Below are 144,179 nucleotides of genomic sequence, written 5' to 3'. Positions count from 1 at the left end.
GGAGACATTTGTAACCGTCTGGTAGTGGGCCGCCCATGGTCAGGGGAATTGATTGCGAAAGATAGTGGGGTAGACCCATGGCTATCATCATGGCTCGCCACGTAGGGCCTGTTGCAGGTAGTGGAGCGGCGTTCGTTGCCGCTAGTTGCCAGCGAGTAGTGGGATCGTGCAGCACCTGCCGCAGGAAGCGGAGCAGAATCGTGGTCGTTGACACAGCCTGTCAGAGAGTAATGGGTCCACCGTAGGGGGTGATGGAGCCGTGCGGAATCCGCTACAGGAAGTGGAACAGAATCATGGTGGTTATTGTGATCTGCCAGAGGGCGCGGATCTGCTGATCGAGGCTCGGCAGTGGTCGGAGTTCGGGAGGGGTCCTCCTGCAATTTAGAATTAAAGGCAAGGTTCGGCTCTCATAGGAGTCCGGATGGAGCTTGCCAGCAGTTGATACTGAGAGCGGAGCTCGGCTCCCGTAGGAGTCCGGGCGGAGCTGTGCTGCTGTCGGCGATGGAGCCCGGCTCCCGTAGGAGTCCGGGCGTAGCTGCGCTGCTGTCGGCGGTGGAGCCCGACTCCCGTAGGAGTCCGGGCGTAGCCGCGCTGCTGTCGATGGTTGAGCCCGGCTCCCGTAGGAGTCCGGGCGGAGCTACGCTGCTGTCGGCGGTGGAGCCTGGCTCCCGTAGGAGTCCGGGCGGAGCTGCGCTGCTATCGGCGGTGGAGCCCGGCTCCCGTAGGAGTCCGGGCGTAGCCGCGCTGCTGTCGATGGAGGAGCCCGACTCCCGTAGGAGTCCGGGCGGAGCCGTTCTGCTGTCGATGGAGGAGCCCGGCTCCCGTAGGAGTCCGGGCGGAGCCGTTCTGCTGTCGATGGAGGAGCCCGGCTCCCGTAGGAGTCCGGGCAGAGCCGTTCTGCTGTCGATGGAGGAGCCCGACTCCCGTAGGAGTCCGAGCGGAGCTGTTCTGCTGTCGATGGAGGAGCCCGGCTCCCGTAGGAGTCCGGGCGGAGCCATTCTACTGTCGATGGAGGAGACCGGCTCCCGTAGGAGTCCGGGCGGAGCCGTTCTACTGTCGATGGAGGAGCCCGACTCCCGTAGGAGTCCGGGCAGAGCCGTTCTGCTGTCGATGGAGGAGCCCGGCTCCCGTAGGAGTCGATTCCGTCGAGGATTTTGGCTGTGGGTATTTTATACCCAACACCAGTCCCCATACTTCCGAGTTTGAATTTCAAGCGAAGGAAGCACACACAGAGAGAGATGTGCACAGCCGGAATCGACCCTTCGAATCCTGCGCCCTGCCGCCCCCAGATATTTTTGACATTTAATGCGCGCACGCCAGAGTCCGCTTTTCGATGAAGGTGACCTGAAAAGTCTTTTCGGAACCCCCGTTGAAACACGATCCCAAGCATCGTGTCGCGGGAATTTGTGAGCGGTCAACTCTCGATGGCGATGAAGGGGATAAGCATGACACATGGTACACACCAGTCGGCTATTTAAACCCCTCAGTCCCTTCGTGGCTTCATCCTGGCACTTTTCTTTCGTCTGAGAGTTTTGCTTCTCTCGCCCCAGTCCTTGTCTCTTTCCCTCGCACCATGTCCTCTACTCGGGAGGCTGTTCTTGAAGGAATTTTTAGGGCTTGGAGGAAGGTGAGGAGGAGAATGGCGGCCGGTGAGAATCTTCATCATTTTAAAGGGGGCCCAAGGAAGAATTTCTTCAACAACAGAGGTTTAATAACGGGGGCTGTCGGTGAAGTTATTCTGTCCGCGAATTTCAGAGTAGCAAGGCGGGGTGATACCGGTCAAGAGGGCAGAGCAGTCGTCATAAGCCATGACGGGATCCTTGACGCCGTCGGGGCCGAGAGACCAGAGGCAGTCGGCGTCGACGGTGGGGCAGTAGAATTTGTTGCAGGGACGGTGGAAGTAACGCATGCCGACCTTGCCGGAGCATCTTGGGTGGAGGCCGTCGTGGTGCATTCAGAGATGAGGCACATCTCTGGTGTCGCCACCGCTCTTGAAGTGGCTACGGTTCTTCTTGAAACAGGTCTTCGCTACTGCCGCCGTTGCCCTTACTGCCTCTGGAGATCTATCCCACCCCTTTCCCGCTAAGGTTGGGACTTCGGAAACAGAATGAGGCGAGATGGGGCGAGAGCTGTTACACGCACTGGAGAACGTGACTGAGAAGGATAGAGACGGAGAGAGGAGTTCGTAGCTCGGAGCGGCCTCCGGTTCGTCCTGCCTGAACCGTGCTTGCGAGACTTGCGATGACGTGTATCTTCTTTTTCTTCATCTTTTTTCCCTGACCCATCGGGTCCTGTAACGTATTCTTCTGTTAAATGAAAAAGTGATTTTGGTACCTCGTCTGCATCTTGTGTTAAATAGTTGTCTGTCGAATTTCTTCATTTTCCTTCTCTTTGTCTGTGTTACGTCGTCCCAAGGTCGTCGGCGACCTCTTCAGTTCATGTGGGGTCGTCATTCGCCGAGCTCCTTTTCGGCTTTTATGCCGTTCGAAGATACCCACTTGTCAGGTCTGCTTGGATTTTTCTCCGTTGAAGTTGGGGCTAAGTTCGGTCCCCTCGATAGTCCGAACGGAGAAGCCCTCCTGAAGTTGGAGTAGCCCGACTCTCGTAAGAGTTAGGGCAAAGTTTTCCTGCAATCAAAGTCATAGACAAAGTCCGGCTTCCGTAGAAGTCCGGGCGGGGTTGTCCTGTAGCTGAAGTCGGCGATGGAGCCCGACTCCCGTAGGAGTCCGGGTGAAGTCTTTTTTGTTGTTGGAACCCGACTCCCGTAGGAGTCCGGGTAAAGTCTTCTCTGCCGTTAGAACCCGACTCCCGTAGGAATCCGGGCCTTCAACTTTGCTCAAGTTAGGGTGAGGTTCTCCTCCTGTCCCTAACAGGGCTGTGGGGGCACATATGGGCGTTGCGAGGCCTCTCCCCCCATCCGGTCTAAAAGAACCGAGCCTTCGACTTTGCTCAAGTTAGGGCGAGGTTCTCCTCCTGTCCCTAACAGGGCTGTGGGGGCACATATGGGCGTTGCGAGGCCTCTCACCCCATCCGGTCTAAAAGAACCGGGCCTTCGACTTTGCTCAAATTAGGGCGAGGTTCTCCTCCTATCCCTAACAGGGCTGTGGGGGCACATATGGGCGTTGCGAGGCCTCTCCCCCCATCCGGTCTAAAAGAACCGGGCCTTCGACTTTGCTCAAGTTAGGGTGAGGTTCTCCTCCTGTCCCTAACAGGGCTGTGGGGGCACATATGGGCGTTGCGAGGCCTCTCCCCCCATCCGGTCTAAAAGAACCGGGCCTTCGACTTTTATAAGGTTGCCCTCTTATTTTTGATACAGTTTGCTTGAATTGTCCCAAGACAAATGGGCACGCATTTTTTGATTAGGACGAAATTACTGGTAGTACATCCGTAAGTTTTCTGAGCTCCATGGTCGCGGGAGGTCGGCTCCTCCGAGCTCCTTAAGATAATAAGTTCCAGGCCGGACTACTTCCTTGACCTCGTAAGGTCCCTCCCAGTTTGGGGCAAGCTTCCCCTGGCCCTGTGGTTGTGAGATGGCAGCTCGTCGGAGCACCATGTCCCCTGCTTTAAATGCCTTGTTCTTGACTCGGGCGTTATAATATCGGGCAACTTTCTGTCTATAGGCTGCCATTCGAACCTGAGCAATCTCCCGCCTTTCTTCCAGCAGGTCGAGGTTGGCTCTGAGACTTTGTGCGTTTTGGGGTTCGTCGAATTCCACGACCCGTGCCGACGGGAGTTTAAGCTCGATCGGGATGACGGCTTCCGTACCAAAGGCTAAAGCAAAGGGAGTCTCCCCTGTAGGCAACCTCTGGGTGGTTCGATACGCCCATAGCACATGATAAAGTTCGTCCACCCAGGTTCCTTTTGCTCTTTCGAGCCTGGTCTTAATCCCCTGCAAAAGGGTTCTGTTAGTTACCTCAGCTTCGCCGTTCGCCTGAGGATGGGCCACCGATGTGAAGTTGTGGGAGATGTTTAGATCTTCACAGAATTCAGCAAATCTGGCTCCCATGAATTGCCGTCCATTATCAGTGATTAGGGTTCTAGGCAAACCGAACCTGCACACGATCGATTTTCAGACGAAATCCTGCACTTTCGCTTCTGTGATTTTTGCTAGTGGCTCGGCCTCGACCCATTTGGTAAAGTAGTCGATTGCTATAAGGAGGAATTTTCTTTGACCGGATGCCATGGGAAAGGGGCCAAGAATATCCATCCCCCATTGTGCAAAAGGCCATGGGGCACTCAAGGGTGTGAGCTCGGTAGCAGGTTGTCTCTGGACATTGGCGTATCTCTGGCATCGATCACACTTTTTGACATATTCGATTGAATCATGATGCATTGTTGGCCAGTAATACCCTTGGCGGAGTAGCTTGTGGGATAGAGACCTGGCACCCAAATGGCTTCCGCAAGCTCCCTCGTGTACTTCCCATAAAGCGTAGTCAGCTTTTGAGGGTCGGAGGCACCTCAAGAGGGGCAAGGAGTACGATCTTTTGTACAACTTGTCCTCATAAAGGATGTACTGGGAGACTTGATTTCGGAGTTTCCGAGCCTCCTTCACGTCCTGAGGGAGAATCCCATCTCTAAGATAGGTTATCAGCGGGTCGACCCAGCTGGGCTCGTGGTCGATCTCCATTACGAGTCGCGATTCTTCCGTACTCGGATGTTTTAAAACTTCAAAGAGGATGCCTTTGGGCAATTCGGCCGGAGCCGATGTCGCCAGTTTGGAGAGAAGATCGGCTCTGGTATTCTCCGACCTTGGAATTTGCTTGATGTCGAAATTGCCAAAGGCAGGGGTGAACTTTTTCACCTTCTCAAGATATTTGGCCATACTGTCCTCCCGCGCTTCAAAGCTCCCGCTGACTTGCCCCACCACAAGTTGGGAATCGCTGTGTACTCGGAGTTGACCTATCCCGAGCTCCCTGGCGATCCTCAATCCTGCGATCAGAGCTTCGTATTCCTCTCCATTGTTTGTTGCGGGGAATTTGAAATGCAGAGCGTACTCCACGACGACTCCCTCCGGGCTGGTCAAGATCAGGCCTGCACCCGCGCCTGCCATGTTGGAAGATCCGTCCACATGGAGGGTCCAAAAGCGATCGGAGGAACTGGCTTCTTCGTCGGGGGAGTTCGGTTGAGTCTTCAGGTCGTCAATTTTGCTTTGCTCAGGTTCGGCCTCCTCGGGGATGGTGCACTCTACTATGAAATCCGCCAATATTTGGGCCTTTATTGCCGGTCTAGGTTTGTAGTTGATGTCGAATTCTGTGAGCTTGATTGCCCATTTCGCCATTCTCCCAGAGGTATCAGCTCGGTGCAAAACCGCCTTGATCAGTTGATCGGTGAGTAACGTCACCGTGTGCCCTTGAAAGTAAGGCCGGAGTCTCCGAGCTGCAATCAACAAGGCGTAGGTCAGTTTTTCTAATTTAGTATACCTGGTCTCGGCGTCCCTCAACACGCGACTAATGTAGTAGACCGGTCGCTGGACTTTCATTTCCTCTTTGACAAGGACAGCTGCAAGGGCTGTGGGAGAGACTGCCAGGTACAAAAATAGTTCCTCCTTGGGCTCGGGCTTCGCCAGCAGTGGGGGCGAACTAAGGTAACTTTTTAATTCTTCGAATGCCTGTTGGCATTCAGGGGTCCAACAGAAGTTCTTCGGCTGCTTGAGGGTTTGAAAGAAGGGCAAACATCGTTCGGTCGACCTCGCGACAAAGCGATTAAGAGCCGCGACTCTTCCCGTGAGGCACTGAACCTCCTTGATCGACCTTGGGGCGGTCATATTTTGGATGGCGCGAATTTTCTTTGGATTGGCCTCGATCCCACGCCCCGATACCATGAAGCCCAGGAACTTTACTGAGGTTACCCCAAAGGCGTATTTGGTCAGGTTCAGCTTCATTCTATACTTTCGAAGAGCGCCAAAGGTTTCCTCGAGGTCGGCGACATGATTTCCGGAAGACCTGCTTTTCACGAGCATATCGTCTACATAAACCTCCATGTTTCGGCCAATCTGTTCCTTGAAGATTTTGTTCACCAGTCGCTGATAGGTTACGCCCGCGTTCTTGAGGCCGAAAGGCATAACCCTGTAGCAGTAAAGGCCGCGATTAGTGATAAAAGCCATTTTTTCTTCATCTTCCGATGCCATTCTAATCTGGTTATAGCCGGAGAACGCATCCATAAAAGTGAGAAGCTCATGGCCCAAGGTAGCGTCCACCAGTTGGTCGATCCTGGGAAGGGGGTAGCTGTCCTTTGGGCAAGCCTTATTCAGCTTTTTGAAGTCGATACACATCCTCCACTTGCCATTTGCCTTCTTGACCAAGACAACATTGGAGATCCACTCAGGATAATTGACTTCCTTGATGAATCCGGCCTTGAGAAGTTTAACCACTTCCTCGGCTATTGCCTTCTGCCTCTCCGGGGCATGACTCCGGATTTTTTCTTTTGTCGGCCGATGTTTAGGGTCGACCGCCAAATGATGTTCCATGACTTCTGTGTCGATCCCTGACATATCCGTCGGGACCCATGCGAAAACATCCGCATTCCTTCGGAGGAAATCCACGAGACGCGTCCGCACCTCCCCCTCCAGGTTGGAGCCAATTAACACCACATGCTCCGCATTCCCATCATTCAAGGGAATTGGTATTAGGTCCTCGATCGGACCGCCCCTCTCTTCAGTGAGGTCATCACGCGCATCCAATCCGTCAACTGGACAGAGGTCCGCTTGATCATTTCTTTGCAGGGCAACGTTGTAGCAGTGCCTGGCCAGCGCTTGGTCTCCCCAGACTTCTCCGATCTCCTTGTTGGTGGGGAACATCAATTTCAAATGGTAGGTCGAAACAACGGCTCTGAGGGCATTGAGGCCGGGTCGGCCAAGAATTGCATTTTAGGCAGATGGCGCCTTTACCACTAGGAAATTCACCAGGGCTCTGGACTGCTTTGGATACTGACCCGCGGTCACAGTTAGAGCTATCATTCCTTCCGTCGGAATGGCATCACCAGTAAACCCTATTAAGGGGGAGCAAATCGGCCTTAGATGATCGCCAAGAGTGGCCATTCTTGAAAAGGCATTGTAGAACAAGATGTCGGCCGAACTTCCGTTGTCGACGAGAATGCGGCGGACGTCATAATTTGCTATGTTCAAGGAAACTACGACCGCGTCGTTATGAGGGAATTGGACTCCCTGGGCGTCTTCTTCAGTGAAGGCTATGGGTTCTTCAACTTTTTGCCGCTTGAGGGGTGCAGCTGATGTGCTGATTGCCTCCTGCCGGGATTTCCCCGAGATGATATTGACGGAATCCGGTGGAGACTGATCACCCGGCCACCCTTTATCGGTGACCACAGCTGGAGGTAGTTGTGCAGAAACTTCGCGAGAGGGCATCGGACGGGGAAAAGAAGATTGGGTGCCGGAAAAATGGCCGGAAGCGGGTCCGTTGAGTGCTCCTTCAAGAACAAGGGTGCTGTGAAGGTTCGGCCACCCTTCCTCTAGCGCCAATCCTGTTGGTGCAAAAATCCACTTGCGCCGGAGAAGCTGGAGTCGGGGAAGCCGCGGTCGCCGCCAGGACCTGCAAGAGAAGTCTAAACCGGAGGTGCGGTTGCTCCGGCAAGACCCTCCGATGCTCAAGTCAGTTCTCTGCCTCAACAAGAATGGAGTGCTCGAATGGAGAATTTAGTAGAGTTTTTAGATAAGGAAAAGGAGCTTAAAGAATAACGTATCTGGATCCCCCTTTTATAGGAGGAGGCAACGGATTGATGGAGACGTTTGTAACCGTCTGGTAGTGGGCCGCCCATGGTCAGGGGAATTGATTGCGAAAGATAGTGGGGTAGACCCGTGGCTATCGTCATGGCTCGCCACGTAGGGCCTGTTGCAGGTAGTGGAGCGGCGTTCGTTGCCGCTAGTTGCCAGCGAGTAGTGGGATCGTGCAGCACCTGCCGCAGGAAGCGGAGCAGAATCGTGGCCGTTGACACAGCCTGTCAGAGAGTAATGGGTCCGCCGTAGGGGGTGATGGAGCCGCACGGAATCCACTACAGGAAGTGGAACAGGATCATGGTGGTTATTGTGATCTGCCAGAGGGTGCGGATCTGCTGATCGAGGCTCGGCAGTGGTCGGAGTTCGGGAGGGGTCCTCCTGCAATTTAGAATTAAAGGCGAGGTTCGGCTCTCGTAGGAGTCCGGATGGAGCTTGCCAGCAGTTGATACTGAGAGCAGAGCCCGGCTTCCGTAGGAGTCCGGGCGGAGCTGTGCTACTATCGGCGGTGGAGCCCGGCTCCCGTAGGAGTCCGGGCGTAGCTGCGCTGCTGTCGGTGGTGGAGCCCGGCTCCCGTAGGAGTCCGAGCGTAGCCGCGCTGCTGTCGACGGTGGAGCCCGGCTCCCGTAGGAGTCCGGGCGGAGCTACACTGCTGTCGGCGGTGGAGCCCGGCTCCCGTAGGAGTCCGGGCGGAGCTGCGCTGCTGTCGGCGGTGGAGCCCGACTCCCGTAGGAGTCCGGGCGTAGCCGCACTGCTGTCGATGGAGGAGCCCGGCTCCCATAGGAGTCCGGGCGTAGCCGTTCTGCTGTCGATGGAGGAGCCCGGCTCCCGTAGGAGTCCGGGCGGAGCCGTTCTGCAGTCGATGGAGGAGCCCGACTCCCGTAGGAGTCCGGGCGGAGCCGTTCTGCTGTCGATGGAGGAGCCCGGCTCCCGTAGGAGTCCGGGCGGAGCCGTTCTGCTGTCGATGGAGGAGTCCGGCTCCCGTAGGAGTCGATTCCGTCGAGGATTTCGGCTGTGGGTATTTTATACCCAACAATGCTAATTATAAATATATATGAATTGATCAATAATAAAAGTTATTTGATCTTTTTCATCACAAAGTTATATCTTCTAATAAATTTTTATGTTGTGATGAAGTTTTTAGGACTACTTAAATCGATAAAGAAAGATTTATCGTGTAGTCCTTAAACTAGTTCATGATCAAATGATATGCTATTACTAGGACAGTAGTGATATCACGTGTAGGTCGTTGTATGCCATATGCATTGGTTGTTCTCATAAGTAAATGGTGTAGAGACACTGGTCTGGCATGCAAGTGAGATGTAGGAGTACATCTCATTGAATGTGACCAACTATGAAGCACTCTGCTGTCAAGAGTAGCTCGCGAAGTGTATAGATATAAGTGTCTCTCCAACCTGAGATCACCACGGTGACTTATAAGCAACTCACTGTATTTTGGTATCGGACTAACTAAATTTTAAATTCAATGACAGAAAGTTTCTATGTACAGTCAAGTACTTTTAAGTCAGTGTGTGAGTCAAGATGGGATTGACTTCTCCGAATTAGTAGGAGTTAATGTATCAATGTAATTCAATTTAGCAAAATCTGGGCCTGGATAATCTATGTAATGAATTTAAAAGATTAAATACAATGTGAATGACTTATCTAGGATTAACAGTTAAATTTTGAGTCTTTTTGAGCATTTGGGTCAAAGAGATGAATTATACGATAATCATATGCCAATAGGTTCTTGGATGTTGCTTCACCATCATTCGACCTGTCCGGACGTCGGGTCTCATTGCTAAATGGTTACATTGGTTGGTTCAGAAATCTATTCTTGTGCTACCGACTTAGGTTTGAACCTATGGGGTTACACTCAAAAGAAATTTTTGATTGATCATATGGTTGATCAATGATTGAGAATCGTTCAAGGGCTTAATCGTCAATTCGATTGATGATTAATCTTATGCAAAAATTGCAATAAATTTATTCACCAAGTATTAATGAATTAATAAAGAATTGATTAGTAATTAAATTATTGATTAGCTTAATTTGATTGAACAAAGAGGATTAAATAAAATTTAATTGAATTAGATTCAATTAGGTTTGACCTGATTAGGTTATGAGATGACCTAATCAATAAGAGAGAATTATCCTTGATTTGATCAGACCTTTGATTCAATCAATTTTTAATTTGATTAAAATTTGATTAAAAAATTATAAACCTAATTAGATTGGGTTTCATCTATTTATTTGGGCTTAACCAGATGTGATTTGGATTAAGATTCAAATAAGAAAATTAAGAGTCCATATTGCATTGGACTCTTCTCCCTTACGCCACCAATTTTCAATGCCCATATTTCTTCATGCTAAAAGATTTTTTGCATGAAATTTCTTCACACCAAAAGCTCTTTCCCTTCTCTTTCTCATGTCCAAAATTAGATGAGATCTAGTTTTATATGGTATGTTTAAATGTGATTTGAAATTAGATACTATATGGATAATGTTTGACATTATCTCTTAGACCTTGCCGCCCACTTTCTTTATCCTCTTGATTTTGTGTGACATTTTGAGGAAATTTTCATCATAGGAAATCAAATGGGATCTGGTTTTACCATGGAAAATAGAGAAAAGGGGCGTCACATAATTTTTGGGGTGTGGAATTGTGAAGAGAGGCGACAATGCTTGGAAGAGTCCAAAGATTGTTGGACTCTTCATCCCACCTTCTTACATGTTAAAATAAGTAGGGATTTATTTTGGTTTTGAGTGTATAAGAGACCAGAGGATTATCTCTTCATGTTGAAGGGCTTTGGGCATTGGTTTTTAGCATGAAAAAGAGGATGAGAGTCTTCTCTCTTTGGGTGTGCGCAAAACCTAGTTTCTAGAGTTTTGGTCCTAAGGGTTTGGGAAGAAAAAAAAAGAGAAGATAGTCTCCTCTCCATCTTTCTTCCATCACTTCATCTCCTCCATAAGTCCATCTTCAATCTCTAAAAAGATTCTAAAGATTTGAAGAAAAGATCTACATCAGTCAAGAAGATGGTCTTCGTGCGAGCTAGCACTCCCGAGAAGGCCGATCAGATCAGAGCTTCGAGCAGACTTTTCATAGAGGCTGGATGTATGTGCGACTACGAGCAACCAGCGAGGATCATTTTTACCATATCTCTTAATAGCGGCGATCATCGATCCGTACTCAGGTATCGAGTTCTGAACTCAGATAGGTGTAGATTTGATCCACTTCTTGTTAGATGTGTGCCCTAGATGCCAGATCGGCTGACACATTCCTGTACAGATCTAAGGACAAATTTATAATTTTAACTATAAATGAATAAAATGGTTATTCTTCTATCACATTGTGTACATTGTATCTGTGATACATCCTTTGAGTTGGTAAGAATGTAAATTCATATTTTCAAGAGTTGAAAATTTAAGGCATGAATTTACATAACTAACTCATAAACAGCTCCTGACCATAGGATCATCATGAGGATGGTGATCGATCCAGAAGGTTGGTATACGATCACTTTCTTAGGATAGATGTGTCTTGAGTCTACGATGTGGAGACATCAGAGTGAGAGTATAGGTATTCGTTGAGAATGAGAGTACTGAGCGTGACCACTTCGAGCAGTCATAAGGAAGTCTACCTTCTCGTCAATGACTAGCTCGATGCTGCAGTTGTGTGTCTAGTTCTTTGACCTAAGGTGCATTGATAGTTCACCTTGAGTGTGTTATAGTTTGACTACACCATAACTCAGTCTCCTAGCCATTCAGAACCCTAAGGTGTACGTTGGCTGTAGCATATTCATTGTAGGAACTAGGTCACACCAAGATGGGATCTATCAACCTCAGTAGATGAGAGAAGTAGTCCTATGATAATTGAAAGATCAAGTCCTTAAGCCCATGGCCATGGCAGAGTGAAATAATAAAAAAAAGTTTTCCATTAAGATTTTACATCAGACTCGGATCGATCGATTAACTCATATGACTGATGTTGGGTTTGACGAGTTCACCTTAACCCTAATTCAGTCAGGACTCATGATAGAGAAACTCAATCACACAGGTAGCTGCACCGAGAGGTTCATCTTCAGTTCTGATGGGTTGCCACCACATACTGCTAGATGTCACTGATAGATTTTGGGAGCAATTAGAATGATATTGATGATTGATCATTCTAATTGTCTGAATCAGAAGAGTTCTGATCCATTGAAAGGAATTTCGATGATGTCGATGATGAGATCATGATATGTCTCATTACCATATAGAATTGAACCTAACTGGATCATACAAAGAAGAGTTAGGATCTGGATGTCATCAATTGGGCTAACCCAATTGATTTGGATAAGATCCAATTAGGTTCAAGAAAATCGTGCTAGCACATGATTGAGCCTAACTTTCTCCTCGTGTAATCTTTTTTGTCTCTACTAAGCCAAATGTGATTTGACTCATCCAGAGAACCTTAGGAAGGTTTTTCTCAGTTTAAATGAAGCTTGTCCAGCTCAGAAAAGGCTTGTCTTAATTCATGAGATGAATTTAAGACAACACCTGCTAATTCCTAACACCTGTCAATTTCATTTTAGAACATCTGTCAAAAGTTGACATATGGGTCTTAAACTGAAGAGGGCTCATTGGTGAATTTTTGTGGAGTGTCCACAAGCCAAGCCACATCAAATTGGATACCATAATTAGATTATGGTGTGAGCCCAATTGGATTAAAGTGGGCGCCCCAAGTGGATAAGGATTGGAGAGTCTTGATCAATTTAAACTCTTGGGCGCCACCTCTATTTGTGCTTATCCAATGTTGGTGCCATCTTTTGGAGATAAGGTGGGGTTCTTATCTGATATGATCAGATGATATCACTCCACCAATCAAAATTTTTCCAAAATTTATTAGAATTTTCTGATTGGTTGAATGATGTGGCACTGCACAACATACAGGGTCTATATAAACCCTGCTGCCCCTAGGGTTTCGAGGAAGAAGTTGTTTTATGCACAAAACCCAATAGCTGCTGCCCCCTCCCCTCTTCTCCACATCCTTCCTACTCTCCTTCCTCCCCTCTTTACATCCAAAGAGTTGGACATCCATCTGGCAAAGATCCAAGGCGTGGTGATGCTTGGAACAGAAGGTTGTAGGACTTCTTCGACATGCTACTACTCTAACTTCAGGAAGACTTTTGAAGATCTTTCTAATCAGATTTACATCTAATTTTTGGAGCATAGATTCATGAGGAGAATATGTTCTAGATCCTACCTGAGTAGATACTGGTAGAGGCCAGGTGCTTGCGTGGCTACATCAGAACCTCGAGCTGTGCAGAGATCATCTATAGGGTAATCAGATTACCCTTGAGGTATTACTTATTTCCTCATCCCTTTAGATTTATTTTAGATTTAATATTAGATATGAAGATTAGATCTAGAGACTTAGATCTGAAATATATATAGGATAATTTTTTTTTAAATTATTCCACCCCAGATTTGATAAAATCTGAAAGATCCTATAGAGGAAAAGCGATTTTCCTCCTTCACTTCTTACATCCATGCATACAGATTTTATCGTCTGGATTTTTTCAGATTTTATATGCAATATATCATGTCATAGATCCTAAAATAGGTTAATTTAATGATCTAATCATATATATATATTAGATTAATATGATTAATCTAGTTATCTTTCACTATATTTTATTTCAAAAAATTTTGAAATATATGCATAAAATTGCCTACATTTTTCAACAATAGAAAGGTTACATTAGAGGAGAAGGAAACAAGAAAAATAAAAGAAAAAAGAGATGGAGCAACGGACAACATGTTATGAATACCAAAGATCTAGACATTTTAGAGCCAACTACCCTCTACTCAAAAAGAGTTCAAGAAAATTCAAAAAGAAGGCTATGATGGCAACTTGGAGTAGTGATAAAGACTCAAGCTTTGAAGAAAAAGAAGAGGAAACAATCAAAGAAAAGCCAACATTTGCCTCATGGCTCATAAGGATGATCCGATAACTTTTACTTTTGAAGAATTGCATGATGCCTTTTATGAATTGCTTGATGACTTTAAAAGACTATCTATTAAAAATAAGAAACTTAGAAAGCTAAATCAATCATTTGTTGAAGAAAAAGCTTATTTTAAAAAAGAAAAAAAAAAGTTTTTTGAAGGGACAAAATGGTTTGATTGAGAAAAATGAAAGCCTTCAAAAGAAAGTTAATAAATTGAAGCCTATTGTAGATAAATTCACTCTTAGATCACAAGACCATCAAATGCTTTTAGAAAAATAGAAGATTATTTTTGATAAAGCTAAATGAGGATTTAATACTTTAACTAAATAAAAGTCTTTGAAAAATATTTCTATAAAACTATCTTTTGAAAAGCATATAATTACATGTTTCAAATATATAATACAACAGGTCATAAAGCTATTGACTGTAATATGAATAAATTTAAAAATATTAAAGTAAAATAAATATGGGTTCCAAAAGAAACTATTCAAGTTAACCTCAAAGAATTCAGACTAGTTTGGATACATAAAAAAAACCTAATGATCTATTTGCAAGTATGTTTGGCATCCCATGGGTCAATAAGAAAGTGGTATCTTGATAGCAGATGTTCAAGACATATGATGAGAGATATGTCTCTCTTAAAGCTAAAGATAGAGGAGTTTTAACTTTTAGAGATAATGATAAAGATAAAATAATTGATCTCGATAATATTAGGATTACTCCTACCACTTTTATTAAAAATATTATGCTTATTGATGGTTTGATACATAATCTTCTTAGTAAAGTCAATTATATGATAAAAGTTTTGAAATTTTATTTAAATCATCTTATTGCATTGTAACTAGTTCTATGACAATAAAATTAAATTCATAGGAAAGAGACATAGTAATATTTACTTGGTAGATCTTGATAATCTTGATAAGGATAACATTAAGTGTCTAATTGTTATGAATACTAAAGTCAAGAAAGCTAGTTGAATTTAGTATAGTAGATTAGGATATGCAAGCATGGATTTTATTGCAAGATTAATCAAAAATAGATTTAGTTAGAGATTTGTCAAAACTTAATTTTAAAAAAAATAAAGTGTGTAATGCACGTCAATTAGGTAAATAAGTTAAATCTTTATTTAAACCTAAAAATGTTGTTTCCACTACTAAACTATTGGAACTTCTGCATATGGATTTGTTTGGATCAATTAAGACTACTAGTTTTCATAGTAAATATTTTGATTTTGTTGTAATTGATGACTTTTCTCAATATACATAAATTTTATTTCTTGCATATAAAGATGAAGTTTTTAAAATATTTGCAAAATTCTTCAAGAAAATCACTAGTGAAAATGATTGTAATGTTTTAAAAATTACAAGTGACCATGGCACAGAATTTGAAAATCATGATTTTGAAATCTTTTATTCTAAAAATGAAATTGACTAAATTATCATCCCTAGGATATCTCAAAAAAATGAGTTGATAGAATGAAAGAATAAGACTTTGCAAGAAATGGCATAGACCATGCTTTGTGAAAGCAACCTACTAAAATAATTTTAGATGAAAGCTATAAATACTGCATGCCATGTGCTAAATCGAGCATTGATTAGATCTATTTTAAAAAGAATTCTCTATAAGTTTTATAAAAGAAAGAAGCTAAATATTTCATACTTCAAAATTTTTTATTATTGATGTTTTATTTTAATAAATAAAAAAAATAAGTTAGATAACTTTAATGCTAAATCTGATGAAAATATTTTTCTTAGATATTCATCATCTAGTAAAGCATGTAGAGTATTTAATAGAAGAATATTAGTTATAGAATAATTTATTCATGTAGTAGATTTTCTTAAAAAGAAGATGAAAGAAATGATCTTAGAAAATTCTCCTTCTCAAGATCTAGAAAATAAGAAGCAACAACAAGAAGATAAAATTGAAGAGATGCAGAAGCTGAAAGAAACTGTAGGCAATTTTATACATATATTTAAAAAAAATTTTGAAATAAATCACAGTGAAACATAGCTAGATTAATCATATTTATCAAACATGTATATAATCTAATCATTAAATCAACCTACTCTAGGATCTATGACATGATGTATGGTAAATATAAAATCTGAAAATAAAATCTGCATGCATGGATGTAAGCTATAGATCAAACCAACATCTATCTGAGTTCAAAACTCAATACCTAAGTGAGGGTCGATGATCATCGTTGTTGATGAATATGATAAAAAGATCCTCACTAGTTTCTCATGGCTGCACGAGGTGTCCGGCCTCTATAGATAGTCTACTCGAAGATCCGATCTGATCGACCTCCTCAGGAGTGCTAGCTCGCACGAAGACATCTTGCTGGCTGATCTGGATCCTTTCTTCAAATCTCTTGAACTCTTCTAAAGATTGAAGAAGGATGCTGATGGAGGAATAAGATGTTGTGGAAGAAAAAGAACACAAGAAACTCCTTTCTTTTATTTTCTCCCATTCTTAAATCCTAGGAAGAAACCCTAAGAACCCACACCCTAAGAGAGGAGACCCCTCTCCTCAATTTCTCACACCAATCACCGAAGGATGCATCCCATAATATTCTTGATCTCATCAAAAATCAGGCGTCCCATAACCACCCTTTAAATAGGTGAGTTATGTTAAGGTTTGAAAAGTCCAAGAAGTATTGGACTCTTGCATGTATTGCCACCCCACACCTCCTCTAAAATTCTCCACACCCTAAACAAATATTCCATGGTGAGAAAACCTATTTTTTTCATGGTGAATTCCTCCTTATTGTCACACAAAAGAAGGATCCAATAAAGGTGGGCGTGCAAGAGATTTAGATGAGATCCTCTCTCATGTTGATAAGGAATCTAGTTTGAAATTAAATCTCAAATCAATCCTTATCAAAACCATTCCATATGTGGTGTTGAGAAGAGAAAGGGGTGACAAGGGCATGCACTATTCTTCATGCAAAACCTCTTTTGCATGGAGAAAAAATGTGGGCGATTCCTTATGGGTCGGCCAAGGGAGAAAGAGAGAGAGTCCCAGTAGATTGGGACTCCACTTTTTTGTGCTTAATTGATTCCTAACCAATTTAGGAATTGGTTGCACCTAAATAAGAAGAGGAAACCCAATCAAATTAGAAACCCAAACTCCTTAATAAGATCCTAATCCAATTGAACAATAATTGAACCCAAGTCGTAATCAAATTAGGAACTAATCTCCCTTAGTGATTAGGTCATCTAATAACCTAATTAAGTCAAACCTAATTGAATCAAATTCAGTTAGACTTGATCCAAACCTCATAGCTTAATCAAATTGAGCTAATCAGCAATCTAATTACTAATTAATCTTTTATTAATTTATTAACACTTAGCGAATTATTTTATTTCAACTTTTGCTTAAGGTTAATCATCAATCATATTGATGATTATACCCTTAAACGATTCTCAATCGTTGATCAGTTATCTGATCAGTCAGAAATTTTTTTTGAGTGTGACCCCATAGATTTGAACCTAAGCTAGTAGTATAGAAATAAATTTTTAAACTAATCGATGTAACCATTTAGCAATGGGATCCGACGTTCGGATAGGTTGAATGATTATAAAGCAATATTCTAGAGCTTACTGACATATGGTTACTGTATAATTCATCCCTTTGACCTTAATGCTCAAAATGACCTAGGGTTTAACTATCAATCCTGGAATAGTCATCCACATTGTATTTTAATTTTTCAAATCCATCACGTGGATTACCCAAGCCCAGATTTTACTAAATTAAAATATAATGATGCATTAACTTCTATAATCTGAAGGAGTCAATCCCATCTTGACTCACACACCAACTACCATAAGTACTTGACTATGCTTAAAAATCTTCCATCACTAAACTAAAAATTCAGATAGTCCTACATCAAAGTACAGTGAGTTGCTTACAAATCACCATGGTGATCTTAAGTCGGAGGGACACTTATATCTATGCCCTTTGTGAGCTACTCTTAACAATAAAGTACTCTACAGTTGATCACTTTTATTGAGATGTACTCCTATGACTCACTTGTATGCCATACCAGTGCTTCCATACCACTTGATTATGGGGACAACCAATATATGTGACATACAACAATCTACACTTGATAATCACTATCATCCTGGTAATAGCATATCATTTGGTCATGAACAAGTTTAAGGATTAAGCGATAAATCCTCCTTTATCGAACAAATTAGTCTTAAAGACTTTATCACAATACAAGAGTTCATTAAGAAGATATAATTTTGTGATAAAAAAGTCAAGTAACTTTTATTAATGATCAATTCATATAAATTTATAAGTAGCACAATCGTCAAACGATTGATTTTAAGACATAATCTTCAATAACTCCCACTCAGACTAAAGTCAATCAGTACAGTATTTTATATCCATCTTCGAATTATGTTTTTGAACTCCTTGATATTGAGACTTTAGTAAATGGGTCAGCTAGGTCTCCTTTCCATCGATCTTCTAAAGCTCGATGTCATCTCAATCTATGATCTTTCGAATAAAATGTTAGTGATACAAAATGTGCTTGATAAGCTGATGGGACTTCAGATCCATTATTTGAGCTATGGCTCTTATGCTGTATAGTACAGCAAGATAGGACCATCAATGGAGGGTGCCACTTCGCACTTGCCAATGAATTTCTGCAACTATATAGCTTCCTTAGCAACATCAGATGCTATGATATATTCTGTGTTGCAAATTGAATTGGCCACAGCATTCTGCTCGAAACTTTTTCAGTAGATTTCTCTATAATTTAGGATAAAATCATATCCCGACATGCTCTTACGATCATCATGATCCGACTAAAAATTAAAGTTTATAAACCCCATAAATTTTGAGTCAGATTTTTTATAAATGAGCCATTGATTCTTAGTATTTCTTAAATACTTGAGAATGACCTTTCAGTGATCCTTACTTAGTTCAAAATGTAATCTACTCACTATCTCTAGTAGGTATACCACATCTGATCTCATACATATTATGGCATATATAATAGAACAAATTCTACTCATACATTCTCTCTGTTGAGGAGTTATCAAACAATCTTTCTTCGAAAGAGAAATTCTATTGCCTATCAGGAGATAGCCTTTCTTGAAACTCTCCATACTAAATTACTTCAGTACGGTATCAATGTACGTAGATTGGGATAACCTTAGTCTTTTAGATCTATCTCTATAGATCTTCATCGCTAGGATGTAGGATGCTTCTCCCAAGTCCTTCATGGAGAACTTTGATGACCACCAAATCTTTATTCCCTATAATGCAAAGGATGTCATTATCGATTAAAAAAATTTTATCCACATATAAGACAAGAAATACAACCACAGAATGATTAACCCATTTATATATGGAGGGTTTTTATTCATTCTTAATGAAGCTATACATTCTGATCACTTATCAAAATGCATGTTCCAACTCTAAGATACCTAGCATTGCCATAGAAGAAAATATCTCATCATAGTCAATTCCATAATATTGATGATATCCCTTGGCAATCAGATGGGCTTTATAGGTCTTCATCTTTTCATCTGTACCTCTTTTTCTTTTGAAGATCCACTTACACCCTATGAGATTTATCTCTTCGAGTGGATCAATGAATGTCCATACATCGTTGAACTTTACGAACTTTATTTTGGACTTCATGGCTCAAAGTCACTTATCGGAGTTGAACCTTTGCATGACATCTATGTAGGTGATTGGATCCTCATTGTTCTCATCGAGTTCAACAGGATTACATCTTGGATCTAGAAATTAAAGTATCTATTCGACTGATATGGTACTCTATCGGATCTTCTTAACGGAGCCTCTACAACAGGCTCTAGATTTGATCTAATCAAATCTGATTCAATGAGTTCACTAGATTGTGTCAGTTTTTCTACCTTTCAAACTTTGTAAGTTCAATTTTAGAAGCATCAGTTGTTAGATTTGTGCCCTAGAAGTCAATTGTTGGCTAACACATTTTATAATTCCAGAGCTTAATCTGATACTTGTAATATTTTTATTATCAATAAAGGGCTTTTTCATTCCAATCATATTTATATATCCATAATTTATCCTAAAAATTAATAAAGATAATTTTTTTATATTATCAAGGTATTGAGAATTTGAGACATACATTAATTAGTGGTTAGTTTCCAAATACTTTCGATCAAAAGATCATCATGGAGACAGTGACCAATCCATTTGAGATCAGTGCACGGATCATCTCTTTTTCAGACAGATGAGTCTCGGATCTACGGTGTAGAGATACTAGGGTGAGAGTGTAGGTGGTTGTTAGAAAATAACTTACACTAAGCGTGATCAATACAAGAAATCACTTGGATGTCTACTCACTCATTAGTGGTTATCTCGATGCTGTAGTAGTGTGAGTGGCCCTTTGACCTGTGATGTCATTGGCTATTCACAGCGAGACTATTGGGTTTAACTACATGTTCTCTTGGTTTCTAGCTATTCGAGCCCTTGTTATGTATGTTGACTACAGTAGGTTTAAATTCGCTGTTTGGAGTAGGATGCATCTAGATAGAATCTATCGACTTTGATAGAAAAGGAGAAGTCCTATGCAATTTGCGAGACTGAGTTCAGAAAATTTTTGACTAAAGCAAGTATGAATACTAGAAAAAAATTTTCATGAGATTCACAAATGAACTTGAGTCGAGTCAATCTTACATATGACTGATGATGGGATCTGACGAGTTCTCCATAACCTCCGTCAAGTCGAGACTCATGATAGAAAGACTGAATAATAGTTCACATTTTTATTCTATTAGGTTGTCACTATATACTGCTAGGTGTCACTAGTGGATTGTGAGACTCATCGAACGTCATCTTGATGATCGATGACCCTCGAAGGGTAGAATTAAAATTATTTCAATCCATCGAAAAGAATTTCAATGATATTATGATGGAGATCATAATATATCTTACTATTAGATAGAATAGAACCTATGGGGTCATACATTAAGGGATTTAATCTTAAATTTGCCAATTCAACTTGTGAAGCTCTAATTGGGTTAGGATTTATTGAAATTCTATTAGTTTTAAGAGAACCATACTAGCACATGGTTAAACCTAATTCTTCTTTGGACTTCGATTGGATCAAGTCCATAACCTTGAACCTAAACCTAAATCTATTTGAATTTAGTTGGGTGTCTAATTGTGAGCCCAAAAGGATTGTATTGAGTCAATGACTTGGCTAAATTATCTCCTCATTTATTTCCTAATATTATGTGTAGAATTATAGGAAAGAAGAGATGGCACCATGCCTCTCCTTTGAAATGTCCAAGGGGCACCAATCTTGGATTGGCGTGAGGAAGAGAGAGGGGCCCACCCCCTCTCTTGCATTGGCATGAAAGGAGAAAGAAAGAGGGGCCACACCCCTTCTCTCTTGCATGAAAACCCTAAGGGGGCGCCAAGTGTTGGTGCCCCAACTACCTGCCCTCTTTTATGAGGGGCGCCCACTCAGTCTGCCTTATCTGACTGGGGCACCCCATCTGCTTGTCAAAAGAAGAGATGGCCTTTTCAATTAGGTCTGATTTTTTTAAGAAAAAAATTAGATTAAAAGATAAGAGAACTTATGAGAAAAGATTTAACCTTTTTAGCCTAATTAGATAACGATTTGGAATCAAGAAAGACCTATTTAAGGAGATGGTCTCCTAGGGTTCCAAGAGATTGAATTTTGAGAATTTTAAACTCTTTCTCCCACATCTCTATGCCTCACCCTCTCTCCCTCTTCTTTTTTCCATGCTCAAAGGTTGGGCATCCATCTTCCACATGCTTGAGTTGAGAAGGTTTTCTTCTATAGCAGGGAATAAAAAGAAAAAGGCTGCAGTTCAAGGATTGAAGTTGTAGTCAAGATCAATAGTTGATCAAGATTCAAAGAGGTCAAGATCTTACTTAGAGAAGAAGGATCTATCATGAGAAGAAAGATTCAAGATTGATTCCGATGGATACCTGTAAAGATCGGATACGTATATGGCTCAAAGACCTTCGGATCTAAGATCATAGGTAGCGATGAATTTCAACCCATGCAAAGATATAGACATTTCATATAATCAAATTATAAATTTAAAATCTAAATTTTAATTGCATAAAATATGGGCTTGGATATGGGTTGAACCAATTAGGTCTAGAGATTAAACTACAATAGCGTCTATGATTAGATCAGGTTAAAACCCTTTTTCAATTTTGAGTTGTTGATCTAACCCAATCAGATATTGATGGGTTTGGATCAATACAGGCTCAAAATTGAGATTAGTTGTAGTTGGTCAATCGATTCATACTTGATATAAATTGATTATCTCAAGATCGAATTTGGCTCCTTGGTTCGAGCTTGAATAACTAAGTCAATAGATTCGATTCTAATAGACCATTTGATATCTAAGGTAAGTTTGGCATTCTTGATCAATGATTTTTAATTGAGAGCTACTCACATAGATGGCGTCTATGATGAGTTAATGGCATATCCCTCCCACTAATCTCACTTACCTGATCATTTAGTAGATTATAGATTGAGTCTGGTTGATTAGTGATTCATGTTCACTTATGCCAGGTAGGTGGGTCAGACATGAGATGGGCTGATCTAAACTAGTTTAATCATTACATTTAATGTATGTGACTAAATAGATGAGACCTAAATTAAATCTCTTCAATTGAATATTAAGTCTAGCGATCTTCTACCATTGTAAAAATATAGATGCCTTTTCTGATGTTGATCGTTCTCAGCTGGTTACAGTGATTTGGTTGCATCAGAGAGGCACAACCACTCTATTGACATCTGATGCCCCAGAGTGGAGATGGGGTTGGACCTAATAACTATTAGATGAGAGACCCAATGATGGCTCTGCACCCACTGGTGAATGGTGGTCTGACTTAACTAAGAAATATGCCAATAACTGTTAGGTGAGGTCATAGGACTTAGAGACCAAATCCACTGCATCTTGCTTGGTGAAGCAATGGATAAAATGTTGTCCACTCATTGGTTCTTGTGTCACCAATAACTATTAAGTGAGGTACACACGGATCAGTGGGAGTGCAGTACTCACTAGAAACTAATCGCGTATAGATTTCCGTTTCTCCACATATGGAGTGTGAAAGATTTGAAAAAATAGTAAGAGCCTTGTTTATTTTTAAAGTCCCTAGAATAAGCATCTATCAAGTACAAACATCTAATTAAAAACTATTGTCTCTGCAGATAGCCATGTCAAGTTCCAACCCACTAGTCCAAATTCTTGACACCGATAGGTTGATCGAGTCCAATCACAATGACTGGCTCCAGAACTTGAGATTAGATCTCAGTTCTAAAACATTGACTCATGTCCTTAACTTGGATGAGCCTTCTGAAGGCACATTTGATTTGCTCATTATTGAAACTAATCTAACGAATTCCTTTTCTTTTAGTTAGATTCTAGATTTTGGTTCGAGTGCACACTTGTGCACTTCTATACAGGGTCTAAAGAAAGTTAGAGGGCTGAGAGAAGATGAAATTACTCTTTGAGTCGGCAATGGGATAAGAGTTACTATCATAGCCATGGAGACCTACTCTTTATGATTATCGTCAGAATTTAGTTTAATTTTAAAAGATTGTTATTATATTCCTGTAGCTAGTAAAAATTTAATTTCTGTCTATATACTGGCATAGGATAATTATAATTTCCATTTTAATAAAAACTTATGCATAATTTATTTGGAAAGTAAATATGTTGCATGTGCCTATTTGATAGACGGTCTTTATCATTTGTATGTGGATGCAAGTGCTAATATTAATGAGCAAATAGTGAATACCGTACAGTCTACAAAATATAGAGATAGGATCAGTCAAAAGTATCTATGGCATCTTAGACTAGGTCATATCAGAGAGGACAAACTCAATAAATTGGAGAAAGATGGTCTTCTCGAACCATTGACTTTCGAGTCTAATCCAGTTTGTGAGTCATATCTTCAAGAAAAAATGGCTAAGCTACTCTTTGTAGGATAAGGGGAAAGGGTCACTGAGATATTAGCCATGGTGCACACTGATGTGTGTGGTCCATTCGATGAACAGACTAGGGATAGCTATATATACTTCATAACGTTTATTGATGATTTTTCATGGTATGGGTTCATGTATTTGATGCACTGTAAGTCTGAAGTCTTTAAAAAATTTAAAGAGTTCAAACATGAAGTAGAAAATAGATCAAAAAACCCATAAAGATTCTTCAATCAGATCGAGGAGGAAAATACCTTAGTGAAAAATTTTAGGCCTATCTCAAGGATAATGGTATAGTCTTACAGTGGATACCTTCAGGGATGCCTCAGCTCAACAGAATATTCGAAAAGAAAAATCAAATCCTATTAGATATGGTTCGATCCATGATGAGCTTCTGTTGCCCAGCTATGCAACCCAAGAGGGGGGTGAATTAAATTTTTGAAATTTTAAAGTTAATTTAGACCACAAGGATTAAGTAATACTAAGCAAGTTATATGTAGTGAGTGATTTAAGCAAGGTATAGCAATAAGATGCAAGAATGCAAGAAAGTAAATAAATTTAGGAAGAGAGCAAGTAAGCACACCACAAACAATCAAGATTTATAGTGGTTCGATGCCAACCTTGCACCTACATCTACTCCTCAAGCTCTTACTTGAAAATTCAAATCTACTCAACCGTATTCAACAAGAATACAACGTCGGTACCTCCGACTCTAGCTATTTCAAGCTAGAACATTTATTTTCTGGATACAAGCCAACCCAATATAATCTGATTCAAAGTTCGGACCAACTTTCTCAAGTTTTGGAACCCTTTCAAAACTAAAAAATAAGATAAAATAGAGTATATGAGTTAATCACATGAAAATATAAATTTAGCTTTGTTAATGAGCAAATAAAACTTTAAATACACTTTACACAACACGAAGGAAGCTTTTCTAATTTTTCTTATGGTGGTTGAAGACTTGAATGAGCTCTTGAGAGGTTGGTGAACTTAAATTGAAAGCTTCTTTTGCTTGAAGAGGTCTTTTTACTTAGGACTGAAATGAATGCTTAAAAAATCTCATTTTTTCCCTCCTTTAAGTGCCTTTTTATCTTCAATGGATGCTAGAGATAAATCTAAGCTGAAAATAGAGCCGTTGGAGATCATTAAAAAAGCATTAAATATTGTCAAAAAGAGCTAAAAACTAGTCGTTATGGAAGTTTCCATCATAGGGGATCGACTCATGGGATCGACCTCTACACAGGGGTCGACTCATGGGGTCGACCTCTATGGTACAGAATAGAAACTGACTGTTCTGTAATTTTGGCTTGCACAGCAATAGAGATCGACTCATGGGGTCATCCTCTTTGGGTGTGCCAGCCAGAAATAATGTGTCATTCAGCCCCTTTTGACAGAAGTCAACCCAGGGGGTCGACCCAATTCTTTAAACTAGAATTTCTCTCAACATATCCATCCAAAAAGTATGAAATTGCCTCCAATAGATCACAAATCTTCTATTCTTGCTCTTGAGGCTTTCGAATCAGAACTTGATAAAATTATGATTTTGTCCCTGAAATATAATAAATCTTTTTCCAAGCCAAAATCATTAGTAATCCTCTCAAATATTTTGTAATCATCAAAATCAATTCAAGAAGCAACAATATCTCCCTTTTTGATGATGATAAAATATTTGAGCAAAAGCAAAATATAATATATCACATAAATAAAGCATTGATTAAAAATTTTAAATCTATAAAAATACATCACTTAAATATTATAGTCAATTGTTTGAATAGTAAGCATCATGAGTAGTTTGAAGATTAGTTTTAAGATAGCTTATAAGATTATTTTCTTTTGATAAATTTTCTTTGACAATTTTGCTTATTACTTGATTTTAGATAATTTTGCTTATTGCTCAATTTTATTTCTCTACTTTTTCTTTTTGACAACATTAATTAAGATCATTTCTCTCACTTTTTAAGAAAAAAAAATGAAAGAGACTCCCCCTCACTATTGCAATCATAAAGGGCATTTCAATTTGCTCATATAGAATATATTGCCATTCATAATAAGCATTCTTCATATCACAGAATTAAGATATTTCAATTTAGACCATTAAAAAAAAAAATCCAAAGACATTCATAGAAGATAAAAGCATATATATATATATATATATATATATATATATATATATATATCCAAAATGTGACATGTGTGTTACAATATATATATATCATGGAACGGACCATATCTAATAGGGTCCGATTTCTCCATTCTGAAACCCCGTTGAGTTGTGGCATTTCAGGTGGAGTCCATTGAGAGACTATGCCATTATCCTTAAGATAGTCTAATAACTCTCGACTAAGGTATTCACCTCTTCGATCTGATCGAAAAATCTTAATGGGCTTTTCTATTTATTTTTCTACTTCATGTCTGAATTCTTTGAATCTTGCAAAGGCTTCAGACTTGTGTTTCATTAGAAATACATACCTGTACCTAGACATATCATCGGTAAAGGTAATGAAGTAGACATAGTTGCCTCTAGCCGACACATCAAATGGGCCGCACACATCCGTATGTACTAGGGCAAGTGGGTCTGTGGCCCTTTCCCCATGTCCTACAAAAAGGAGTTTGGTCATTTTGCTTTGAAGGCATGATTTACAAACTGGATATGACTCAAAAGTCAACGGACTCAATAGCTCGAATTTCTCCAATTTGTTAACCCTGTCTTCCGTTATATGACCTAGCCTTAGGTGCCACAGATACCTATCATTTAGACTATCTCTAGGCCTTTTAATTCCTATGGCATTCACATTTTGCTCGATATTAAATACAGATACATCAATATGTAGCTGATAGAGACCGTTAATAAGAAAACCATCTGCAACTTTATTATTTTCATAAAATATATTACAATGATTCTTATCAAAGCTAATCACATAGCTTTCTTGTGCTAAACATGAAACAGAAATCAAATTCTTATTTACTGCAGGCACATAATAACAGTCTCTAAGAAATAAATCTAATCTTAATGGTAATCGTAGAGGGTAGATTCCTACGGCCGCAGCAGCAACTCTTGCTCCATTCTCGATGCATAGGATCATCTCCCCATCTCTCAACCTCCTGCTCTCCTCAAGACCCTGCATAGAAGTGCACAAATGAGCACTAGAACTAGAGTCAAGCACCCAACTGGATGCAGAAGAAACCGTAAAATTAGATTCTAAAATGAGCATACCTCCAGAAGGATCATCCTTCTTATTCTTCAGGGTGGCCTGGTATTGAGGATAGTTTCGCTTTCAATGGCCATCGGATTGGCGGTGAAAATATTTTTCTTTTTCAGTAGCCTTCTTCTTCGGTTCTGTTTTCTTCTTCTTCCCATCCACCTTCTGCTTCTTCACAGACTTCTTTTTCTTTCCAAAAGACTTTCTCTTGGAAGAAGTCCACTCCACAGTAAGAACTAAGCCTTTTGAACCCTTCATACAAAGCTCAGCCGTAACCAGCATGTTCATTAACTCGGCCAAAGTACATTGCATCTTATGTATATGAAAGTTCATGATGAACTGATCATATGCATCAGACAAGGACTGAAGGATCACATCAATCTAAAAATTCTTATCTAAGATGATACTGAGCTTCTCAAGCTCCTTAAGATCCTTGATCATTGTCTAACAATGATCTTGGATTGACTGCCCATCATGCATTTTAGCCTTAAAAAGTCTTTGACAGACTTGATACTTGGCTGTGTGACTTTGTTCACCAAACAACTTTGGTAGGTGAGCCAACATTTGGCGGGTAGTCAAAATGTTCTCATGTTGGCGCTGCAAGTCATCAGACATTGCATCCAACATATAGTACCTTGCTATATTATCATCATCCGTCCACTTTTTCAGAGATGCTCTCTGTTCAGCAGTCAGACGTGCTGGCATGGCAGGTGGATCCTGGTCCAAGACATGGGTCAATTTTTTAAAATTCAAAATAATTCTGTAGTTTCTCAACCAATCCTTAAAATTGGATCCAGTCAATCTTTGGGTGTCTAGTATTTTGGTCAGGGGGTTTGAGGCAGACATATTTTCTGTAGAGAGTCAACAGTTTCTAGTTAGATTTTGTAATCAGACTTAACCAATTTATTTAGAAGTTTTATTTTTAAACAAATTAGGCTCTCACTATTTTCTCAGATCCCTACACTCTCTTGGTAAAGATGTGAAAATCTCCGTGATCAGTGATTTCTAGTGGGTGGTGCGGTCTCACCGACTGGCTCACCACCTCACCTAACAGTTATTGATGATGGGTCAATCGATGAGTGGACAACTCTTATCCAATGATTCTCTAATCATGGAGCACCCAAAACTTGATCTCTAATTCATGAAGCTCATCGTGCCCGAAATATTGCTCCAATCCTTAGTTAAGTCAAACCCACCATTTGCACGAACTAGATTTCTGATTGGATCCCTCACCGTATCCGAAATATTGAGCCCAACCCATCCTCTAATTCATAGCATCCAATGCCTAATGGACATGGTTGCATCTTTTCGGTGCAATGAGCCACTGTAACCAGTCAAGAACAATCAACCCCAGGAAGGGCCCGCATATCCACAATGGTGGAAGATCTTAGACTTAATATTTTCTTAGGAAGATTTGATTTAGGTCTCATTAAACTTGACTTGACATAGTCATAACAATTATGACTAACCTAATGGCATGGGTTAGCTCAAATTGTTAACCACCTCAAATCAGAATTGGATCGACACATATGGCCAGGTAAGTGAGATCGATAGAAGGGATATGCCATTAACTCAACAAGAATTGCATTCGAGTTGCATTCGAGTCGAGTAGCTCCCAATTAAAAATCAGTCGGTCGCATCTGCCCAACTTACCTTAGACACCAAATTATCGAACCAGAACTAATTAGGTCAGCCTACAATCCAGGCTCTAACCACTGAGCCAAATTAGGTCTTAACTTGATCGAGTCACATCTAAATGTGATTCGACCTTGACCCAGATATAATTCTATTAGGCTGGTCAATTATTAGCTTTCATGATCCACCTAACCAATCGTTGATTCGGTTTGATCAACCGCTAGACCTAATTGAGCTACCCAAGCCCGAACCCAATTTTATGAAAATGACTTAGATCTGAAATTCTCAATTTTAGATCTAATTTAATTTTATAAGCTTAATTCATTAATTAAGTCTTGGGTTCATAGACAAAACATAAAAAATAAATCCTAGGATTTCAGGATCTAGGGTTTTGCAGAAAAGTAAGTTTTGATTTCTGATTAAGGATGAACGCACAGCACCCCTACACGTCATAAGAACACCCATTGAATGGGAGGAGAGGACCTTTAAACCCTACTTTATTCTTATGACCGGACGGTCATGAGGAATATCTTAATCAGAAATATAAATTTAACTACAAAACTAGTTAGATCTAAATTTACATATCACATATACAATTTAAGATCTAACTAATACATGCTTTGCATACATCTCATGTATCAAAAATTGATCTAATTAACATGCTTTCAGATTTAATACATCACATGTAACATCTGAAAAATAAAATTTAAATTGAACTATCGAACATAAAATTTATTCTAGACAATTACTAGAATAATTCTACAACTAGTCTAGGCATGCAACAGATCAATCTTATGTATTATCTAAATTTTTATTTTTTATTTTTTATCTGAATATATAATATTTATATCATCAAAGTTAGAGAATAAATTAGATCTAAATTATATTTTAATCTCATTAAAATATAAACTTATAAGACTATTCATAGATCAAACTATTCCTAGTCTAGTCATACATCTCATGCATGTTAGATCTTCTCAGATTTAATTTTAAATATTTTAATTTCAGATCCTATCACATCTGATATGACATCTAAAATCTTTCAATATTAAATAAATTAAAATTAAAATTAGGTCTAAATTAGATCTAAAACTGAGCCATCAATCTGGCTCTGATACCAGTTGAAGGAAAAACCATCTTTTTTCTTGGAGGATCTTTCAGATTTCATCAAATCTTGGGCGGAATAATTTTTTTTAAAAAATTTATTCTATATTTATTTTAGATCTAAATCTCTAGATTTAATTTTATTATCTAATATTAATTTTAAAATAAATCTAAAAATATGAGGAAACATGAAATACCTCAAGGGTAATCTGATTACCCTATAGATGATCGCAGCAAGCCTGAGGTTCTGATTTAGCCACGCAATCGCCTGGCCTCTACCAATATCCACTTGGGCAGAATTTGAATCATCTTCTCCTCACAAATTATTGCTCCAAAAATTAGAACTAAATCTGATTAGGAAGATCTTCAAAAGTCTTCCTAAAGTTGGAGCAGCAGCCTGTCAAAGAAGTCCTGCAGCCTTCCTGTTCAAGGCATCACCATGCCTTGATCCTTCACCAGATGGACGTCCAACTCCTTGGACATGAAGAGGGGAGAGAGAGCATCAGGGATGATGTGGAGAAGAGGAGGGGTGGCTGACTTTTACTGGGTAGGGAAGCAGAATCTCTAAACCCTAGGCACAGATAGGGTTTATATAGACCCTGCTGCGCTGTGCAGTGCCACATCATTCGATCAATCAAAAAATTTTAATAAATCCAAAAAAATTTTGATTGGTGGAGTGATATTATCTAATCACATCAGATAAAAACCTCCACTCTCTCTAATATGTTGGCACCAATATTGGATAAGCACAAGGGAGGTGGCGCCCAAGAGTCCATGTTGATCAAGACTCTCCATCCTTATCCACTTGAGGCGCCCACTTAATCCAATTGGATTCACGTCATAATCTGATTATGGCATCCAATTTAATGTGGATTTGGCATGTGGATTTGGCATGTGGATATTTCACAAAATTCTTTCAATGAGCTCTTGCCAAGTGGCCTTCAGTTTAAGATCCATATGTCAACATTTGACAAATGTACTAAAATAAAAATGGTAGGTGACAGGAATTAGCAGGTGTTGTCTTAAATCCATCTCATGAATTAAGACAAGACTTTTTTAAGCTGGACAAGCTTCATTTAGACTGAGAGAAACCTTCTCAAGGTTCTCTGGGTGAGTCAAATCATATTTAGCTCAGTCGAGATAGAAAAGATTACACAAGAAAAAAATTAGGCTCAATCATGTGCTAGCACGATTTTTTTGAACCTTATGGGATCTAATCCAAATCAATTGAGCTAGCCCAATTGATGATATTCAGATCCTAACCCTTGTTAGTGTGACCCAGTTAGGTTCAATTCTGTATAGTAATGAGACATGTTATGATCTCATCATCGACATCATCGAAACTCCTTTCGATGGACCAGAACTCTTCTGATTCATACAATTAGAATGATCGATCATCAAGATCATTCTAATTGCTATCAAAATCCACCAGTGATACCTAGCAGTCAGTATATGATGGTAATCCATCAGAACTGAAGATGAACCTCTCGATGCAGCTATTTGTGTGATTGAGTTCTTCTATCATGAGTCCCGACTGAATTAGGATTAAGGTGAACTCGTCAAACCCAACATCAGTCATATGAATTAATCGATCGATCCGAGTCTGATGTGAAACCCCAATGAAAAACTCTTTTTCATTATTTCACTTTGCCATGGCCATGGGTTTAAAGACTCGATCTTTCGATTATCACAGGACTACTCCTCTCATCTACCGAGGTTGATAGATCCCATCTTGGTGTGACCTAGTTCTTACAATGAATATGCTAGGAGACCGAGTTATGGTGTAGTCAAACCATAATACACTCAAGGTGAATTATCGATGTACCTCAGGTCAAAGAACTAGACACACAACTGCAGCATTGAGCTAGTCATTGACGAGAAGGTAGACTTCCTTATGATTGCTCGAGGTGGTCACGCTCAGTACTCTCGTTCTCAATGAATACCTATACTCTCACTTCGGTGTCTCCACACCATAGACTCAAGATACATCTATCCTAAGAAAGTGATCGTACATCAATCTTCCGGATCGATCACCATCCTCGTGATGATCCTATGGTTAGGAGCTGTTTATGAGTTAGTTATGTAAATTCATGCCTTAAATTTTCAACTCTTGAAAATATAAATTGACATTCTTACTAACTCAAAGGATGTATCACAGACACAATGTACACAATGTGATAGAAGAATAACCCATTTATTGATTTATAGTCAAAATTATAAATTTGCCCTTAGATTTGTACAGGAATGTGTCAGCCAATCTAGCATCTAAGACACTCATCTAACATAAATTAGGTTCTTAATTAGGTTAAGACCTATTTTAATTAGATTGATTTGATTTTGGTTTGATTTGGTTTGAGAAACCAAATTTGAACAAGTTATAGATTGAATCCTAGTAAGACTAGGATTCCACCTTGCGCCACCTTAGCCCCCCACGCCCATTCTCTCTTATTTTGTGCGACAAAACTTTCTCTCCCAGGCTTTCATGCATGCCCAAAGCTTTTCACTCTTTCTCTCTTACATGGAATGTGGTTGTGGACCAAGTCAAAGTAGGAATTAGTTTGGATTTCAAATTCTATGAGATAGAATTTTAGGAAACCAAAACTCTTTCCTTATGACACTGATTTTATCCAAATTTTTTTTGAGATTTTTATGGCTTTCATGGCACATATTGTACACCCTTTTCTGGTAGTCCATGGTAGAAAAAGAAGGAAGGAGTGCCCAAGAGTTGGGCACCACTTGTCTTGCCCTGTTTGGATTTTTCTTGACTAGGTATTTGACCTAGATAAGGATTCTTCATAACTCTTTATTTAAGATGAATTTTTTCTTAATATTTTTTTGAATTATAGAGCATTGAGAGACCTTTGGGGTGTGTAAAAATTAAGAAGAAAGAGTATTGAGGCATGGAGATATAATAGACACAAAACTAGATGTCTAGGTGAGAGCAAAGAGAAGAAGAAGAGGGTCTTCTTCTAGAGTTGCTGAGTTCACCTCTTTTCTTCCTCCATCTGTGAGTTTTCTAAAAGTGTCTCATATCTAAAACTCTTTCTCCTACTTCTCATCTTTGAAAGAATTCAAATCAAGAAGAAGGAGGTATCTGATCGACCATCAAAGAAGGATCAGCGCAGTACTAGCATACTGTGTTGATTTTCTGGACCAGAACTTCTAATCATGATTCGTGAGCTCGTGTGGATGACTCCTAGAGGCTGGATGCATGTGTGGCTTGAAATATCATCCTCAAGTCCAGATCAGTAAAGTTAGAATATCTAACTTGCAAGGTAATAGATCTGATCTATTATATTTTACATACATTAGATGTAGTATAGAAACATGTTGATATGATCAACATGTAGTTCTTGCTCTTTATATTTTAATTTTTAATTTAATACTATGAAATAATTATGTAATAAGATCTTACATCTACGAATTCTCTAATTTTATAAGATAAATTTTAATTTATTTTAGTCTTCTACCGCCTGATCTTGAAAAAATTTTTAAGATCTAATCCTAAAATCCTAGATCTGGTTCCTTCAATTGGTATCAGAGCCTAGGTTGTTTATTACATGATTATTTATACATACTTTAATTATTTCTTAGATTAGATCTAATTTATAATCTGATTATTAAATCTAAAATTAAAATTTTTAGATTAATCACGAACTGTAAGTTGTCCTACTGTAAGGTTTACCCCTTACAGTGTAAAGGTTGTCCTAGTTCGTGTAGATCTATCTTTAATCATAAATTTGTTAGATATGATCTAGATTAAATTTATAATTTATTAGATTTAAAAAATATTTAAATCTAAAATAAAATCTCTTTGTTAATAATTTTCGTGCAAATAATCATCATATATTTGTCTGAAAAATTTATGCAGTTTAAAGTTAAAATTATTTCAATTATATGAACCTATTTAGATTAGATCTAAAGTAGTTTCATACTTATTTCACTTGCATTTTGATTATGAATCAAACATGCAACTTGATTGATAGAACCATATTGTAAAAATATTTTATAAACATAAAAATTATTTTCGAAAAGCTGAACCCCAACCCTCAACCCAAAACTTAATTGAGAATTAAGAAGTTGTTTGATTAGGTTCTAGGATTGTGAATTGAAGAACCTAAGACACAAACCATAACACAATGGGTTAATGGATTAGTGGAAATTAGGTCCATTAATTGGATTAGACCTAAGGTTAGATTGAAGATGGACTTAATTAGAGAATTGACTAAATCTAATCAATTATTGTCATAGATTAGGTCAAATATTCTCTATGTCAATTACAATAGTTGTAGTTAGTCAAGTCCATATCTTTAACGAGAACCAAATAGACTTGATTATTGGCTAAGCGGTCTAGTACGAATTATTAGGTTGATCTAGTCAAAACTAATTAAATCAGTTGGTGTCTAAGGTAAATCAGATCGATGATTTTTAATTGGCAGTCCATTTACCTGGCCATTTCTATTGATGTCTAAGGCAAGCTTTGGCAGACCCTCCCACCGATCGAACTTACTTGGCCTCTTGGTAAAATTATATTTTGATCGGATTACTTGACCATTCGAGCTGACCCATGTCAGCTAGGTAAATCAGTGTGATTGATTTAGGTGCTCCTAGACCAGCCTTTTTGATGGTCTCTTTTAAGCTAACTTGGTGAAGCCAATGGAAGGATCATGATAAGCTGGTTCATCTGACCTCCTCCTCTAAATCAATTAAATTTTTTAAAATTATTAGATCCTTAAAATAAAATAGTTATGGTAATAACTAGATCATAGCCTCCCATTAAGTGGATAATAATGGGTCCATCAGTTGGATAATCATTGGAGGCCCAAAGGCCTGGTGCTTATTGGCTGATGAAATTGTTATTCATAATATGATTTCTTGACTGCATCTTTCTAAATGGTGGTTAGGTTAGCCAATCAAAGTTAGGTCTAATCATTCATTGGCTAGATGGGCCAAGTATGGTCATGTTAATGGTTGGACCTAACCAGACCTTTTTAGTGAAGGCCAAAGCCTACTAATTAGGGACTGGGGCAAAATTTAAATTACTAAAAATTATTTAGAGAAACAATTGGTTATGAACCTACCCTTAGATGTACATGGGTTGGCCAACCAAAGTTGGGCTTGTGTGCTGTCTAAGTGAGATTCTAGTACCCACCAAGAAATTAGGATAATTCCTCGAATTGAAGGTAGAGGCTACCAATTCGAATAAAATAGTGAGAGAAATCTTTTGATTAAAGTCCAAATCTTTAGGTTTAATGAATTAATTACTAATTAGGTTATGATTTTCTTTTGTGCAAATATGGCCACTTCCCTATCGCTCTGATCATTGTTAGACAATAAAAATTTGGTGGGATCCAACTTCGATAGCTGGTACCGAAAGTTGAAGATAGCCCTGGAGCATGAACGGATCCTATATGTAATAACAGATTCTGCACCTGAGGAGTCAGCTACCAATGCACGTGGAACAGTCAGAGACACTTACCAGAAGTTGCTCAGTGATCGAACCATGATGCACTGCATCATGCTGGCTGCCATGAGCAACGAGTTCAGTCACAGATTTAAGATGGCTCAGCCAAAAGATATGCTTCAAGTGTTGGAAGATGCCTTTGGCACACCCGATGATGTGGAGAGGTACAAGACTAGTTGTGCCATCTTTAACGCCAAAATATGGGATGGTGTCTCTATCACTGATCATGTATTGTACATGATCGAGCTGATGGAGCATTTGAGCAAGCTCGGCTTTCCCTTGCATGAGTAGCTTGGGAAAGATGCAATGTTGAACTCGCTGCCCAAGTCTTATCTCCTATTCCTCACTCATTATAGAATGACAAAGCCTGAAGTAAACTACCACGGGTTACTGGGGTTGCTTCAGAACTTTAAGAAGGATCACCAACTCCATAGGGAGTCAGTGAACTTAGTGGGAGGTTCGTCTTCTGGTTCTCGATCCTTTAAGAAAAGAAAGAAGAACAAGAAGAAGAAAGTGAAGAAGGTGCAAGTTCAGGCTGGGACATCAGTGCAGGGCCAGATCAAAAAAATCAAGCCCGATAAGAGTCAAGCTGAATGCTTCTTTTGCAAGAAGCGGGGGCACTAGAAGAAGAATTATCCTCAGTACATTGCCTCCCTGGACCCGAACAGGCAGAGAAAGAAGCAAGCTGTTGCTAGGCAAGGTATTTATATGATAATTTCTTACAATATTTCTATTTGTGATATAACTGACTGGGTGTTGGATACCGGTAGCCCTTACCATATTTGCAATTCATTGCATGGTTGCAGATCAGTAAGAGATTCGAGCAAGATGAGAGGTTTCTGAACGTTGGAGATGGAAGACCAGTTCCAGTTCTAGTATTAAGAATCTTGAAACTTGTATTTGAGTCTCATACCGTTGTTCTTAATGATTATCATTTCTGTCTCAGTTGCTTTTTAAATGTTATTTCTGTAGGCCTTCTGGCCAAAAATAATTATGAAATTTCAATAAAGAAATAAGTTTGTAATATCATTATGAATGGTGTTACTATTTTTTGTGGACATTGGAACAATGGTGTGTATATATTATCACAACCTGTTAACATAGTCTATTCTACAGGCAAGCACCCTAGATTAGATAGTGTATCAGATATCTATTTATGGCACTGTAGGCTAGGTCATATAAACAAGAACAAGATAAACAGGTTGACTCAAGAGGGAATCTTCGAAGTCAGTGATTGTGAATCACTTTCAACTTATGAGTCCTGTCTTCTTGATAAAATGATCAAGTCACCTTTTACTGAAAAAGGTGAGAGAGCTACTGAGCTCTTGGGCCTAGTACATACTGATGTATGCGGGTCCATGAGCATAAGTGCTAGAAGTGGATATTTCTACTTCATCACTTTCACGGATAATCTATCCAGATATGGATATGTCTATCTGATGAAACATAAGTCGGATTCATTTGAAATATTCAAACGATTTCGAAGTGAAGTAGAAAAATAAACTAGAAAGAGTATTAAAATATTTTGATCTAACTGAGGAGGAGGATACCTTTCTGGTGAGTTTCTTACATATCTAGGAGAGAATGGAATTCTCTCTCAATGGACTCCTCCAGAAATACCACAGCATAATGGTGTGTCTGAAAGGAGTAATCGAACTCTGTTAAACATGGTCCGATCCATGATGGATTTTGCCAGCTTATCGATATCCTTCTGGGGATATGCACTCGAATCAGCCTATTATCTGTTAAATAAGATTCCAAGTAAGTCTATAATTAAGACTCCATATGAGATATGGACAGGGCGTAAGCCAGCATTTTCACACCTTAGGGTCTGAGGATGCCCGGCCTATATCAAATGGTTAGTTACAGATAAACTCAGACCTAGGTCTGACAAATGCACATTCATAGGGTACCTCAAAGAAATCAAAGGATATTTTTTCTATCATGCTGATGAACAAAAGGTGTTCGTCAGCCTTAAGGCAACCTTTTTAGAAAAGAAGTTTCTTGGTGAAGGAACCGTTGCCTCTAAGGTTGAACTTGATGAAGTTTAATAGGTAAAAAGACCGACACCAATAGCTGAACCTAAGTCGGATTTGATTATATCAGATTTGAAACTCAATGTACCTGCACAATTAAGACGATCCAGTAGAGTACCGCATCAGCCAGACAAATACTACAGTTTCTTGATCCGAGATGGTGATCCCATCTAACTCGATGAGAATGATGAGGATCCGATCACCTATATGGATGCAATGCAGAGATCTGATTTCGAAAAATAGTTTGAAGCCATGAAATTCAAAATGGAGTCCATGAAAGTCAACGATGTATGGACATTGGTTGACCCACCTAAAGGGGTTAAATCCATTGGATGTAAATGGATCTTCAAAAGGAAGAGGGGCGCAGATGGAAAGGTGGAGACCTATAAAGCCTGTCTGGTTGCCAAGGGGTATCGTCAACATTATGGTATTGACTATAACGAGACATTCTTTCCTGTGGCAATACTCAAATTCATTCAGATAATGCTTGCAATAGCTGCCCATCTGAATTATGAGATCTGGCAGATGGATGTAAAGACAGCTTTCCTGAATGGAGAGCTGACCGAAGAGGTATATATGATACAACCTGAGAGGTTTACATCCACAGATGAGTCCAAGGTGTGCAAGCTTTAGAGATCCATTTATGGATTGAACCAAGCTTCTCGGAGTTGGAACATGCATTTTGATAAGGTGATCAAAACGTATGGCTTCGTTAAAAATGGAGAAGAGCCCTGCATCTATAAATGGGCAAAAGGTCCAGTTATGGTATTCTTTGTCTTGTACGTGGATGACATTCTCTTAATCGAAAATGACATCCCCGCACTACAAGGAATAAAAGTTTGGTTGTCATCGCAGTTCTCCATGAAGGACTTGGGTGAAGCATCCTACATCCTAGGGATGAAGATCTATAGGGATAGATCTAAAAAGATGCTTGGGTTATCTCAGTCCACATACATAGATACTGTGCTAAAGAGGTTCAGCATGGAGAATTTCAAGAAGGGCTATCTACCGATAGGCCATGGAATTTTTCTCTCTAAGAAGGATTGTCCGACAACTCCTGAAGAGAGGGAGCGTATGAGTAGAGTTTCATATGCTTCGATCGTGGGATCTATCATGTACGTCATGATATGTACAAGGCTAGATGTGGCATACTCACTAGGAGTAGTGAGTAGATACCAATCTGATCTTGGAGAAAATCATTGAAAGGTGGTTAAAGCCATCCTTAAGTATTTGAGAAATACTAAAGACCAATGGTTGGTTTATGACGAGTCAAATCTAAAACTTGTAGGGTTTACAGACTCTAGCTTTTAATCTGACCATGATGACAGCAGAAGCATGTCGGGTTATATCTTTACTCTGAATGGTGGAGCCATCTGTTAGAAGAGTTCCAAGCAGCATACTGTGGTAGACTCTGTTTGTGAGGCAGAGTACATCGCAGCATCGGATGCTACAAAGGAAGCTGTGTGGCTAAGGAAATTCATCACCGAGCTCGGAGTAGCACCCTCCCTCGATGGTCCGGTCCTGCTCTACTACGACAGCACTGGTGCCATAGCTCAGGCGAAGGAACCCAAAGCACACCAGCGGACGAAGCACATTTTGCGCCGCTTCCATCTGGTCTGGGAGATCGTAGATCGAGGTGATGTCGACCTTCAGAAGATCGATGGAAAGAAGAACCTGGCCGACCCCTTCACTAAAGCCCTAGTGATAAAGGAGTTCAACAACCACAAGTCGAAGATGGGTATTAGATACTGTGTCGAGTGGCTTTAGGATAAGTAAGAGTTGTTGGGAAATATGTCCCAAAAGCCAATTGTCAACCTGTTGACGGTTGAGCAATCTTGTATTATAATTGATTTATTAATAAATAAAATATATTTTTGGTATTTTCATCACAAGTTTTCATCTTCTAATGAACTCCGTTGTTGTAATGAAGTCCTTAGGACTATTTAGGTTTGATAAAGAGAAGATTTATCGATTAGTCCTTAAAACTGTTCACGACCAAATGATGGATTGTTAATAAGGATGACAGCTTCTATCGAGCATAGGTCACTATAGGCCATATGAGTTGGTTGTCCTCTTAACTAAGGAGAGTGGAGATACTAGTATGGCATACAGATGAGATGTAAGTGTACATCATTATTGAACGTGACCAACTCCAGAGCATTCTGCTGTCAAGAATGTCTCTGATGGGATATAGGTATAAGTGTCCCTTAGACCTGAGATTGCCTCAGAGACTTGCAAGCAACTCACTGTGCTTTGGTACTGAACTAACTGAATTTTTAATTCAGTAATGGAAGGCTTCTGGGCACAATCAAGTACTTGCGAAGTCAGAATGTGATTAAGATGAGATTGACCACTCCAAGAGTTGGAGAAGAATGAGTCGCTGTATTTCAATTTAGCAAAACCTTGGCCAGGGTAATCCATCAGATGGATTTGATATTTTGAAATATAATATGGACAACCTGATCAGAGTTGACAGTTGAACTCTGAGATGTCCTATGAGTATTTTGGTCAAGGGGATGAATTATATGGAAACTATATCCGTATGGATTCTAAGGATGTTGTTCTACATATTCGACCTATCCGACCGTCGGATACCATTACTAGATGATCACTTCGATTGGTATAAAAATTTATTTCTATGCTACCAGCTTAGTTTCAGACTTATGAGGTCACACACATTAGAGTTTATGATCCAATCGGATGGTTGATCAACGATTAAGAATCGTTCTAGGGTTAAACGATCAATACGATTGACTTTAACCTAGTGCAAGTGTTGCAGGAGGATCGATTAGCAATTCGATTGTTAATTGACTTAATTTGATTAAATCAATAGGTTGAAATTAAGTTTAATTAAATATAATTTAATTAAATTTAGTTTAGGCTTGATTGGATCAAATCCAATTGGTTTATTGGATAAGCCAAGTGCAAGGAAAAACTAGTCCTAGTTCAATTAGGATTTGGATCAACCTAATTCCTAATTTGATTAAAAAATTAAATCAGATTTAAATTTAATTTAATCTGATTAAATTAAGTTTTTAATTAGGTTAAGACTTATTTTAATTGGGTTGATTTAGTTTTGGTTTGATTTGGTTTGAGAAACCAAATTTAAACAAGTCATAGATTGAATCCTAGTAAGACTAGGATTCCACCTTGTGTCACCTTAGCCCCCCACGTCCACTCTCTCTTATTTTGTATGACAAAACCTTCTCTCCCAGGCCTTTACACACACTCAAAGCTTTCCACTCTTTCTCTCTTACATAGAATGTGGTTGTGGACCAAGTCAAAGTAGGAATTAGTTTGGATTTCAAATCCTATGAGATAAAATTTTAGGAAACCAAAACTCTTTCTTTATAGCATTGATTTTACCCAGATTTTTTTTGAAATTTTTGCAGATTTTATGGTACATATTGTGCACTCTTTGCTGTTAGTCCATGGTTGAAAAAGAAGGAAGGGTCGCCCAAGAGTTGGGCACCACTTGTCTTGCCCTATTTGGATTTTCCTTGACTTGGTATTTGACCTAGACAAGGATTCTTCATATCTCTTTATTTAAGATGAATTTATTCTTAAGATTTTTATGAATTATAGAGAATTGAGAGACCTTTGGGGCATATGAAAATCAGGGAGAAAGAGTATTGGGGCATGGAGATATAATAGATACAAAACTAGGTGTCTAGGTGAGAGCAAAGAGAAGAAGAAGAGGGTCTTCTTCTAGGGTTGCTGAGTTCACCTCTTTCCTTCCTCCATCTGTGAGTTTTCTGAGAGTGTCTCATATCTAAAACTCCTTCTCCTATTTCTTATTTTTAGAAGAGTCCAAATCAAGAAGACAGAGGCATCTAATCGACCATCGAAGAAAGATCAGCGCAGTACTAGCATACTATGCTGATTTTCTAGATCAGAACTTCTGATCGTGATTCGTGGGCTCATGTGGATGACTCCTAGAGGCCAAATGCATGTGCAGCTTAGAACATCATCCTCAAGCTTGGATCAGTAAAGTTAGAATGTTTAACTTGCAAAGTAATAGATCTGATCTATTATATTTTATATACATTAGATGTAGTATAAAAATATGTTGATATGATCAACATGTAATTTTTGCTCTTTATATTTTAATTTTTGATTTAATACCATATAATAATTATATAATAGGATCTTAGATTTAGAAATTCTCTAATTTTATAAGATAAATTTTGATTTATTTTAGTCTTCCGCGGTCTGATCTTGAAAAAGTTTCAAGATCTAATCCTGAAACCTTAGATCTAGTTCCTTCACATCTATGGATAGATTCTTAATCAATTATTTTTCCAAATAATTTTTAGTAATTAGTTTTATCTTAAAAACCTAGTCAGTAGGCTTTGGCCTCCACTGAAAGGTCTGATTAAGTCCAACCATTAACATGACTGAACTCAGTACATCTAACTAATGAATGATTAGGTCCGACTTTGGCGGCCAATCTGACCATCCATCAGAGAGACACAACTGAGTTATCATATTATGAATGATAATTTTAGTTAACAGATAAGCACCAGGCCTTTGGGCCTATAATTATTATTAAACTAATGGATTCATTATCACCCAACTTAACGGGAGGCCATGAACTTGTTAACCCTATAACTTGTTTATTTTAAGGACCTAATAATTTAGAGAATTTAGTTAATACATTTTAAGAAACTGATCAGCTAATTATAATCCTTCCATTAACTTCACCAAGTCAGTTTATGGAAGACTAAAGATAAGCCGGTGTGATGAGAAGTCAGAGATCCTCCCACTGACTTCAACAAGACAGATCATAGAAGATTAGAGATAGGTCGGTCCAATTGATAAGTCTTAGATCCTCCCACTTACTTTATCAAGTCATGAAGAGGACTACAAATAAGTCGATCTAAGGGCATCTAAATCAGTCACACTGATTTACCTATACAGTATGGGTTAGCATGAAGCAATAAGCAACCTAATCAAAAGCTAATTGACCATATTGGCCAGATAAGTGAGATCGATAGGAGGGATATGCCATTAACTCTCTATAGACTCAATCTATATGAGTAGCTTTTAATTAATGACCACTGATTAAGACTGCCAAACTTATCTTAGTCACCAATTGGTTCATCAGTTTTAATTTGGTTTACCTAAAGACTCAGGCTCCATCATGAAGCCACGATTAAGGTCCACCTTGGTCTAATCAAAGACATAGACTTTGACCAACTACAACTATTGTATTAGCTTAAGAAAAATTTTGATTTAATCTAATTCAATTTTTGGCTAGATTTAATCAATTTCTTTAAAAAGTTCATTAATTTTTTGGTTCTAACCTTAGATCTAATCCAATTAATCAATTAAGAAGATCTGATCAAGCTAACCCATAAATTAATCACCTCATATTTTATGCAAATGATATTAGATTTTTAATTCATAATTCTAGATCTAATTGGTTCAACTTAATTCTTAATTAAATTTGAACTTAATATGAATTTAAAATAATTTTAATTTTTAATTTTATAAATAATTTATAATAATATTATGTAAAAAAATTTTAGTTCTGAAACTAGATCGACTCATCTCTGGACTGAGTCAGCTCATTTTAGTGGGTCGACCAAGTCCGCTACTGGTCGACTAACTATAAGTGAACAATAACTATTACGGTTTGATTTAAGGCAACTGGATCGACTCAGTCAGTACTGAGTCGACTAAACCAGAGGATTGGGTCGATCCAGTTCAAAATTGAGTCGAGTCAATTAGCATGCCAGTCGGTATCAAAGAGTTTCAACACATAAAAATTTTACATAATCTGAAATAAAATCAATCATAAATAAATTTTTAGATTATATTTAAATATTTTATGATTTTAAATTTTATTTTTTATAATTAAAATAATTTTAATCACATAGATTAGATATTTTATTTTTCATACAACTTATATTTTGTATCACATACAACAAACCTAGGATTTCAAGATCTAAAATTTTGCAGAAATATAAATTCTTCCTTTCACATTCTTCATCATGGGATATAATCACATGGCACCCCTACACACCATAAGAGCATCCCATCGAATGGAAAGAGAGGGTCTTTAAATCCTACTTACTTTTATGACTGGACAAGTCTGGTGACCAACCCAATTAGAGTACTTGCTAATCGAACATCTAATCTAATCACATATCATAGATGCTAAAATTTAGATCTAATCTCGTATCAAATCTGATCACAATATTAGATTATAGCTAAATCAGATCCAAAATATCACATACATTATTTAAAATCAGATTTATCAAAAATCAGCATAAACTAAGATAACTTTTTACTATAAGAAGTAAGCCTTACAGTAGGAGATTAAAATAATTTTAATCTCAATTTGTATTATCAATCAATAAATAAATTCAGATCTAAGATATCAAATATCAGATCTAAATTAATTTAAATTTCATATCTAATATGCAAACATAATCATGTCATAACGAATCTAGGTTCTAATACCACAGAAAGAAACCATAGGCGATTTCATGCACATATTTCAAAATTTTTTCAAAATAAATCATAGCAAAACATAGCTAGATTAATCATATTAATCAAACATGCATATGATCTAACCATTAAATCAACCTACTCTTGGATCTATGACATGATGTATGGCATATATAAAATACATGCATGGATGTAAGCTGTAGATCAAATCAACATCTATCTGAGTTCGAAACTTGATACCTGAGTGCGGGTCAATGATCGTCACTACTGACAAATATAGTAAAGAGATACTCACTAGTTGCTTGCAGCCACACAGGATGTCCGGCTTCTATGGAAAGCCCACTCGAAGCTCTGATCTGATAGGCCTCCTCAGGAGTGCTAGCTCGTGCAAAGACATCTTGCTGGCAGATCTGGATCCTTCTGTCAAATCTTTTGAACTCTTTCAGAGATTAAAGAAGGATGCTGATGGAGGAATAAGATGTTATAGAAGAAAAAAAATGATGAATACTTAACTTAAGTCGCTAGAGGTATTAAATATTATAATAATCAATATTATTTTATTGAAATTTGATGCTTTCTAGTTTATTTTGTAGGTAATTGAGAGTTTGGATTCATATGACTCAAATTAGACTCAAATGAGATCAGACTTGAGTGAACCAAGCAACCAGTGTTGGAAATTGTATCCTAAAATTAATCGTGTGACGATTGAATTCATCCTTATATATGAATTATTAATTATTAAATAATAATTATTCTAATATTTTTCATCATAAAGTGACATCTTCCTTGAACTCTTGTACTGTAATGAAGTCCCTAGAACTATGCTAGTGTATGATAAAGAGAGGATTTATCGTATAGTTCTTAAATAAATTTGCGATCAAATGATACATCATTACGGAACGATGATATTTATCGAGTGAAAATCGTTGTGTGCCATATGGGTTGGTTGTCCTCTTAATCAAAGAGTGTGGTGATACTAGTATGACATACAGATGAGATGTAAGGGTACATTATCATTGAACAAGTGACTCACTTGCTGAGCGTTCTGCTGTCAAGAACTGCTCGCAAAATATATGAATATAAATATTCTTCAGACTTGAGATCATCATAGTGACTTACAAGTAACTCACTGTGTTTTGGTGCCGAACTACTTGAATTTTAATGCAGTGACAAAAGGTTACTGGGTACAGTCAAGTACTTGCAATGTCTGTGTGTGAATCAAGATGGGATTGACCCCTCTGGATTATTGAAGTTGATGTATCACTGTATTTCAATTTAGTAAAGTCTTGGTCAGGATAATCCATGAGATAGATTTAAAAGGTTAAAATACAATGTGGATGAAGCAATCTCGATTGACAGTTAACCTGAGACCATCCTAGAGCATCCAGGATCAAAAAGATGAATTATGCAATAACAATGAGTATGGGATCTGAAATATTTTTTTGCGATAATTTGACCTATCTGAACGTCGGAAACCATTGCTAGATGGTATCTTGATTAGTGCAGAAATTGGTTCCTATGCTATCGGCTTAGTGTTTGAACCTATGGACTCACGCACATAAGTCAGACAAAGTAGGAAGGAATTGATCTATGTTTATATGTCCAATCTGGAAGTACTTGACTTGATTGAATATATAAGCTAATTTGATTGAGAATTGAGTTAGGAGTCAAACGGAATTGAAGAGTTGACTATGTCTAGCTAGCACTATACATGAGGTTCAGGTTCAATCCGAAAGATGAACAATTTCTATCTATGATCCATGAAATATATGAAAGATTGAATTTAAGTACTAATTAATTTTAGATTAGATTTGAATTAATTAGACTTAAATAGATCCAAAATTCAAGTTAGACTTGGTACAAAAGTCCTAAAGAGTTTAGGATTGACAGTCTTTCGAAATTATTTCAAACCGACTTCAAATCAGATTCGAATCGGACCTATTTTGGATGAGATATGAGTTTTCCTACTTGCACTGAGAATATCCACTCATGAAGTATGATTAAAAATTAGTTTGGTGCTTATTTGGAGTGTCCCAAGTAGGTGTGGGAATGGGTGCAAAGTAGATGTCATAAGTGATGGCAATTATATCTCATTTGGGAGTCCTTCTTTCATGAGTATTGGACCAATTCAATTCAGATTTTAATAAAGAGTCTTTCTCTCATTGGATCATGAGAATCATCTATAAATAGAGAGAGTCTCTACCTATGGATGAGAGAAGAGAATAGAATAGCAAACAAATCAAATTGAGAGAAGAGAAAAAGAGAAAGAGACAAGCGTATGAAGAGAGAGGTCCTTCATCTTCTACATCTCTCCCTTTATTGCCGCCTCTTCTCCTTGGATGTGGATCCTTCGTGGGCATCCTATCTGCTGGTGTGAGATGTCACATCATCACATCTCATCTCTTGATTGATTGTGTATGCAAAGCCAACTAGATTGGAGTTCATCCTGCTTTCCTACAGTGTCTGACGTGCATGCAAAGTAGAGGGTCTGCATATGCAGGCCTCTGTGAAGATTTATATTAGATAATTTAGGATTTGATCTCTGATTCTACTATGATTCAGATAAAAATTTAATCTATAAACAAGTAAAATATTAGAAAAAATTTTTAGATGCAGCCTGAGCATTCTGGAGGAAAACTGTTTCCTTCCCTTCAACTGGTATCAGAGTAGGTCTGAAATATATATATATATAATAAAATTTTTTATGATTATTTATATGAGATATAATTAAAATTTTTTATGAGATATTAAATCTTATTTAAATCTATTTATATAAAATTTTTGTTCTAATTTTGATTTGATTAGAGATGCCTAATCAATGATTGATTGAGATTGTTATAAATTTGTTACAACAGAATTCTACTGTTGCTGAATTTTTAATAAAAAATAATATAAATTAAAATTTTATTTTAAATATATTATAATAAAATTTTAATTTTATTATTTTTTTTATAAAGTAAGAATTATTTTAGATTTAAATTGAATCCATTTTGATGGATATTTTGATCTGAATCCTATCATAATTCAGCACTGTGCGAAAATAGATTTTATCAAAAATTAATTTCTTATGCATTCTTATTTGCATCTAATTATTTTTTTTATTTGATATCAAATCTAAAATTAATATTTTATAATCAATATAAGATAAGTTTTAGATTTGATATGATGTATATGATACATCAAATCTAATTAGATTAGATGAAGAACATAATTGATGAGATTAAGGATATGTTCATGATATAAAATAGTTTTGTCAATAATTACATATTGATGTCATTATATATAAAATTAGATTTCAGACCTTAATAGCCTAATATTCAGATTGATGAGATCACCAGACTGTTCGATCATAAGAGATTGAAGAAATTAATCTCTCTTTTGCCTATTCGATGGGTTCTCTTATGACGTGTAAAGATATCGTTGTGATCCAGTTTCATGAAGAAAAAAAATGAATAAATTTTTATATATTATTTTAATTATAAATATATTTAGATTAGATCTAAAATAATTTATAATTTATTATAATAGAATAAAATTTAGATATAAAATTATTTTAGATCTGAATTATATGTTACATATGATGTAATTAGTATTGATCTAAAAGTTGTCATGATACATGAGATGTATGAATGAAGTTTAGATCATACCTATGTATATTTAATTATTAAATATATTATAAAAATTTATTTTTATGTATTGAAATATATAGTATGCTTCACTTAAAATTTTTGTAGAATAGTTCTACAAACTGAAACACATATTTCACACACTTAATTTTGAATTAAGTTTGAATGATCTAGAATTAAGAATTGAAGATTATTAAGACACCACATAATATGATAAGCAAAGGGTTCGCATGAATTAGATCCTTTTAATGGGTTAGACCTAGGGTTAGAAATACATATGGATCAAATAGAAAAATTAATTAAATCTAATCAAGTATTGAATTAGATTAAGTCAGTATTTCTCTAAATCAATCTCAATAGTTGAAGTTTGATCAAGTCCATGTGTTTGATCCTAATAAATGAACCATGATCATGGCCCATGGTTGAGTCCGAATCTTCTAGTGTGCCAAATCGAAACTAATTAACCAGTTGGTGTCTAAAATAAGTTTGGCAGATTCGATCAAGTAATTTTTAATTGGAAGCTATTCATCTAGATGCATCTACACGGTGAGTTAAAGACATATCCCTCCTAATCTCACTTATCTGACCAACATGGTAGATTATATTTTGATTAGGTTACTAGTTGATTTGTGCAGACTCATGCCATTCAGGTGAATCAGTGTGACTGATTTAGGTATCTTTAAATCAGCTTGTGTTTAATCTTTTACATGACTTGGTGAAGTCAGTGGAAGGATTTGCAGCTTGCAGGTCGACTTCTTTTCTTATTCTTAGGTCAATGAAATCAAATTCTCTAAATTATTAGGTCCATAAAGTGATAAAGTTATGAGATAACTTGATCATTGCCTCCCATTAAGGTGTGTGATAATGAGTCCAATATTTCAAATAAGCATTGGAGGTGCCACACGCCTAGTATCTATTACGTATTAGAATTGTCATTCATCATATGACCATCATGATGTACCTTTAGATCAATGCTCAGGTTGGTCGAGCCACACTCGGACCTGAACATCCATTTGTTGGATGCACTTGATGGGTCATGTTAATGGTTGAACCAAACCAGGATTTTTAGTGGAGGCGCCACACGCCTGCTGAAGGGATGTTTGGGGCAAAACTCAATGCTAGAAGTTATTTGGAGAAACAATTGGTTATGAACCTATCCATGGATGCACTAGGGTTAGCCGAGCCATACTCAGACCCGAATGTAGTCCGTGTGGATTCTAGTACCCGCTAAAGAATTAATGTAATTCCTCGAGTTGGAGGTAGAGGCTATCAATTCACAAAAAATAGTGAGAGGACCTTTAGACTAAAGTTTATATCTTCAGAATTAAAAAAAATAATTCATATACTAATAGGCTAATATTTTTTCCTTTCAGTTATGGCCAACACACTATCTCTCCATTTGCTTTTAGACAGCGACAAGCTCACCGGACCTAACTTCGATAGCTGGTATCGAAAGTTGAAGATCATGTTGGAGCATGAAAGGATTTTGTATGTCTTTACAAATCAGGCACCTGAAGAACCTACAGCCAGTGCTCCTCATGCTATGAGAGACACTTACATGAAGTGGCTCAATGATCGCACGATTGTGCATTGCATGATGAAGGCAGCTATGAATGATGAACTTAGTCATAAGTTTGAGGATGCGCAACCTAAAGAGATGATTCAAATGTAGAATGAGTCCTTCGGCACCCCTGAAGATGTGGAGAGACATAAAACCTCCTATGCAATATTCAATGCCCGTATGTGAGAGACAGCTTCAGTCATCGATCATGTATTATACATGATTGAGCAGATTGAATGCCTTAGCAAACTTAGTTTTCCGTTGCATGAGCAGTTAGGCAAGGATGCTATCCTCAATTCACTACTGAAATCCTACCTATCCTTTTTCAGTCATTATAGAATGACGAAGCCTGTAGTAAACTACCATGATTTGCTAGGATTATTACAGACTTTTAAGAAGGATCACCAGCTCCAAAAGGAGCCAATGAATTTAGTGGGAGGTTCATCTGTAGGGCGTCGATCCTCTAGGAGAGAAAAGAAGAAAAAGATGCAAAAATCCTGTGCCGTCGATCTTAAGCAGAGCAAATCGTCAAAAATTGACAAGAGCCAGGCATAGTACTTTTTTTGTAAGAAGTTGGGTCATTGAAAAAGAAATTATCTTGCTTATATAGCCACTCTTGACCCAAACAGGCTTAAGAGCAAGAGAAAGAGGCAAATGGTTGCTTTACAAGGTATTTATATGATAACACCTTGTAATTTCTCTGTTTGTGATACTATTTCTTGGGTATTGGATATCAGAAGTCCTATTAATATATACAATTCGTTGCAGGGACTGCAGGTAAGTAGAAAATTTTGAAAGGGCAAGCGGTTCCTTAACGTTGGAGATGGAAGTCTTGTTTCAGTTCTGGCTTTGGTAACTTTGCAGCTTGTCTTCGACTCCAGTAGTGTCATGTTAGATGATTGTCATTATTGTCCCTCCTTTATGATGAATGTCATTTTTGTAGGTCTTTTGGCCAAACTTGATTACAAATTTATAATAAAGAATGATTTTTATGTTATCATTACGAATGATACTACAATTATGCATGAATAATTAAAACATGGTTTATACATAATATCACAGTCTGTTAGTGTAATGTACACACCTAGTAAACATCCCAAAATAGATAATATCAGCAAATCCTATCTTTGGCATTGTAGGTTTGGTCATGTGAACAAGAATAAAATTGACAAGTTGATCAAGGAATGTGTCCTTGAGATCGATGATTGTGAATCATTGCCTACCTGTGAATCTCATCTATTTAGTAAGATGACTAAGTCACCTTTTAAAGAAAATGGTGAAAGAGCCAGTGATGTCCTAGGTCTAATACATACTGATGTATGTGGGCCTATGAACATAAGTGTCAGAGGAGGATACTACTACTTCATTACGTTTACAGATGACCTATCGAGGTATGGATATGTCTATCTTATGAAGTATAAGTCAGAATAATTTAAAATATTAAAATAATTCCATGCTAAAGTAGAGAAACAAACTAGAAAGAATATTAAGATCCTTCAATTAGATCGAGGAGGCAAATATCTCACTAGTGAGTTTCTGACATATCTGGAAGAGAATAGGATTCTCTCACAATGGATCCCTCCTGGAATACCACAATATAATGATGTGTCCGAGAGGAGGAATAGAACCTTGTTAGACATAGTCCAATCCATGATGGGCTTTTTTCAGTCTGTCAATATCCTTTTGGGGATATGCTCTAGAGACTGCTTGCTATATTTTAAATAAGGTACCCAGCAAATCCATCGATAAAACTCCATATGAGATATGTACTGGACATAAATCGATGCTCTCACATCTTAGGATCTGGGGGTGTCCAGCTTATGTCAAGCATTTAAAGACAGATAAGCTTAGACCGAAGTCCGATAGATGCTTGTTCGTAGGGTACCCAAAGATAACTAAAGGGCACTACTTCTACTTCACTACAGAATAAAAGATGTTTGTCAGCTGTTGGGTAGTTCTTTTGGAAAAGGAGTTCCTTGATGAAGGAGCTAATACCTGTAAAATTGAACTTGATGAAGTTCATGAGGTGAAAGAACCGACACATACAGAATTAGGTTCGATTGATGAATCAAATTCGAAGCCAGTAAAGGCACCATTAAGGAGATCTGATAGAGTACTACGTCAGTCGGACAGATACTACGATTTTTTGATCCAAGACGATGATCCTATTGAACTTGATGAGAACGATGAGGATCCGATCACCTATATGGAGGCCATGCAAAGGTCCGACCCCCAAAAAATGGCTTGAGGCCATGAAGTTCGAGATGGATCTATGGAGATCAATAGTGTCTGGACATTAGTTGATCCGTCCGAAGGGATAAAACCCATAGGGTGTAAATAGATTTTTAAAAGAAAAAGAGGAGCAGACAGGAAGGTAGAGATCTATAAAGCTCGTCTAGTTGCTAAGGGTTACCATCAGTGTTATAGTATTGATTATGACAAGATGTTCTCTCCTGTGACAATGCACAAGTCCATCCAGATTATGCTTGCTGTCGCTGCATACTTAGATTATGAGATCTGATAGATGGATGTCAAAACCACTTTTCTTAATGGAGAGCTGGAAGAAAAGGTGTATATGATACAACCTGAAGAGTTCATATCTACAGACGAGTCGAAAGTGTGCAAGTTGAAAAGGTCAATTTATGGACTTAAGCGGACATCGAGGAGTTGAAACATGTATTTTGATAAAGTAATCAAAACATATGGCTTCATTAGGAATAGAGAAGAGCCTTGCATCTACAAATGGGCTTCCAATTTTGTGATCATTTTTCTTGTGCTGTATGTGGATGATATATTGTTACTAAGAAATGACATCCCGACTTTATAGAGTGTGAAGCTATGGTTATCATCACAGTTCTTCATGAAGGATTTGGGAGAAGCATCCTACATCCTAGGAATGAAGATCTATAGAGATAGATCTAGAAAGTTACTTGGATTATCCCAATCCACGTAAATTGACATCTTGTTGAAGCGGTTCAACATGGATAATTTCAAGAAAGGCTATCTTCCGATAGGCCATGGAATTACTCCTTCCAAGAAGGATTATCCGACAACTCCTGAGGAGAGAGAGTGCATGAGTAAAATACCATATGTTTCAGTAGTGAGATCTATCATATACGCGATGACATGTACAAAGTCGGATGTGGCCTATTCACTAGGGGTAGTGAGTAGGTACCAGTCAGATCCAGGTGAGAAGCATTGGAAGATTGTAAAGGCAATTCTTAAGTATTTGAAAAATACTAAAGACTAATGGCTTATCTATGGAGACTCTGATCTAAAACTTGTAGGATATACTGATTTCAGTTTTCAGTCAGATTGTGATGACAGCAGAAGCGTGTCGGGCTATATATTTACATTGAATGGAGGAGCTATTTACTGGAAAATTTTCAAATAACATATTGTGATCGATTCTGTATGCGAAGCAGAATCATTGCTGCATCGGATGCTGCAAAAGAGGCAGTGTGGTTGCGAAAGTTCACTATCGAGTTGGGAGTTATACCTTTCATTGATGGTCCTGTCCTGCTGTATTATGACAGCTCTAGTGCCATAGCTCAAGTGAAAGAACCTAAGTCGCACCATTGCACTAAACATATTCTGCGCTGCTATCACCTAGTATGAGAGATCGTGAATCGAGATGACGTCGAGCTTTAGAAGATCGATGGAAAGGAGAACCTAGCCGACCCCTTCACTAAAGCTCTCGGGATCAAAGAGTTCGATGACTTCAAATGGAAGATGGGTATAAGATACTACCCCGATTGGCTTTAGTCCAAGTAGAAGTTATTGAAAATTATCCTAAAATCAATCATGTGACGATTGAGTTCATCTTTGTATATGAATTATTGATTATTAAATAATAATTATTTTGATATTTTTCATCACAAAGTGACATCTTCCTTGAACTCTTGTACTATGATGAAATCCCTGGAACTATGCTAGTGTATGATAAAGAGAGGATTTATAGTATAGTTGTTAAACAAGTTCGCGACCAAATGATATGTTTTTATGGGATGGTGACGTTTATCAAGTGAAGATCATTGTGTGCCATATGGATTGATTGTCCTCTTAACCAAGGAGTGTGGTGATACTGGTATGGCATACAGGTGAGATGTAAGGGTACATTATCATTAAATAAATGACTCACCTGCTGAGCGTTCTGCTGTCAAGAGTTACTCGCGAAACATATGGATATAAATATCTTTCAGACCTGAGATCACCATAGTGACTTGCAAGTAACTTACTGTGCTTTGGTGCCGAGCTACCTGGATTTTAATGCAGTGACGGAAGGCTATAGCGTACAGTCAAGTACTTACGAAATCTATGTGTAGATCAAGATGGGATTGACCCCTCCAGATTATTGAAGTTGATGTATCACTGTATTTCAATTTAGTAAAGTCTTGGCTAAGAAAATCCATGAGATGGATTTGAAAGGTTGAAATACAATATGGATGAAGCAATCTCAGTTGACAGTTAACCTGAGACCATCCTAGAGCATCCAGGGTCAAAAGAATGAATTATGCGGTAACCATGAGTATGGGTTCTAAAATATTTTTTTACGATAATTTAACCTATCTGGACATCAAAAATTATTGCTAGATGGTATCTCAATTAGTGCAGGAATTAGTTCCTATGCTACCAGCTTAGTGTTTGAACCTATGGAGTCACGCACATAAGTCAGAGAAAGTAGGAAAAAATTGACCTATGTTTATATGTCCAATCTAGAAGTACTTAACTTGATTGAATATATAAGCTAACTTTATTGAGAATTGAGTTATGGGTAAAATGAGATTGAAGAGTTAACTATGTCTAGCTAGCACTACACATGAGGTTCAGGTTCAATCTCGGGGATGAACAATTTCTATCTATGATCCATGAAATATATGAAAGATTGAATTTAAGTACTAATTAATTTTAGATTAGATTTGAAATAATTAGACTTAAATAGGTTTAAAATCTAAGTTAGACTTGGTACAAAAGTCCTAAAGAATTTAGGATTGACAGTCTTTCGAAATTATTTCGAACCGACTTCGAATCGGATTCGAATCAGACTTATTTTGGATGAGATATGAGTATTCCTACTTGCACTGAGAATATCCACTCATGAAGTATGACTAAAAATTGATTTGGTGTTTATTTGGGGCATCCCAAGTGAGTGTGGGAGTGGGTGCAAAGTGGATGTCATAAGTGATGGCAATTATATCTCATGTAGGAGTCCTTCTTTCATGAGTATTGGATCAATTCAAATCAGATTTGAATAAAGAGTCCTCTCATTGGGTCATAAGAATCATCTATAAATAGAGAAGGTCTCTACCTATGGATGAGAGAAGAGAATAGAATAGCAAACAAATCAAATTGAGAGAAGAGAAAAAGAGAAAGAGACAGGCGTGTGAAGAGAGAGGTCCTTCATCTTCTATATCTCTCCCTTTGTTGTCGCCTCCTCTCCTTGGGTCTGGATCCTTCTTGGGCATCCTATCTGCTAGTGTGAGGTATCACATCATCACATCTTATCTCTCGATTGATTGTATATGTGAATCCAATTGGATTGGAGTTCATCCTGCTTTCCTACAGCGTCTGACGTGCATGCGAAGTAGAAGATTTGCATATCCAGACCTCCGCGAAGGTTTATATCAAATAATTTGGGATTTGATCCCTGATTTCACTGTGATTCAAGTAAGGATTTGATCCATAAATAAGTAAAATATTAGAAAAAAATTTTAGATGTAACCTAGGCATTCTAGAGGGAAACTGTTCTCTTCCCTTCAACCAACTCCTATTCCAGTGTGAACACAACTTAAAGATCAACGGAGAAGTATCAATATGAAGATCAAAGGGTCCTTATTCACACTCCCACCTCTCTTTTCATGAAACCCTAGACTCTCTACTCTATAAATAGAATCCCAAGGCCTCCATCTTCTTCAATCAAGCCAACCCTAAGTTCTCTTCAAGCTTCTCTCTTTTTTTTTCTCTTCTTCTTCTCATAAGTCTAGGGGAGGTACTAACCTTAGCACGACACCATATTCCTCCATAGATCTTTTTTTCACATCCCATCAAATCTAGGAGAGATCTTAATCCTAGTGCTGCTACTCTTTCTCTTCTACATATCCACTTCCATCAACCTTTCTTCCTTGGAGTTCCTAGATCAAGCCTTTCAGCCATCCTGCCGCTGTCTGCATAGAGGAAGATGAAGGATTCAAGAAGATACATCCATCATCGGATGTAACAAGAAGATCAACTTGGTTTAGTTATCTTGTATCATAATTTTATTTCTTTTCTTTATGTACGCTTCTTTATTTGATTAATAAAAAGTAATTTTATTATAATTTTCATGTTTGTTTCTTAGTTTCTTATAAACTATTATTCTTTTCTTTTATATTTTCGAAACAATCAACTAAGATCCTTGCGGATACGATTCTGACTCATCCTATCTATATAGTAGTGAGTAGGGTTAATTTTGATGTACTACAACATGCATCAAATTTTGGCACCGTTGTCGGAGATCTTAGCATGATTGTTTTGAAAAAAAATCAAAAAAAATTTGTAAAATAATAAAAAAATATTTTACTACTTTCTAAATTTTTATTTCTTACTTTAGATTGCTTGACTGCCTCATATACTTTATTGCTTTATATTTGTAGTTGATTATTTTCTTCTCTTGTACTCTTGCTTTCCATACTTTACTTTGCTGATTAGTAGTTTGTCTTTTATTGTTAGTTAATTTATTTTAATTACTTAATTATCTTCTATTTATTTTTTTTAAAAAATTTTTACCTCATATTACTTTCTGTATATGATAGATTTACTATTTTATATCTAGATTTTTTTATTTGCATGCGTAAAAAAATTTTCTACTTTCTATAGCCTCGTGACCTACTACTTTCTATAAGTTAGAATAATTTACTGCTTTATATAATTAGTGATTTTTTGCTTCCTAAGTAGATTAGATTCTTTATCTTTTATTTAAATTATGTAGTTACCTTTTATTCTTAACTATGAGATTACCTTATTTGCATAGTTAAGTAGTTACTTTATTTATTATTGTCCATTATTCCTAGTGATTTACTACTTTTCATAGCTTAGAATAATTTATTATCTTAAAAGTAGATTTAATTTATTACTTTATTTGTAGGATACCCACTTACCTTTTAATCTTAGTATTATTTACTTTTTATTTAGTTAGATTCACTAGATCTTCTAATATCTAATTAACCTAATTTAAAACTTATCTTTTATTTCTTCTTGCTTAAAGATAACATAATATAAAAGAAATACAAAGATACCACATAATACTTAACTAATATAAATAAACTAATTAAATCTTAAAAGCTACTTAACATATTTGGATATTTTTTCTTTTTGCATTGCATATTTTCATAAAATACTCTAAGGGCACCTAACCCAATTAAACAAAATAAGGTGGGGATTTGATCATCCTTCTTTGGCCCATAATTCACAATTTTACATTTGTATTGACCTAAGCCTCCAACTTAAAATTAATTAGACATTATCCCCTAAGGACTCTCGAACTCAATAGGACAAAGAACCCTAAGAGTTGGATCGAGTTAAGATTGGTCGGTTTAATTAGTGTCTAAAAAAATGGTTCAGGGATTACATCCCGAAGGAAGATGATTTATTAATTGATTCTGTTTGCTGACCTGACCAACACAGTTGATGTAAGAAAAGCAATGGGGTACCCCCACCAACCTTACACTTATCTGGCCAATTGAGTGGCTAGTCTTTTACTTGAAATGCTCAAAGATGACCTTGGCAGTTAGGAGCTGTCTAGATCTAGGTTAACTCTAGGATAGAGTTGATTTGATTGCATCACTTATCTAAAAAATAAAAAATAAAAATAATTAAAAATAATCTTCACATCTATTGTCTCTAGGTCTAGGACTCTCTTAGGGTTCTCATCTTTAGAACTTCTCTCTTTCTTCCTCTTCTAGTCTTCATCTTCTCTCCTTCTTCCTTAAAAAAAAGTTAGAAGGAGATTGTTCTGATCTAGATATAGATCTCTTGAAATCAATCAAAAATAATCTGATAAATTAGATCTGTGCTAGAAATATAGATTTCTACAATAGAGATGATGAGCTGCCTCATAAATTAGATTGCCTACCAGCTATTAGACACACTCTCTCTACATCTTTTCTTCTTGCACAACAAGTTGAATGTCCAACTGTGCACCAATTTTTTGAGTCTAGTTAAATGAGCAAGTTCATCAAGATCAAACCCAAATAGCCTACGAACCAGGAAATAACCTATTCTTGAACAATTACAATCCAGGTTGGAGGGTTCAACCAAATTTTTCATAGAATCCACACCCAGTGGGTACCCCGACAATACAAGGATCTACATTTGTAGAAGCATCCTATTACGACTTGCCTTATTCACAATATCAACCTTCTTCAACTATCTATAACCCATCATTTGAAAAGAAGATTCTGCAAGCACTAGATAGGATTGAAAGCATCAATCAGCTCCTTCACTGCTCTATGCAATCTTTAGTCGAAATAAAAATTCAAATCGATCAATCAATAATTACAATCAGTAAGGAGGAGAAAGAAGAGCTGCTTAATTAGTCTGAGAGTGATCCTGAGAGACAATACCTGACTAAGAATTTTAATATCTCTGTAATTTTTTTTGAACAATCGATTATGACTCTCCGAAATAAAATAGTCCTAGAACAACTCTGCACAACCAAAATGTTCAATATAAATAATTTGACTAAGATAGAAACATCTAGAAAAAAATTTGAATGGTGGGACAAACCAATTCCATCATTATCCTACTTATCTGTTGCCCCCTTTTCAAATGCCCTAGAATCACCCACTTCTTTTTATGGGAAGAATAGACAAATTGATGAAATAGAATTAATTGAGACTTTTCAAGGACCACAAATGAATAACATAATAAAAGAAGTTACACCCATAATTCTCGCCCAAGATTCTTTAGATCCCTATTTAGCTCACTTCAAGGTGGACGATTTTGATGTCGATGGATATATCACAAAAACAAATGATCTAGTTGATATGCCCTATCCTAAAACCATCCTACTTTGGATCGAAAAATATGAGCCATCACTTAACCTTCCAATAGTTTTCTTATTAGAATCACCACCTACTCTAGAATTGAAGTCACTTCCTGATGCACCTACTGACACCCTTCTAGTGATTCCTAATCAAGAAGCCCAACTTATAGGTATTCTAAAATTATATTAAAGAAGCTGTTGGATGAGATATCTTTGAAATGAGGGACAATAATATTGAGATTTTTATAACTGATTTCTCCAAAATTTTTGGCATTACTTTCAAGGACTGTCTCCAAAATTTTTTTGTGATGTTAAAACGATATATGGAGATAGATTTAGTGTTAACTTGAAAAAAGTGCCATGCTATAGATTAGGAAGAGATGATGACAAAACATATCATATCCGCGATAGGGATTAGAGTAGATCAGTTTATAATTGAAGAAACTCTTAAACTACCAACCCTAATCTTGATTCAACAAACACAATCCCTTTTCAATCATCAAAAAAATTATGAGAATATTGTTAGTCCCTGAAATTGCATGCTTGCCCAGTACATTCTATTGGTTCGGACTAATCATCATAGAACACTATATAGATATTTTTCTGCCATGATGACAAGGCCTCCTAATTAGTCCTGTCCTTTTGACTCTTTGAGGGACATACCCAAGTTAGTTATAGGAGGGACTCCCTCATAGCATCCGACTGAAGACGTTAAATTTAGCACTTTCTGAGAGACAACCCAACTTATGCAATATTTTTAATTTTTTTTTATTTTATAAGAATCTCAAAAAAAATAATTAGCCAAATTGAATCTCTATGGTGGAGTGGATAAGTGATGCTAATAGCCAAGTTGGAGCGAGAGCCATGTTCACACCAGCTGAAATCAAGAACACACCACACTCAGCAATGAAGGATCTGAAGGGAAAAACTGCCTTTTTTCTTTATAGGATCTTCCAGATTTCATCAAATTTGGGATGAAATAATTTAAAAATTTTATCCTATACTATTTTAGATTTAATGTCTGTTAGATCTAATTTTATTATCTGATATTTAAAATCTAAAATTAAATCTAAAAATATGAGAAGTATAGACATACCTCAAGGGTAATCTGATTACCTTGTAGATGATCTCAACACAGTCTGAGGTTCTGATGTAGCCATGCAAGCGTCTGGTCTCTACCAGTATCCACTCAGATAGGATCTAGAATGTCTTCTCCTCATGAATCTATGCTCTAAAAATTAGATCTCTATCTGATTTGAAAGTACTTCAGAACTCCTTCTGAAGTTGGAGCAGCAGCCTGTCGAAGATGTCCTGTAGCCTTCCTGTTCCAGGCATCACCACTCCTTTTTCTTGCACCAGATGAACGTCCAACTCCTTGGATGTGAAGAGGGGAGGTAGGAGAGTAGGGAGGATGTGGAGAAGAAGAAAGGGGGCTGCAGCTATTGGGTTTGGTGCATAAAATAACTTCAGCCTAAAACCCAAGGCACAGAAGGGTTTATATAGACCCTGTATGCTGCGCAGTGCCACATCATTCAACCAATCAAAAAATTCTAATAAATTCTAAAAAAATTTTGATTGATTGCTTGATGTCATTTGATCACATCAGATAAGAACCCAAGCCTCTATCTCAAAGTTGGCACCAACACTGGATAAGGACAAAGAGAGGTTGGCGCCAAAGAGTCCAATCTTATCAAGACTCTCCAACCTTATCCACTCGGGGTGCTCACTTAATCCAATTGGGCTCGCACCATAATCTGATTATGGCATCAAATTTGATGTGGTTTGGCTCCACAAAAATTCTCCAATAAGCTCTTGCCAAGTGGCCTTCAATTTAAGACCCATATGTCAACTTTTGACAAATGTACTAAAATGAAATTGGCAGGTGACAAGAATTAGCAGGTGCTTGTCTTAAATTCATCTCATGAATTAAGACAAGTCTTTTTTGAGCTGGACAAGCTTCATTTAGACTGAGAGAAACCTTTCCAAGGTTCTCTGGGTAAGTCAAATCACATTTGGCTCAGTAAAGACAGAAAAGATTACACGAGGAGAAAGTTAGGCTCAATCATGTGCTAGCACGATTTCCTTGAACCTAATTGGATCTTATCCAATTCAATTGGGTTAGCCCAATTGATGACATCCAGACCCTAACCCTTGTTTGTGTGATCCAGTTAGGTTCAATTTCATATGGTAATGAGACATATCGTGATCTCATCATCGAAACTCCTTTCGATGGATCAGAACTCTTCTGATTCAGACAATTAGAATGATCGATCATCAACATCATTCTAATTGCTCTCAAAATCTACCAGTGACACCTAGCAGTATGTGGTGGCAACCCATCAGAACTGAAGATGAACCTCCCAGTGCAGCTATTTGTGTGATTGAGTTCCTCTATCATGAGTCCCGACTGAATTAGGGTTAAGGTGAACTCGTCAAACCCAACATCAGTCATATGAATCAATCGATCGATCTGAGTCCGATGTGAAACCCCAATGGAAAACTCTTTTTTCATTATTTCACTCTGCCATGGTCATGGACTTAAAGACTCGATCTTTCAATCATCATAGGACTACTCTCATCTACCGAGGTTGATAGATTCTATCTTGGTGCGACCTAGTTCCTACAATGAATATGCTGCAGCCAACATACACCTCAGGGTTCCGAATGGCTAGGAGACTGAGTTATGGTGTAGTCAAACTATAACACACTCAAGGTGAACTGTCGATGCACCTCAGGTCAAAGAACTAGACACACAACTGCAGCATCGAGCTAGTCATCGACGAGAAGGTAGACTTTCTTATGACTGCTCGAGGTGGTCATGCTCAGTACTCTCGTTCTCAACGAATACCTATACTCTTACTCTGGTGTCCCCACACTGTAGATTCAAAACACATCTACCCTAAGGAAGTGATCGTACACCAACCTTCTGGATCGATCACCATTCTTGTAATGATCCTATGGTCAGGAGCTGTTTATGAGTTAGTTATGTAAATTCATGCCTTAAATTTTTCAACTCTTGAAAATATGAATTGACATTCCTACTAACTCAAAGGATGTATCACAGACACAACGTACACAATGTGATAGAAGAATAACATATTTATTGATTTATAATCAAAATTATAAATTTGTCCTTAGATTTGTATAGGAATGTGTCAGCCAATCTGGCATCTAGGGCACACATCTAACAAACTCCCACTTGACCTAATGCTAATTGGCTACATATCTAAGTCCCATCTTCTCAAGGTGGGCTTCGATCTTTTGCTGGCCCAATGACTTAGTCAGTGGGTCTGTCACATTGTCTATGGAGTCGACTTTCTTGACCTCGACATAATCCTTTTCGAGGTAATCACGAATCAAATGGAATTGCCACTCGATGTGCTTGGACTTCTGGTGAGACCTTGGCTCCTTAGCTAGGGCTATGGCGCCATTATTGTCACAGTAAAGAGGTATAGCATCCGATGACATCACTCTAAGCTCTGCGGTAAATTTTTTGTACCAAAATACCTCTTTTGTAGCTTCCGATGCAACAATGTACTCTGCCTCCATAATGGAATCAGCAATCACCATCTGCTTGAAACTCTTCCAGCTAACTACACCACCATTGCAAATGAACAGACTCCCAGATGTCAACTTTTGATCATCTATATCAAACATAAAGTCTGAGTCTGTATATCCCTGAATCTAGAGTTCTCTATTCTCAAAGACTAGAAACATATCCTTAGTCCTTCTCAAGTACTTAAGGATACATTTCACAGAAGTCCAGTGCTCTTCGCCTGAATTTGACTGATATCTGCTTATGACACTCACAGCATGGGCTATATCAGGTCGTATACATAGCATGGCATACATGAGGCTCCCTATTGCCGAAGCATAAGGGATCTTTCTCATACGTTCAATCTCCTCAGGTGTGCTAGGGCACATCTTCTTGGAGAGATGAATGCCATGTTTAAAAGGTAATAAACCTCTTTTGGAGTTTTCCATGCTAAACCTTTTTAGCACCTCCTCTATGTACATCTTCTGTAAAAATTCGAGCATCCTATTTGGTCTATCTCTATAGACCTTAATACCCAGTATAAAGGATGCCTCTCCTAGATCTTTCATAGAGAACTCCTTAGACAACCATACTTTGACTGAGGTCAACATGAGAATGTCATTCCCAATTAGGAGGATGTCATCTACGTACAATACGAGGAAGACAACCGTGCTCCCACTGACCTTTTTGAACACACATGGTTCCTCCTCGTTCTTGATGAAACTAAACATTTTGATCACATCATTGAAACAAGTATTCTAGCTCTGAGATACTTGCTTAAGTCCATAAATGGACCTTTGCAGCTTGCAGACCTTGTGATCATCATCACTGGATGTGAAACCAAGTGGCTGTTCCATATAGATATCTTCCTCAAGATGTCCATTTAAAAACACCATTTTCACGTCCATCTGCCATATTTCATAATCAAAATGGACTGCAACAGCAAGCAATGTGCGGATGGATTTTAGCATGGCCACAGACGAGAAGGTATCCAGATAGTCAATGCCTTCGCATTGACTATAACCTTTCGCTACGAGCCTAGCCTTGAATGTCTCCACATTCCCATCTGCACCTATCTTTCTCTTGAAGATCCATTTACACCCAATAGGTACAATACCTTCAGGTGGATCTACCAAGGTCCAGACTTGGTTTGAGTGCATCGAGTCAATTTCTGATCTCATTGCCTCTAATCATTTTTTGGAGTCGATATCTGATATCGCCTCGTCATAGATCTTGAGATCATCACCATGAACCCCATTTTTTGTGAGGAATATTTTTTCTACATCCTCTTATATGGTACCTAAGTACCTTTCAGGAGGACGAAAAACCCTAATCGATCTACGAGATGGAAGAGGTTGTGTTAGGACTGGTTCTAATTGATTTGATTCCTCAGGTTCTTTAGCTCGTTGCTCTTGGAAGATGTTCTCCTTGAGCTTAATTATTCTTTCGATGCCACCATCTTGAATAAATTATTTTTCAAAAAAAATAGCATTTCGACTCACAATCACATTGTGGCCTTCCGAAATATAAAAATAGTATCCTAATGACTCTTTAGGATATCCTATGAACCAAGCTCTAAAAGACCTAAACTCTAACTTGTCCGTTTGCTGTCTCTTGACATAAGCCGGACAATGCCAAATTCTGAGATGATTCAGACTTGGCTTCTTACCATGCCATATCTCATACGGTATGGTAGGAATGATTTTAGAGAAAATCATATTCAATACATAAATTGCTATCATGAGACAATATCTCCAAAGAAATTCAGAGAGGTCCGTGAAGCTCATCATGGAACGGACCATATCTAATAGGGTCCAATTTCTCCATTCTGAAACTCCGTTGAGTTGTGGCATTCTAGGTGGAGTCCATTGAGAGACTATACCATTATCCTTAAGATAGTCTAGGAACTTTCGACTAAGGTATTCACCTCCTCGATCTGATCGAAGAACCTTAATGGGCTTTCCTGTTTGTTTTTCTACCTCATGTCTGAATTCTTTGAACCTTTCAAAAGCTTCAGACTTATGTTTCATTAGAAACACATATCCGTACCTAGACATATCATCGATAAAGATAATAAAGTAGATATAGTTGCCTCTAGCCGGCACATCAAATGGGCCGCACACATCCATATGTACTAGGGCAAGTAGGTCTGTGGCCCTTTCCCCATATCCCACAAAAGGAAGCTCGGTCATTTTGCTTTGAAGGCATGATTCACAAACTGGATATGACTCAGAAGTCAACAGACTCAATAGCCCAGATTTCTCCAATTTGTTAACCCTATCTTCCGCTATATGACCTAGCCTTAGGTGCCATAGATACCTATTATTTAGACTATCTCTAGGCCTTTTAATTCCTATAGCATTCACATTTTACTCGATATTAAATACAGATACATCAACTGTTGGAAAAAGTATCCTAAAGCCAATCGTCAGCCTGTTGACAGTTGTGTTTATTTTTGTATATGTACATGAATTATGAATTAATAAAAATTATTTTGATATTTTTCATCACAAAATATTTCATCTTCTAATGAACTCCTATGTTGTGGTGAAGTCTTTAGGACTATTTAGACTCGACAAAGGAGGATTTGTCGTTTAGTCCTTAAATCTGTTCGTGACCAAATGATACGTTGTTACCAAGGATGATAATGTTTATCAAGCATAGATCATTGTGTGCTATACAGGTTGGTTGTCCTCTTAACCAATGAGTGTGGAGACACTGGTATGGCATACAGGTGAGATGTAAGGGTACATCTGCACTGAATGTGACCGACTCTGGAGCTATTTCTACTGTCAAGATTTACTCCGATGAAATATGGGTATGAATGTCCCTCCGACCTGAGATCGCCACGGTGACTTGCAAGCAACTCACTGCACTTAGGCACTGGACTACCTGAATTTCTAATTCAGTGACGGAAGGCTGCTGGGTGTAGTCAAGTACTTGACTTGTCGGTGCGTGTGTCAAGATAGAATTGACCACTCCAGTTTATGAGCTGTGTATAGTCGTATTTCAATTTAGCAAAATCTTGATCAGGATAGTCTTTGTGAGGAGTCACAGAACTATTTGAGTTGAGCACGATTCGGATGATCTGATCAGGATTGACAGTTTAACCCTGAGTCATCCTAAACACAGAGGTCAAAAGGATAAATTATACAGTAACCATATTCACGTAGGTTCTGAGTGTTGCAATTGCGACTATTCGACTTATCCGATCATCAGGTACCATTGCTAGATGGTCACTTCGATTAGTATAGGAATTGGTTCCTGTGCTACCGGCTTAGATTCGAACCTGCGGGGTCACACACATTAGAGATTCCTATCTGATCTGATGGCTGATGAAGAGTCTTAATGCTCGTGGACTATGAGTCCTACGTGTCTGGGACTCTATGATCGAGAATCAAGATTCTCTGATCATGAGTCCCACATATTTTGGGTACCGGGGTCAAGAGTCCCACTGGTTTGGGACTCTTCGATCAGGGTTACATATTGATGAATTCTGATGCCCGATTACCCATCGAATTTGGACTCAATATTTATGAGAAATTTAATTAGTAATTTAATCACTAATTAACTCAATTTGATTGAGTAATTATTTTTGGATCAAGTCCAATTGAATTGGATTCAGTTGGGTTTGACCCGATTAGGTTAAGAGTTGACCTAATCATCGAGATGATTTGGTCCCTGATTTGATCAGGGGTTGGACTTAATCAATTTTTGATTTGATTAAAATTTTATTGAGCCTAATTAAGCCTAATTAAGTTAGATTTAAATTAGTCTAATTAGACCTAACTTATTTGGTTCAATTAGGTTGGTTTAAATAATGAAACCACCTTGACCCATTCTTCCTGCGCCACCTCACTTCCACTGCGCCCATTTGAATTCACGAGAAGGAAGTTCTCATGAATTTTTCCTCACACAAAGCCCTCCTCATGCCCTACTTTAATGCACCAAATGAGTGGATAAGGATGATTGGTTGGCCATTCAAATTCAAAACAAAGTTTAAATTTGAATGAGCAACCAATCTTAGCGCCTTGACCTTATCCTCTTTTAGCGCCCCATTTATTACACGAGAAAATATTTCTCATGAAATCACTCACGCATAAATTAAGCCACGCCCTCCTCTTCTCACACCCTTAGTGGATAGGGATAAATTGGTTTCCATTTGAATTCAAAATTTGATTTGAATTCAAATATGCAATTACTCATCTTTATCCTCTCACGTGGATAAGACGTTTGACATTGTTTTAAAAGGAGGAGAAGAGTGGGGTGTGTGAAAAAAAAAATTTGGAGAGAAAATCTGGACATGAGGAATCCTTGTGTGCAAGGTGAAGGTCTATATCCTTCCGAGAGAAAAAGAAAGAAAAGAAAGAAAAAGTGTGCGTAGGGTTTCAGTGAGTTCTTCAGGGTTTCAGCTTAGAGTTCGGAAAGTGAGAAGGTGAGCTACGAGTGTCGTGAGCCCACCAAATTTTAGGAAGATCTTCAACATCCTCTCAAGCACATCTGCTGATGATCCGGAGTATCCAAAGAATCGACAGACATCGATCGAAGGAGTTCGATCAGCATCGACCGTCGAAAGGGCTCTACAACGAGCTAGCACTCGTGAGGAGTTGATCAGATCGGAAGCTTCGTGTGAATGATCTGCAGAGGCCAGACACACTGTGTGGCTACATCATGATGATCAGACTCTTCCGACGGTGATCAGATTGCGGTGATCTACTATCCACACAAAGGTATTATGTTCTGAACACATTACAATAAAGTATTTACTGTTCAAATTCAAATTTCAAATTTAAATATATGCATGCTATATATCATATTTAGATCCTAGTGTAGAATAATTTTTTATTAATTAATTAAATTAATTAATAATTTTTGCTATAAAATAGTGATTTTGAAAAGTTTTAAAATTATCATTTTATCCCTGCACTGAATTTTTTCCATAAATGGTATCAGAGCGGGTTCTTAGATATGACATATATATTTGCATGCATAGATTAGGTTGTAATCTAAAGGTTTAAATTTAAAATTTGAAATTTAAAATTTAAAATTTGAATTTTGAAAGTTGTTCGAAATTCAAAATTCAAAAAATTGAAATTCAAAATTTAAAATTTGGTTGAAATTTCAAATTTGAAATTCAAAATTTGAAATTCAAAATTTGAAATTCAAAAATTTAAAATTTGAAATTTATTTGAAATTTGAAATTCAAAATTTAAAATTTAAAATTTAAAATTTAAATTTTAAAATTGGTATATTTAGATATACTTGATCCAAGTAGCAAGTAATCGAATTGGGTTGGTTGCCATGGCCATCTGATCATAGGAGAAAAGTAGGGTTTAAAGGCCATCTCTTCCCATTCGATGGGGTCTCCTATGGCGATAGGGGTGCCGATGTGATTATATCCCATGCAGATGAAGCAGCGAAAGGAATATTCATGATTTATTTTGATTGAATTATTTTTTGTTATGTAATTAGCAATAAGATTGCTATTTATAAAATATGCTGATATATTTGTGTAATAAGTCAACATATTTGGTGAACAGAAAATAAAACCTTTCAAATTTGAAAATTATTTTCAAAATGCCAAACCCTGACCCATCAGCCCAAATACTTAATTAAAAGAATTAAGTATTGTCTAGTAGGTCTAGAATTGTGAATTAAGACCTAAGACAATTGCATAAACTTGTGGGTCAATGGGTTAGATGGATTAGATCCATAATTGGGTTAGACCTAAGATTAGCTTAAAGAAATGGACTAAATTAGAGTAATTGGTCAAATCTAATCAAAAGTTGAATTAGATTAGGTCAAGAATACTCTAGACTCAACTCCAATAGTTGTAGTTGAATGGGTCCATGTCTTTAACTAGACCAAGATGGACTTAATTCATGGCTACATGGTGGAACCTTATTTACTAAGTTGATCAAATTAAAACTAATGAACCGGTTGGTGTCTAAGGTAAGTTTGGTAGTTTGACCAGTGGTTTTTAAGCGGGAGCTACTCGTAGTGATTCGATCTCTGACGAGTTAATGGCTTATCCCCACCACTGATCTCACTTGCCTGTCCAACCTGGTGAATTAGGTTTTGATTAGATCACTTGGTGATTAGAACTCACTCATGTCATTAGGTAAATCAGTTTGACTGATTTAGGTGCTCCTAATGCTAGCTTTAAGTAAATCCTTTTTAATCTGACTTGGTGAAGTCAGTGGGAGGATTGAAATTGACTGGATATTTTTTTCTCATCTATTCTTTAATAAAATCCTCAAAAAAAAGATATTATTAGGTCCTAAAAATGATTAAGTTATATTGATAACTAAGTCATAGCCTCCCATTAAGTGAGTGATAATGAGTCCATTAGTTTAATAATCATTGGAGGCCCAAAGGCCTGGTGCTTATTGACTAATGAAATTATCATTCATAGTATGATAATTTGGTTTGAGTCTTTCTGATGGGAGTTAGGTTGGTCGACCAAAGTCGGGCTTGATCATTTATTGGTCTGATTCACCAAATCAAATTATGTTAATGGTTGGACCTAACCAGATTTTTTCAGTGGAGGCCAAAGCCTACTGATTGGTTCTGGGGCAAAATTAATTACTAGAAGTTGTTTAGAGAAACAACTGATTATGAACCTACCCATAGATGCACATAGGTTGACCAACCAAAGTTGGGCTCGTGTGTAGTCTGTGTGGATTCTAGTACCCACTAAGAAATTAAAGTAATTCTTCGAATTGGAGGTTGAGGCTACCAATTCGTAAAAATATTGGGAGAAACTTTAGACTAAAGTCTAAATCTTTAGTATTAATAATTTATGTACTAATATAGGTCTAATTTTTCTTTATGTAGCTATGGCCACTACCCTGTCGCTCCGGTCATTATTAGATAATGACAAGCTCATGGGACCTAATTTCGATAGCTGGTATCGAAAATTAAAAATCATCCTTGAGCATGAGCGGATCCTTTATGTAGTAACGGATCTGACACCTAAGGAGCCAGCTCTGAATGCTAGAGGGACGGTCCGAGACACTTACCAGAAGTGGCTCAACAACCACACCAACGTCCGATGCATAATGCTGGTGGTAATGAATGATGATTTCAGTAGCAGGTTCGAGAATGCCCAGCCACAGGAGATGCTTCAAATGTTGAACGACACTTTTGGCATGCCTGACGACATTGAAAGGCACAAAACTAGTTGTGCCATTTTCAATGCTCGGATGAGGGATGGAGCCTCAGTCACTGATCATGTACTGTACATGATCGAAATGATTGAGCGCCTAAGTAAACTGGGTTTTCCCCTGCACGAGCAGCTCGATAAGGATGCGATCCTTAATTCTCTGCCCAAGTCCTTCCTTCCCTTTCTTACTCATTTTCGAATGACAAAGCCTGCAGTGAACTACCACGGCTTGTTGGGATTGCTGCAAAATTTTGAGAAGAATCACCAGCTCCATAAGGAGTCGGTGAATATTGTAGGAGGATCTTCTTCTGGTCATCAACCCTTTGAGAAAGGGAAGAAGAACAAGAAGAAGAAGAATAAGAAGGTGCAGCTGCATGCTGGGACGTCTGCACAGGGTCAGACCAAGAAGTGCAAGCCTGACCAGAGCCAGACGGAGTTCTTCTTTTGCAAGAAGCAGGGGCACTAGAAGAGGAACTGTCCTCTATACATTGCCTCACTGGACCCGAACAGGCCAAAGAAGAAGCAAGGTACTTATATGATAATACCTTGTAATTTTTCCATTTGTGATACTACTGCCTGGGTATTGGATACCGGAAGCCCTTATCATATTTGCAATTTGATGTAGGGTCTGCAGGTCAGTAAGAGATTTGATGAAGGCAAGAGGTTCCTGAACGTTGGAGATGGAAGCAAAGTTCTAATTCTAGCATTAGGAATTATGAACCTTGTAATCAATTCTTGAAATATAATTCTAAGTGAATGTCACTATTGTTCAAGTTTTTTATTAAATATTATTTCTGTAGGCCTTTTGGTCATGAACGGTTATCAATTTTTAATAAAAAAAAATATTTACAATATCATTTTGAATGGTGTTATAATGTTTATTGGACAACTTTATAATGGAATTTACTTTCTATCACAACCTGTTAATGTGGTTCAAACCTTCGATAAACGCCCTAGAATAGATAATGTGTCAGAAGTCTACCTTTGGCACTGTAGGCTAGGTCATATCAATAAGAACAAGATAAACAGGTGGGCTCAAGAAGAAATTCTTGAAGTAGGTGATTGTGAATCACTTCCAACCTGTGAGTCCTGTCTTCTTGGTAAAATGACCAAGTCATCTTTTACTGAAAAAGGTGAGCGAGCCAGTAAAATCTTAGGTCTGGTACATTCTGATGTATGTGGACCCATGAGCACAAGTGCAAGAGGTGGATATTTCTACTTCATAACCTTCACAGATGATCTATTGAGGTATGGGTATGTCTATTTAATGAAGCATAAGTCGGAGTCGTTTGAAATGTTCAAACTATTCCAAAATGAGGTAGAAAAATAAACTGGAAAATGTATTAAAACTCTTCGATCTGATCGAAGAGGTGAATACCTTTCTAATGAGTTTCTGACATTTCTTGGAGAGAATGGGATTCTCTCTCAATGGACTCCTCCTGGAATACCACAGCATAATGGTGTATCTGAAAGGAGGAATCAGACCTTGTTGGACATGGTTCGATCCATGATGGGGTTTATTGGTCTGCCGATCTTTCTCTGGGGATATGCACTCGAATCGGCTTGTTACCTTCTAAATAGAGTTTCGAGTAAGTCTGTAACCAAAATGCCATATGAGATATAGATAGGACGTAAGCCAGTACTCTCGTACCTTAGGGTTTGGAGGTGTCCAGCTTATGTTAAACGTTTAATTACGGACAAGCTAGGACCTAGGTCTAACAAGTGTGATTTTATAGGATACCCAAAAGAGACCAAAGGGTATTATTTCTACCTGACTGATGAGCAAAAGGTGTTTGTCAGTCTTAAGGCAATCTTTTTGAAAAAAGAGTTCCTTGGTGAAGGGACTGTTGCCTCTAAGGTCAAACTTGACGAAGTTCGATAGGTGGAAAAACAGACACAAGTTGCTGAACTTGAATTGGATTTGATTAGATCAGATCTGGAGCCCATTGTTCAAGCATCCTTAAGATGATCTGGTAGAGTACCACGTCAATCGGACAGATATTATGGTTTCTTAGTCCGGGACGACGATCCTATCAAACTTGATGAAAACGATGAGGATCCGATCACCTACATGGATGTAATGTAGAGATCCGACTCTAAGAAATAGCTAGAGGTCATGAAATCTGAAATGGAGTCCATGAAGGTCAACGATGTGTGGACATTGGTTGACCCACCCGAAGGAGTAAAACCCATAGGGTGTAAGTGGGTCTTCAAGAGGAAGAGGGGCGCAGATGGAAAGGTGGAAATCTATAAAGCCCGTCTGGTTGCCAAGGGATATCGTCAACGTTATGGTATAGACTATGACGAGACATTTTCTCCTGTGGCAATGCTCAAATCCATTCGGATTATGCTTGCGATAGCTGCCCATCTGGACTATGAAATCTGGCAAATGGAGTGAAGATAGCTTTCATAAATGGAGAGCTGGATGAAGAGGTGTATATGATACAACCTGAAGGATTCACATCCACTGATGAGTTTAAGGTGTGCAAACTACAGAGGTCCATTTATGGACTTAAGCAGGCATCCCAGAGTTGGAACATACGTTTTGATAAGACGATCAAGACGTATGGCTTCGTTAAGAACGGAGAAGATCCCTGCATTTATAAGTGGGCTAATGGTCCAGTAGTGATATTTCTTATATTGTATGTGGATGATATTCTCTTAATCGAGAATGATGTCCCTGCATTATAGGGAATAAAGATTTGGCTGTCGTCACAGTTTTCCATGAAGGATTTGGGAGAAGCTTCCTACATCCTAGGGATGAGGATCTATAGGGATAGATCTAAAAGGTTGCTTGGTTTATCCCAGTCTACGTACATAGATACTATGCTGAAGAGGTTCAGCATGGAGAATTCCAAGAAAGGCTATCTACCGATAGACCATGGAATTTCTCTCTCGAAGAGGGATTGTCCGACAACACCTCAAGAGAGAGAGCATATGGGTAGGATTCCATATGCTTCGACAGTGGGATTTATCATGTACGTCATGACATGTACATGACCAGATGTGGCATACTCACTAGGGGTAGTGAGTAGATACCAATCTGATCCAGGAGAGAATCACTGGAAGGTTGTTAAAATCATCCTGAAGTATTTAAGAAATACTAAGGACCAGTGGCTTGTTTATGGTGAATCAGACTTGAGACTTATAGGGTTTACAGACTCTAGTTTCCAGTCTGATCACGATAACAGCAAAAGTGTGTCAGGATTTATTTTTACCCTTAATGGTGGGGCTATCTACTGGAAGAGTTCCAAGCAACACACAGTGGCTGATTCAGTTTGTGAGGCAGAGTATGTCGCTGCATCAGATGCTGCCAAAGAAGCGGTGTGGCTGAAAAAATTCATCACTGAGCTCAGAGTAGCACCCTCCCTTGTTGGTCCAGTTCTGCTCTACTGTGACAGCTCTGGAGCCATTGCTCAGGCGAAGGAACCTAAGGCACACCAGCGGACGAAGTATATTCTGCACCGCTACCATCTCATCCGGGAAATTATGGATCGAGGTGACGTTGACCTTCTGAAGATCGACAGAAAGGATAATCTGGTCGACCCATTCACTAAAGCCATTGCGGTGAAGGAGTTCGACGACTACAAGTCGAAGATGGGTATTAGATACTACACCGATTAGCTTTAGGCCAAGTGGGAGATTGTTAGAAATAGTATCTCAAAGCCAATCGTCAGCCTGTTGACGGTTGTGCTCATTTTTATATATGTACATGAATTATGAATTAATAAAAATTATTTTGACATTTTTCATCACAAAATATTTCATCTTCTAACGAACTCCTATGTTGTGGTGAAGTCCTTAAGACTATTTAGACTCGACAAAGGAGGAATTGTCGTTTAGTCCTTAAATCTGTTCGTGATCAAATGATATGTTGTTACCAAGGACGACAATATTTATCAAGCATAGGTCGTTGTGTGCCATATAAGTTAGTTGTCCTCTTAACCAATGAGTGTGGAGACATTGGTATGGCATACAGATGAGATGTAAGGGTACATCTGCACTGAACATGACCGACTCTGGAGCTATTTCTGCTGTCAAAATTTGCTCTGATGGAATATGGGTATAAATGTCCCTCCGATCTGAGACTGCCATGGTGACTTGCAAGCAACTCACTACACTTAGACACTGGACTACCTGAATTTCTAATTCAGTGACGGAAGGCTGCTGGGTGTAGTCAAGTACTTGACTTGTCAGTGCATGTGTCAAGATGGGATTGATCACTTCAGTTTAGGAGCTGTGTACAGTCGTGTTTCAATTTAACAAAATTTTGGCCAGGGTAGTCTTTGTGAGGAGTCACAGGACTGTTTGAGTTGAGCACGATTCGGATGATCTGATCAGGGTTAACAGTTTAATCCTGAGTCATCCTAAACACAGAGATCAAAAGGATGAATTATACAGTAACCATATTCACATAGGTTTTGAGTGTTGTGATTGTGACTATTCAACCTATCTGATCATCGGGTACCATTGCTAGATGGTCACTTCGATTAGTACAGAAATTGGTTCCTGTGCTACCAGCTTAGGTTCGAACCTGCGGGGTCACACACATTAGAGGTTCCTATCTGATCTGATGGTTGATGAAGAGTCCTAATGCTCGTAGACTATGAGTCCTACGTGTCTGGGACTCTGTGATAGAGAATCAGGATTCTCTGATCATGAGTCCCACACATTTTGGGTACCGGGGTCAAGAGTCCCACTGGTTTGGGACTCTTCGATCAGAGTTACATATCGATGAATTTTGATACCCGATTACCCATTGGATTTGGACTCAATATTTATGAGAGATTTAATTAGTGATTTGATCACTAATTAACTCAATTTGATTGAGTAATTATTTTTGAATCAAGTCCAATTGAATTGGATTAAGTTGGGTTTGACCCGATTAGATTAAGAGTTGACCTAATCGTCGAGATGGTTTGGTCCCTGATTTGATCAGGGGTTGGGCTTAATCAATTTTTGATTTGATTAGGATTTTATTGAGCCTAATTAAGCCTAATTAAGTTAGGTTTAAATTAGTCTAATTGGGCCTAACTTATTTGGTTTAATTAGGTTGGTTTAAATAATGAAACCACCTTGACCCATTCTCCCTGCGCCACCTCACTTCCACTGCGCCCATTTGAATTCACGAGAAGGAAGTTCTCATGAATTTTTTCTCACACAAATCCCTCCTCACGCCCTACTTTAATGTGCCAAATAAGTGGATAAGGATGATTGGTTGGCCATTCAAATTCAAAATAAAGTTTGAATTTGAATGAGCAACCAATCTTAGCGCCTTGACCTTATCCTCTTTTAACACCCCATTTATTACACGAAAAAATATTTCTCATGAAATTACTCATACACAAATTAAGCCGTGCCCTCCTCTTCTCACGCCCTTAGTGGATAGGGATAAATTGGTTTCTATTTGAATTCAAAATTTGATTTGAATTCAAATATGCAATTACTCATCTTTATCCTCTCACGTGGATAAGACGTTTGACATTATTTTAAAAGGAGGAGAAGAGTGGGGCGTGTGAAAAAAAAAATTTGGAGAAAAAATCTGGACGTGAGGAATCCTTGTGTGCAAGGTGAAGGTCTATATCCTTCCGAGAGAAAAAGAAAGAAAAGAAAGAAAAAGTGTGTGCAGGGTTTCAGTGAGTTCTTCAGGGTTTCAGCCTGGAGTTCGGGAAGTTAGAAGGTGAGCTACGAGTGTCGTGAGCCCATCAAATTTTAGGAAGATCTTCAACATCCTCTTAAGCATGTCTGCTAACGGTCCAGAGTATCCAAAGAATCGACAGACATCGATCGAAGGAGTTCGATCAGCATCGACCGTCGAAAGGGATCTACAACGAGCTAGCACTCGTGAGGAGTCGATCAGATCGGAAGCTTCATATGGATAATCTGTAGAGGCCAGACACACTGTGTGGCTGCATCATGATGATCAGACTCTTCCGACGGTGATCAGATTGCGGCGATCTACTACCCGCACAAAGGTATTGTGTTCTGAACACATTACAGTAAAGTGTTTGCTGTTCAAATTTAAATTTCAAATTTAAATGCATGCATGCTATATATCATATTTAGATCCTAGTGTAGGATAAATTTTTATTAATTAATAAGATTAATTAATAATTTTTGCTGTAAAATAGTAATTTTGAAAAAGTTTTAAAATTACCATTTTACCCCTGCACTGAATTTTCTCCACATCAACATGTAACTAATAGAGACCGTTAATGACAAAACCATTTGTAACTTTATTATTTTTATAAAAAATATTACAATGGTCCTTATGAAAGCTAATCACATAGCCTTCTTGTGCTAAACATGAAACAGAAATCAAATTTCTGCTCGCTGCAGGCACATAATAATAGTCTCTTAAAACTAAATCTAATCCTAACAGTAATTACAAAGGGTAGTGTTGCTCCTAGATTGATTTTGATGATTACAAAGCAGATTGAAGGGATACAAACAATTGAAAAAGTCCTTATGCTCTTCAAGGGCAAAATCGTAATTTTGCTAAAATCCTGATTTGATAATATCATTTGGTAGAACAAATGATTTGAAATCTATTGGTGAAAATTTCATTGTGTTTGGACTAATATTTCTGAAGTTATGAAGGTTTGAAGTGCATGAGTCGACTCATGAGTCAACTCATGGCACTATGAGCTGAATGGCACGAAAAAATTCCCATGGCACGCTGGATTTTTTGGCTTGGCACGACCTGTGAGTCGACTCATGAGTCGACCCACAAGGCATGAGTCGACTCATGAGTCGACCCCTGCTGATTTGAGCCGAAAAATTCAGAAATCAGATCTTCTGGTCTGTTGCAACAGAAGTCGACTCATGAGTCGACTCCTGAAGCATGAGTCGACTCATGAGTCGACCCCTGCGACGGGAAATGTCAGCAACGGCTATTTTTTTGCCCGTTTCAATTGCCATTTATGCTTCCTAAAAATCCTCTAACGGCTCTTTATCTGCCTAAATTGTTTTCTCTTGCTTCTAATGCTACAAAATGCTTTAAATGATGAAAGAAATTGCAGATTAAATAGCGGATCAAACGTGAAATCAAATATCCGTAGAGAAGAAAAGAGAGGAAAAAGAGAAGAACAGAAGAGAGGATCCGAAATTTGCAAGAAAAAGCCTGAGATCAACGAAATATCCATAGAGAAAAAGAGAGAGGATCCACAATATACCAGAGAGATTGTGAAAGAGAAAAGGAAGATCTTTCAAGGAGAGAATTCTTCACGCCTATCGTTTCAACCTTGATCTAGAGATCGTTCAAAGCTTTCAAGAGATCTTCAATCAACAATCAACCTCTTCTCAAGCGTTCAACCGTTCATTCATCTTGAGAAAATCTGAAAAAGGGGTTCTTTATTTGAGTAAAATTTTTATTGTTATATTTGCTCATTTAAGGAGCTATTTTTGTATTCATCTGTGCTCTAAATATTCTTACTCTTTGTGAGTTTTTGCTCTTGTTTTTGGAGGATTTCCAAAACAAGGAAAGGTTGATCCGAACCTGAAATCGGAGTGTTTTGGGTTGGCTTGTACCCGGGAAACAAGTGTTCTAGCTTGGGATAGCTAGGGTCGGAGTTTCCGACGTCCTGTATTCTAGCTTGGGATAGCTAGTGTCGGAGTTTCCGACGTTTTGTATTCGGGTTGAATACAAAGGATAGTGGATTGAAATTCCCAAGTGGGATCTTGGGGAGTGGATGTAGGTGCAAGGTTAGCACCGAACCACTATAAATCCTTGTGTTTGTGGTGTGCTTTATCGCTTTATATTATTTCTTTATTATATCCTTGCAATACTACTTTAGATAATTAATATTGATTTAAAGCCATTGTTTTGTTCTTCATAAGTTATTTGTTGGGCTTAAAATTTTTAGAAACCCAATTCACCCCCCCTCTTGGGTTGCATAGCTGGGCAACAAGTGGTATCAGAGCCAGTGCTCTAGCCCTTCTTTGATCTAACAATCAAAGAGCCAAAGATCTATGGCAACCCATGTTGGAACTTCTCTAGCTGAGGGGCAATCAACAAACCGACCTCCACTTTTCAATGGGTCTAATTACACCTATTGGAAAGCTCGGATGAAGATTTTCATACAAGCACTCGACTATGATATGTGGAGTATCATAGTGAATGGTCCTCACACACCCACCAAGATTATAGATGGTGAGGAGTCAACCAAACCCGAGAAAGAATGGGATGAGGTTGACAAGAAATTGGCATAATTAAATGCCAAAGCTATGAATGTTCTTTATTGTGCACTAGATGCTAGTGAATTTAATCGCATTTCTACTTGTGCATCTGCTAAAGAAATATGGAATAGGTTAGAAGTCACCCATGAGGGAACAAATCAAGTAAAAGAGTCTAAAATAAACATGCTTATACATAAATATGAATTGTTCAAAATAGAGCATGATGAGTCCATAACTGCTATGTTTACTCGTTTTACTGATATAATCAATGGTTTAAAGAGTCTTGGCAAATCTTATACTAACAGTGAACTTGTAAGGAAGATTCTCAGGTCACTGCCAAGAACTTGGGAAGCCAAGGTGACTGCCATCCAAGAAGCAAAGGACTTGAACACTCTACCTCTAGAAGAGCTTCTTGGATCCTTGATGACTCATGAACTTAGCATGATGCAACATCAAGAGGATGAAATCAAAAAGAAAAGAACCATTGCCCTCAAATCCACAACTTCACCTGATTATGAAACAGATGACTCTGAAGATGAAGATCAGGATGAGGAGATGGCTCTCATCACCCGAAAATTCAAGAAGTTTCTAAGAAAAAGAAAACAGGGGATGAGAAAGAAATTTACAAAAGGGGATCAAAGCATAGAAAAGGAGAAAGATCAAACCCCTATATGCTACGAGTGCAAGAAGCCAGGACATTTCAGATCCGAATGTCCTCAATTGAAGAAAGGTCCAAAGAAATTCAAAAAGAAGGCAATGATGGCGACCTGGAGTGCGAGTGATGACTCAAGCTCCGACGAGGAAACCTCAACCGAACAAGCCAATCTGTGCCTGATGGCACATGAAAATGAGGTAACTTCTGAATCCACTAGTGAATTTACTTTTGAAGAATTGCATGAAGCTTTCTATGATTCAATTGATGAATTAAAGAAACTAGGGAAGAAAAACAAAGAGCTGAAATTGGAAAATCAGTCCTTAGTGAAACAAGCTGAAATTCTTTCAATTGAAAAATTCACATTGATTCAAGAAAATCAAAACTTTAAGGATGAAATTAACAAACTGAAATCTATAGTAGATAAGTTCACCTTAAGTTCAAACAAGCTAAATATGATCCTTGATAATCAGAAAGCTATATATGATAAGGCTGGACTTGGTTATAAACCCCTGAAGAAACAAAAATTTTTGAAGGATATTTATGCAAATTATTCAAGCAAAAAGCCTACAAATATTACTTGTTTTAAATGTGGAAGAATAGGACATAAATCATACACATGTCTTATTAACAAATATGCAAACACAAAGAAAATATGGGTTCCAAAAGGAACCATTCTGACTAACCTTAAAGGACCCAAGAAAGCTTGGGTACCTAAGACAGAAACTTGATCTGTGCTTGCAGGTGTGTCTAGCATCCCAAGAAGGAAACAGGAAATGGTATCTTGACAGCGGATGCTCGAGACACATGACTGGTGATGAATCACAATTCATCACGCTTGATGCTAAGGATGGAGGGATGGTCACCTTTGGAGATAATGGCAAAGGAAAGATCATCGGGATAGGTAACATTGGTATCACTCCCTCCAAATACATTGAGAATGTTTTACTAGTTAAAGGTTTAAAGCATAACTTACTTAGCATCAGTCAATTTTGTGATAAAGAAAACAAAGTCATTTTTGAATCTTCATAATCAAATCTTTTTAAATCTAAAAATTAGCATGTTCTAAAATTAGAATGATTAAAAATTTACATCAAACTGATATAAGGTTGTCCTGATATAGGGTTTACCCCCTATACTGTAAAGGTTGTCCTAGTTTGATGTGAATCGATTTTTGAAAAGATATTTTTAAAATATTTTAATTATTTTTTAGATATATATTTGATATGTGTAAATTTAGTTTTAGATCTGAAATTTGATGTATATGTGATGCATTTTTATTTAGATCTGAAACTACATATATTTGATATATGAATCATCTGTTTGCATTGTGACGAGTCCTATTAACGATGGCATTAAATTTATAGGACATAGGCATGGCAATGTTTATATGGTAGACTTGAATGATTTAACTAAATTAGACATGCAATGCCTAGTTTCCTTAAATGCTAAAATAAATGAGACTAGTTGGCTGTGGCATCGTAGACTTGCACATATTAGCATGCATTCTCTTTCAAAATTAATCAAAAAGGATTTAGTTCTCGGTTTGCCAAAATTAAATTTTGAAAAGGATAGAATTTGTGATGCATGCCAATTAGGTAAACAAACTAGAATATCATTTAAATCCAAAAACACTATTTCAACTTCTAGACCTTTAGAGCTCTTACATATGGATTTATTTGGACCAACTAAAACCACTAGTCTAGGAGGAAAACGATATGGATTTGTAATAATTGATGATTACTCTCGTTTTACTTGGGTTTTCTTTTTAGCTCTCAAAAATGAAACTTTTCAAATTTTCACGAAATTTCATCGAAAAGTCACTAATGAAAAAGGGTTTTCAATTCAAAATATTAGAAGTGATCATGGAACAGAATTTGAAAATCATGACTTTGAAAATTTTTGTGATGAAAATGGAATTGGCCACAACTTCTCTGCTCCTAGGACACCCCAACAAAATGGGGTAGTTGAAAGGAAAAATAGAACCTTAGAAGAAATGGCCCGTACCATGCTCTGTGAAAGCAACCTTCCAAAATATTTTTGGGCGGAAGCTATTAACACAGCATGTTACATTTTAAATCGTGCTTTAATAAGACAATTTTTAAAGAAAACCCCCTATGAACTTTGGAAAGGAAGAAAACCAAATATTGCCTATTTTCATGTTTTTGGTTGCCGATGTTTTGTATTAAATAATGGCAAAGAAAAACTTGGTAAATTTGATGCAAAATCAGATGAAACAATCCTTCTAGGTTACTCCTCCACTAGTAAAGCATTTAGAGTGTTCAACAAAAGAACCTTAGTAGTTGAGGAGTCCATACATGTTGTCTTTGATGAATCTAACGATCTTCCTTCAAGGAAGAATAAGGGTGTTGATGATGCAGATCCACTAATAGAAGGTATGAAGGAGATCACTCTAAAAGATTCAGCAACTCCAGAAGACAAGGATCAAGAAGATGAACAAAATGAGAAAGGTGAAGAAATTCAAGAACAACCTCAAGGTACAAATGACTTACCCAAGGAATGGAGGTATGTTCACAACCACCCTAAGGAATTAATTATCGGAGATCCTATGCATGGGGTAAAAACACGTTCTTCACTTAGAGATGTACTTAATCATTGTGCTTTTGTATCTCAACTTGAACCTAAAACTTTTGAAGAAGCTGAAAATGATCATAACTGGATTAATGCTATGCAAGAAGAACTCAGTCAATTTGAAAGAAATAATGTTTGGACCTTAGTGAAAAGACCTAAAGATTATTCAATAATTGGCACAAAATGGGTCTTTAGAAACAAATTAGATGAGCATGGAAATGTAATTAGAAATAAAGCAAGACTGGTTGCTAAGGGATATAATCAAGAAGAAGGAATTGATTTTGATGAAACCTTTGCACCTGTTGCTAGATTAGAAGCCATTAGACTTCTACTTGCTTATGCTTGCTTTATGAAATTCAAACTATTTCAAATGGATGTTAAAAGTGCATTTTTAAATGGATATATTTCTGAAGAAGTATATGTAGAACAACCCCCTGGATTTGAAAATCATGCTTTTCCCAATCATGTCTTTAGATTAAATAAAGCTTTATATGGTCTAAAACAAGCACCTAGAGCATGGTATGAAAGGCTAAGCAAATTTCTACTAAATAATGGTTTCTCAAGAGGCAATGTGGATACAACTCTATTTATTAAAAGAAACCAAAATGATATGCTAATTATACAAATTTATGTTGATGACATAATTTTTGGGTCTACTAATGAATCCCTTTGTCAAGACTTTGCTAAGCTTATGCAGGGAGAGTTCGAGATGAGCATGATGGGAGAACTCACCTTCTTCCTCGGACTCCAAATCAAACAATCAAAAGAGAGAATCTCCATCACCCAAAGCAAGTACACCAAGGAACTACTCAAAAGATTTGGAATGGAGAACTGCAAACCAATTGGCACACCAATGAGTCCCTCATGTAAGCTTGACAAGGATGATGAAGGTAAAAGCGTAGACTTAAAATACTATAGAGGTATGATTGGCTCATTATTATATTTAACTGCAAGTAGGCCTGATATCATGTTTAGTGTTTGCTTATGTGCAAGATATCAATCTAATCCTAAGGAATCTCATTTGAATGCTGTTAAAAGAATCCTTAGATACTTAAATGGTACACAAACTATAGGGTTATGGTACTCTAAGGACTCACAAATTAATTTGTTAGGATATTCTGATGCTGATTTTGCTGGATGTAAATTAGATAGAAAAAGCACAAGTGGAACTTGCCAATTTCTTGGAGTTAACCTAATCTCATGGTTTAGCAAGAAACAAAATTCGGTAGCACTGTCTACGGCTGAGGCCGAATACATTGCAGCCGGAAGTTGTTGTGCTCAAATCTTGTGGATTAAGCAACAACTCGAAGATTTTGGAATCAAACTTAATGAAACACCAATAAAATGTGATAATACAAGTACTATAAATCTATCTAAAAATCCAATACAACATTCAAGATCTAAACATATTGAAATAAGACATCATTTTATAAGAGAACATGTTCAAAACAAAAATATAATTCTTGAATATGTTTGCACTGAAAATCAATTAGCTGATATCTTTACAAAGGCCCTTAGTGAGGAAAGATTCTGTGAAATTAGGAGAAATCTAGGAATTCTAGATCCATTTATCTGAAATTTCTCAATTTCCAAAGAATAGATGTCAAAATCTCTTAGAGCTCAATTTTCAACATCTATCCTGGTTCTAAAAGCTCAGTTTTATCACTCTAAAAACTTATCATTGAGCAAAATTCTTTCTCCCAAAATTTTGAATTTTTCTGGAATTTATTTGCATTTTTCCTGATTTTCTGAACTTCATGAGTCGACCCCCATGAGTCGACTCAATGGCAAACTTGTAAATCCCACCAACTTCCATCGGGTTCATTGTTTTTGAAACGGGAAACCTGTTTATGAGACGACTCATCTTCTCGTCGTCTTCCTTCCGAAAGCCGTCCTCTCCAAACTTCTGTTTTGCTCCAAATCCAAAGATTAATTTCGAGGCAATTCTCCCTCCTTCTCTCCACCAAAAATCGCCTCCTTGAAAAGGATTTTTCTGTGCTTTCTCGCAGTGTTAGGCGCGGGTGGAACGTGCCCTAGAACTTCACCGTTCATTCAAAATCTACTTCTTTTCTCCACCAAAATTCTTCTTTACTCTTTTGTGATCCCTCCTCCACTGAATTCAAGTCTTCTTGTCTGCTACCTTATTGGATATGGCTCCAAAGATGAAACTTCCCCAAAGAAGGAAATCAATCCGAGAGCCTGAGGAAATTGTCCGAAAGAAAAGGCATGCTCAGTCTTCCACTGTTCTCAATCCAGTTTCAGTACCTGCTCAAGGTCCCTCTCAACCCTCCATAAGCCCCAGTGTAAATCTTCTTTCTGATAGAAAAGTAGAAACCGGGAAAAATATAGATTTTCGGTTCTTTGAGAAAGAAGGCTTTACTTTTGCTACCAAGATCAAAAATCAAGGATGGGAACTTTATTGCTCTCTTAAGGAAGTCACCTATGTTGATCTAGTCAGAGAGTTCTACCAGAACCTAAATTATGGAAACGGATCTGTGACTTCAACTGTAAAGGGGATTGACATCTGTTTGGATTCTAGGATATTGGGAGAGATACTTCAGTTGCCTAGTGAAGGATACTCATATATGGAACTCCCAATTAAAGAAGAAGGGATCAGAATTATCTTAGGAGAAGATTTTTCAGGAAGTTTAAACAAATTGGAAGCAAAGCTACTGTCCATTGAGATGAGGGTCCTGCATCAGATTGTGACAAAACTATTCTTTCCTAGGAGTGGTAGACATGACTTACTATCTGGCAGAGATGTATGTGTCATGTTTCATATCATCACTCAGACCCCCCTAAACCTCCCTACACTTATGATAGAGGCCATGAGAGAAACTTTGAACAGATCCAAGGCACACTTGCCTTATGGTATGGCCCTTACTAGAGTTTTTAGGAGGTTTGGAGTTAGCTGTGAGGGGGAGACACCTACCAAGCTCTCACATGTGGACACTTTCAACCAACACAGCCTACACCGGATGGGAATTACAAAGACTGTTGGTGGTTGGATCAAGGGCTCTGAAGAAAGAGCTGAGGAGAGAGCTGAGGAAAGAGCTGAAGACAGAACTGAAGGCAGAGTAGAAGAAGAAGGTCCATCTTCTCCTGTACATGATTTCAGGGCAGCTTCACCAGATACCCAGTTCATTCATGATACTGAGGCTGGCCCTTCTGAGTTTACTAGGATGCCCACACCAGTGTATCAGCCAGAGAGCAGAGCACCTCATTCAGAGTTCAGACTGGCTGACGATCAGATCGAGCATATATCTCAGCGTGTGGCTTCTTTGTTGTCTAGCCAGTGGAGTAGTACTTCTTTTGCACCTGGAGCTACTTCTTCTGATCAGACCATTACTCCCCACATCTCCACTATATTTCAGATGATTTCAGATCAGTCCGTCAGGATACAGCAGCTTGAGGATACTGTCTGGAGACTTACTGGCAGAGTTCTTGACTTGCAGGGGCAAGTCCTTGCATTGGCCCATCCCCAGCCACAGGAGTCTACTATTGAGGTCACAGACCTCACTGCAGAGGCTGGAAGGCTCAGAGGAGCATTAGAAAGTGGATATGAGCTACTGAGGAAAGAGATCAGAGGATCGAATGAGCATGCTACCACCCAGTTCACTGCTCTACTTCAATCTGTTTCCAGAGCACTGAACGTACTTGATTCTATCAGACTCATGGTATCAGCCCTAGTATCTCAGCATTCTCAACCACCTAGTTCATCTCGTTCTCCTGCTCGTGCCATCACCTCCACTCGTGGCAGAGGCAGACGGGGTAGAGGACGTACTTCTGATCCATCATCTTCTCATACCATATCTGATGACTCCGATCCATGATTTGTCTTGATCATTGACTTATCTTGATCTTTACTAGGTTCTAGGAGTTAGTATCTTGTTCTAGGATCTATACCTTGGGGCCATGTATTGACATTTAGCTGATTGAATTTTATGTTTTGAAACAATTATGATATTAATGGAATCATCTTTCTACCTCTTTGTAATGATTATATTTTGGTCTCCGATACATCTGTTGAAATATTATCTTCTCCTTATTGTTGTTTGCTATTGATAATTGCTATATTAAGGGGGAGCAAACATCTGTGAAAAACTCTACAAAGGAAGAAATTAAAAAATATTTTCAGAAAAGGAAAAGAAAGAGTTAACTATGTTTGATGATGTCAAAAAGGGGGAGAAATTAAAATTAAACAAAAATTGAAATTAGACAAAAAGCAAAACCCTAAATTATGAGAAAAAGGGGGAGAAATTAAATTAAAACAAATATTGAAGAAATTAAATAAATATTGGAGAAATTAGACAAAAACAAGGATTGAAAGATTAAACAAAACTTTGAGAAATTTTGGTATCGAAATTTGGTATCAGACAGAGAAATTTGGTATCAGACAGAACTTTAATCCATCAAAAGCAAAATCATGAGTACAATGCAAATAAGTATTTTTTATATATATGCTCTGATATTCAAACTTGCTTTTGAAATTTTACTCACCTTGAGACATCAATAAGAAATTTGTTTTACTCTGATTCATCCTACAATTTCTTTCAACTTGATCTGATACATGATAACATTTGATCCGATACAGTGTGAAGGTTTCTCTAAAATATTATAACATTTGCTCTAATACTGTATGAAATTTTCTCTGATACATTAAAATTTTCTTGCTCTGATACATTATAAAATCTTTTCTGATATCATTGTAAAAATTATTTTTGCTCTGATACATAGAAAAAGTTATTTATCTTCTCTTGCTCTGAAATATCTTGAACTCAAAATGATCTAATACCCTTTTCAAATCTTTAAGAAAATGGACAAACTATTTTTGCATTTATATTACATGCCAAAAGAATCATACTCTTTTCAAGCATATACACCCATAATGGATTCTTTTGAAATTAATGCATTAACATAAATATTTTTGTTCATATGTTTTGTCATCATCAAAAAGGGGGAGATTGTTGCTCCTAGATTGATTTTGATGATTACAAAGCAGATTGAAGGGATACAAACAATTGAAAAAGTCCTTATGCTCTTCAAGGGCAAAATCGTAATTTTGCTAAAATCCTGATTTGATAATATCATTTGGTAGAACAAATGATTTGAAATCTATTGGTGAAAATTTTATTGTGTTTGGACTAATATTTCTGAAGTTATGAAGGTTTGAAGTGCATGAGTCGACTCATGAGTCAACTCATGGCACTATGAGCTGAATGGCACGAAAAAATTCCCATGGCACGCTGGATTTTTTGGCTTGGCACGACCTGTGAGTCGACTCATGAGTCGACCCACAAGGCATGAGTCGACTCATGAGTCGACCCCTGCTGATTTGAGCCGAAAAATTCAGAAATCAGATCTTCTGGTCTGTTGCAACAGAAGTCGACTCATGAGTCGACTCCTGAAGCATGAGTCGACTCATGAGTCGACCCCTGCGACGGGAAATGTCAGCAACGGCTATTTTTTTGCCCGTTTCAATTGCCATTTATGCTTCCTAAAAATCCTCTAACGGCTCTTTATCTGCCTAAATTGTTTTCTCTTGCTTCTAATGCTACAAAATGCTTTAAATGATGAAAGAAATTGCAGATTAAATAGCGGATCAAACGTGAAATCAAATATCCGTAGAGAAGAAAAGAGAGGAAAAAGAGAAGAACAGAAGAGAGGATCCGAAATTTGCAAGAAAAAGCCTGAGATCAACGAAATATCCATAGAGAAAAAGAGAGAGGATCCACAATATACCAGAGAGATTGTGAAAGAGAAAAGGAAGATCTTTCAAGGAGAGAATTCTTCACGCCTATCGTTTCAACCTTGATCTAGAGATCGTTCAAAGCTTTCAAGAGATCTTCAATCAACAATCAACCTCTTCTCAAGCGTTCAACCGTTCATTCATCTTGAGAAAATCTGAAAAAGGGGTTCTTTATTTGAGTAAAGTTTTTATTGTTATATTTGCTCATTTAAGGAGCTATTTTTGTATTCATCTGTGCTCTAAATATTCTTACTCTTTGTGAGTTTTTGCTCTTGTTTTTGGAGGATTTCCAAAACAAGGAAAGGTTGATCCGAACCTGAAATCGGAGTGTTTTGGGTTGGCTTGTACCCGGGAAACAAGTGTTCTAGCTTGGGATAGCTAGGGTCGGAGTTTCCGACGTCCTGTATTCTAGCTTGGGATAGCTAGTGTCGGAGTTTTCGACGTTTTGTATTCGGGTTGAATACAAAGGATAGTGGATTGAAATTCCCAAGTGGGATCTTGGGGAGTGGATGTAGGTGCAAGGTTAGCACCGAACCACTATAAATCTTTGTGTTTGTGGTGTGCTTTATCGCTTTATATTATTTCTTTATTATATCCTTGCAATACTACTTTAGATAATTAATATTGATTTAAAGCCATTGTTTTGTTCTTCATAAGTTATTTGTTGGGCTTAAAATTTTTAGAAACCCAATTCACCCCCCCTCTTGGGTTGCATAGCTGGGCAACAGGTAGGTTTCCACAGCCACAACAGCAACTCTTGCTCCGTTCCCGACGCGTATGATCATCTCTCCATCCCTCAGCCTCCTGCTCTCCTTAAGACCCTGCATAAAAGTACACAAATGAGCACTAGAACCAGAGTCAAGCACCCAACTGAATGCAAAAGAAACTGTAAAGTTAGATTCTAAAATGAGCATACCTTCAAAAGGACCATCCTTCTTGTTCTTTAGGGTGGCCAGGTACTGAGGACAGTTCTGCTTCCAATGGCCGTCTGATTGGCAATGAAAATATTTTTCCTTATCAGTAGCCTTCTTCTTTGATTCTGTCTTCTTCTTCTTACCATCCATCTTCTGCTTCTTCGCAGACTTCTTTTTCTTTCCAAAAGATTTTCTCTTAAAAGAAGTCTGCTCCACAGTAAGAACTAAGCCTTTTGAACCCTTCATAGAAAGCCCAGTCGTAACCAGCATGTTCATTAACTCGATCAAGGTACACTGCATCTTATGCATATGGAAGTTCATGATGAACTGACCATATGCATCGGACAAGAACTGAAGGATCACATTAATCTGAAAATCCTTATCTAAGATGATACCGAGCTTCTCAAGCTCCTCAAGATCCTTGATCATTGTCAAACAATGATCTTGGACTGACTGCCCATCACGCATCTTGGCCTTAAAAAGTCTTTGACAGACTTGATACTTGGCCGTGCGACTCTGTTCACCAAACAACTCTTGCAGGTGAGCCAACAATTGATGGATAGTCAAAATGTTCTCATGCTGGCACTACAAGTCATCAGACATTGCATCCAATATGTAATACCTTGCTTTGTTATCATCATCCGTCTACTTTTTTAAAGACGCTCTCTGTTCAACAATCAGACATGCTGGCATGGCAGGTGGGTCTTGGTCCAAGACATAAGTCAATTTTTTAAAATCCAAAATAATTCTATAGTTCCTCAACCAGTCTTTGAAATTAGATCCAGTCAATCTGTGGGTGTCTAGTATTTTGGTCAGGGGGTTAGAGGCAGACATGTTTCCTGTAGAGAGTCGAAAGTTTCTAGTTAGATTTTATAATCAGACTTAACCAATTTATTTAGGAGTTTCATTTTTAAACAAATTAGGCTCTCACTATTTTCTCAGATCCCTACACTCTCTTGGTAGAGATGTGAAAATCTCTGTGATCAGTGATTTCTAGTGGGTGGTGTGGTCTCATCAACTGGCTCATCACCTCACCTAACAGTTATTGATGATGGGTCAATCGATGAGTAGATAACTTTTGTCTAATGACTCTCTAATCATGGTGCACCCATAACTTGGTCTCTAATTCATGAAGCTCACCGTGTCCGGAATATTACTCCAATTCTTAGTTAAGTCAGACCCACTATTTGCATGAACTAAATTTCTGATTGAGTCTCTCACCGTATCCGAAATATTGAGCCTAACCCATCCTCTAATTCGTAGCATCTAATGCCTAATGGACATGGTTGCATCTTTCTGGTGCAACTGAGCCACTGTATTCAGCCGAGAACAATCAACCTTGGGAAGGGCCCGTACATCCACAATAGTGGAAGACCTTAGACTTAATATTTTTTTAGGAAGATTTGATTTAGGTCTCATTAAACTTGACTTGACATAGTCATAATAATTATGACTAACCTAGTGGCATGGGTCAGCTCGAATTATTAGCCACCTCAAATCAGAACTGGGTCGACATATATGGCCAGGTAAGTGAGACCGATGGAAGGAATATGCCATTAACTCGACAAGAATGCATTCGAGTCGAGTAGCTCTCAATTAAAAATCAGTCGGTCACATCTGCCCAACTTACCTTAGACATCAAATTATCGAACCAAAACCAATTGGGTTAGCCTACAATCTAGACTCTAACCTCTGAGCCAAATTGGGTCTTAACTTGATCGAGTCACATCTAAATGTGATTCGACCTTGATCCAGACTTAATCCTATTAAGCTGGTCAATTATTAGCTTTCATGATCCCACCTAACTAACTCTTGATTCAGTTTGATCAACCGCTAGACCTAATTGAGCTACCCAAGTCCGAACCCAATTTTATGAAAATATCTTAGATTTGAAATTCTCAATTTTAGACTAAATTGATTTCATAAACTTAATATATTAATTAAGTTTGGGTTCATAAATAAAATATGTAAAATAAATTTTAGGATTTCAGGATCTAGGATTTTGCAAAAAAGTAAGTTTTGATTTCTGATTAAGGATGAACGCGCAGCACCCCTATACATCATAAGAACACCCCATTGAATGGAAAGAAAGGGTCTTAAAATCCTACTTCATTCTTATAACCAGACGGCTATGAGGAATATCTTAATCAGAAATATAAATTTAACTACAAAATTAGTTAGATCTAAATTTACATATCTCATATACAATTTAAGATCTAACTAATACATGCTTTGCATATATCTCATGTATCAAAAATTGATCTAATTAATATGCTTTCAGATCTGATACAACACATATAATATCTAAAAAATAAGATTTAAATTGAATTATTCAAAATTAAATCTATTCTAGATAAGTTACTAGAATAATTCTACAACTAGTCTAGGCATGCAACAGATCAATTTTATGAAAAAATTAAAATTTTATTTTTTATTTTTTGATCTAATTATAATACTTATAATATTAAAAAAATAGAAAATAAATTAAATTTAATTTATATTTTATTCTCATTAAAATATAAAACTTAAGACTGTTCATAGATTCAACTAATCCTAGTCTAGTCATGCATCTCATACATGTTAGATCTTCTTAAATTTAATTTTAAATATTTTGATTTCAGATCTTATCATATCTGATGTAACATCTAAAATCTTTTAAATATTAGATAAATAAATATAAAAAATTAGATCTAAATTAGATCTAAAATAGAGCCAAAAACCTGACTCTGATATCAGTTGAAAGGAAAAACTACCTTTTTCCTTTGTAGGATCTTCCAGATTTCATCAAATCTAAGGTGGAATAATTTAAAAATTTTATCCTATGCTATTTCAGATCTAATATCTGTTAGATCTAATTTCATTATCTAATATTTAAAATCTAAAATTAAATCTAAAAGTATGAGAAGTATAGACATACCTCAAGGGTAATCTGATTACCCTGTAGATGATCTCAGCACAGTCCGAAGTTCTGATGTAGCCACGTAAGTGTCTGACCTCTACCGGTATCCACTCAAGTAGGACCTAGAACATCTTCTCCTCATAAATTTATGCTCCAAAAATTAGATCTCTATCTGATTTGGAAGTGCTTCAGAACTCCTTCTGAAGTTGGAGCAGCAGTCTGTCGAAGATATCCTGTAGCTTTCCTGTTCCAGGTGTCACCATGCCTTTTCCTTGCACCAGATGAACGTCCAACTCCTTAGACGTGAAGAGGGGAGATAGAAGAGCAGGGAGGATGTGGAGAAGAAGGGAGGGGGCAATAGCTATTGGGTTTGGTGCATAAAACAACTTCAGCCTAAAACCCTAGGCGCAGAAGGGTTTATATAGCCCTGTATGCTGCGCAGTGCCACATCATTCAACCAATCAAAAAATTCTAATAAATTCTAAAAAAAATTTGATTGATTGCTTGATGTCATCTGATCACATCAAATAAGAACCCAAGCCTCTATCTCAAAGTTGGCGCCAACACTAGATAAGGACAAAGAGAGGTTGGCACCAAAGAGTCCAATCTTATCAAGACTCTCCAACCTTATCCACTTGGGGCGCCCACTTAATCCAATTGGGCTTGCACCATAATCTGATTATGGTGCCCAATTTGATGTGGTTTGGCTCCACAAAAATCCTCCAATAAGCTCTTGCCAAGTGACCTTCAATTTAAGACCCATATGTCAACTTTTGACAAATATCCTAAAATAAAATTGACAGGTGACAGGAATTAGCAGGTGCTTGTCTTAAATTCATCTCATGAATTAAGACAAGCCTTTTTTGAGCTGGACAAGCTTTATTTAGACTAAAAAAAATCTTTTCAATGTTCTCTGGATGAGTCAAATCATATTTGGCTCAGTAGAGATAGAAAAGATTACACGAGGAGAAAGTTAGGCTCAATCGTGTGCTAGCACGATTTTTTTGAACCTAATTGGATCTTATCCAAATCAATTGGGTTAGCCCAATTGATGATATCCAGACCCTAACCCTTATTTGTGTGATCCAGTTAGGTTCAATTTCGTATAGTAATGAGACATGTCGTGATCTCATCATCGACATCATCAAAACTCCTTTCGATGGACCAGAACTCTTCTGATTCAAACAATTAGAATGATCGATCATCAACATCATTCTAATTGCTTCCAAAATCCACTAGTGACACCTAGCAGTATGTGGTGGTAACCCATCAGAACTGAAGACGAACCTCTCGGTGTAACTACCTGTGTGATTGAGTTCCTCTATCATGAGTCCCGACTGAATTAGGGTTAAGGTGAACTCGTCAAACCCAACATCAGTCATATGAATCGATCGATCGATCTGAGTCTGATGTGAAACCCCAATAGAAAACTCTTTTTCCATTCTTTCACTCTGCCATGGCCATGGGCTTAAGGACTCGATCTTTTGATCATCATAGAACTACTCCTCTCATCTATCAAGGTTGATAGATCCCATCTTGGTGTGACCTAGTTCCTACAATGAATATGCTACAGCCAACATACACCTCAGAATTTTGAATGGCTAGGAGATCGAGTTATGGTGTAGTCAAACTATAACACACTCAAGATGAACTTGTTGGGAATAGTGTCCCAAAGCCAATCGTCAGCCTGTTGACGGTTGTGCTCCTTTTTGTATTAGTACATGAATTATAAATAAATAAAAGTTATTTTGGTATTTTTTCATCACAAATGTTTCATCTTCTAATGAACTCCTGTGTTGTGGTGAAGTCCTTAGGACTATTTAGACTCGACAAAGGAGGATTTGTCGCTTAGTCCTTAAATATGTTCGCGACCAAATGATACGTTGTTACCAAGGACGACAACGTTTATCGAGCATAGGTCGTTGTGTGCCATATGGGTTGGTTGTCCTCATAATCAAAGAGTGTGAAGACACTGGTATGGCATACAGGTGAGATGTAATGGTACATCTGCACTAAACGTGACCAACTCCGGAGCTATTTCTGCTGTCAAGATTTGCTCCGATGGGATATGGGTATAAATGTCCCTCCGACCTGAGACCGCCACGGTGACTTGCAAGCAACTCACTGCACTTAGGCACTGGACTACCTGAATTTCTAATTCAGTGACGGAAGGCTGCTGGGTGTAGTCAAGTACTTGACTTATCGGTGCGTGTGTCAAGATGGGATTGACCACTCCAGTTTAGAAGCTGTGTACAGTCGTGTTTCAATTTAGCAAAACCTTGGCCAGGGTAGTCCTAATGAGGAGTCACAGGACTAATTGAGTTGAGCACGATTCGGATGATATCATCAGGGTTGACAGTTTAACCCTGAGTCATCCTAAACAAGGGGTCAAAAGGGATGAATTATACGGTAACCATATTCATGTAGGTTCTGAATGTTGCGATTGCGATTATTCGACCTATCCGGTCGTCGGGTACCATTGCTAGATGGTCACTTCGATTAGTACAGGAATTGGTTCCTGTGCTATCGGTTTAGGTTCGAATCTGCGGGGTCACACACATTAGAGGTTCCTTTCTGATCTGATGGCTGATTATGAGTCTTATCTATCTGGGACTCTATGATTTTGAATTAGGATTATCTAATCATGAGTTTCACACATTTTAGGTACCGGGGTCAAAATTTTGAATTTCAAATTTTGAATTTGAAATTTGAACTCTTTGATCAGGGTTTCATATCGATGGTCTCTGATGCCTGATTTGCCCATCGGATTTGAACTCAATATTTATGAGAGGTTTAATTAGTAATTTAATCACTAATTAACTCAATTTGATTGAGTAATTATTTTTTGGATCAAGTCCAATTGAATTGGATTCAGTTTGGATTGACCCGATTAGGTTAAATGTTGACCTAATCGCTAAGGTGGTTTAGTCCCTGATTTGATCAGGGGTTAGGTTTAGTTAATTCCTAATTTGATTAAGATTTTATTAAGCCTAATTAAGCCTAATTTTGTTGGGTTTAATCTGGTCTAATTGTGCTTAACCTGTTTTAAACTAGGTTGGCTCAATTTGAATCAAACCACCTTGTTTTAAATTCCCTGCGACACCCAACTTCCTTGCACCCATTTGAATTCACGAGAAGAAACTTCTCGTGAAATTTTTCTCACGTAAAACCCTTCCCCACACCCTCATTTGTGCACCATATGGATGGATAAAATAATTAGTTAGCCATTCAAATTCAAAGCATGTTTGAATTTGAATGGATAACTTATCACTTGCCCTTTCATCCTTATCCATTTTGTGCGCCACATTACTTACATGAGAAAAGGTTTCTCGTGAAACATTTTCTACGCACAAAGAGCCATGCCCCTTCTCTTCTCATGCCCAAAAGGATAGGGATAAGTTGGTTTTCGTTTGAATTCAAATTTGATTTGAATTCAAATGTGTAACCTCTTGTCTTCATCCTCTCACGCGGATAAGACACGTTCGACGTTGTTTTAAAAAGAGGAGAAAGGTGGGACGTGCGAAGAAATTTTTAAGAGAGAAACTTTGGGGCGTGAGGAAGGCTTCTGTGCAAGGTGAAAGTCAAAAACCTTCCGAGAGAAAAAGAAAGAAAAAAGAGAAAATTGGGCGCAGGGTTTTTGGTGTGTACCCTAGGGTTTCTACCTAGGGTTCGGGAAGTGAGATTGGTGTGCCACCAGTATCATGAGTCCACCAAATTTCAGGGAGAGATCCATCAGCCTCTCAAGCAACTGTGCAGATGATCTAAAGTATCTGAGAAGTCGGCACACATCGATCGAAGGAGTTCGATCAACATCTGCCATCAAAAGGATGAAATCACGAACTAGCATTCGTGAGGAGCTGATCAGACGGGAGTTTCGTGTGGATGATCCACAGAGACCAGACATTTATGTGGCTGCGACGTGATGATCAGAGCCCCCCGACGGTGATCAGATTGCGGTGATCGACTACCCACAAAAGGTGATGTGTTCTGAACACAGTACTGTAAAAAGTTTACTGATTCAAATTTGAATTTCAAATTTAAATGCATGCTGTTGTATCATATTTAGATCCTAATGTAGGGTTAATTAGTATTAATTAATGAGATTAATTAATAATTCTGCTGTAAAATAGTAATTTTGAAAAAGTTTTAAAATTACCATTTTGCCCCTGCACTAAATTTTTGCTTCAAATGGTATCAGAGCATGGTTCTAGAATATGATATACATATGCATGCGTAGATTAAGGTGTAATCTATAAGTTTAAATTTGAAATTTAAAATTTAAAATTTAAAATTCGAAATTTGGTTGAAATCTCAAATTTGAAATTTGAAATTTAAAATTCGAAATTTAAAATTTGAAATTCAAAATTTAAAATTCAAAGATTGAAAATTCGAAATTTGAAATTTGGTTGAAATCTCAAATTTGAAATTTAAAATTTGAAATTTGAAATTTAAAATTCAAAATTTAAATTTTGAAATTGGTATATTTAGATATACTTGATCCAAGTAGCAAGTAATCTAATTGAGTTGGTTGCCATGGCCATCTGGTCATAGGAGAAAAGTAGGGTTTAAAGGTCCTCTCTTCCCATTCGATGGGGTCTCCTATGGCGGTAGGGGTGCCGATGCAATTATATCCCATGCTGATGAAGCAGCGAAAGGACTTAATTAAAAAATTTATCATGAATGTGTTAGATTAGATCTAAAAAAAATTATGATTTATTTTGAGTTATTTTCTGTTATAAAATGAGCAATAGAATTGCTGTTTATGAAATGTGCTGATCCGTTTGTGAAATGAGTTAACACATTTGGTGAACAGAAAATAAAATCTTTCAAATTTAAAAATTATTTTCGAAATGCCAAACCCTGACCCATCAGCCCAAGTACTTAATTAAAAGAATTAAGTATTGTCTAGTAGGTCTAGAATTATGAATTAAGACCTAAGACAATTGCATAAACTTGTGGGTCAATGGGTTAGATGAATTAGGTCCATAATTGGGTTAGACCTAAGGTTAGTTTAAAAAATGGACTAAATGGAGTAATTGGTCAAATCTAATCAAAAGTTGAATTAGATTAGGTCAAGGATACTCTAGACTCAACTTCAATAGTTGTAGTTGAATGGGTCCATGTCTTTAACTAGACCAAGATGGACTTAATTCATGGCTACGCGGTGGAGCCCTATTTACTAAGTTGATCAAAATTAAAACTAATGAACTGGTTGGTGTCTAAGATAAGTTCGGCAGTTTTGACCAGTGGTTCTTAAGCGGGAGCTACTCGCATTGATTCGATCATTGACGAGTTAATGGCAAATCCCCACCACTGATCTCACTTACCTGGCCAATCTGGTAAGTTAGATTTTGATTAGATCACTTGGTGATTAGAGCTCACCCATGTCATTAGATAAATCAGTGTGACTGATTTAGGTGCTCCTAATGCCAGCTTTAATTAAATCCTTTTTAATCTGACTTGGTGAAGTCAGTGGGAGGATTGAAATTGGCTGGATGATTTCTTCTCTACTATTCTTTAATAAAATCCTCAAAATTATTAGATCCCTAAAATGATTAAGTTATAATGATAACTAAGTCATAGCCTCCCATTAAGTGAGTGATAATGAGTCCATTAGTTCAATGATCATTGGAGGCCCAAAGGCCTGGTGCTCATTGGCTAATGGAATTATTATTCATAATATGATAATTTGATTGAGTCTTTCTGATGGTGGTTAGGTTGGCCGGCCAAAGTCGGGTCTGATCATTTATTGGTCCGATTCACTAAATTAAGTCATGTTAATGGTTGGACCTAACCAGATCTTTTCAGTGGAGGCCAAAGCCTACTGATTAGGTTCTGGGGCAAAATCAATTACTATAAGTTGTTTAGAGAAACAACCGGTTAAGAACCTACCCATAGATGCACATGGGTTGACCAACCAAAGTTGGGCTCGTGTGTAGTCTGTGTGGATTCTAGTACCCATTAAGGAATTAAAGTAATTCCTCGAATTGGAGGATGAGGCTACCAATTCGTAAAAATATTGGGAAAAACTTTAGACTAAAATCCAAGTCTTTAGTATTAATTTATGTACTAATAGAGGTCTCATTTTTCTTTAAGCAGCTATGGCCACTACCCTGTCGCTCCGGTCATTATTAGATAATGACAAGCTCATGGGATCCAATTTCGATAGCTGGTATCGAAAATTGAAAATCGTCCTTGAGCATGAGCAGATCCTTTATGTAGTAACGGATCCAGCACCTGAGGAGCCAGCTCCGAACGCTAGTAAGGCGATCTGAGATACTTACTTGAAGTGGCTCAATGACCGCACCACCGTTCGATGTATTATGCTGGCAGCAATGAATGACGAGTTCAGCCGAAGGTTTGAGAACGCCCAGCCACAGGAGATGCTTCAAATGTTGAACGACTCTTTTGGCACACCTGACGACGTTGAAAGGCACAAAACTAGTTGTGCCATTTTCAATGCTCGGATGAGGGATGGGGCCTCAGTCACTGATCATGTACTGTACATGATCGAGATGATTGAGCGTCTAAGCAAATTGGGCTTTCCTCTGTACGAGCAGCTCGGTAAGGATGCGATCCTTAATTCCTTGCCCAAGTCCTTCCTCCCATTCCTTACTCATTTTCGAATGACAAAGCCTGCAGTAAACTACCACGGATTGTTGGGGTTGCTGCAGAACTTTGAAAAGGATCACCAACTCCATAAGGAGTCGGTGAATATAGTGGGAGGGTCTTCTTCTCATCGTCAACCCTTTGGAAAGGGGAAGAAGAACAAGAAGAAGAAAAATAAGAAGGTGCAATCTCATGCTGGGACAGTAGCACGGGGTTAGACCAAGAAGCGCAAGCACGACCAGAGCCAGGCGGAGTGCTTCTTTTGCAAGAAGCACGGGCATTGGAAGAGGAACTGTCCTCAATACATTGCCTCCCTGGACCCGAACAGGCCAAAGAAGAAGCAAGGTAATTATATGATAACTCCTTGCAACTTTTCAATTTGTGATACTACTGCCTGGGTATTGGATACCGGAAGCCCTTATCATATTTGTAATTCGATGCAGGGTCTGCAGGTCAGTAGGAGATTTGATGAAGGCGAGAGGTTCCTGAATGTTGGAGATGAAAGCAAAGTTCCAGTTCTAGCTTTAGGAATCATGAGTCTTGTAATCAATTCTCGTAATGTAATTCTGAGTGAATGTCACTATTGTCCAAGTTTTTTATTAAATATTATTTCTGTAGGCCTTTTGGCCATGTACGGTTATGATTTTTTAATAAAAGGAAATATTTGCAATATCATTTTGAATGGTGTTACAATATTTGTTGGATAATTAAATAATAGAATTTACTTACTATCACAGCCTGTTAATGTGGTTCAAAAATTCGGTAAACGCTCTAGAATAGATAATGTGTCAGAAGTCTATCTTTGGCACTGTAGGCTAGGTCATATCAATAAGAACAGGATAAATAGGTTGGCTCAAGAAGGAATTCTTGAAGTTAGTGATTGTGAATCACTTTCAACCTGTGAGTCCTATCTTCTTGGAAAGATGACCAAGTCACCTTTTACTGGAAAAGGTGAGCGAGCCAGTGAACTCTTAGGTCTGGTACATTCTGATGTATGTGGACCCATGAGCTCAAGTGCAAGAGGTGGATTTTTCTACTTCATAACCTTCACAGACGACCTATCTAGGTATGGGTATGTCTATTTAATGAAGCATAAGTCGGAATCATTTGAAATGTTCAAACTATTCTGAAATGAGGTAGAAAAACAAACTGGGAAGTGTATTAAAACTCTTCGATCTGATCGAGGAGGTGAATACCTTTCCAATGAGTTTCTGACGTATCTAGGGGAGAATGGAATTCTCTCTCAGTGGACTCCTCCTGGAACACCACAGTATAATGGTGTGTCTAAAAGGAGGAATCGGACTCTGTTAGACATGGTTCGATCCATGATGGGGTTTGCTGGTCTGCCGATCTTTCTCTGGGGATATGCGCTCGAATCGGCTTGTTACCTTCTAAATAGAGTTCCGAGTAAGTCTGTAGCCAAAACGCCATATGAGATATGGATAGGACGTAAGCCAGTACTCTCACACCTTAGAGTTTGGGGGTGTCCGGTTTATGTTAAACGTTTAATTACAGAGAAGCTTGGATCTAGGTCTGACAAGTGTAATTTTATAGGATACCCAAAAGAGACCAAAGGGTATTATTTCTACCTTGCTGATGAGCAAAAGGTGTTTGTCAGCCTTAAGGCAATCTTTTTAGAAAAGGAGTTCCTTAGTGAAGGAACTGTTGCCTCTAAAATCGAACTTGACGAAGTTCGACAGGTGAAAAAACCGACACATATTACTGAACCTGAACTGGATTTGATTAGATCAGATCCGGAGCCCATTGATTATGCACCCTTAAGGTGGTCTGGTAGAGTACCACATCAACCGGATAGATACTATGGTTTCTTGGTCCGGGATGGTGATCCTATCGAACTTGATGAAAATGATGAGGATCCGATCACCTACATGGATGCAATGCAGAGACCTGACTCTGAAAAATGGCTAGAGGCCATGAAATTCGAAATGGAGTCCATGAAGGTCAACGATGTGTGGACATTGGTTGACCCACCCGAAGGAGTAAAACCCATAGGGTGTAAGTGGGTCTTCAAAAGGAAGAGGGGCGCAGACGGAAAGGTGGAGACCTATAAAGCCCGTCTGGTTGCCAAGGGATATCGTCAACGTTATGGTATAGACTATGACGAGACGTTTTCTCCTGTGGCAATGCTCAAATCCATTCGGATTATGCTTGCGATAGCTGCCCATCTGGACTATGAAATCTGGCAGATGGATGTGAAGACAGCTTTCCTAAACGGAGAGCTGGATGAAGAGGTGTATATGATACAACCTGAAGGGTTCACATCCACAGATGAGTCTAAGGTGTGCAAGCTACAGAGGTCCATTTATGGACTTAAGCAGGCATCTCGGAGTTGGAACATACGTTTTGATAGGACGATCAAAACGTATGGCTTCGTTAAGAACGGAGAAGAGCCCTGCATTTATAAGTAGGCTAATGGTCCAGTAGTAGTATTTCTTGTATTGTATGTGGATGACATTCTCTTAATCGGGAATGATGTCCCTGCATTACAGGGAATAAAGATTTGGCTATCGTCACAGTTCTCCATGAAGGATCTGGGAGAAGCTTCCTACATCCTAGGGATGAGGATCTATAGGGATAGATCCAAAAAGTTGCTTGGCTTATCTCAGTCCACGTACATTGATACTATGCTGAAAAGGTTCAGCATAGAAAATTCCAAGAAAGGCTATCTACCGATAGACCATGGAATTTCTCTCTCGAAGAGGGATTGTCCGACAACATCTCAAGAGAGAGAGCGTATGGGTAGGATTCCATATGCTTCGGCAGTGGGATCTATCATGTACGCCATGACATGTACACGATCAGATGTGGCATACTCACTAGGGGTAGTGAGTAGATACCAATCTGATCCAGGAGAGAATCACTGGAAGGTTGTTAAAACCATCCTGAAGTATTTAAGAAATACTAAGGACCAGTGGCTTATATATGGTGAATCAGACTTGAGACTTATAGGGTTTACAGACTCTAGTTTCCAGTCTGATCGCGATGATAGCAAGAGTGTGTCAGGATTTATTTTTACCCTTAATGGTGGGGCTGTCTGCTAGAAGAGTTCCAAGCAGCACACTGTGGCTGATTCAGTATGCGAGGCGGAGTATATTGCTACATCAGATGCTGCCAAAGAAGCGGTGTGGCTGAGAAAATTCATCACCGAGCTCGGAGTAGCACCCTCCCTTGTTGGTCCAGTTCTGCTCTACTGCGACAGCTCTGGAGCCATTGCTCAGGCGAAGGAACCAAAGGCACACCAGCGGACGAAGCATATTCTGCACCGCTACCATCTCATCCGGGAGATCGTGGATCGAGGTGACGTCGACCTTCAGAAGATTGACAGAAAGGAGAACCTGGCCGACCCATTCACTAAAGCCATTGCGGTGAAGGAGTTCAACGACTACAAGTCGAAGATGGGTATTAGTACTGCACCGATAGGCTTTAGGCCAAGTGGGAGATTGTTGGGAATAGTGTCCCAAAGCCAATCGTCAGTCTGTTGATGGTTGTGCTCCTTTTTGTATTAGTACATGAATTATAAATAAATAAAAGTTATTTTGGTATTTTTTCATCACAAATGTTTCATCTTCTAATGAACTCCTGTGTTGTGGTGAAGTCCTTAGGACTATTTAGACTCGACAAAGGAGGATTTGTCGCTTAGTCCTTAAACATGTTCGCGACCAAATGATACGTTGTTACCAAGGACGACAACGTTTATTGAGCATAGGTCGTTGTGTGCCATATGGGTTGGTTGTCCTCATAACCAAAGAGTGTGAAGACACTGGTATGGCATACAGGTGAGATGTAATGGTACATCTGCACTGAACGTGACCAACTCTGGAGTTATTTCTATTGTCAAGATTTGCTCCGATGGGATATGGGTATAAATGTCCCTCCGACCTGAGACCGCCACGGTGACTTGCAAGCAACTCACTGCACTTAGGCACTGGACTACCTGAATTTCTAATTCAGTGACGGAAGGCTGCTGGGTGTAGTCAAGTACTTGACTTGTCGGTGCGTGTGTCAAGATGGGATTGACAACTCCAGTTTAGGAGCTGTGTACAGTCGTGTTTCAATTTAGCAAAACCTTGGCCAGGGTAGTCCTAGTGAGGAGTCACAGGACTAATTGAGTTGAGCACGATTCGGATGATATCATCAGGGTTGACAGTTTAACCCTGAGTCATCCTAAATACAGGGGTCAAAAGGGATGAATTATACGGTAACCATATTCACGTAGGTTCTTGTTGCCCAGCTATGCAACCCAAGAGGGGGGGGTGAATTGGGTTTCTAAAAATTTTAGGCTTAATTAATTACTTATGATGAATGAGAACAAAGACTTTAATTCAAGATTAATAACCTAAAGCAAGAATGCAAGGATATAATAAAGAAATAAAGAGAAACAATAAAGCACACCACAAACACAAGGATTTATAGTGGTTCGGTGCCAACCTTGCACCTACATCCACTCCCCAAGCTCCTACTTGGGAATTTCAATCCACTATACTTGTATTCAACCCGAACACAAAACGTCGGAAACTCCGACACTAGCTATCCCAAGCTAGTCCACTTATTTTCCGGGTACAAGCTAACCCAAAACACTCCGATTTCAGGTTCGGATCAACCTTTCCTTGTTTTGGAAATCCTCTAAAAATAAGAACAATTACTCACAAAGAGTAAGAAAATTTAGAGCACAAATTAATACAATAACAGCTCCTTAAATGAGCGAATATAACAATAAAAATACTTTACTCAAATGAAGAAACCCTTTTTGGATTTTCTCAAGGTGGATGAACGCTTGAATGAATGCTTGAGAAGAGGATGATCTTTGATTGAAGACTTCTTGAAGGCTTTGAAAGATCTCTTGATCAATGTTGAAACAATAGGCTTGAAAGATCCTCTCTTTGAATGCTCTTGCTTTTCTCTTTCACAATCTCTCTTGTATATTGTGGATCCTCTCTCCTTTTCTTTTGGGTATTTCGTTGATCTCAGGCTTTCTCGTGTAGATTTTGGATCCTTTTGTATATAGGTTTGATCTCTCCTTTTTGATCTGATCTTCAATTTCTTTCACCATTTGAAACATTTTATAGCAATAGGAAACAAGAGAAAACAATTTAGGTAGATAAAGAGCCGTTAGAGCAATTTTAGGAAGCATAAAAGGCAATTAAAACGGGCAAAAAACTAGCCGTTGCTGACATTTTTCGCCGCAGGGGTCGACTCATGAGTCGACTCATGCTTCAGGAGTCGACTCATGAGTCGACTTCTGTTGCAAAGATCAGAGAATGAGTTTCTGGAAATTCTTGGCTCAAATCAGCAGGGGTCGACTCATGAGTCGACTCATGCCTTGTGGGTCGACTCATGAGTCGACTCACAGGTCGTGCCAAGCCAGAAAACTAGCGTGCCAAGGGAAATTTTTGCGTGCCAATCAGCTCATAGTGCCATGAGTTGACTCATGAGTCGACTCATGCACTTCAAACCTTCATAACTTCAAAAATATAAATCCAAACACAATGAAATTTTCACCAATAGATTACTAATCATTTGTTCTACCAAATGATACTGTCAAATTAGGATTTTAGTAAAATTATGATTTTGCCCCTGAAGAGCATAAGGACTTTTTCAATTTAAAATTATTTGTATCCCTTCAATCTGCTTTGTAATCATCAAAATCAATCTAGGAGCAACAATCTCTCCCTTTTTGATGATGACAAAATATTTGAACAAAAGCATTTATGTGAATCAATAATTTCAAAAGAATGCATTATACATTTATATGCTTGAAAAGAGTAAGATTCTTTTGGCATGTAATATAAATGATCATATACAAAAATAGTTTGTCCATTTTCTTAAAAATTTGAAGATATGCTCATTGGAATATGTGATTTTGGTGTTAGAGCAGAAAACTTATTTTTGTTATCAGAGCAAGTTGTATTTTGAAAATTTGCTTATTTTCATTTGATTTTAGTTTTAGCATCAGAGCAAAAATTAATTATGTGCTTTAATTGCTTTTGATACAAAAAATAATTATGTGTGCCAAAACATGTTTAAGAGTTGATCTTGAAAGAGTATTAGCTCATTTTGAGTTTAAGATATATCAGAGCAAGAGAAAAATAAATTTTGCAATGTATCATAGCAAGAAAAACAATTTTTACAATGTTATCAGAAAAGATTTTACAATGTATCAGAGAAAATTTCACAATGTATCAGAGCAAATTTTATAATGTATCAGAGCAAGTTAAAAATTTTAGGACAATGTATCAGAGCAAGAAAAATAATTTTTACAATGTATCAGAGAAAATTTTATAATGTATCAGAGCAAGTTAAAAATTTTAGGATGTATCAGAGTAAGTTAAATTTCTTAAGATGTATCAAGGTAAATAAAATTTCAATAGATGTATCAGAGCAAGTTGGAATTTTGAAGTATATCAGAGCATATTTAAATTTTTAAAGCAAATCAGAGCATATGTAAAGAAGTAATTTAAAAGTTACTTATTTGCATTGTACTTAGCATTGTATTTTTGATATTGTTCTTTAAATTTTCAATTCATTCATTAATTTCTTGTAGTTTTGATTGCTTTTTCTTTAATTGCTCATAATTTATGGTTTTGCTTTTGATGGATGGCTTTTTGTTTAATTTCTGTCTGATACCAAATTTCTCATAATTTAGGGTTTTGCTTTTTGTTTAATTTCTCCCCCTTTTTTCTCATAATTTAGGGTTTTGCTTTTAATGAGTTACTTTTTTTTTTTTGTTTAATTTCTCCCCCTTTTTGACATCATCAGACATGGTTAACTTCTCCTTTTTCTGAAATATTCTTTAATTTCTCCCCCTTTAGAGTTTATCACAGATGTTTGCTCCCCCTTAATATAGCAATTATCAACAGCAAACAACAACAAAGAGAAGACAATATTTCAACAAGGAGAATATATATATAACCAAAATATGATCAACATCATTACAAAAGGTAGAAATATAAGTAAAAGATGATTCCATTAAAATCATAATTGTTTCAATACATAGTTCATATTATAATAATCAACCAGCTAATTGTCAATACATGGCCCCAAAATACAGATCCTAGAACAAGACACTAACACCTAGGATCTAGTAAAGATCAAAAGAAGTCATGGATCGGAGTCATCAGATATGGGATGAGAAGCTGATGGATCAGAAGTGCGTCCTCTACCCCGTCTGCCTCTGGCACGAGTAGGAGAACGAGATGAACTGGGAGGCTGAGTACGTTGAGATGCTAAGGACTGAACAGAAAGGGTGAGTCTGATAGAATCAAGTACGTTCAGTGCTCTGGAAATAGATTGAAGTAGAGCAGTGAACTGAGTGGTTGCATGCTCACTCGATCCTCGGATCTCTTTCCTCAGTAATTCATATCCTCCCTCTAGTGCTCCTCTGAGCCTTCCAGCCTCTGCAGTGAGATCTGTGACCTCAATAGTTGACTCCTGTGGCTTGAGATGGGCCAAAGCAAGGACTTGCCCCTGCAAATCTAGAACTCTGCCAGTCAGTCTCCAGACTGTGTCCTCAAGCTGCTGGATCCGGATGGACTGATCTGATATCATCTGAAACACAGTGGAGATGTGGGGAGTAATGGTCTGATCAGAAGAGGTGGCTCCAGGTGCAAAAGAAGTACTACTCCACTGGCTAGACAGCAAAGAAGCCACACGCTGTGATATATGCTCGATCTGATCGTCAGCCAGTCTGAACTCTGAATGAGGTGCTCTGCTCTCTGGCTGATACACTGGTGTGGGCATCCTAGTAAACTCTGAAGGGCCAGCCTCTGTATCAGGAAAGAACTGGGTATCTGGTGATGCTGCCCTGAAGTCATGTACAGGAGAAGATGGACCTTCTTCTTCTACTCTGCCTTCAGTTCTGTCTTCAGCTCTTGTTTCAGCTCTATCCTCAGCTCTTTCTTCAGAGCCCTTGATCCAACCACCATCAGTCTTTGTAAATCCCATTCGGTGCAGGCTGTGTTGGTTGAAAGTGTCCACATGAGAGAGCTTAGTAGAAGCCTCCCCCTCACAGCTAACTCCAAACCTCCTAAATACTCTAGTAAGGGCCATACCATAAGGCAAGTGTGCCTTGGATCTGTTCAAAGTTTCTCTCATGGCCTCTATCATAAGTGCAGAGAGGTTCAGGGGGGTCTGAGTGATGACATGAAACATGATACATACATCTCTGCCAGACAGTAGATCATGCCTACCACTCCTAGGAAAGAAGAGCTTTGTTACCATCTGATGCAGGACCCTCATCTCAATGGACAAAATCTTTGCTTCCAATTTGTTTAAACTCCCTGAATAAGTTCCTCCTAGAATAATTCTGATCCCCTCTTCTTTTACTGGGAGTTCCATATAAGAATAACCTTCACTAGGCAAATGTAATATTTCTCCCAATATACTAGAATCCAAGCAGATATCAATTTCCTTGACTGTTGAAGTCACTGACCCATTTCCATAATGTAGGTTCTGGTAGAATTCTCTAACTAGGTCAACATAGGTGACTTCCTTAAGGGAGCAGTAGAATTCCCATCCTTGGTTTTTAATTTTGGTAGCAAAAGTAAAGCCCTCATCTTCAAAGAACCGAAAATCTATATTTTTCCCGATTTCTACTTTTCTATCAGAAAGAGGATTTACACTGGGGCTTATGGAGGATTGAGAGGGACCTTGAGCAGATACTGAAGTGAGAGCAGTGGAAGACTGAGCATGTCTTTTCTTTCGGATAATTTCTTCAAGCTCACGGATTGACTTTCTTCTTTGGGGAAGTTTCATCTTCGGAGCGATATTCAATATAGTAGCAGACAAGAAGACTTGGAGGAACACGTGAATGAGTGGAGGATGGATCACAAGAGTAAAGAGGAATTTTGGTGGAGAAAAGAAGTGGATTTGTGAAGATAGGTGAAGTACTAGGGCACGTTCCAACCGCGCCAAACAATGCGAGAAAGCACAAAAAATCCCTTTCTAAGGTGGCGATTTTTGGTGGAGAGGAGGAGGGAGAAGTGCTTCGAATTGGATCCTTGGATTTGGAGCAAAAGAATTGGAGAAGTCGGCTTTTGGAAGGAGGACGATGAGAAGATGAGTCGTCTCACAAACAGAGTCCCTTATAAAAACAATGAACCCGATGGAAGTTGGTGGGATTTACAAGTTTGCCATTGAGTCGACTCATGGGGGTCGACTCATGAAGTTCAGAAAATCAGGAAAAATGTGAATAAATTCCAGAAAAATTTGAAATTTTGGGAGAAGGAGTTTTGCTCAAAGATAAGTTTTTAGAATAATAAACTTGAGCTTTTGGGACCAGGATAGATGTTAGAAATTGAGCTCTAAGAATATTTGACATCAATTCTTGGAAATTGAGAGAAAATTTAGGCATATGGATCTAGAATTCCTAGATTTCTCCTAATTTCACAGAATCTATCCTCACTAAGGGCCTTTGTAAAGATATCAGCTAATTGGTTCTCAGTGCAAACATATTCAAGAATTATATTTTTGTTTTGAACATGTTCTCTTATAAAATGATGTCTTATTTCAATATATTTGGATCTTGAGTGTTGAATTGGATTTTTAGATAGATTTATGGCACTTGTGTTATCACATCTTATTGGTGTTTCATTAAATTTGATTCCAAAGTCTTCGAGTTATTGCTTAATCCACAAGATTTGAGCACAACAACTTCCGGCTGCAATGTATTCGACCTCAGCCGTAGACAGTGCCACCGAATTTTATTTCTTGCTAAACCATGAGATTAGGTTAACTCCAAGAAATTGGCAAGTTCCACTTGTGCTTTTTCTATCTAATTTACATCCAGTAAAATCAGCATCTGAATATCCTAATAAATTAATTTGTGAGTCCTTAGAGTACCATAACCCTAGAGTTTGTGTACCATTTAAGTATCTAAGGATTCTTTTAACAGCATTCAAATGAGATTCTTTAGGATTAGATTGATATCTAGCACATAAACAAACACTAAACATGATATCAGGCCTACTTGCAGTTAAATATAATAATGAGCCAATCATACCTCTATAGTATTTTAAGTCTACACATTTACCTTCATCATCCTTGTCAAGCTTACTTGAGGGATTCATTGGTGTGCCAATTGGTTTGCAGTTCTCCATTTCAAATCTTTTGAGTAGTTCCTTGGTGTACTTGCTTTGGATGATGGAGATTCTCTCTTTTGATTATTTGATTTGGAGTCTGAGGAAGAAGGTGAGTTCTCCCATCATGCTCATCTCGAACTCCCCCTGCATAAGCTTAGCAAAGTCTTGACAAAGGGATTCATTAGTAGACCCAAAAATTATGTCATCAACATAAATTTGTATAATTAGCATATCATTTTGATTTCTTTTAATAAATAGGGTTGCATCTACATTACCTCTTGTAAAATCGTTATTTAGTAAAAATTTGCTTAGCCTTTCATACCATGCTCTAGGTGCTTGTTTTAATCCATATAAAGCTTTATTTAATCTAAAGACATGATTAGGAAAAGCATGATTTTCAAATCCAGGAGGTTGTTCTACATATACTTCTTCAGCAATATATCCATTTAAAAATGCACTTTTAACATCCATTTGAAATAACTTGAATTTCATAAAGCAAGCATATGCAAGTAGAAGTCTAATAGCTTCTAATCTAGCAACAGGTGCAAAGGTTTCATCAAAATCAATTCCTTCTTCTTGATTATATCCCTTAGCAACCAGTCTTGCTTTATTTCTAATTACATTTCCATGCTCATCTAATTTGTTTCTAAAGACCCATTTTGTGCCAATTATTGAATAATCTTTAGGTCTTGATACTAAGGTCCAAACATTATTTCTTTCAAATTGATTAAGTTCCTCTTGCATAGCATTAATCCAATTATGATCATTTTCAGCTTCTTCAAAAGTTTTAGGTTCAAGATGAGATACAAAAGCACAATGATTAACTACATCTCTAAGTGAAGAACGGATTTTTACCCCATGCATAGGATCACCAATAATTAACTCCTTAGGGTGGTTGTGAACATACCTCCATTCCTTGGGTAGGTTATCTGTACCTTGAGGTTGTTCTTGAATTTCTTCACCTCTCTCATTTTGTTCGTCTTCTTGATCCTTGTCTTTTGGAGTTGCTGAATCTTTCAGAGTGATCTCCTTCATACCTTCTATTAGTGGATCTGCATCATCAACACCCTCATTCTTCCTTGAAGGAAGATCGTTAGATTCATCAAAAACAACATGTATGGACTCCTCAACTACTAAAGTTCTTTTGTTGAAAACTCTAAATGCTTTACTAGTGGAGGAGTAACCTAGAAAGATTGCTTCATCTGATTTTGCATCAAATTTACCAAGTTTTTCTTTGCCATTATTTAATACAAAACATCGGCAACCAAAAACATGAAAGTATGCAATATTTGGTTTTCTTCCTTTCCAAAGTTCATAGGGGGTTTTCTTTAAAAATTATCTAATTAAAGCACGATTTAGAATGTAACATGCTGTGTTAATTGCTTCCGCCCAAAAATATCTTGGAAGGTTGCTTTCATAAAGCATGGTACGGGCCATTTCTTCTAAGGTTCTATTTTTCCTTTCAACTACCCCATTTTGTTGGGGTGTCCTAGGAGCAGAGAAGTTATGGCCAATTCCATTTTCATCACAAAAATTTTTAAAATCTTGATTTTCAAATTCAGTTCCATGATCACTTCTTATATTTTGAATTGAAAACCCTTTTTCATTAGTGACTTTTCGATGAAATTTAGTGAAAATATGAAAATTTTTATTTTTGTGAGCTAAAAAGAAAACCCAAGTAAAACGAGAGTAATCATCTATAATTACAAAGCCATATCATTTTCTTCCTAGACTAGTGGTTCTGGTTGGTCCAAATAAGTCCATATGTAAGAGCTCTAAAGGTCTAAAAGTTGAAACAGTATTTTTGGATTTAAATGAAACTCTAGTTTGTTTTCCTAATTGGCATGCATCACAAATTCTATCCTTTTCAAAATTCAGTTTTGACAAACCAAGAACTAATTCTTTCTTTATTAGTTTTGAAAGAGAATGCATGCTGATATGTGCAAGTCTACGATGCCACAGCCAACTAGTCTCATTAGCTTTAGCATTCAAGGATACTAGGCATTGCATGTCTAATTTGGCTAAGTCATTCAAATCTACCATATAAACATTGCCATGCCTATGTCCTATAAATTTAATGCCATCGTTAATAGGACTAGTCACAATGCAAACAGATGATTCAAAAACTACTTTATACCCTTTATCACAGAATTGACTAATGCTAAGTAAGTTATGCTTTAAACCTTTAACTAATAAAACATTCTCAATGTATTTGGAGGGAGTGATACCAATGTTACCTATCCCTATGATCTTTCCTTTGCCATTATCTCCAAAGGTGACCATCCCTCCATCCTTAGCATCAAGCGTGATGAATTGTGATTCATCACCAGTCATGTGTCTCGAGCATCCACTGTCAAGATACCATTTCCTGTTTCCTTCTTGGGATGCTAGACACACCTGCAAGCAAAGGTCAAGTTTCTGTCTTAGGTACCCAAGCTTTCTTGGGTCCTTTTAGGTTAGTCAAAATGGTTCCTTTTGGAACCCATATTTTCTTTGTGTTTGCATATTTGTTAATAAGACATGTGTATGATTTATGTCCTATTCTTCCACATTTGAAACAAGTAATATTTGTAGACTTGTTTCTTGAATAATTTACATAAATATCCTTCAGAAATTTTTGTTTCTTCAGAGGTTTATAGCCAAGTCCAGTCTTATCATATATAGCTTTCTGATTATCAAGGATCATATTTAGTTTGTTTGAACTTAAGGTGAACTTATCTACCATAGGTTTCAGCTTGTTAATTTCATTCTTTAAGTTTTGATTTTTTTGAATCAAGGTGGATTTTTCAATTGAAAGGTTTTCAGCTTGTTTCACTAAGGACTGATTTTCCAATTTCAGTTCTTTATTTTTCTTCCCTAGTTTCTTTAATTCATCAATTGAATCATAGAATGCTTCATGCAATTCTTCAAAAGTAAATTCACTAGTGGATTCAGAAGTTACCTCATTTTCGTGTGCCATAAGGCACAGGTTGGCTTGTTCTGTTGAGGTTTCCTCATCGGAGCTTGAGTCATCACTCGCACTCCAAGTCGCCATCATTGCTTTCTTTTTGAACTTTTTGGGACCTTTCTTCAGTTGTGGGCATTCGGATCTGAAATGTCCCGGCTTCTTGCACTCGTAGCATATAAGGGGTTGATCTTTCTCTTTCTCTTTGCTTTGTTCCCCTTTTGTGAACTTCTTTCTCATCTCCTGTTTCCTTTTTCTTAGAAACTTCTTAAATTTCCAGGTGATGAGTGCCATCTCTTCATCCTGTTCTTCATCTTCAGTGTCATCCGTTTCATAATCAGGCGAAGTTGTGGATTTGAGGGCAATGGTTCTTTTCTTTTTGACTTCATCCTCTTGATGTTGCTTCATGCTAAGTTCATGAGTCATCAAGGATCCAAGAAGCTCTTCTAGAGGTAGAGTGTTCAAGTCCTTTGCTTCTTGGATGGCAGTCACCTTGGCTTCCCAAGTTCTAGGCAATGACCTGAGAATCTTCCTTACAAGCTCACTGTTAGTATAAGATTTGCCAAGACTCTTCAACCCATTAATTATATCAGTAAAATGAGTAAACATAGCAGTTATGGACTCATCATGCTCCATTTTAAACAATTCATATTTATGTACAAGCATGTTTATTTTAGACTCTTTTACTTGATTTGTTCCCTCATGGGTTACTTCTAACCTATCCCATATTTCTTTAGCAGATGCACAAGTAGAAATGCGATTAAATTCATTTGCATCTAGTGCACAATAAAGAACATTCATAGCTTTGGCATTTAATTGTGCCAATTTCTTATCAACCTCATCCCATTCTTTCTCGGGTTTGGTTGACTCCTCACCATCTATAATCTTGGTGGGTGTGTGAGGACCGTTCACTATGATACTCCACATATCATAGTCGAGTGCTTGTATGAATATCTTCATCCGAGCTTTCCAATAGGTGTAATTTGACCCATTGAAAAGTGGAGGTCGGTTTGTAGATTGTCCCTCGGCTAGAGAAGTACCGACATGGGTTGCCATAGATCTTTGGCTCTTTGATTGTTAGATCAAAGAAGGGCTAGAGCACCGGGCTCTGATACCACTTGTTGTCCAGCTATGCAACCCAAGAGGGGGGGGTGAATTGGGTTTCTAAAAATTTTAGGCTTAATTAATTACTTATGATGAATGAGAACAAAGACTTTAATTCAAGATTAATAACCTAAAGCAAGAATGCAAGGATATAATAAAGAAATAAAGAGAAACAATAAAGCACACCACAAACACAAGGATTTATAGTGGTTCGGTGCCAACCTTGCACCTACATCCACTCCCCAAGCTCCTACTTGGGAATTTCAATCCGCTATACTTGTATTCAACCCGAATACAAAACGTCGGAAACTCCGACACTAGCTATCCCAAGCTAGTCCACTTATTTCCCGGGTACAAGCTAACCCAAAACACTCCGATTTCAGGTTCGGATCAACCTTTCCTTATTTTGGAAATCCTCCAAAAATAAGAACAATTACTCACAAAGAGTAAGAAAATTTAGAGCACAAATTAATACAATAACAGCTCCTTAAATGAGCGAATATAACAATAAAAACACTTTACTCAAATGAAGAAACCCTTTTTGAATTTTCTCAAGGTGGATGAACACTTGAATGAATGCTTGAGAAGAGGATGATCTTTGATTGAAGACTTCTTGAAGGCTTTGAAAGATCTCTTGATCAATGTTGAAACAATAGGCTTGAAAGATCCTCTCTTTGAATGCTCTTGCTTTTCTCTTTCACAATCTCTCTTGTATATTGTGGATCCTCTCTCCTTTTCTTTTGGGTATTTCGTTGATCTCAGGCTTTCTCGTGTAGATTTTGGATCCTTTTGTATATAGGTTTGATCTCTCCTTTTTGATCTGATCTTCAATTTCTTTCACCATTTGAAATATTTTATAGCAATAGGAAACAAGAGAAAACAATTTAGGCAGATAAAGAGCCGTTAGAGCAATTTTAGGAAGCATAAAAGGCAATTAAAACGGGCAAAAAACTAGTCGTTGCTGACATTTTCTGCCGCAGGGGTCGACTCATGAGTCGACTCATGCTTCAGGAGTCGACTCATGAGTCGACTTCTGTTGCAAAGATCAGAGAATGAGTTTCTGAAAATTCTTGGCTCAAATCAGCAGGGGTCGACTCATGAGTCGACTCATGCCTTGTGGGTCGACTCATGAGTCGACTCACAGGTCGTGCCAAGCCAGAAAACTAGCATGCCAAGGGGAATTTTTGCGTGCCAATCAGCTCATAGTGCCATGAGTTGACTCATGAGTCGACTCATGCACTTCAAACCTTCATAACTTCAAAAATATAAGTCCAAACACAATGAAATTTTCACCAATAGATTACTAATCATTTGTTCTACCAAATGATACTGTCAAATTAGGATTTTAGTGAAATTATGATTTTGTCCCTGAAGAGCATAAGGATTTTTTCAATTTAAAATTATTTGTATCCCTTCAATCTGCTTTGTAATCATCAAAATCAATCTAGGAGCAACAGTTCTAAATGTTGCGATTGAGATTATTCAATCTATCCGATTATCGGGTACCATTGCTAGATGGTCACTTCGATTAGTACAGGAATTGGTTCCTGTGCTACCGGTTTAGGTTCGAACCTGCGGGGTCACACACATTAGAGGTTACTTTCTGATCTGATGGCTGATTATGAGTCTTATCTATCTGGGACTCTATGATTGAGAATTAGGATTCTCTAATCATGAGTTTCATACATTTTGGGTACCGAGGTCAAAATTTTGAATTTCAAATTTTGAATTTGAAATTTGAACTCTTTGATCAGGGTTTCATATCGATGGTCTCTGATGCCTGATTGCCCATCGAATTTGGACTCAATATTTATGAGAAGTTTAATTAGTGATTTAATCACTAATTAACTCAATTTGATTGAGTAATTATTTTTTGGATCAAGTCCAATTGAATTGGATTCAGTTTGGATTGACCCGATTAGGTTAAATGTTGACCTAATCGCTAAGGTGGTTTAGTCCCTGATTTAATCAGGGGTTAGGTTTAGTTAATTCCTGATTTGATTAGGATTTTATTGAACCTAATTAAGCCTAATTATGTTGGGTTTAATCTGGTCTAATTGTGCTTAATCTATTTTAAACTAGGTTGGCTCAATTTGAATCAAACCACCTTGTTTTAAATTTCCTGCGACACCCAACTTCCTTGCACCCATTTGAATTCACGAGAAGAAACTTCTCATGAAATTTTTCTCATGCAAAACCCTTCCCCACACCCTCATTTGTGCGCCATATGGATGGATAAAATAATTAGTTAGCCATTCAAATTCAAAGCATGTTTGAATTTGAATGGATAACTTATCACTTGCCCTTTCATCCTTATCCATTTTGTGCGCCACATTACTTACACGAGAAAAGGTTTCTCATGAAACATTTTCCATGCACAAAGAGCCACGCCCCTTCTCTTCTCACGCCCAAAAAGATAGGGATAAGTTGGTTTTCGTTTGAATTCAAATTTGATTTGAATTCAAATGTGTAACCTCTTGTCTTTATCCTCTCACGCGGATAAGACACGTTCGACGTTGTTTTAAAAAGAGGAGAAAGGTGGGACGTGCAAAAAAATTTTTAGGAGAGAAACTTTGGGGTGTGAGGAAGGCTTCTGCGCAAGGTGAAAGTCAAAAACCTTCCGAGAGAAAAAGAAAGAAAAGAGAGAAAATTAGGCGCAGGGTTTTTGGTGTGTACCCTAGGGTTTCTACCTAGGGTTCGGAAAGTGAGATTGGTGTGCCACGAGTGTTGTGAGTCCACCAAATTTTAGGGAGAGATCCATCAGCCTCTCAAACAATTGTGCAGATGATTCGGAGCATCTGAGAAGTCGGCACACATCGATCGAAGGAGTTCGATCAACATCTGCCATCAAAAGGGTGAAATCACGAACAAGCATTCGTGAGGAGCTGATCAGACGGGAGCTTCGTGTGGACAATCTGCAGAGACCAGACATTTGTGTGGCTGCGATGTGACGATCAGAGCCCTCCGACGGTGATCAGATTGCGGTGATCGACTACCAGTAAAAGGTGATGTGTTCTGAACACAGTACTGTAAAAGGTTTACTGATTCAAATTTGAATTTCAAATTTGAATTTCAAATTTAAATGCATGCTGTTGTATCATATTTAGATTCTAGTGTAGGGTTAATTAGTATTAATTAATGAGATTAATTAATAATTCCACTGTAAAATAGTAATTTTGAAAAAGTTTTAAAATTACCATTTTGCCCCTGCACTAAATTTTTGCTTCAGAACTATCGATGCACCTCAGGTCAAAGAACTAGATACACAACTACAGCATCGAGCTAGTCATCGACGAGAAGGTAGACTTCTTTATGACTGCTCGAGGTGATCACGTTCAGTACGCTTATTCTCAATGAATAACTGTACTCTCGCTTCAATATCTCCACACCGTAGACTCAAGACACATCTACCCTAAGGAAGCGATCGTACACCAACCTTCTGGATCGATCATCATCCTCGTGATGATTCTATGGTCAGAAGCTGTTTATGAGTTAGTTATGTAAATTCATGCCTTAAATTTTCAACTCTTGAAAATATGAATTGACATTCCTATTAACTCAAAGGATGTATCACAGACACAATGTACACAATGTGATAGAAGAATAATCCATTTATTGATTTATAATTAAAATTATAAATTTGCCCTTAGATTTATACAGAAATGTGTCAGCCAATCTGGCATCTAGGGCACACATCTAACAAGATCTCTCAATAATGAATGCGCATATTAAACTCAGGTGGTATTCTTCCTTGTTATATTTTATTATGATTCTCTTCTTCTATTAGGGACAATAAAAATTAAATTGGAAAGAAGAATAACTAATTTAATTAAATCCTCGAGTATGGTCAGAAATAATTAGTTTTGTGTATCTAAATTTTATCTCAATTTGAAGTTAACTAGGCACCTTAATCAATGAGTGATTAACGGTCTAGATAATTTTAGAGATATTAAGGAAGAAATTATTAAGGATGCCTAATTAATGAGAGAATTTAGATCAGACTAAATTTTGAAGTGATCCTAGAACCATCTTTCCACCATCTCAATGAAGAATTTGCTTTGTGGGGATATGGATGAAAAAATTGAGATATGCAAAAATCTTTTTTTATTATAAAAAAAAGATAAAATAAAAAAAAAAAGGTTTTTAGTATTTTTTACTAAGTAACCAGGCCCCTTCACCTAAGTAAGCATTGTTGTTCGCGTTAAAAGATGAAAATGTGAAGAAATCTCTTGTATAGTCAGTTTTTAACTCGTAGCCTTTTTGACTCGAGTCAGTAAGTCTAAGGGGTATTTTATACCTACTGTCCTAAAGCCAACTAATTTGAGAGTCATTGATCTAAAGCTAGCTACAAGAGTCAATTAGAAAGCTTAAGGGATTAGGACATTGCATTGACTGTACATGTAAATATTTCTACAAAAAAAAAAGAGAAAGAATAAGGGGACTAAATTGTAAGAAGATAATAAACCCTGCTCACATCAAGTTAGAGGACTTAAAGAGTAGAGTGGGAAGTTGATGAAAAAAGATCTTTAAAAATTTCTATGGCTAATACTCAACCATTAATTGGATCGAATTGATAATCCAATGAAGTACCTCATTAATGGTCTAGCCAAATATCCACTACAGTTAAGAATGTTTAGGATAACTTTCAATTCAAAGATAATTTGGTGCACAATGCTAATTATCTATTTTACTCGAGGACGAGTAAAAATTTAAATTGAAGAGTATGATGAATACTTTATTTAAGTCACTAAAAATACTAAATATTATAATAATCAATATTATTTTATTAAAATTTGATGCTCTCTAGTTTATTTTGCAGGTAATTGGGAGTTTGAGTTCATATGACTCAAATTAGACTCAAATTAGATCAGACTTGAGTGAACCAGGCAACCAGCTCCTATTCCAGTGTGAATACGACTTAAAGATCAATGGAGAAAAATTAATATGAAGATTTAAGGATCCTTATTCACGCTTCTACCTCCCTTTTCATAAAACCCTAGCCTCCTTACTCTATAAATAGAATCCCAAAGCCTCCATCTTCTTTAATCAAGCCAACCCTAAGTTCTCTTCAAGCTTCTCTCTTTCTCTCTTTCTTCTTCTTCTCTATAAATCTAAGAGAGGTACTAACCCTAGTACGATATCATATTTCTCCACAGATCTCTTTTTCATATCCCATCAAATCTAGAAGAGATCCTAATCCTAGTATCGCTATTCTTTCTCTTCTATATCCCCACTTCCATCAGCTTTTCTTCTTTGGAGTTCCTAGACTAAGCCTTCCAACCATTCTGTCACTATCTACACAGAGGAAGATGAAAGATTCAAGGAGATATATCCACCATCGGATGCAGCAAGAAGATCAACTTGGTTTAGTTATCTTGTATCGTAATTTTATTTTTTTTCTTTATGTATGCTTCTTTATTTGATTAATAAAAAATAATTTTATTATAATTTTCATGCTTTTTTCTTAGTTTCTTACAATCTATTATTCTTTTCTTTTACGTTTTCAAAATAATCAACTAAGATCCCTGTGGATATAATCCCGACTCATCCTATCTATATAGTAGTGAGTAGGATTAATTTTGATGTGCTATGACATGCATCAAAGAACACAAGAAACTCCTTTCTTTTATTTTCTCTCTTCCCTAAACTTTAGAAAGAAACCCTAAGAACCCACACCCTAAGAGAGGAGACCCCTCTCCTCAATTTCTCATGCCAATCACCAAAGGAGGCATCCCATAATATTTTTGATCTCATCAAAAATCAGGTGCCCCATAACCACTTTTTAAATAGGTCAGTTATGTTAGGGTTTGAAGAGTCCAAGAAGTATTGGACTCTTGCATGTATTGCCACCCCATGCCTCCTCTAAAATTCTCCATGCCCTAAACAAATATTCCATGGTGAGAAAACCAATTTTTTTCATGGTGAATTCCTTCTTATTGTTGAACAAGAGAAGGATCCAATAAAAGTGGGCATTGATCGCTGTCGTAGGCGGTCAAGAACAAAAACCAACTCAAACTATATAGATAGGGTGAGTAGAGATCGTTTCCACGGGGATCTAGGGCAATTATCTCTTTTCTTTTAAGAAGAAATAAAAAGAGAATTGATTGTAGAAGGATTAACAAGAAATAGAATAGCAAAAAAAAAATCAAAGTATAAATTAAATTATGAAAGAAAATAATTCAGAAAAATAATCTAGGAATTCTGAATCCACCATGCAAAGAGATTTATTTTTTTCTTTTTTTCTATATTATAATATTTAATTCTTGTAATTATGGTATTAGTATAGTTTATCTCTAAGGGATACGAACTATATCAGTAGATCACAACTCGTTCTGTTGGAGTATAAACTATCTAAATTCAATTACAAGATCTAAGATTCAATCTAACATACCACGATCTATCTCTTCAAAATACGTACCGTATCCAGAGATCACGGCACGTCAATAGAGGGTATAGGCCGTGTAAGCTGGATCAATACCTCAAAAGAAAATAAAAAAATATGAAATAAAAGCATAATTTTATTATATAAAAATTAAATATAAAAAGAAGAAAATAAAAACCCATTTACAGGCTTCATCATATTCCTGGATTGAAGAGATTTAGCCACGCATCAAGCTCTCTAGCTCCATAATCTCCTAATATTTGATCCCTAAAGCTCTTTGAATTTTTTCTCTATTTTTTCCTTACTTTTTCTCTGATTTTTTCTCCTTCAAAGCTTATTCCCGGACCTCCTATTTATAGGTAATTTTTTTATATTTTTTGATCACAAAAGGAGTCTTAAAATCCTTAGAAAATGTATTAATCTTCTAGAAATTTTTTTGGCCATCGGATCAAGCTTGGACCACCCAGATCAGCTCAAAAATCAGAGTTATAATCCTTATCAGGGTCGAATCAAATGTCAGACATCCGATCTGGGTTCTGATGAAGTTCTAACCGTCGGATCGTGCAAAAGAGTCCTTAACACAGTCGGGAGCGATAACAGCCGTTGGATTGCGTGATGGATTGCTTCTGGGCTGTCGGATCGCGCAAAAGAATCCTATTCAAAGTCGGCAACGAGTCTGAACCGTCAGATCTGGATCGGATTAAATCTCAGTCGTTAGATTGCACCCAAGATCTTTCTCTTGCTGTGAGCCGCGCCTGTGGACTGCATAACTATTCCTGTGGACCGTGCCCTAGCTCTGTGGACCGATCAACTGGTCCACCGTGCACCGGAGGTAATATTTTTTATTTTTTTAGGATATTTTAGCTCCGTTTTCGCTCCGATTTTTACCTAAAAAATTAAAAAATATATACATTAAATTTTTCAAAAAAATTTCTTCATTTTGGTGCTTAAATTGCTCAATTAAATTAACATCTATTTTTTTATAAATATATCTAATTTCATATTTTTTTCAAAATCACTTATTTTTAGAAAAATTCAATAAATTCATGAAATTAGGGTTTTTAAGAAAATATTAACACCATAAATTATCAAAAATACCTTCAATAAATATAAAAATATACCACTTATCAGGCATGCAAGGGATTTAGATAAGATTCTATCTCATGTTGATAAGGAATCTAGTTTGAAATCAAATCTCAAATCCATCCTTATCAAAACCCTTCCATATGTGGCATTGAGAAGAGAAAGGGGCGACAAGGGCATGCACTATTCTTTATACAAAACCTCTTTGGCATGGAGAAAAAATGTGGTGGTTTCTTATGGGTCGGCCAAGGGAGAGAGAGAGAGTCCCAGTAAACTGGGACTCCACTTTTTTATGCTTAATTGATTTCTAACTAATTTAGGAATTGGTTGCACCCAAATAAGAAGAAAAAATCCAATCAAATTAGGAATCCAAACTCCTTAATAAGATCCTAATCCAATTAGAAAATAATTGAATCTAAGTCCTGATCAAATCAGAAACTAATCTCTTTTAGCAATTAGATCATCTAATAACCTAGTCGAGTCAAACATAATTGAATCAAATTCAATTAGACTTGATCCAAATCTCATAACTCAATTAAATTGAACTAATCAGCAATCTAATTACTAATTAATTATTTATTAATTCACTAATACTTAGTGAATTATTTCACTTCAACTTATGCTTAAGGTTAATCATCAATCATATTGATGATTATACCTTTGAATGATTTTCAATCATTGATCAGCCATCTAATCAGTTAGAAATTTTTTTTGAGTGTGACCTCATAGGTTCGAACCTAAGTTGGTAACACAAGAATAAATTTTTGAACTAATCAATGTAACCATCTAGCAATAGGATCCGATGTCCAGATAGATCGAATAATTGCATAACAACATTCAAAAACCTACTAATGTATGGTCACCATATAATTCATCTCTTTGACTCTAATGCTTAAGGTGACCTAAAATTTAATTGTCAATCCAGGAATAATCATCTACATTGTATTTCAATCTTTTAAATCCATCACATGGATTATCTGAGCCTAGATTTTACTAAATTGAAATACAGTGATGTATTAACTCCTATAATCTGGAGGGATCAATTCTATCTTGACTCACACATCGACTACCATAAATATTTGATTGTGTCCAAAAATCTTTTGTCACTAAATTAAAAATTTAGATAGTCTGACATCAAAGTACAGTGAGTTGCTTGCAAGTCACTGTGGTGATATCAGATTTGAGGGATACTTATATCCATACCTTTTGCGAGCAACTCTTGACAGCAGAGTGCTCTGTAGTTGATCACGTTCAATGAGATGTACTCCTATATCTCACTTGTATACCATACTAGTATCTTCACACCACTTAGTTACGAGGACAACTAATGTATATGGTACACAATGATCTATACTTGATAATCACTATCATCCTAATAATAGTATATCATTTGGTCGTGAATAAATTTAAGGACTAAACGATAAATCTTTTTTTATCGATCAAATTAGTCCTAAGGACTTCATCACAACACAGGAGTATATTAAGAAGATGTAATCTTATGATAAAAAAACTAAATAACTTTTATTAATGATCAATTCATATAAATTTATAAGTAATACAATCATCAAATGATTGACTTTAAGACACAATTTTTAATACAATCTTCCTTCATCTACTCAACAAGATATATATGATTTGCTAAAAAAATAAAAGTATGCTTATAGTCACCTAAAAGAACTCATTATAGATAATCTATCTCAAAGAATTAGAACTAGAGCTTCAATTAGAGATGTCTTAAATCACTTTATATTTATTTTATACATTGAATCTAAAACTATTTTTGAAGATGAAAAGGATGCTAATTGGATATTGTAGCCATGTAAGAAGAACTAAACTAATTTAAAAGAAATAATATTTAGAATTTAATTGAAAGACTTAAAAACTATCCTGTTATTGGTACTAATTTGGTTTTCGAAATAAATTAGATGAGTAGAGCAATGTAATTAGAAATAAGATAAGATTAGTTGTACAAGATTACAATCAAGAGGAAAAAATTAATTTTGATAAAATATTTACACCAGTTGCTAAGCTTGAGGCTATTAGATTGCCCTTAGTATTTACATATTTCATGAATTTTAAACTATTTCAAATATATATGAAAAGTATATTTTTGAATGGATATATTGTAAAAAAAAAAATTATGTAGAACAACCTCAAGATTTTAAAAATCATAAATTTTTAAATCATATTTTTAAGTTAAATAAAACTTTATATGGTTTAAAACAAGCACCAAGGGCATGGTATGATAGATTAAGCAGATTTTTATTTAAAAATAATTTTAAAAGAGAAAATATTGATATAATTTTTTTATTAAAAAAATTAAATGATCTTTTAATTATTCAAATATATATATGATATAATATTTAGTGCTATTAAAGAGATATTATGTTGCTAAGCTAATACAGAAAGAGTTCGAAATGAGTATGATGGGAGAACTATTTTTTTTTTCGAACGCTAAATCAAACAAATAAATGAGGGGATCTTCATAAATGAAAGCAAGTATACAAATTCTATTCCTATCCTTATACTTATTTAATGCTAATTTTCAATTGAATTTATGAAAATCTGATTTATATTCATATTTGTGTTGAAAAACATGGATATAACTCATATTTGACTCATATCCTTATCTATTTAGAATAAATATGGACACACTTAATATCTTATCTATATCAATATCTATTCAAAATAAATATAAATACTTTTTACACCACATCTTAATTAATTGTGACATTTAAAAAATAAATGCATATCCAGATACATGGTAGTACCAAGATAAAGCAATGTTGAAGGTGTCTCAAACTAAGCCCTTAGAATTCAAGGAATGAGATGGTAATCCAAAGGCTGAAGCTTTAGCATCGTCAAAAAAATCAAAGAAACAGATTAAGTTGGAAGGTGGCTCAACATAAGAACTACATGACACATCATAGGCCAAATCAAAAAAAAAAAAAAGGCAAGATAGGCTAAATACGTTTTGGGGACAAATTGGCAAAATTTGAACCAATTAAAAATGATGAAATATGAGGATCTTCCCTGTTAGCCTACAAGAAGAATTATGATATAGTATGAGCTATAACAGTTTTCTATATATTTTATTATAATCATAATTTATCTCTAGTAAAGCTCAAGACATCAGAACCCACTCTACTAACTTTTTTATTCTCTTCCCAATTTTTGATATTAGTATCAGTTTGTACATGGTATTCAAGATTGTTCGAATAAACAATGTGGGATTAGATACACATACGGATCCTAATGCTTACACAATCCAACCAAGGATGCATGTATCATTCCATCCTCGAGAGAATCCACCGCCAACAAATACTAATTATGGAATCTATTTAATGTATCTATAATATTCATATTTATATTTGTAAATATAAATATGAATAAAAATTATATTCATTAAAAAGAATATATCAGCATATAATCTATTTTCAGCTATGTATAACTCAAGTGCGTAAACTTGGGCGCATTGGGTGCGCATGAGAGGCAATGTAAATTATATTTTTGTTCTGCAAAATTTATCCTCTCTTCTTCTTCTTCTTCTTCATTTAATTTACTTATTTATTTTTTTTGGTACAAGAGATGGGATGAGAGGGGAGACCAGTGCAGCAACTCCTCCGAGGAGGCCTCGTCCCTCGGGTGGAATATCCAATCTTGATGGTGCAAAAATTATCCCCTTCCCGAAGAAATATCCCAATCTTGAGAGTGCTTTACTTAAATAATTTTAAAAAAAAATTATTTACAAAAAATCTAATTTTTAATTTATTTATCAAAATGATGCAAACCGCATAAAATGTCATTCAAAATGACATTTTATGATGGCCACGTCACCATCTTTTCACATCAATTTTCCACGTAGATAACGAGAAAAAAAAATTAAAATCACCACTTCAAATAAAGTTTTTTAAAACGCCATTTGAAATAGCATTTTGGAAAATGCCATTTCAAAAGGTATTTTCAAAAATGCCATTCTAAGTAATGAGTTTAATTATTAATTTTTCAAAAAAAATAAAAATTATAAAAATTATAATTTTTATTTTTTAAAAAAATAAAAATTATAATTTTGATTCAAATAAAAATTATTATTTTAAATTAGTATTCCCATTTCAAATTATCTTTTTAAAAAAAAATTAAAAAATAAATTGGTGTAAAAAAATAAAAAATACCATAAAAAAGAATTGAAAAAAAATAAAAATTATTATTATAAATTTAAAAAAATAAAAATTTTAATTTTAATTTAAATAAAAATCATCATTTCAAATTACAATCCCCTTTTCAAATTAATTATTTTAAAAAAATACCATAAAAAAGAATTGAAAAAAAATAAAAATTATTATTATAAATTTAAAAAAATAAAAATTTTAATTTTAATTCAAATAAAAATCATCATTTCAAATTACAATCCCCTTTTCAAATTAATTATTTTAAAAAAATACCATAGAAGAAGAAAAAATGAAAAAAAATAAAAATTATAATTTTAAATTAAAAAAATAAAAATTCTAATTTTAATTCAAATAAAAAATATCATTTTAAATTATTTTATCCATTAAAAATTAATTTTTAAAAAAATATCCCAAAAAAATCTTAAAAAATTAAAAAAATAAAAAATACCATAAAAAATGAGAAAAAAAGAGAACAAAATAAGAATTATAATTTTAAATTTTAAAAAATAAAAATTTTAATTTTAATTCAAATAAAAAATATCATTTCAAATTCTTCATTTCAAATTAATTTTTTTTAAAAATATATCTTAAAAAATTAAAAAAATAAAAAAAGCCATAAGAAAGGAAAAATGAAAAAAAATGGGAAAAAATAAAAATTATAATTTTAAATTTAAAAAAATTAATTTTAATTCAAATAAAAAATATCATTTCAAATTACTTTCCCCATTTTAAATTAATTTTTTTAAAAAATATTCCAAATAAAAGAAAAAATACCTAAAAAATACCATAAAAATAGAAAAATGGTAAAAATGAAAAAAAAATATAATTATAATTTTAAGTTATCAAAAAATTAAAATTTTAATTTGAATTCAAAAAAATTAAAAAAAATAAAAAATACCATAAAAAGTGAAAAAAATGGGGAAAATGGGAAAAAATAAAAATTATAAATTGAAATTTTAAAAAAAATAAAATTTTTAACTTTAATTTAAATAAAAAATATCATTTCAAATTACTATCCCCATTTCAAATTATTTTTTTAAAAAAATATTTAAAAAAAGAAAAAAATTGGTGTAAAAAAATAAAAATATCATAAAAAAGAAAAAAGAGAAAAGAATTGAATTGAAAAAAAAATAAAAATTATAATTTTAAATTTTTAAAAAATAAAAATTTTAATTTTAATTCAAATAAAAATCATGATTTCAAATTACAATCCCCTTTTGAAATTAATTTTGTTAAAAAAATATCTCAAAAAAATAATATAAATTTAAAAAAATAAAAAAATAAAAAATGAGAAAAAAATAAAAATTATAATTTTAAATTTTTAAAAAAAATAATTTTAATTCAAATAACAATCCCTTTTAAAATTAATTTTTTTAAAAAAATATCTCAAAAAAATATCTTAAAAAATTAAAAAAGTAAAAAATACTATAAAAAAGAAAAAAAATAAAAAAAATAAAAATTATAATTTAAAATTTAAAATTATACCAAAATCTTACCATCCTATACCAGTCCATACCGTATCGTACGTAGCTATTCGTGTCCGTACCAGATCGAGATGTACCAGTGCAGTCCGATTCATCTCATATATCGAAAAATCGGCTTGAACTTTGATAATTCCTCATCGACTTGTCTGATTTAGCTTATTTTTAGATATTTTAAGAAATATAATTAAATTATCCGATATATTATTATTATTTATGTTATAATTTCTATAATCCTTTTAGCATAACTTTTTCTCTCCTAATGTTCTGAGACACATGAGAGTATGTATATCCATATCCATAAAGCACAATATCCGATCACTTGAAATTAAATAATATAAAATAAAATCAATAATTAATAATATAAAATAGAATAAAAATATCAAGTGTATAAAAAATAGTACAATAAAAATTTTAAAAATATTAAGTACAAATCTAAAAAATACTAAGTCCCACAAGGACGTCGTGGTGTCCGTGGTCGCTTGGACCTTCTCAGAAAGGTCCTCAATGGCTGCTCCTGCTGTGATGTCTCCTCTCCTATATCAGTGGAGATCTGCTGGTCATGTTATTTAGGAATAACTGATGCTGTTGGATCATCTACAGACTGAGCAACCTCCTTAACCCTCTCATCTGGATACACGGATGAGTCTGAAAAGAAAGTGTTATACTCATGTGGCCAACTAGTATCCGGTGATGTCATCTGGAAGATGTAGGAAGAAAAAGACGCTGTCATCTGTGGATCAAAAGGTGGTGGTATCTGTACAGCATCTAGTGATGACATCTGCGGAATATGCAGTGATGGCATATGTGAAACATATGATAACGGCGTATATCTCATATCTGGCGCATCAACTGCTCCATACCAAGGCGCACAACTATATGGGTCAACACCAATCGCCACCAATGTTCCGAAACTTGTTCTCTCTATCTCATGAGTATCCGAATCCATTCATCCTCATCAGTCATAGATAAAGCATGATGAGTGTCCAACACAAGACTCGATATAGAATCAGTCTACATAATAAAAATAAAACAGTCAATATACTGTAAAATATAAAATAAAAATATAACACAAACAACATAAACTAATTTTTGTAGTCTTACCAAAAGATGCACAGCAGAACTCTCGTCCTTGTATCCGGGAACTACATACCGAGGCTATCCAATGACTCATTCTGTAATGCTAAAAAACCAAGCCATATAGTCCTCGGTATATGAATGACCTCTCAAAATGGGATCACCATGAATAATGTGATCTCAACATGCATCCCAAATATCGATGTACTTTGCATGTCTGATACGCCAGTTAATATGAGCTCTCCCTCATCGATCAATACGATGAAGTCTCTGGCTGGTATCAAACTGCTTTGGGATGCCCTGAATCTGACCAAACTACCACAGGACATGATCAAAAAGATGCCACTCTACCACATCAAAACAAATAAGTGGCACCCTAGCAGTCCATATGTCATGTCCAATTATACACATCTGCGATAATATAGTCAATATCTCATCTGTATATGGCTTCCACAAAAACTAATAGAGTTAAAATAAAAAAAATTAGTAAGCTAAAATTTTAATAGATTATGAATATTATAAAATGATATTTGTAAAAAAATCAAATTTATCTGTCTATATATATCAACTAATGTATCCAACTGGTACTTATAAATCCGTGCCACTCTCATCGATACGTGATGAATGTTGAATGCAACGTTCCATCTGTTTCACAATCTACTCATGTTAAATAAATTTTATCAAATTTAAAACAGTAAGTTTCAAGTAAAAAAAGTAATATTTTTACACCTATATCCCAATGGTCCGTCTAGTCTGAATGGAACATCAGGATCATGCTGCTCTGATGGCATCTCGAGCAACTATCATCGTAATGGACTGATAGTTGGCATACGCTTCCATACCCAAATCTGTAAATTTTAAAAAAATCATACATGATATACCCAATATGAATTATAATTGAATGTTCAAAATAAAAATTTTTAATTTACATACCTGTAATAATATAAGATAACCATCAATCTCACTCTGATCAGCATAAGAACCCCGACACATAGCTCTGTACATGCTAGCTAATACTGCACTGCCCCAACTGAGTCTACGAGCGAAGTCTAAATCCTCTAATAATGGCAAAAACATCAACTTCATCTTATTCGATGAAGTATCAAGTAACAGGATACCACCTAACAACCGCAGCACCTAACCCCTAACATACTGCTGCACCATCTCCTCTGGTGCATCATCCTCAATATGAAAATGTCGATAACGATCATCTAAACACTCAATTTTGAGTCATGAATGATCGAAAAATTGAGCGTCGAGCTTAAACCCTAGCAATCGCGAGCACAAAGCCTGTCACTCCAGAATGGTAAGTGTTGGTGCAAAAATCCGCTTGCACCGGAGAAGCTGGAGTCGGGGAAGCCGCGGTCGCCGTCGGAACCTGCAAGGGAAGTCTAAACCGGAGGTGAGGTTGCTCCGACAAGACCCTCCGACGCTCAAGTCAGTTTTCTGCCTCAACAAGAATGGAGTGCTCGAACGAAGAATTTAGCAGAGTTTTGAGATAAGGAAGAATGAGCTTAAAGAATAATGTATCTGGGTCCCCTTTTATAGGCGGAGGAGGCAACGGACTGATGGCGACGTTTGTAACCGCCTGGTAGTGGGCCGCCCATGGTCAGGGGAATTGATTGCGAAAGGTAGTGGGGCAGACGCGTGGCCATCACCTCGGCCCGCCATGTGGAATCTGTTATGAGGGGTGGAGCAGCGTCCGTTGTCAGTGGATAGGAGAATCGCATGGCATCCGTCGCAGGAGGTGGAGCAGGTTCGTGGCCGTTACTGCGGCCTGCCAGGGGATAGTGGGGCTGCGTGGAGTCCGCCACAGGAAGTGGAGCAGGGTGGCTATGGCTACTGCGGCCTGTCAGGGGATGATGATACTGCGCGGAGTCCGCCACAGGAGGTGGAGCAGGGTCATGGCCGTTTTGAGGGCCTGTCAGGGGGCGTGGATCTGCCGATTGAAGCTCGGCAACGGTCGGAGCCCAATTTCTGTTGAGGTTCGGGAGAGGTCCTCCTGGCGGTTGGGGTCGTGAGCTGAGCCCGACTCCCGTAGGAGTCCGGGCGGAGCTGCGCTTGCGGAACCCAGCTCCCGTAGGAGTCCGGGCGGAGCTGCACTCACTGTCGTCGGTGGAGCCCGGCTCCCGTAGGAGTCCGGGCAGAGCTGCGCTGCACTCAAAGTTAAGGGTGAAGTCCGGCTCTGGTAGGAGTCCGGATGGAGCTTACCAGCAGTTTATACTGAGAGCGGAGCCTGGCTCCCGTAGGAGTCCGGGCGGAGCTGTTCTGATGCCGACGGTGGAGCCCGACTCCCGTGGGAGTCCGGGCGGAGCTGCACTTGCTGTCGGCGGTGGAGCCCGGCTCCCGTAGGAGTCCGGGCGGAGTTGCACTTGCGGTCGGCGGTGGAGTCCGGCTCCCGTAGGAGTCCGGGCGGAGCTGCGCTGCAATCAAAGTTAAGGGTGAAGTCCGACTCTGGTAGGAGTCCGGATGGAGCTTACCAGCAGTTTATACTGAGAGCGGAGCCCGGCTCCCGTAGGAGTCCAGGCGGAGCTGTTCTGATGCCGGCGGTGGAGCCCGGCTCCCGTAGGAGTCCGGGCGGAGCTGCACTTGCTGTTGGCGGTGGAGCCCGGCTCCCGTAGGAGTCCGGGCGGAGTTGCACTTGCGGTCGGCGGTGGAGCCCGGCTCCCGTAGGAGTCCGGGCGGAGCTGCGCTGCAATCAAAGTTAAGGGTGAAGTCCGGCTCTGGTAGGAGTCCGGATGGAGCTTACCAGCAGTTTATACTGAGAGCGGAGCCCGGCTCCCGTAGGAGTCCGGGCGGAGCTGTTCTGATGCCGGCGGTGGAGCCCGGCTCCCGTAGGAGTCCGGACGGAGCTGCACTTGATGTCGGCGGTGGAGCCCGGCTCCCGTAGGAGTCCGGGCGGAGTTGCACTTGCGGTCGGCGGTGGAGCCCGGCTCCCGTAGGAGTCTGGGCGGAGCTGCGCTGCAATCAAAGTTAAGGGTGAAGTCCGGCTCTGGTAGGAGTTCGGATGGAGCTTACCAGCAGTTTATACTGAGAGCGGAGCTCGGCTCCCGTAGGAGTTCGGGCGGAGCTGTTCTGATGCCGGCGGTGGAGCCCGGCTCCCGTAGGAGTCCGGGCGGAGCTGCACTTACTGTCGGCGGTGGAGCCCGGCTCCCGTAGGAGTCCGGGCGGAGTTGCACTTGCGGTCGGCGGTGGAGCCCGGCTCCCGTAGGAGTCCGGGCGGAGTTGCACTTGCGGTCGGCGGTGGAGCCCGGCTCCCGTAGGAGTCCGGGCGGAGCTGCACTGATGTCGATTCCGTTGAGGGTTTTGGCTGTGGGTATTTTATACCCAACACTAGTCCCCCTACATCCGAGTTTGAATTTCAAACGAAGGAAGTACATAGAGGTACAGTCGAAACCGTCCCTTCGAATTCTGCGCCCTGCCGCTCCCAGATATTTTGGCATTAAATGAGCGCGTGTCGGAGTCTTTTCAAATTGGGGTGGTACAAGGGGACGCTTCGAAGACCCCGCAGGTACGCTGGCCTAGGTACGGTGCAATTATGATTCTGCCAACCGCCAGCCGCCTTTAGCCGCCTGTCACGGGGAGTGGGACACGCGTCGAATGCGGACTGGCCTGAGGGGATTCGAGATCATTATGGCGCCGGATCCCAGGGTCTATTTAAACCCATCCTCCCCCCTTCAGGCATCCCACTCCATTTCTGATTTCTTGCTGGCGTCTGTCCTCCCCCCGAGAGTCTGCTCTAGCGAACGCCCTCTCGAGCCGTAGGCGCCTTCCGTTTCTCACTCCCCAGGTCCCCAGAGCAAGATAGGTTAGTGCCAACCTTCTTCTTCTTACCACCTAGGGGCTTCTCCTCTTTTCATTTCTCTTGTGTCTTCTTCTGAGTTGACTTTCGGTGTCTCGTTTCCTTCTCGGTTTGCTTTTCTAGGGTCCTTTAGGTTCTCCCCCCGAAAAATGTCTTCCGACTCTTCTGCCCCTGTCAGTTCTGGGAGTTCTTCTGCTTCGAACCCCCAGGCCCCTGTCTCCGCGGACGAACCCGCGTCCGGGGCAGGGCCTCGCCCAGTTTTCGCACCGGGCGCCATTCCATGTTCGTCGACTCCGGACGAACTTCTCCTGATAAGGGCTCGGTACGGGGTTCCTTCGGAGTACGACCTGGAGCTTCCCGGCCCCTCAGACCGGGCCAGTGCTTCCCCTCCTGGTCGCTTTTATTTGTACCAGGAGGCATTCCGTGCCGGACTCCGGCTTCCGCTTTCTGCCTTTGTTGCAACCTTCTTTCGCTTCTTAGATATTTCTCCTGCCTCTGTGGCCCCGAATTCCTTTAGGTTTTTGATAGGGTTTCTCTCCCTCTGCCATATAGCCGAGGTCCAGCCATCCCTCTCCTTGTTCAGGCATTTCTACACCTTCAAACGCCATCCTTCAGCGAAGGACTGGTGGTACTTCTCCCCCCAGTTCGGTAAGAAGGGGTTGCTGAAGGGCGCCCCTTCTTCGATTCACAACTGGAAGGGGAAATTCCTCTTTGTCTACTGCTCGACCCTGGAACTAGGTCTGCCCCCTTGGGGGTCTCTGAGGGATTCCGTCCGCCGGGCTCCAGCCTGGGAGAGGACGACCTCCAAGCTGCCCAGAAGCTTCTGAGTTATCCCGCTCCTTCCCTTCCTAACCTTCTGAAGGAGCAGCTTCTTTTCAACATCGACCTGAGCCCTCAGGATCCAGCAAGTATTTATCTTTCCTTTTCTTGTCTTCTTCTTCTCTCTCCTTTTTTTTTTTCGCTCTTTTCTTCCTCTTTCTTTCTCTCTTCTTTTTCTCTTTTTCTCTTTTCTTTTTTCCTCTCTTTTTTCTTTTTTTTTTTTTTTTTTGACTCTGGACTGATCGGTGCCGCTTTTTCCTTCTTCTTTTCTTTTCCTGTTGTTTGTTTTTTTTTTTTTTTTTTTTAGCAATGGACGCCGAAGCCACACGGATGCTCGCCAAGGCTATGAGAGCTCAGAAGAGGAAGGGCGCGATGACCTCCGGTTCGGCGAAGAGGGCCAGGGTGGAGGAGACGAGCTTGGCTGCACCCGTCCAGGCGACCCCGACCATCGACATCCCTTCGGATGCCGAGCCAGCGGCCCCCCGGGCTCCCTCAAGGAGCCCGCCGACTGGGATCCCCATTCCGGAGGTCCGCCCCACCGATGTGCCCGCTGCGGGGAGGAGGAGAAAATCGGTGGCCCGCAGGTCGAGCAGCCACCGAGCCACTGTAGATGAGTCCGTCTGCTCTGAGGGGGGATCGGAGAACCCCTTCAACGACAAAGCTCTGATCAGGCGGCTGCTCGATGGTTGCATTCTGTCCGATGTCGTGGAGAGGATCGACCACGCCGATCCCGAGCAGCGGGCCTGGGACACTTTGGGGTCCTTTCTTGAGGTAAGCGGATTTTTATTTGCACAGTTGCTCGATCTTTGTTGTAATTCTCTATCTGTCCTTGCAGATCGGGCACCAGCTCTTCGCCTATGTCGAGGCATCGGGCCGCATGAGAAGGGACCTTCTTCGGGCGGAGGAGTGCTGTCAAGACGAGGTTGCTCATCTTCAAGCGAAGACGGCCGAGGTGGCCGCCCTCCGGGAGGCCCTGGAGAGAGAGAGACAAGATCGGGAAGAGGAAAGACGAGCCCGGGAGGAGGAGAGACGAAGCTTGGAGGAGTCGGCGAGGAAGGCGGAGGCCGAGGTCGCCCATCTGGCCGAGCAGACTCCGGTTCTGGTCTCGGAGGCCAGGACCCTTGCGGTGGAGGAGTTCAAGGCCTCCGCGGAGATGAGGGAGCTGAACGTCCAGTTCGGCCTGGAGGCGTTCACCAAGGGGTTCGAGCTCTGCCGGGAGAGGGTGGCCAGTAGATACCCCGACCTTGATCTCAGCTTTTTGGAGGAGTCTGACGACGAGGCCGCCCCTTCGTCCGCCGCTACCGCAGTCGCACCCCCCGCGCCGAGCTCTCCACCCCCTGCCCCCGAGGTCTGAGACCTCCGATCTTGTATCTTTCTTTAGTCGCCATATTTCCTTTCCGCTTGTCTTCAAAATTAATCAATAAAGTCGAACTTCTTATTGTGGATGGCCTTCCCTTCCCCCTGCTCCTTCTTTTCTGCCTTTCTTCTTGTAATGAGTTGGTCTTTGACGTTTGCTTCTTCCGATGGCAGTGTCCTGCCGAAGCACTCCCCTTGCCCCTGGGGGTCCCGCTGAAGTCAACTATCCAACGGCTAAAAAAGGAGGTCCTCCACCTGACGAAAAAGTTGAAAAAGTCGGAGGACGAGCTCCGCAAGTCGAAAAAATGCTATTCCGAGGCCACCACTGAGGCCGCCCACTTCAGGAGTCTCCAAGTGAAGGCAATCATGGACTACAGCCAGAGGAAGGCGAACTTCACAAAGGAGCTCGAGGAATGCACGAAGAGCGCCAGCGACCGAACTTGAGCTCAAGAAGCTAGGATCAGCGCCCTTAAGGTGGAGCTGTCAGCTGCGAAGAGGAGGATCGACCAGCTGGAAGGAAACTCATCCCGGCTCACGGTGCGGGATGAGCAGATATGGTCACAAAAGGTCTCCGACCTCCAGAAGCAGCTTCAAGATGCTGAGATGAGCCACGATGTGCAGCGGGCCAGCTGGCGCCGAAAGGTAGAAGAGTACAAAGGGAGATTCCGTCAAGCGGCGGACGAGGTCGTTCGTCTCCAGAGGCAGCTGGTTACTAGGGCGCAGCTTGCCAACGCCCAAGATGCCGAAGAGCTCCTAGCCCTGAGGGGCACTGTCGAGGAGATTTCTATCTCCCTTGGGGAGAAGACAGCCGAGCTTCAACAAGTGAGCATCCAACTGGCGCTTGAGCGGAGGGCCGTCGCGGACGCAGAGGCGGAGTCCGAAGTTCTGCGGAAGCAGCGTCGAGAAGCGGAGGCTGAAAGTCGGCGACTTCGTCAGGCGCTCCAGGATACACTGCGGAAGAAGGAAGAACTAGAAGAAGCAGTGGAGAGCCTGAGGCAGTCCTGGTCGAGGGATGGAAGTGATAACCCTAGGCCGGAGGGAGCAGGGCCTCCTTAGAGTTCTTTTGTCTTCATGTAATCACCCCTTTGTTTTTTTGTCGTTTTGCTCTTCTTTTCCTGGCCGTCCTGGCCCTGTAGTATGCATATGGGAAATGGAAAAAAGTGCTTTGCATTACCTCGTCCACGCATAACATGATGTTGTCGTCTGTTGACCTTCTCCTGTCGTTCGACTTGTCGTCGCGGGGGGGGGGCTCTTCCCTTCCATCCGTCCTCGTCGTGTGGCCGGGTTTCGCCGCCATTATTAACCCCTGCTGCAGGAGTGGCTGACGGAGCCCGGCTTCCGTGGGAGTCCGGGCGAAGTCTTCCCTGTCGTAGGAACCCGGCTCCCGTAGGAGTCCGGGTGAAGCCTTCTTTGCGGCGGGACCCGGCTCCCGTAGGAGTCCGGGCAAAGCCTTCCTTGTCGTAGGAACCCGGCTCCCGTAGGAGTCCGGGTGAAGCCTTCTTTGCGGTGGGACCCGGCTCCCGTAGGAGTCCGGGTGAAGCCTTCCTTGTCGTAGGAACCTGGCTCCCGTAGGAGTCCGGGTGAAGCCTTCTTTGCGGCGGGACCCGGCTCCCGTAGGAGTCCAGGTGAAGTCTCCTTGGCGGCGGAATCCGGCTCCCGTAGGAGTCCGGGTGAAGTCTCCTTGGCGGCGGAACCCGACTCCCGTAGGAGTCCGGGTAGAGTCTTCTTGGCGGCGGAACCCGGCTCCCATAGGAGTCCGGGTGAAGTCTTCTTGGCGGCGGAACCCGGCTCCTGTAGGAGTCCGGGTGAAGTCTTCTTGGCGGCGGAACCCGACTCCCGTAGGAGTCCGGGTGAAGTCTTCTTTGGCGTAGGGACCCGGCTCCCGTAGGAGTCCGGGCTTTCCATTTTGCTCATGTCAGGACGAGGTTCTCCTCCTGTTCCTGACAGGGCTGTGGGGGCACATTAGGGCGTTGCAAGGCCTCTCCCCCCATCCGGTCTAAAAGAATCGGGCCTTTGACTTTGCTCAAGTTAGGGCGAGGTTCTCCTCCTGTCCCTAACAGGGCTGTGGGGGCACATTAGGGTGTTGTAAGGCCTCTCCCCCCATCCGGTCTAAGAGAACCGGGCCTTCGACTTTGCTCAAGTTAGGGCGAGGTTCTCCTCCTGTCCCTAACAGGGCTGTGGGGGCACATTAGGACGTTGCAAGGCCTCTCACCCCATCCGGTCTAAAAGAACCGGGCCTTTGACTTTGCTCAAGTTAGGACGAGGTTCTCCTCCTGTCCCTAACAGGGCTGTGGGGGCACATTAGGGCGTTGCAAGGCCTCTCCCCCCATCCGATCTAAAAGAACCGGGCCTTTGACTTTGCTCATGTCAGGACGAGGTCCTCCTCCTGTTCCCGACATGGCCGTTGTTTTTGGAGGGGTCATATTCAGTCATAATACATCCATGTTAAGTAGGAGGGGCACGTTAGCTAGAAAGAAGAGTAGATTCAAAATGAAATATTAAGTGATACATTTACAGTTCTCCCGCTCCTCCTTGAGGTCCTCCGACGATGGAGTCGATGGTCCCGATAGGAGGCCGGTCCCCGGGCTGCTCCTCCCTTTTCTGCAGTTCGGGCGGTGGGAGGGCTCTTGGCCGGTCTCCCCTACCCTCAGGCCTGCGGCGGATGAACCTGTCGAGTCGACCTCGCCGGATGAGCTCCTCGATCTCATCCTGGAGCTGGATGCATTCTTCGGTGTCGTGGCCGTGGTCGCGGTGGTAGAGGCAGAACTTGTTGGGGTTGCGCTTCCCGGGGTGCGTGCGCATCCTCTCTGACCTAGGGAGCTGCTCCCTGACCTCCATCAGCACCTGGGCCCTCGAGGCGTTGAGGGGGGCGTAGCTGCAGAATTTCCCTGGCGGGGAACCCCGTCGAAACCTGTTGTCCGAGCTTCTCTGCCTGCGCACCCTGGGGGGAGTATGGGCGCGCTTATGTCCAGGAGGCGATCGGGAGAGAGGCCGGGCTTCCTTTGGCCTCTTCTCGACTGCGGGCTTACCAGAATCTCCCGCCTGACGCTCCCTCGCAGTCTCTTCGTCCTTCATTTTGAAGGCCTCTTCCGCTCGGGCGTATCCTTCAGCCCGAGCCAGTAGATCAGCAAAATTCCTGGGGTACTTCTTCTCCAGGGAGTGCAAGAGGTCATTCTTCTGAAGGCCACCCTTCAGGGCGGCCATGGCAACTGACTGGTCCAAGTTTCGGACCTCCAACGCCACGATGTTGAAGCGGTTGACGTAGGCCCGGATGGACTCCCCTTCCCTCTGCTTGATGTTGATGAGGGACTCCGAACCTTTCCGGGGATGCCGGCTGCTGACAAAATGGGCCACGAATTGGTGGCTCATTTGATCGAAGGAGAATATGGTACCCGGCTTCAGAGCCGAGTACCAGTTCCTTGCTGCTCCCTTCAAAGTAGACGGGAAAGCCCGGCACAAGATGGCGTCGGGAGCACCATGAAGCAGCATCATCGTCCGGAAGGCCTCCAGATGGTCCACCGGGTCCGACGTCCCGTCGTAGCTTTCAAACTGGGGGAGCTTGAAATTCGGCGGGATCGGTTCCTGCATAATCATTTGGGAGAAGGGAGGGTCAGTGCAGATATCCTCACCATAAACGGGAGGCGCATGGCGGAGTTCTTCGATCCGTCGGTTCATCTCCTGGAGCCTCCGGTCCAGGAAGTCCTCTCGACTCCGAGTCTCAAGGGTCCTTTGGCAGAATGGGGGCAGGGATCTCCCAAGGGTGGAGTCGTTGTCCGATTGAGGGCTCTCTACCCTCGGATTCGCCTTCTCAGGAAGGACGGGGCGGCTGGCCCAGGTGGCCCGCCCCACCACCGGGTTCTGGTGTTCCGGAGATGCCCCCTCTGGATGCGTCGACGCCTGCGGCTGCTGCTGCTGTATTGCTTGTACGGCCTCGACGAGGCCTTTGACCTGCTGCGCCAGCAAGTCAAACTGCTCCGCACCGACCGCCGCCGCCGGAGAGGGAGGAGGAGGAGGCTGAGAAACGGGAGGGGAGGTCGGAGCCTGAGATCTGGCCGCGGAGGCCGTGGACCGCCGGGTGGACGCCTTGCGCGGAGGCATCGAGTGTCGATCTCGCGGGGGAGGATTAGGAGTGGATGATGGAGAGATGGCCGGAAGCGGGTCCGTTGAGCGCTCCTTCAAGAACAAGGGTGCTGCGAAGACACAGGCCCCTTCCTCTAGCGCCAATCCTGTTGGTGCAAAAATCCGCTTGCGCCGGAGAAGCTGGAGTCGGGGAAGCCGCGGTCGCCGCCGGGACCTGCAAGGGAAGTCTAAACCAGAGGTGGGGTTGCTCCGGCAAGACCCTCCGACGCTCAAGTCAATTTTCTGCCTCAACAAGAATGGAGTGCTCGAACGGAGAATTTAGCAGAATTTTGAGATAAGGAAGAATGAGCTTAAAGAATAACGTATCTGGGTCCCCTTTTATAGGCGGAGGAGGCAACGGACTGATGGCAACGTTTGTAACTGCCTGGTAGTGGGCCACCCATGGTCAGGGAATTGATTGCGAAAGGTAGTGGGCAGACGCGTGGCCATCACCTCGCCCGCCACGTGGAATCTGTTATGAGGGGTGGAGCAGCGTCCGTTGTCAGCGGATAGGAGAATCGATGGCATCCGTCGCAGGAGGTGGAGCAGGTTCGTGGCCGTTACTGCGGCCTGCCAGGGGATAGTGGGGCTGCGGGAGTCCGCCACAGGAAGTGGAGCAGGGTGGCTATGGCTACTGCGGCCTGTCAGGGGATGATGATACTGTGCGGAGTCCGCCACAGGAGGTGGAGCAGGGTCATGGCCGTTTTGAGGGCCTGTCAGGGGGCGTGGATCTGCCGATTGAAGCTCGACAAGGCCGGAGCCCGATTTCTGTTGAGGTCCGGAAGAGGTCCTCCTGGCGGTTGGGGTCGTGAGCGGAGCCCGGCTCCCGTAGGAGTCCGGGCGGAGCTGCGCTTGCGGAACCCAGCTCCCGTAGGAGTCCGGGCGGAGCTGCACTCACTGTCGTCGGTGGAGCCCGGCTCCCGTAGGAGTCCGGGCAGAGCTGCGCTGCACTCAAAGTTAAGGGTGAAGTCCGGCTCTGGTAGGAGTCCGGATGGAGCTTACCAGCAGTTTATACTGAGAGCGGAGCCCAGCTCCCGTAGTGTGTCCGGGCGGAGCTATTCTGATGTCCGGCGGTGGGAGCCCGGCTCCCGTAGGAGTCCGGGCGGAGCCTGCACTTGCTGTCGGCGGTGGAGCCCGGCTCCCGTAGGAGTCCGGGCGAGTTGCACTTGCTGTCGGCGGTGGAGCCCGGCTCCCGTAGGAGTCCGGGCGGAGCTGCGCTGCTGTCGGCGGTGAAGCCCGGCTCCTGTAGGAGTCTGGATGGAGCTTACCAGCAGTTTATACTGAGAGCGGAGCCCGGCTCCCGTAGGAGTCCGGGCGGAGTTGTTCTGATGCCGGCGGTGGAGCCCGACTCCCGGTAGGAGTCGCGGAGCCGGAGCTTAGGAGCCGCTTGCCTGTCGGCGGTGGGAGCCCGGCTCCCGTAGGAGTCCGGGCGGAGTTGCACTTGGGTCGGCGGTGGAGCCCGGCTCCCGTAGGAGTCCGGGCGGAGTTGCACTTGCGTCCGGCGGTGGAGCCCGGCTCCCGTAGGAGTCCGGGCGGAGCGAGCTGCGCTGGTTGTCGGGTGGTGGAGCCCGGCTGCCTCCCGTAGGAGTCTGGGCGGGAGCTGCGCTGCTGTCGGTGGTGAGCCTGGCTCCCGTAGGAGTCCGGGCGGAGCTGCACTGATGTCGGATTCCGTTGAGGGTTTCGGCTGTGGGTATTTTATACCCAACACATAAGATTAATCTATTGCATGTCTGGACTAGTTGTAGAATTATTCTAGTAATTGTTTAGAATAGATTTCATATTGAATAGTTTAATTTAAATCTTATTTTTTAAATGTTATATGTGATGTGTCAGATCTGAAAGCATGCTAATTAGATCAGATTTTAATAAATGAGATGTATGCAAAGCATGTATAAGTTAGATCTGAAATTATATATGTGATATGTAACTTAGATCTAACTAGTTTTGTAGTTAAATTAATATTTCTGATTGAGGTGTTCTTCATGGTTGTCCGGTCATTAGAACAAAGTAGGGTTTAAGATCCTCTCCTCCCATTTAATAGGGTATTCTTATGGTGTGTAGGGGTACTGCGCGTTCATCCTTAATCAGAAATCAAAATTTACTTTTCTGCAAAATCCTAGATCCTGAAACCCTAGGATTTATTTACATGTTTATTTATGAACCCAAGACTTAATTAATGAATTAAGCTTATGAAATTAAATTAGGTCTAAAATTGAGAATTTCAGATCTAAGCCATTTTCATAAAATTAGGTTTGGACTTGGGTAGTCCATTAGGTCTAGCGATTGATCAACCGAATCAAAAGTTGGTTAGGTGGGATCATGAAGCTAATAATTGACCAGCCTAATAGGATTAAGTTTAGGTCAAGATCGAATCATATTTAGATGTGACTCGATCAGTTTAAGACCTAATTTGGCTCAGGGTTAGAGCTGGATTGTAGACTAATCCAATTAGTTTTGGTTCGATAATTTGGTGTCTAAGGTAAGTTGGGCAGATGCGACGACTAGTTTTTAATTGGAGCTACTCAACTCGAATGCATTCTTGTCAAGTTAATGGCATATCCCTTCATCGATTCACTTATCTGGCATATATGTTGACCCAGTTCTGATTTGAGGTGGCTAATCATTTGAGCTAGCCATGTCACTAAGTTAGTCATAATTGTTTTGATTATGTCAAGTCAAGTTTAATGAGACCTAAATCAAATCTCCCTAAGAAAATATTAAGTCTAAGGTCTTCCACCATTGTAGATGTGCAGGCCTTTTTGAGATTGATTGTCCTCGACTGGTTACAGTGGCTCAGTTGCATCGAGAAGATGCAACCATGTCCATTAGGCATTGAATACTATGGATTAGAGGATGGGTTGTGCTCAATATTCCGGATATGGTGAGGGACCCAATCAGGAATCTAATTCATGCAAATGGTGGGTCTGACTTAACTAAGGATTGGAGTAATATTTCGAGCACGGTGAGCTTCATGAATTAGAGACCAAGTTTTGGATGCACCATGATTAGAGAATCATTGGACAAGAGTTGTCCACTCATCGGTTGATCCATCACCAATAACTATTAGGTGAGGTGGTGAGCTAGTCGGTGAGACCGCACCACCACTAGAAATTACTAATCACGAAGGTATTTCACATCTCTGCCTAGGGAGTGTAGGGATCTGAAAAATAGTGAGAGCCTAATTTATTTAAAATGAAACCCTAAGCAAATTGATTAAGTCTGATTACAAAATCTAACTAGAAACTTTTGACTCTCTACAAGAAACATGTCTACGTCCAACCCCCTGAACAAATACTAGACACCACAGATTGACTGGACCTAATTTTAAGGACTGATTGAGGAACTACAAAATTATTCTGGGTTCTAGAAACTGACTCATGTCTTAGACTAGGATCCACCTGTCATACCAGCACGTCCGACTGCTGAACAGAGAGCGTCTCTGAAAAGTGGATGGATGATGATAACAAAGTCAGGTACTATATGTTGGGTGCTATGTCTGATGACTTGCAATGCCAGCATGAGAACATTATGACTACCCATCAAATGTTGGCTCACCTATAAGAGTTGTTTGGTGAACAAAGTCGCGCAGCCAAGTATCAAGTCTGCCAAAGACTTTTTAAGACTAAAATACGTGATGGGCAGTCAGTCCAAGATCATTGTTTGTCAATGATCAAGGACTTGAGGAGCTTGAGAAGCTCGGTGTCATCTTATACAGGGATTTTTAGATTGATGTGATCCTTCAATCCTTGTCTGATGCATATGGTCAGTTCATCATGAACTTTCATATGCATAAGATGCAGTGTACCTTGCTGAGTTAATGAACATGTTGGTTACGATGAGCTTTCTTTGAAGGGTTCAAAAGGCTCAGTCCTTACTATAGAGTAGACTTCTTCCAAGAGAAATCTTTTGGAAAGAAAAAGAAGTCTGCGAAGAAGCAGAAGGTGGATGGGAAGAAGAAGAAGATGGAACCGAAGAAGAAGGCTGCTGAAAAGAAAAAATATTTTCACTACAATTCAGATAGCCATTGGAAGCGGAACTATCCTCAGTACCTGGCACCCTGAAGAACAAGAAGGATGGTCATTCTGGAGGTATGCTTGTTATAGAATCTAATCTTACGATTTCCTCTGCATCCAGTTGGGTACTTGGACTCTGGTTCTAGTACTCATTTATGCACTTCTATGCAGGGTCTTGAGGAGAGCAGGAGGCTGAGGGATGGGGTTATGATCCTACGCGTCGTGGGAACCTACCCTCTGCGATTGCCGTTAGGATTAGATTTAGTTCTTAGAGATTGTTATTATGTGCCTGCAGCAAGCAGGAATTTGATTTCTGTTTCATGTTTAGCACAAGAAGATTATGTGATTAGCTTTCATAAGAACCATTGTAACATATTTTATGAAAATAATAAAGTTGCAAATGTTTTCTTATTAATGGTCTCTATCAGCTTCATATTGTATATCTGTATTTCATATCGAGCAAAATGTGAATGCCATGGGAATTAAAAGGCCTAGAGATAGTCTAAATGATAGGTATCTGTGGCACCTAAGGCTAGATCATATAGCGGAAGACAGGGTTAACAAATTGGAGAAATCTGGGCTATTGTGTCTGTTGACTTTCGAGTCATATCCAATTTATAAATCATGCCTTCAAGGCAAAATGACCAAGCTCCCTTTTATTGACATGGGGAAAGGGCCACAGACCTACTTGCCCTAGTACATACAAATGTGTGCGGCCCATTTGATGTGCCGGCTAGGGGCAACTATGTCTACTTCATTATCTTCACCGATGATATATTTAGGTATGGGTATGTGTTTCTAATGAAACACAAGTCTGAAGTCTTTGAAAAGTTCAAAGAATTCAGACATGAGGTACAAAAATAAACAGAAAAGCCCATTAAGGTTCTTCGATCAGATCGAAGAGTGAATACCTTAGTCAGAAGTTCCTAGACTATCTTAAGGACAATGGCATAGTCTCTCAATGGACTCCACCTGGAACGCCACAACTCAACGGATTTCAGAACGGAGGAATCGGACCTTATTAGATATGGTTCGTTCCGTGATGAGCTTCACGGACCTCCCTGAGTTTCTTTGGGGACATTGTCTCAAGACAGCAATATATGTATTGAATAGGGTTTCCTCTAAAATCGTTCCTACCACACCGTATGAGATATGGCATGGTAAGAAGTCAAGTCTGAGTCATCTCAGAATTTGAGGTTGTCTGACTCAGTCAAGAGACAGCAGGTGGATAAGTTAGAGTTCAGGTCTTTTAGAGCTCGGTTCATAGGATATCCTAAAGAGTCATTAGGATACTATTTCTATATTCTGGAAGATCATAATGTGATTATGAATCGATATGCTATTTTTTTTGAAAAATAGTTTATTCAAGATGGTGGCATCAGAAGAATAATTAAGCTCAAGGAGAATATCTCCCAAGAGCAACGAGCTAAAGAACCTGAGGAATCAAATCAATTAGAACCAGTCCTAACACAACCTCTTCCACCTCATAGATCGACTAGGGTTTTCCATCCTCCTGAAAGTACTTAGATACTATACAAGAGGAAGTAGAGGAAATATTCCTCATGAGAAATGAGACTCATGGTGATGACCCCAAGACCTATGACGAGGCGATATCAATATCGACTTTGAGAAATGGTTAGAGGCAATGAGATCAAAAATTGACTCGATGCACTCAAACCAAGTCTGGACCTTGGTAGATCCACCTGAAGGTATTATACCTATTAGGTATAAATAGATCTTTAAGAGAATGATAGGTGCAGATGGGAATGTGGAGACATTCAAGCTGGGCTCGTAGCGAAAGGTTATAGTCAGCGCGAAGGTATTGACTATCAGGATACCTTTTCGTCCGTAGCCATGCTAAAATCCATCCACACGTTGCTTGCTGTTGCAGCCTATTTTGATTATGAAATATGGCAGGTGGACATAAAAACAACATTCTTAAATGGATATCTTAAGGAAGATATCTATATGGAACAGCCGCTTGGTTTCACATCCAGTGATGATGATCACAAAATCTGCAAGCTGCAAAGATCCATTTATGGACTTAAGCAAGCATCTCGGAGCTGGAATACTCGTTTCAATGATGTGATCAAAATGTTGGTTTCATCAAGAACGAGGAGGAATCATGTGTGTTCAAGAAGGTCAGTGGAAGCGCAGTTGTCTTCCTCGTAATGTATCCTTAAGTACTTGAGAAGGACTAAGGATATGTTTCTAGTCTTGAGAATGGAGAACTCCAGGTTCAGGGATTTATAGACTCAGACTTTATGTCTGATATAGATGATCGAAAGTCGACTCTGAAAGTCTGTTCATTTGCAATGGTGGTGCAGTTAGCTGGAAGAGTTCCAAGCAAATGGTGATGCTGATTCCACCATGGAGGCAGAGTATATTGCTGCATCGAAACTGTGAAGGAGATATTATGGTACAAGAAGTTTGCCGTCGAGCTTGGAGTGATGCCATCAGATGCCATCCCTCTTTACTGTGACAATAATGATGCCATAGCCCTAGCTAAGGAGCCAAGGTCTCACCAGAAGTCCAAGCATATCGAGCGGCGATTCCATCTGATCCGTGATTATCTCGAAAAAGATTATGTCGAGGTTAAGAGAGTCGACTCCACAGACAATATGGCAGATCCACTGACAAAGCCATTAGGCCAGCAGAAGATCGAAGCCCACCTTGAGAAGATGGGACTTAGATATGTAGCCAATTGGTATTAGGTCAAGTGGAAATTTGTTAGATGTGTGCCCTAGATGCCAGATTGGCTAACACATTCCTGTACAAATGTAAGGGCAAATTTATAATTTGACTATAAATGAATAAAAAGGTTATTCTACTATCATATTGTGTACATTATGTCTGTGATACATCCTTTGAGTTAGTAGGAATGCTAATTCATATTTTCAAGAGTTAAAAATTTAAGGCATGAATTTACATAACTAACTCATAAACAGCTCCTGACCATAGGATCATCATGAGGATGGTGATCGATCCGAAAGATTGGTGTATGATCGCTTCCTTAGGATAGATGTGTCTTGAGTCTATGATGTGAAGACATGGGAGTGAGAGTATAGGTATTCGTTGAGAATGAGAGTACTTAGCGTGACCACCTCGAGCAGTCATAAGGAAATCTACCTTCTCATCGATGACTAGCTCGATGCTGCAGCTGTGTGTCTAGTTCTTTGACTTGAGGTACATCGACAGTTCACCTTGAGTGTGTTATAGTTTGACTACACCATAACTTGGTCTCCTAGCCATTTGGAACCCTGAGGTGTATGTTGGCTGTAACATATTCATTATAGGAACCAGATCGCACCAAGAAGGGATCTATCAACCTCGGTAGATGAGAGGAGTAGTCCTATGATGATTGAAAGATCGAGTGCTTAAGCCCATCGCCATGGCAGAGTAAAATAATGAAAAAGAGTTTTTCATTGGAGTTTCATATCAGACTCAGATCAATCGATTGATTCATATGACTGATGTTGGGTTTGACGAGTTCACCTTAATCCTAATTCAATCGGGACTCATGATAGAAGAACTCAATCACACAGGTAGCTGCACCAAGAGGTTCATCTTCATTTTGATGGGTTGCCACTATATACTGCTAGGTATTACTGGTAGATTTTTGAGAGCAATTAGAATGATCTTGATGATCGATCATTCTAATTATCTGAATCAGAAGAGTTCTGATCCATCGAAAGGAGTTTCGATGATGTCGATGATGAGATCACGACATATCTCCTTACCATACGAAAATGAATCTAACTGGGTCACACAAACAAGAGTTAGGGTCTGGATGTCATCAATTGAGCTAGCCAGTTCGATTGATTTAGATTAGATCCAATTAGGTTCAAGAAAATCGTGCTAGCACACAATTGAGCCTTTCTCCTCGTGTAATCTTTTCTATCCAACTGAGCCAAATGTGATTTGACTCACTCAGAAAACCTTGAGAAGGTTTCTCACAGTCTGACTGGAGCCAGTCCAGCTCAGAAAAGATTATCTTAATTTATAAGATGAATTTGAGACAATGCCTCTAATTCCTGTCACCTGCCATTTTCGTTTTAGGACATTGGTCAAACATTGACACATGAACCTTGGACTGAAGGCCACTTGGCAAGAGGTCATTAGAGATTTTTGTGAAGTGTCCACCTGCTAAATTAGACCTCAAAGTGGGCGCCATATGAAGTGAATTTGAGTGCAGGGGTAAAACGATAATTTTAAAATTTTTTTAAAATTATAATTTTGCAGTAAAAATTATTAATTAATCTAATTAATTAACATAAATTAATCCTACACAAGGATCTAAATATGATATATATAGCATATATTTAAATTTAAAATTTAAACTTCTACAATAAATATTTTACTGTTACGTGTTCAGAACACATTATCTTTGTGCGGGTAGTTGATCGCTGCAGTCTTATCACCGTTGGAAAGGTCTGATCATTGCAATGTAGTCACATAGTATGTCTGGTCTCTGTAGATCATCCACATGAAGCTTCGATCTGATCGGCTCCTCACGAATGCTAGTTCGTTGCAGAACCCTTTCGACGGTCAATGTTGATCGAACTCCTTCGATCTTGATTTGCCGACTCTTTGAATGCTCCAGATCATCAGCAGATATACTTGAGAGGTTGATAAAGCTCTCCCTGAGATTTGGTAGGCTCACGGACACCCATAGCTCACTTTCTCACTTCTCGAACCCTAGGCAGTAACCCTAGGGTACTCACTGAAAACCCCTGCGCCCCACTTTTTGTTTCTTTTGTTTCTCTTCTTTTCTCATGCATAAGGCCTTTCTCATGCCCCCTTTTCTCTCGAGGATCAGATTAGCGCATGCCCCAACTTTCTCATTCCTTTTAAAACGGTGCAAGACCGTGTCTTCTCCAGCATTTTCACCGCATGAGAGGATAAAGCCAGGTGGTTGCCTCACTTGAATTCAAATCGGAATTTGAATTCAAATGCCAACCAACCTATCCTTATCCACTCAAGGTGTGAGAAGAGAAGGGGCGTGGGGTCATTTGTGCATAGAGAATTTACATGAGAAACCTTTTCTCGTATAGTGAAGTGGTGCAGAAATTAAAGGGGTGGCGCAGGGATTTGTTAACCATTCAAATTCAAACATCCTTTGAATTTGAATGGCCAACCAATCCTATCATTATCCATTCAAATGGTACACAAAGAAGGGGCATGGGAAAGCTTCTGTGTGGGAGAAAATTCAAGAAAAGTTGTTTTTTTGTGAATTCAAATGGGCGTAGATAAGTGAGGTGGCGCAGGGAGATGAGGTCAAAGTGGTTTCAACCTAATTGAGCCAACCTAATCAAAATAGGTTAGGCACAATTAGACTAAGTTAATCCCAACTTAATTAGGTTTAATTAGGCTTAATAAAATCTTAATCAAATCAAGAATTGACTAAGCCCATCCCTGATCAGATCAGGGATCAAACCACCTTGGCGATTAGGTCAACACTTAACCTAATCGGGTCAAACCCAACTAAATCCAATTCAATTGGACTTGATCCAAAAATAATTACTCAATCAAATTGAGTTAATTAGCGATCAAATTACTAATTAAATCTCTCATAAATATTGAGTCCAAATTCGATGGGCCAATCGAGCATCAGAGTCCATCGATATGAAACCCTGATCAA

The sequence above is a fragment of the Elaeis guineensis genome, chromosome 5 (assembly GCF_000442705.2).
Source record: "Elaeis guineensis isolate ETL-2024a chromosome 5, EG11, whole genome shotgun sequence".
NCBI classification, from domain to species: domain Eukaryota; kingdom Viridiplantae; phylum Streptophyta; class Magnoliopsida; order Arecales; family Arecaceae; genus Elaeis; species Elaeis guineensis.
The sequence above is the reverse complement of the archived record's forward strand: the minus strand, read 5'-3'. Positions refer to the sequence as shown.